This window comes from Protopterus annectens, chromosome 11.part0, assembly GCF_019279795.1.
Source record: "Protopterus annectens isolate FY-2018-M chromosome 11.part0, PAN1.0, whole genome shotgun sequence".
Taxonomy (NCBI): Eukaryota; Metazoa; Chordata; order Ceratodontiformes; family Protopteridae; genus Protopterus; species Protopterus annectens.
Genome location: NC_056745.1, coordinates 1,274,189,016 through 1,274,333,194, shown reverse-complemented (window position 1 = coordinate 1,274,333,194; position 144,179 = coordinate 1,274,189,016).

Sequence of the window (144,179 nt, the reverse complement as noted above, 5' to 3'; positions counted from 1 at the left end):
CATAAACTAATCACTCTAGATATCCACATCCTGACCACACTCCCACATAAGCAAACCATCGTAAAAACATTCTCCAAAGCGAATTTCACACTTCTCAAAACTGAGGTGACTAACTTCACAACACCCCTGTAGATAGATAACACAATCAATACAGTCACGACTGCTGAAACCTACACAAATGCACTCTGCAAACACCTGCATGAGTGCATGGATCATGCTGTCCCCAACAAAACCGATCTGGTGGTCCCCTGCCATTAACAAGCTCTACAACAGATGGAAGAAACTGTTGCAAAAGAGAGTAAAAACCGAGGTATGGAGGAACTCACTGACGAGCCTCAGTAAGATCTCTCATAAAATCCTCCAAAGCTAATTTTGGAAGAAAAATAGCCACAGATTCCAAAGACAACCACAAGACATTCTTTACCTATGTCAAGACTCTCCATGGCAACACCTCGATCTGCACTGAACTACAACAGAACGACACAAAAGATACAGAGCCAACTGATATTGCCAACATATTGGCAGATAGGTTCAGTGCAAACCTTACTCCTCACTCACCCCCCAAAGGGCCCATAACTATACCAGATGGCTGTAGAGCCCCAGCAATCACAAACACACAGGTAAAAATGGCACCCTCTAAAGCCAAAAACACAGCATCCATGGGACTGGACAACATCCCAGGCTGTGTCTTACATGAACTCCAAAATGAACTAGCCCCCCCACCTAAAATCCATGTTCAACCACAGCCTCACCACAGGCTATGTACCCACAGAACGGCACATAGCAATGGTTATCCCACTTCACAAAGGAGGAACCACCACAGACCCCGGGAGCTATAAACCTACTAGCCTGACAAGCCTGGTCTGCAAGACCATGGAGTGTATCATCATGGAACTGATAAACAAAGATATAGGTAACCTCCAAACTTTGGATGCTACCCAGTTCGGATTTGTAAAAGGTAGGTCATGTCTCCTAAACCTGGTAAACGTCTTTGAAACAGTTACAAAGGCCATAGATGAGGGCAAGGTAGTCCACAGAGCTTACCTGGACCTCGCTAAATCCTTTGACACTAGCCCTCATTCAGGAATCATTGATAAACTCACCAACCTTAACATAAACCCTTACGTTATGAGATGGGTGGCCAGCTGGCTCATGGACAGAACCCACACGGTAAGGGTTGCTGACTCCAGATCCATCTCCAAACCAGTGACAAGTGGAGTACTCCAGGGTTCAGTCCTGGGACCTCTCCTGTTCGGTATATACTTCTCTGAAGTGCAAGTGAACACTAAGGGTCTATGGCTAACCAAGTTCGCAGATGACTGCAAACTGGGTGCCATTATCGATTCCCCTGCTGACATATACATCCTGCAAAAGGGCCTCACTGAGACTGACACCTGGTGTCAAAATCATGGCCTCAAACTAAATGCCAAAAAGTGTAGGGTTATCCCCTTTGGCAAAAACATAGTACCCATGAATTACCAAATAGGGGGAAGTTCACTTAACACAGAAAGTGTAATAAGAGACCTTGGGACCCAAGTGGATAGCAACCTCTCCTTTGATAACCATATTGCCACAGTGGCCAGAAAATCTTTCTACATGGCCCACTTAATCACAAAAGAGTTCACATCTAGAAATAAGGAAGTCATTGTTCTCCTCTACTCATCACTTATCAGACCCCTCATTGAATACAATGCCCCATTTGGGATGTAACTCACAAGACACCTACAACAACTTCAGAGGCCCCAAAAGTACCTCACCAAAAGGATTGCTGGCCTCAAACGATTGCCCTATGCTGACCGGCTCAAGAAACTCAAACTCTATTCGGTTGTATACCGCTTACTCCGAGGAGACCTCTGTCTGACATACAAAGCTATGTCAAACCCGGAATTATTGGACATGCTCCACTTGAAGAAATACCAATCTCCCCTAGCTACATGTTCTAGGGACCTAAACCTCACCACAACAATAAATAGGACATGCTGGAGGGATAGATACGTGTCCCAGAGACTTCCCATGCTCTAGAAAAGATTCCTATCCACATCATGCAGAGCTCGTCATTTGCACTAGTCACGAAAATCCTTGATAAGTGGATGGGTGATAGGAAATTCACCCCTGGGATTATGCCTGGGGCACTGCTCGATAGAGGGGCAGGAATTTAACAATACATGGGTGGCGAAAGCCAATACATTGTTGGCTAGGCTTACTTTGGCCCTCAGGTTGATAGCCTAGTACCTACCTATGAACCTATAATCCTATGACAAAACCAGCAAGCCTCTGAAGCCATTAAAAGAAAGACAGATTGAAGATACAGACAGCAAAAGGATTTGACTGAATAGGACCTGTGAAACATTTGTGTGAGGAACCAAGATTGTACATCATTAAGTCATAAGGTATGGAATTCAGATGGAATTGGGAACATTTACTACTGGCGTCCACACCAGTGTTACAGCATCTTGCCTGTAATGGAAACTCTAATTCTCAGAGTGATTTGTCCAATGTTCCTGTTCCAGAGAACATTTCACCATCTGTTCCTGTTCCTGAAAGTATCCCTGAAAATCCTAAAGCAGAAGACTGCCTGGTGACTGTCCCTGTTGCTAAACCTAGTTTGAGGTCAGGTCGTATGTCAAGACCTAATCCCAGATACAAGGCAACCTGGACATGATTGTTATTGTTTGTGTATGTCTGTATAATTTGCATACTCATCTAATCGCCATTTTCATTTCCATGACAGAATAGTCAAAGAGGGAGGATGTAGATCAGAGTGTGTGTTGTACCTTTATGAGAAATTCCAGTCTATGGGTACATGCATATAAGAACTGAGCACGTGCAAGTAAGGGTGCCATTTTGAGTGAGCAGCCTGAGTGAAAGCATATATGTGTGTAGCAGTCAGTCAGTTATTTAGCTTGTTTAGGTTTTATGTTCCAGTCATCCATCCTGATGTGTTTGTGTTTAATAAACAACTTAAACGAACACCCTAGCCTCATTGTCTTATTTGAATACACAAGACGAGCAACACTTCACCCTTTCAGACCAATTCTTATGCTGGCTAACAACTATGTGGCAAGCTAACTACATAACTTAGGCTAAGATATACTTCGCCATTAGTACAAACTCCTTGATTAGCAGACTGCACGGTATGCAAAATCTGCTTCCTAATATTTGCAACACTGTGTCAAAACATTTTCAATATGTTTATAAGAGAATAAAGATAACATTTGAATAAAACTCGTTAGACGTGATCAGACCTTATTCTGTATTATTGTATTACAATATGTGATGATGAATTTCTTCTTTTATATATATATTGTAAATGTGTTAAATTAATAAAAATGCTCTTAAAAAAAAAAGAAGTGGTCAGACTGCTTGACAACTCAACTTGCAACATACAAACAGCTATCACCAGAAGTGACTGATAAAGATACACAATCACCAGATCCCCATGACAATTAGCTATAATGCAGCTCTTGTAGAAATGGGAAGCACAGAGTTCACATTTTCACTATTTGTATAAAATCCCTGTATCACCTTATTCGTGTGCTGACCCTAATCTTACCCCTGCCTGTAACCCCAGCCGTATATGTTACATTTCTATAAACCCATTCCTGCATCACCACTGTACCCCAGTATTGCACAAGACAAAAAGACACAACATGTACAACATCAAACATGCAAAACACTAAATCTGTCCCCTTACCTCACCTTTACTCTAACTGCAATAGCAAGGTCTTTAACATCTTCACAACCACCATCTTTTCAATCAAATATTGTTTTTCCTGTTCTTTCCTAAATACCTTCACTATATAAAACCTAAGTTCAACCATATGTGGTTCAATCATTTATGCATTCAGTCTTTTTACACCCATATAAAAACTTTTCTACCAAGTGACTAGTCTACCTTTTGAATTAAGACTATATAACTATATAGCTATATATAAATATAAAATTACCTATTGATCAACAAGGACATACAATGATGTTGATTTTCTAAATTAATAGGCACTGAATGGCACTTTCATCAATCAGCAAAGAGAAGGTGTGATCACAGTATAATATCCCCTTATTTTATATATAGTAACTCTGAGATCACACAGTAGTGGTGAAAAAGAGGAACTCCCGCATCACCACTGTACCCCAGTATTTCACAAATACACAGTAACGTTTTGGTTGCTTTACAAGTTGAAAAAAATACACTACTATATTTGGTGCTGACTAACAGAGCAATGAACCAGACTGAATAGTTGCTGTCTCATTTTACTAGGATGATTGCTGGGTAACAATACATGAGGAAGAAGGGTTTATATGGTGTGTTGGGGGGGGGGGGCATTCCCAGCAAACTTGCTTATTTCAAAATCTGACATACATGCCCTAATGCTTGAGCATCTTGAGGATGTAAATTTATCTCTACAGGGTTACTGGCTGTGGAAATATACAAGCTGTTGTACTCACACATAGTGCATTTTTATATAACTCAGTACACATACACAAACACACACATACACACACACACACACACACACACACACACACACACACACACACACACACACACACACACACACACACACACACAAGTCCCCCTACACCCCATCACCCCCTGAACTTATATATACCAAATCTGAAATATCCATGCCACAGAGACAAGGGAATATTCAAAGAAATGGCATCTAGGGCTATACATAAGTCCGAACTTTCTGCAATTCAGTCTCTGTATTTTGAGACTCACTTTAGCAGGTCTCAATATTTCAAATGGCTACTGATATGAATAAATATACCTTTTATATATATATAGCTATATAGTTTTATATATATATATATATATATATATATATATATATATATATATATATATATAAGTAAATGTGTTTTTTGAGTGCACCTATCATCACTATATTTATTTACTGGATTTATCTGACTGGTGATTAACCCATCAAAAAAGTTCATTGACTCAACACAACACTAAAAATAAAATAAAATAAAAAAACAGTGTCTTTACCCACTACACCTGCATACCCTTGTAGCTTAGTATAAAATAACTATGAAATTTTGCATATATATATATATATATATATATATATATATATATATATATATACACACACACACACACACACACACACACACACACACACACACACACACACACACACACACACACACACACACACATCAAGGGGCAGTACATATGGCTAAGCAGAATTGTTAGTGAAGAAGATTCTTTCCACCTCGAATGTCAATGCCTCAAGGACTTCTTCCTGGAAAGGCAGAGGATCTAGTCTCTAGAGTCATTGGAGTAGTAATTGCAAGGAGAAAAACCCGGTACCTATCCATCCTTAAACACAAATTCCACCCCAAAGCTCAGGCACCACAGGACACCACCCCAAGGATTCCCTTGCCCATCTATCTAGATTCCACTAGCATCAGAGACACCCTCATTAAAAATTGGGCACTCATAGTGGAGCACCCACAGCTAACCCCAGTTTTGGAAACCCGCCAAAATTCTGCTACAAAAAGAGTGTGTCCCTCAAAGCCACTTTCAAATCAGAAAAGAAGCTGCAGACACACACCCTTGATGCAACCCCCAGGCATGCAGCAATCCAGGAAATGCCACTGCTGCAACTTTGTCATTCAAACCCCCAAGGTATGTCTCACCACCACACAGCGGATTATTCACATAAAAGACTATTTAAACTGTGAGACCCCCAACATGGTTTACATTGCAGTATGCTCTCAATGTGAAGCATACTACACTGGAAAAACCACAAGACTGCTTAGGATCCAGTTAGAAGAACATGTGGGCAGGGCCGGCCTTAGCTGAAATGGCGCCCTAGGCGAAATACTGCTCTGGTGCCCCTTAAGCCCCACCCATGCCATACTCAAGGAACACCCCTAGAGCAACACCCACAGATGGGTCACTCCCACAAAAGCCACTCCAGTTCTTTCAATTTTTAATTGCATGAAAAATCAGTCATACTGTAACAGATCATTTTCTTGGGTGGCAAAAGCCAGGGTACCTTTTTGGCTAGGCTTGTATAGGCCCTAGGGTCGATAGCCTAGTACCTACCTATGAACCTATGAACCTATATGAATCATATTAATATTCATACAATTCCAGATAGCTGGGCTGGCAGTGTCACTGTTGCCACCCTCAATTGTAGCTGCTGAGACTGTGTCTTGCTGAAGTGAATAAAATGCTATAAACATCTAAACTGAAACTTTTTTTAAAAACTTATTTATCAAATCTTTATATGAGGAAGGGGATGAGATTGACTGCAAAACTCCAACAATACACAGGTAAATACTTTCATTTTGCCTACTGAAAATTTAGTTTTATCTGTTTAACTGTAAAATTAAGAAGAGTATCAAAAACAACAGATCGACAATATTTGTGTGACTAGCTGTTTGTATTGAGAACTTAGTCATTAATGCATGGCATAGCTGACAACTTCCACACCTACATAGGTCCTTCTTCAACTTCACTTTGAATTCAGTGTGTCACAGTCCTAGATTATCCACAGTAACTGTAATGCAAATAAACTGTTTCATTTGCGAGCACACACACACGCGCGCACGCACACACACACACACACACACACACACACACACACACACACACACACACACACACACACACACACACACTAATTCCATTGAGATGCTAGTAATAACATTTAGTTCTACAACCCTCTTCTGATTTATGTTAAAACTGTTACCAGCCAGATCAAGCCTGCCAAATTTCTGTTACTCTTTCACTCTTAAGAAAAAGTAAACCAAATAACATATGGAAATTGCTGGTAATGTAAAGCTGAGCAGAGTGGCTCAGTCAGTGACAGATGTCAACAACTAGTTGTCTCACAGCAGTGAGCACCCTTACATCAATCAATCAATCAATCAATCAATCAATAGCCATGAGCTTTCAGTATTAATAAACATCTTTTAAATAAAAAAGATGGGTAATACAGTTAGAGAAAATATGTGTACAGACAATGTACAGTTTTGTTCAGAGGAAATAAAATGTTTAAAAAGAGAGATGGTTTCTGGAAAAGTATTATCTGACCTGCTAAATACTCCTTAACTAAAATCTGTCTAAAAGAGTTATTAGATCCTGCTTACCACTATCTAAGAAGTATAGACCAATGGGTTAAGCACAACAGAACAAACTGACTCTTGCAAGGAATCCTAAAGTCCATGGAACAAGCAAGCAGGCATCTGAGACTCCAAAAAGACTGTCACAAAATGGTTCCTGTAAAAAAAAAAATCTTTACAGCAAAAGGTTCATGCCATTTGTCCTCTGATGGGGTGTCTCAGGAAAAGTCATCACTAGAACATATGCATCAGCAACCAAGCTAAATCCACTCAGAATTCAAACTGCTGACAATAAACTGCACCTGAGTGATGTAATGCATGTAATGCCTAAAGCAGCAGGAGACAGCTGGTTTACCTTGGCTAACTCTAAGTGTGTGTTTCTGTTATAGTCTCCCACATGAATCACCTTTTAAATTCTCTACAGTCACAGAAAAGTATGGCTATAGTTTCCACCACTCCATACTTTTTACAGCTTTGCTGCTTACTTACATAAAAACAGTAGCAGGTTTATATGCAGTCCCAGTATTTACCACCCACAAGTTTAGACCCTGAGACTGTATCTTGCTGAAGTCAGTAAAGTGTTATAAACAACTGAACTGAAACTCTTTTTCCAAAGACTTAACTTTCTGAAAATCTTTATATGAATATGAAGAGTGAGCTATACTGCAAAACTACATAAACAAACTGGTAAAAGAGAGCATTTTGACTAATGAAGTGATGTTTTAACCATGCAACTACAAAACTATGCTTTCAGTGATGTAGCAATGCTGTTACAATTCATAACCATATACAGCAACACAACACAATATTCATCATGCCAACACATTAAACTGCTATGATGCTAGAATATGCATAATATGAACAATATAGTGCCCGCTGCAGTTACTGACAAGTTACAGCAATACAGTATTCAGTCAGAGGGTAGACTACTAGCTGTGCCACTAAGCCTAGGAGAATAACATGTCATGCCATGTTGAAAGTAAACAGGTATACTCATGTAACTGTTTTCAGACTGTGTTTTTTTAAGAAACAGTACTGTGGTGCAGACAGGAAAGTAACACTGTATCAACACGCCCTTCAAAAAAGTAACAGTAACTGTCATGAGACTGGACTATTTTAGCTGTGATGATGTCTGCAGAAAAGGCAACTGGTTAAAGATTGTTTGACTATCCACTTTAGACTGATGAAAGTGCTTTTGCATTTTTCACCCTGAAATAGGGAAAATTACATTGTTCCAGGAAGAATATAAAGTAAAGACACTAACTATACAATTTAAACCAAGACTCTTGCAGAAAGGATGCTTTATACAAATACTCTCCACAGACGTTACTTGACAATGAAAGAGGATTTTATAAACAATGATTTAACCCACTCTCTTTGATAGCATATTTTCAAATAGTAAATCTTACTTCACGTAAAGTTTTTCGCTAAGAACAAAACTAAACATATCATTCGTTCTTTTACTGTCAGCATCCCGTTCTGTACTTTCTATTCTTTTGATCCTGTATTACTAAACAGAAGAAACCACTTCACTCTTTCTCGGGAATTTGCAAGAAAGAGGTGTGCATCCTCAGTCATATTTAACTGTTTTGAAATACATGAACACGTCACTGTATAGTGCATACGTAGAGGTATGTAGCATGCTACTTATGTTTTTTGACTAGGGAGGATAGCTTCAATTATCTCTAAAAAGTAGACTTCCCCGACCCTAACAATCAAAAGCGTGAGAGCTGAACACATATTATGCCCCGGTGGTCTTTTCTCAGGTATGGCCCATGTTCATCATTTTATATAGTTCTGGTTCCTTAGATTTTATTTTGGATTTGCTTTTGATTCTTGTTCAGCGTATACTGCAGTTTTTTAACTACCGCCAAGTTTTGGAAAAACAAACTTAAGAAACTTAAGTTAACTAAACGCAAGTTGTTACAGTGTACCAAACATGTCAGGAATGGCAGTGCCCCTTGGGATTAATGGTTTACTAAGACTGAAAATCCACACACAGCTCTCCCGTATAAAACCAAGCCCTCCCTATTGTCTGAAGTGCAGTTGCGATTGGACTTTTCCTTCCTTAACTCTTCATATTTCAGAATGGCGACAAGTGGAAGTTAGAAAAAATTTTAACAGGTTGGTAAAGGAGACTAATAACTAATTTGTAAAACAGGAATACTGCATCTCTCACTCTTCCAGCACACATTTCAATATATTTTTATTTATTTTTATTTTACATTTGTTGACCGGGATAGTCCGACTGGATGCATGTCCATTTTCAGCGGAGGCCCGGGGAGAAAAGCTCGAAGGGTAAGCAGATACAGCATTACAAAATACCAGCATTACATATTACAAACAGACTATTTACAGATATTACATAAGTAAGCAAGTTAAACAAGTTCCACAGGTTAGAGTTAATCCCGAGCATAAGTCAGGATTAAATTAAATTACACAGTAAGATGGTTAACAGATTTTTACACATTCTAGAGAGAGTTAGCCAGGCTTGATACAGTGACATAGCCAGTTAAGTGGCAAATGTTGTTTGAGTCTAGTTTTAAATTGACCTAAAGGGGAAAGCAAGGTAATATCAGCTGGAAGAAAGTTCCAGGATCTACTTACAGAGTTTACAAAGAGAGAGTCACCGGCTGTGTTATTAATTTTGCTAGTCTGAATTAGTAGTTTGTTAGAGGATCGAAGCGGTCTAGGATTGTTATAGGAGGTGATAATATTTTTAAGTGCAGGAGTATTGTCAGGATTATAGAGGATTTTATAGGCCATAATCAGTTGGTTATACTGGATTAGGCTGGGTAGTTCAAGCAACTCAAGCTGGTTTAGATTGATGCAATGAATGATGTGTCCTAAATGGCAGCCCAGTGGCAAACCTGGCAATGTGGTTGTAGCAAATTGAGAGTTTGTTAAGGACAGTCTTGTTTAAATTCAAGAGTAGAGGGTATGCATACAGAAGGGTTGAAAGAAGGTGAGAGCGAGCTATGGCAATTTTAGCTGGAGGGGTTAGGAAGGCTTTTATTCTGTAAAGTGACCCTAGTTTTTTATTGATGGTTTTGATAGTTTGGTTAACATGTAGGTCGAATTTTAGATTATTATCTATGATGACACCTAATCGTTTTGTAGAGGGGTCAGGGGAGATTATTGTACCATCATTTGAATTTATGGAAAAGTTGAAAGAGGTAGACCTATGTGTTGGTGAAAATAATAGCATTTTAGTTATTTTGGGATTTAGGATCAGATGAAGTTCAGAAAGCCAGTTTTCTATTGTATTAAAGGTGGTCAGGGTAGCTGACCATAACTCTATTGGAGATGTGGCTGAGAAAATCAGAGTAGAGTCATCAGCATATTGGATACAGCTGACTTTTGGGATGACAGTATAAAGGTCGTTAATGAAGATGGAGAACAGCAAGTGCCCTATTATAGAGCCTTGTGGTACTCCAAGGGTGTTAGGTAGAAGGTTAGAGAGTTTGTTCTGCCAGAGGACAGCCTGCTGTCGACCATTCAAGTAGGATTGAAACCATTGAAACGCTCTAGAATCTAGACAGAATGTTTGCAGGGTGTGGATTAAAAGTTGGTGATCAACCATATCGAATGCCTTGGAAAGATCCAAGAAGAGGGCTGAGGATATATAAGTATTGTTGCTATTATGGTTTATGGTGTTGGTAAAGGCTAGGAGGGCTGAAGTAGTGCTGTGATGAGGACAGAAGCCATGCTGAGTGTCTGCCATAAGGTGATTCTGGATTAGATGGTGCATGAGTTGTCTATGAATACATTTTTCCATAATCTTTGCAAGTGAAGAGAGTATAGCTATTGGCCTATAACTGGAAAATTCGGTAGAGCTGCCTCCTTTGTGAAGTGGGATTACATAGGATATTTTCCAGAAGGTGGGAATTTTAGCTTCTACTATGGTTTGATTGATTAGTATTGAGACGGGGTAAGCAATAGCATCAGCTGATTTTTGTAGGTACTCGGCAGGGAGTTGATCAGCAAAAGTGTAGTGGGTTTTAATTTTTTGATCAAGGTACGGATAAGTGAAGTGGCATCTGGTTGGAAGCTGAATGCGAGTAGGTTTCTAGGGGTGCTACTTTCAGGACTAGGGGAGCTAGGAGGTAGTTGGCTAGCTAGGGCTTGAATTGTCTCGGTAAAGAATTGGTTAAAACTGTCAGAAACATCTTCAGGGGTTTTATCAATAGTAGCAGCTGGGATTGGGGTTGAAGTTTGTCCCAGATGTAGTAGATTATTTAAACCTGCCCAAAACTTCTGAGAGTTATTTTGATTTACTGTCTGTAAATTACAGTAGTATTGTTTTTTGTCTTGTAAAATAGATTTTTTAGTTTCATTCCTGGATTGCCTGTATTTAATGTGATCTTGGGGGTCTTTAGAAGAACACCATAAAGCCCATGCTTTGTTTCTAAGGGTAATTTTGAGTTTAGACTCTTTAGAAAGCCATGGCGTAGGTTTTGCCTTTGTTCTCTTTGAACGAACAGGTGCATGCAAATCAAGGATCTCAAGGAATTTGTTGTTAAAGTATGCTACTGCTTCCTCTAAGGGGAGGTGTTTTAGAATAGGCCAATTACATGAGTTTAGTTCTTGCTGGAATTTGGCAGGGTCAAAGTTTATATTGTTTCTAACCTTTCTGAGTAAGGGTTGTTGGGAATTAATGGCTTTGTGCTTAATTACATATGTGAGAAGGTGATCGCTTAGGCCATCAGGGAGGGTACCAGAGGTGTACAGTTGGGGGTGACTATTTATGAGTACCCAGTCATGTATGCATTCTTTTTGGTTGTGTTTACCTATCCTGGTAGGGGTGGATATGATTTGTGTAAATGCATGCAGGTCAATATGGGTGGTTGGGGATTCTGAGGAACAGGTGCCCCAGTCTATGTTAAAGTCTGCAAGTAGTAGTGACATGATAGTCAGTGCAGGATATCTTCATGTGTAGATATATTGTTACCTGGGGGTATGAACATACAGATGATATTAATGCATTTATTTTTATTAAGTTGCAATTTGGTGGCAAGAATCTCCGAGTTATTAATCTGAGGTGGTTGTATTACATCTACGGTGACATTCAACTCAGATTTATAAAGTACAGCTACCCCACCCCCTTCCTCAAAGCACGATCCAGCCTGTGTATGTTGTACCTAGGTGGTAACACTTCATTGTCTGTAGTGTTAGGTTTTAACCAGGTTTCAGATAAACAGAGAATCTCAGGGGAGTGGACATCCAGAAGTGCATGCAATTCATGTACCTTGTTATTAATGCTTCTAATATTGAGATGATAGACTAGGAGAGAGTTAGTTGGCCTATTAATTGTAGGTTTGTAGCTTAGATTGCAAGTAGAGGGGGTATGTGTATCTGAAGTGTGTGTGTATATATATATATATATATATATATATATATATATATATATATATATATATATATATATGTGTGTGTGTGTGTGTGTATATATATCGACTTACCTTAAGACAAGCAAAAGCAATGATGAAGCAAACAAGGGATGCACAAAACATAAATCCCAAAATTGCTGTTTGTAGGCCCATGTGGTGAAGAGAACCAGACCACCAATGATTCACACACGTCCAGAGATCAGAACCAGGAAGTACCGAAACCCAACAAATGCACCCGCCTCTACTCTATCTTGTCAATGAAGAAAGGAATGAGAGGTGGGCATGAGCTGAGTTATATACAGTCGATTGGAGCAGTAGCCAGGGACATCAGTGGTACAAAAGCACCACTGATTGGATGCTTTAAATAATGCTCAAGAAGATAAGCCACTGAGAATCATCACATAGATGCAGGGGGAGGGAACGGAAGAACATAGTAAGGGGCCATGCTATGTACTGTGGAATCATGCTTTGGACTACTATGGAAGTGGGGGAGGGTGCAATTGCTAGCCTACAGTATGGGCGGGGGGCGCTGAAACTGAAAAGTGGAAAAGATATAAAGAAATGTGAAGTAAGTTAAATCAATTAAATTGCGCCCTTTTGAGGCCAGTCTGTATGGCGCCCTAGGTGGTTGCCTAATTCGTCTATGCCTAAGGCCGGCCATGCATGTGGGAGCCATCAGGAAGTTCTCTGGATTCCAATTTGCAGCAATTGAAAAAGTGACAGACCCCCTAGGGACTACCGACCCCTTTTGAAGCACAAGCAATTTACTGTCAGTTAAAGAGTTAAAATGGCAGATACAACTAAGAGCAGACACAACCCCAGGACTAAATGAAATCCTGAGCATAACCAGAGTCCTTAAATGGATTAGTTAACTCCATAACCCATCCCTCACTCGCCAGATTAGTTAAACAATACGCCTAGGTTTATGGATTAGGGAACTCCTTAACCCAGCCCCCGCTCACCACACTAGTTAAGCAATAAGCATAGGTTCATGGATTAGGGAACTCCTTAACCAATCCCCCACTCGCAACACCGGTTAAGCAATAAGTCTAGGTTCATGGATTAGGGAACTCCTTAACCCATCCCCCACTCGCAACACCAGTTAAACAATAAGCCTAGGTTCACTTTAAGTTATCTTCTGATGAAGTTTGTCTGAAAATTTTGCAATGAATGAAAGCGTTCAAAATGTGATTTAAATGAATAAAAGACTGATGAAAACACAAAAGATAGTCTAGTGTCTATGTTCCTTCCAAAATAGCAAAAAGTTTAAATATATATATATATATATATATATATATATATATATATATATATATGAGTGTGTGTATGTTATGTGTGTATATATATTTTATATATTAAAATCATAGCAAAGTTGAAGTGAGGGAGACAGCAGTTTGTGATACAAGCTGTAAGGGAATTTGATCAACATCATAGAAGTGCAGTGCATATCTGCCCTTGCAAGCAGTATCATAGCAATTTCAGTGTTTGTTAGTTTAACAAAGGTGCCTGACACAGTTCAGCAAAATCTGTATGGAACATAACAGTTCTTTGCTTATTATTTGGTTGAGCTGATGCTTCACATTTCTTCATTCTCTGGTGCACATTTCAGTTGGGATAGTTTCTCCTGCATTCAAAAGAAATTAAAATATTCCATTAGGTGAATGGTATATTCTGTGAAACTGTGCACAGAGTGCATGCTTTATTCATTTTAGAGTTGTAGTGAAGCTAAGAGTCTATCCTGGCTCTCACGGATTCAAGTCATAATAACCAGTTTTCGGTGGGTTACCCACCCATCTCATGGTGCACACTGTCACACAGTTCCCACACCTATGGAATGCTAGTTCACCTATGGAACATCTTTTGCATATGGCAAGAATCCAGAACATGTAGCAAAAGCCAACATGAAGGCTTTGTAGGCTTGACACAGAAGGGACAGCAGCTGAGAACTGAACTGGAGCCCCAAGTGACATGAGACAGCAAAGTTAATTGCTGCACCTCTGAGTCTGCATGTATATATTACACACACATACATGCATACCTATATGTACTAACACACAGACACACACACAGATACACATGCACACACACACATGTAAAAACACATATGCACATATGCATACACACATTTGCTCACATAGACACACACACACACACACAGCAATATGCACAAACACACGTACACATACATACATACACACAAACCACACAAACATGCACAAACACCAAAACTCCCAAACATACACACACAAACACAAACCAATGTAAATATACATATACACCTACAAAAATAGGCACTCGAGAAATGGTGCAGAATTCTAGATGACAAAACCTTAAAACATTCACTTTGGCACTTTAGGGTTAAAAATGCACCTGTAGCCAATATATAGAAGTCACTTTGCATTTGAAGGTAACTGGACCCAGGCTGTACTCAAGAACTTTTTCAAGGGAAGCTTTTTCAAGTTGTTAACTTTTCAGCACCTCCTGGTTTCTCTTTTTCCAGTGTATTTCAGCATTTCCAAAAATCTAAATGTAATCAATCTGATGCCATTGAGCGATTTCATGCTAAAATGTCTGAATTACATGCTGCATGTATACATGTTGCTTAGCATGACACCACATTTTATTTGCAGTGTTGACTTATGTAGGAGTGAATGGGCAGGATTCACGAAACCTCCGTGTAAGAGTTAATATGTCTTACATGGAGGCTGCAGTCTAATGATATGACGTCAGCATGCCATGTATATTCATGAGGGCATGCTGAATCACACCCTAGGCTAACACGGTCCGTGTAGGACAGTAGGGGGCGTGTCCGAATGCCGAGTTCTGCAAAGGAACACGTCCCCAGAAGAGTCAGAGTCCTGAAAGTAAACTCCCACGAGCGAGTCCGCGGAAATGTCAAGGAACACAACACCACAAATGCCCCCACAGACTATAAACCCAACTGTAATGTAAAACATAAAAATAGCAGTTTAATTTTTTTTTTATAATTTCTAAAATGTTTGCCCGTAGTTGCGCTCGTTTGTGCATGTATGATCTCCGCTCAGTCACAGTTAGCAGTCATTGAAAAGCATATAAGATCTAAATATGCAAATTAAGCCAAGTAGCAATAGCGTAGCGGTAGAGACATTGGCCAAAGAGGAGGTAGTCACGGTTCGAGCCCCCACAACATCATTTTCTATTTTTATTTAAATAAGCATGAAACAATCCCCTGACATATATGTATATATATATATAACTATAATTTAAGTAAAATGTAATGAAATGGGCCATGTATTTTGAAGAAATCCGACATAAGAAAATATAAAAAAAATGTATAAGTGCCCATAGCTGAGCAAGGCTTTACAAATCTGAATATGAGTGCCCATAGGTGAGCAGCGGTCTAACAAGTGTAATATGACTGCCCACAGGTGAGCAGCGGTTTAACAGGTGTAATATGAGTGCCCGGAGTTGAGCACCGCTTTAACACACTTAAAATGAGTGCCCATAGCTGCACTTCACACAACGTAATATGCGTGCTCATAGCCAAATAATGCGTTACCCAGCATAAGCCATTTGCGCGGAGCTGCGCAGTGCGCCAACCAGCTTACCGGCGGGCAACGTCGAGCAAGCTGTATTAAAACTGCCTTTACACAGACACACCTCCTACCCTGTCCAGACAGTAGTAAAAAAAAAAGCAATTCCCAGGCTCGAACCAAGGATACTGTGCACCATAGTCAAAGTACTGAACCACTAAGCCATGACAGTTGTACTGAGAAATGCAGTATTAGCATATATACAGGAATGAATGGAAATAGAAGCATTACAAAGCAGGTTTTCTTAAGCTGATAAATATCCAAAATGGCCAATCACAGATAAGTGCAGGAAAACGGGCATATATAAGCCCCATAGGCGGGAATACACAGCATAACTGATTGTGGTACCCATTTGCAGTCAGGATGGCAGGTGCAGGAGAGGGAAGTTACTTTTGAGCCCAGAGGTGGGGTGCTGAGGAGTCCAAATATATGGTTTGGCTCCTAGTCCATGATCATGAGGCTCAACTCATGCAGGGACAGGTTCACTGGGGTGCATACAAGGCAGAGGCATGGAACTGGTTGGCACATGATCTCACCAGTGCCACAGGCATACCAAGGACTGATGAACAGGTCCATCACCACCATGCAGACCTGAAGAGACATAAGCAGGACCAACTGAACCGTTGGATCCAGGAGGCCCAGCAAATGCCCAACGCCCCACTACTGAGTAAGTATCCATGTAATTAAGTATGTAAGAAATTATCCTAGCCTATATTATGGAGATGTATGTTCCAATATTACTTCATTTATATTACAGCTGCAGGTGTCCGTTCCATGTATCAGTGAGCCTATGCTGATAGGCTGGTGAGGTTGCGCCACCAGGCAGGTTAGTAATAATTTTGCTGGAATTGTTATAGAATATAAGTGAGACCGCTTGTAAAAGAGTTCAGTGCTGTTACATATTAATAAAGTTCAAATAAGCCTTGAAGAAAGATTCTGCTAGTACTGTAAGATTAGATAAGTGATGCATCCTGTAATCCAGAAATAAACATTAAACAAGTCTGAAATAGAGTTTCCACCTGTATTTTAATATCAGATAACTGCTTCACCCTGCAAATGACTGGTAATCAATCTACAAAGGATAGACATGTGTCAAATGCATCCCCTTTTAAAATCTGCCATATGAAATAAGTGAGTCTGTTGGAAAGGATTGTTGTAACCAAGTAAGAAATGTTAATAACGCCTAGAATTAAGTACCATCTTGAATTGTAAAGATAAAACAAGTGAGAGTGTGAGAAAGAGGGTATGAATCGACCAAGAAAGCTGTAATAAGTCTGGAATAAAGTTATACTGCAGTCAGCACATAATGAAATGAATGCGACAGCCACAACCAAAGAGTGAAATGGGTGTAATAAAGTACTGAACGTGGAATGTGTCTGTCCCACAATTTGGATATGGTGCTGTACCCTTGCAATATGGAGATAGTATGGTTGTATGAAATACTGAACATCCACAGTTGTCTAGAGCCATATAAATCAAATGTAGCAGGATGCTGTACCTGAACACAGTCAGATATGAACATGTATGAATAAAAATAGAATGTATATTAATGTAGCAGTAACATTCCCATCACCAACATTCCTAAGGTTACATATAGGAAACTGTACAAAGACATGTAGGGGATATATATCTGCAGCTACTAGGAATGTACAGCATATGTATGGGTAGTTTAAGTTGTTAATGTAATATTTCTTCACCCTACCCCATTTTCACAAATGATGTCATTCCACACCAAACTGGGTATGTGTATACACAATAAATTCCCATGGACATTTGTCCTGTTGGTTCATACATATCTGCATGTACATTGATGCATCTGCCCTGTTCACAAATCCAAACCTGATGGCCTTTTGCCATCAATCAACCGTGCATGCTGTTGGATTGTGTACTGTTGTTCTAAATATGCATGTGTTATGCTTGCTGTTCAATGTTTGGAATTCATGGGTGTTTGGTTAATGGGAATACTGATGCATGCTGTTACAACTAATTTTGAATGGTGTCGTTTGTTACTAACCCAAAATGTCATAAAATACTGCTAAACATAGGACAACAGGGAAGGCGGGTTCCAGCGGACCCACCTCTCCCACCTCAGCTGGCGAGTGCACCTGGCACCAGTGCCCAGGCCGGAACCTCCTTCGGTGGCCCTGTGCCACCTTCGGGTGGAAGCGCTGCAGGGGGTGGGGCTCACCCCCCCTCTGCAAGCATGGCCGGAGGAGAACGTCCACTCACCCTCCATAGTGTCCGGTCTGTGGTGAGCAGCGAGATCAGGCATGCTGTGCTTGATCCCCTACGCCAGCTCGAGGCGAGGGTGGCGCAACTCACGGGTGTACCTGCCCATCCTATACAGCCCCCAGCACAGCCCCGTCCTGGGCAGTGAAGGCGCAGTGGTAACTGCCCATGAGTGGGGATCTCAGTTCCACTGTTGCCATCTGTGGGCTCATGGGCTCGCGATATCCAAACATCTGTCCCCGTCAATTGTGTTTACCCCCCACATGTGTCATACTCCGCCCCTGTATGCGTCTTGTTTGTCTTGTCTGTTAACCTCCCCAACCTACCTCCCCAAATATACCTACTTTCTGTACTTCACATTCCACTCTCACCTGAAAAAAAATAAAAAAAGGGCACTTTGTTCCCACAAAAAAATTACGCCCCATACATAGCTGCCCATTTTGCAGACATGTCTGCTGGACATGTCAACTGATAATTAACATTGGCTGTAAAACATATTTTGTTGTCCTCACCCCTCTCTCAGGGGTGGAAGGTTTCAAACTTCACACCAAATTTCACACATATGCACAGCTGTTGCTGGTAAAGAAATGGGCAGCTATGGGCCTTCCCTACATCCTTCCTGCACATCCCGAGCTTGTTTTTCTACTGTCCTACCCTCTTTGTGCCCCCTTTTTTTCCACTTTCCTATCTCCCCATTTTCTTTTCTTTAAAATAAATTAGTGCGGGAGTAAGCACTTTTAAGCAGTAGTCAGCGGGTGTGCGCTTGTGTGCGCTTAGCTAAGCGAGTGTGCGCATAGCTAAGCGACTGTGTGCATGCGTGAGCATTGCGCAAACCAGCGCAAACCCGCTTACAACTGCTTAAAAGTGCCTTAGTCACTCTGTATGACAAGGCCTGTAGTCTGCTCATCAGCAAAATAAAATTCCCCTGTCAGTCTCGAACACAGGACCTTGGAAACACTAGTCTGCATGACTTACCACTAAGCCATAACTGATATACAAGAACTTGGTGCTGAAAGCAATATATCATGACATAGAAGGACTGAATGTAAAGGGAATATAGGAAGGCCATTACACAAAGCTTGTTTCCTGTATCTTTACTGGCAGTTCTTGTGGAATTGCATTACATTAGTGTGATAAGAGAAACAGCCATGCTAGGAGGTAATAATGTTAGAGTAGCACCTTACAAATCACACACGGTAACATAGCAGGATAAACACCACCATATTTGAATAGGTATGAGGCTAGACATCCCAACTGTGACTGATTTACAGGGATGTCCTTCATTTGTCAAAAAATGTTACCTGTGCCCCACTGACTCCCTGCAAAATGTACTAACAGTAGGCAGAAAGGTTGGGAATTCCCACGTAATGGTGACTGTCAATAAGTTAAAGTACACACTAATTGCATGTCAGAAATGGTGTAGTAATACATATGCTCAAAATACCCCACAGTCACAACTGCAGAATATCTGAAATATATCATGGGTGTATCCCACTGATATGTACCATTCCCTGAGGCTGCTCAAATATATACCCGAGAGTATCTGAGGCCTGCAAGTGTCAGAAACACACAGGCATATGAGCCTGTCTGCTGTTACACACTCTGCAAATAGCTGTAGAATTGCTTCCACAAGCACACCCTCATGTAGGAGTACAACCCAGAAATATCAAAGGATGTAGCCATCTAACAAACTAAGGACAGTATAGCAGTTTACAAGCACTGCATGTGCCTGATATTCATAACTGTTATTACAAGTTACAAGGCCCTACTACTGCTCAGCAAAATAAGATACCCTTGTCAGTGTCAAACCCCAGACCTTGGCCTCACCAGACTGCATGCAGTGTCACCAAACCACACCAAACATATAAGAAATTGCTGCTGAAAGAAATATATCATGCATTACAAGGAGTGAATGTAAATGGAAAATAGGAAAGCCATAGCAACACATTCCAGTAAAGACAAATATCAGGCCTTCAAGGAGTGAATGTAAAGGCAAAATAGTGAAGCCATAGCAACACATTGCAAGAGCTACTGTTGTATACCAGTTAATCCACGAGTCCCACAGGAAAGTACATACTCCCATGTAAACAGTGTTAGCATTATTAGGTGTGACTTAACATACAAACTGAGAAGAATGAACTGCAAGAAGCAACAGTCAGGTTTCAGTACAACATGCATTTCAGTGGCTACAACACAGCCTTAGATATGAGAGACATACCAACCTTTTGACTGACACAACAGTGTCCACAGCAAACCAGCATGGTCCCCACCTTGCTAAACTGAAAGGCCTATGCCTACCTAACCTAACATTTTATAGCACTGTCCTGAAATCACAGTGAGAACTGCAATTACCACACAGCAGGCTGCATACAATTAGTAAATGCTGGCCAACAATTGGTGCAGAGGCCATCACATGCACATGTGCAGATACCTACAAAAGCAGCCTGTACTGCCAGTCCACACATGCAATAATATCATTGCAGCCACTGGAGGGAGAGAGAGACCAAAAAAAAAAAAAAAAAAAAACAAGCCATCAAGCCATCAAGCCAGCCAGCCAGCCAGCAAGCCAGCCATCCAAAAAAGCTGTCAGAAACAAAGGTAATGTAAACTACATAATCTAATAATCTACATACTGTGAACCCTCCATATGTGTTAGCAGTCTGTATCTATATGTATATGAAGATGTGCATAGGGCAAGGGACATACTGCAACTGTTAGTGAAGGCTGGACATACATATGTAGTTGAAGGCTGCTATGTGCACATATCAATGTAGGTTGTAGTACAATGTACAATGTAGGTTATACAGCAATGGATGTTTAGAAGTATGTTAGTGTGTGTATGTGCATGTGTATGTATATATATATATATATATATATATATATATATATATATATATATGTACATAGATAGAGAGGTATGTATAAATAGATATACATATATAGATAGATAGAATATGTATATACATATAGATGTAATAGACACATACATATACAGATATATATAGATACATACACATATACAGACAGATATGAATGTCTATAGATATGTATGTATATGAATATATGTATATATATATATATATATATATATATATATATAGAGAGAGAGAGAGAGAGAGTGAGAGAGGCACATGGGGGCAGATGTACTGCAACAGGTTCCTGGTGAGGAAGGCATGGACTGAACACCAGTGTGGATACTGGAGTACCATACCCCATTCCAAAACACTTTAACCACTAACTACCACATAGGTGGTTGCCTGCCTACTACTGGAGGTGTCAGAGAGGAACATGGGAAACAAGTGTACAATATGATATTCACAGTGGCACACTTGTCTTGTAATCCCTGTACATGGTACGTGTCATCACAAATGGTGTGTCAGCTAGGGAAACATAGGTCAGTGTACCCCTCTACACCTCACAATGTCCTACACGGTATGTACCTCCCATGACAACTACAGCAAGGGAAAAGGCCACAGACATACCTAACAAAGAGTGATAATGCCCTCAAACACATTCCCTATGCAGAGTGACTGGCAAAACCACAGATAGAGTGCCTTTCATACAACCTACACAGAGGTTACCACTGCTGGATATACAGAGTTATGTCACACCCATACCAGTTGTCCAACCACCATGGTAACACCTCACAATCTGTCCAGCCTAAATGACCTATGACCCTCATCCTTGTCACCGCAGTAAAGAGCACATGCTGGAGGTACAGGTTCCTATCCACAAATAAGCCATACCCTGGACTAAACCACCCAGCATTAACAAGCAAGGCTCCTTATTAGTAGATGTCAGACATACCCCTGATGAATGTTATGGAGATAGGTAATATGCCGTATGAGTCACCTCTGTGTAACTGTTTGATAGGAGCAAGTACAATCACATTACGTGTGTCCCAAGGGGCAGGGTAGCATTAGGCTATGCTGCCATAGGTCCAGGGCCAATAGCATAGTACCTACCTATGACACAATGCACACACACACATGTACTCATTGCAATACCAACTATGTGAGGTGGAATGAGTGTAACACTGACTGTGTGCAAGGTCTGTAATGGTGTGATTGCTCAGCATGACTTTGTGTCTGTCATGGTAGTGTGTGCCCTCGGTGTGAGGCCAGAGAAGGATGTGTCAGTTATTGGGATACAAACATACTACATTGCCATATGTTGTGCTGTAGTTCCCTGTGTACGACTGCGGTGTAGGTAGGGGTATGGCAGCAAAGACTAGGGTGGATTACCAGTGAAACTGTAAATGTGCATTGCATGCATTGCATGGGATGACAGTATTCTCCATCCGTTAGCTTGATACATACCCCCAGTGTGAGGTTGGGCATTGTACCTCAAACAGTGTGCCGAGTGCTGGTGTATACTAGTTTGTTGTATGGAGTGTGCCAGGCACTGTCACACAGTTGCTGGCTGAGCACTGATATGTGATAATTTACATGTGTATCCCCTGATAGATGGACAGATGCTATATATGGCAGTTCAATGATATCAGTACAGTAGAGTATTACGTGTGCCATATTACTTGCTCACATATTTTATTTTTCCTTCCAGGACGATGGTGCATCAGTGCAACCCCTGTTATTCAGCTGCAGAGGATGAGGAGATACACCGGAGCCTGGTGCAGGATTTTTCCACACTGTTTTCCAGGACCAGCCAGAACCAGCAGGAGAGGGCTGCACTGTGGCAAGACCTTGTCAGTCGGGTAAATGACATAGACATGCATAACCGGACATATGAGCAGGTACGCCATCACTGCAGTGATTTAATTAGAAATGTCCGTCAGCGTGCGTCTGATATCCACAGACAACAGCTTGCCACAGGTGGTGGGGTACCTATCCACCCCCCCTCACCAGAGTGGAGGAGCTCCTCCTAAGTGTTGTGGCTCTAGGGCAACAACAACAACATCCACAGACATGTGTCATGATGAAGGCTGGAGCCACCCAGCATGTGGACATGGAGTGTGCAGGTAACATGCCATATCTGTAGTTGACTGTTCTCTGCCCTGGTAGTTCATGCATGTGTGAGATGTGTACTGTGTGTGTAGCTGTTATCCTGCCTATTCTTGTGCAAGATTGATATTCTGAATATCATCAGTATACCTGTGAAAGCCAACTGTTGTACTACTGTACTGTATCATACTCACAGTATCAATGGCACAGTTGTGGCCACTGACAATAACTCTCTTATTTGTGCAGGTCCCTCTGGAGTAACAGCAAGGCAGCCAATCCATGCTGGTGAGTGTGTAATAACAATACTATTAATACTAATAATAATATTAATACTTATAATACTCTCAAGCAGTATTGTGTATGTGTTGGATTGCAGGTGTGTGTGTGTTTGTATCTGCTGTACTGAGGAGTGTGCATGTGTGCCCGTGTGCATGTGTGCATGTGCCCGTGTGCATGTGTGCATGTGTGCATGTGCCCGTGTGCATGTGTGCATGTGCCCGTGTGCATGTGCATGTGCATGTGCCCATGTGCCCATGTGAATGTGTGCATGTGTGCATGTGTGCATGTGCCCGTGTGCATGCGTGCATGTGTGCATGTGCCCGTGTGCATGTGTGCATGTGCCGGTGTGCATGTGTGCATGTGTGCATGTGCCCGTGTGCATCTGTGGTAACATTGTGTACACATTATAAACTGTGTTTCCTGTCTTCCTCTCACAGGTTCTGGTGTTGCTCTGTTGGCGTGCAGCAGGGAACCTGAAGCCACTGCTGGGGATAGTGATAATGATGATACATGTGTAATGGCACAGGGAGGTGTGACAGGGTCTGTTGTTGGTCAGCCAATCGACAGTACACAGCAGTCAACCCCATCAATGCGCACAGTAATCCTGCCGATACGTCCATTGTCACCAATGTCCTTAGCTGAGGGACAGCATACAGTGGGCATTGACCAGGGTAATGTGGTATCAGTGGCACATGCATCCCCTCACAGCAGCCATGGCCAGAGTCCTGACATGGTACCACACAGGCAAATGTCCAGGGGTTCTCGTGGGAGCATCCATCGTCATACTGCCCCTGTCAGATGTGCCAACAGAGGTCTTTCAACTTCAGCTATGTTCCGGGCTGTAATGCAGGCACAGGCACATATGGAATGATACACCAGACTGGGTCTGAGGGAGCTTAGAGCACATCGCACTGCTATGAATGACACTATGCATGACGTTGCGGCTGCCATCCGTACTGTTGGCGAGGTCATTGACAGACGTTGGGGGGACACATTAGATCTGTTCCACAACTACATGTCCATGAGCCAGGGCAATGCAGGAAGGTTGAGTCATCGACGTGGACGTATGCCAGCAACATCATCAGCTGGCAGTTGTCACGGATGACAACAAACCCGCAGCCGCTCCCATAGTGCCAATACCAGCCCCAGCAATGCTGGGTCTGTGCTGTCATCAGACCATCCTAGAAGACCGTGTGCACATGGCTCTGGACAGTCCCAGCAGGGACATGTGTCCAGTCATCAACCAACTGCTTCTGATGACAGTACCCAATCTGGCTTAGTACCTGATAATGTCCGTAGCACCCCTGCCAGGCACAGGTATAGTGTCCATGACCAGAGACAGTGATCTTTATGACCTGGCAGGTACAATCTGTGGCTGTCCACAAACACCCGTATATGGCAGCCATGTGGTGGAACTGTGTGCATGCATACACACATGCATAATGCTAACACCTAGGGCTAACACATACACACACACACCGCATCAACATTGCCCCATTTTGTACTATTGTCCCTCACTAACACACACACACATACATGTTGATTGGATGTGTCAATGGCAGACTCTGGCATACCAAGTACACACCCTGTGCATATGATGAAACTGTGCCACCTCCTGCAATCTGTAACATTGATGCAGGAACAGGATAGCATGGTGCTGATGTACAGGGTGACTACTTAGCACTGTAGTAATATTATCATGTTGTTTACAGTACAGTGTAATGATATCAATGTGGGTATATCCCAGCATGCCTGATGCATTAACAGTATGATTGTCATTGTAGTTTTTTATACACCAGTGTTAATTCCAAAAGTGTAATGTCTGCACATGTTTGCATTCTGGTGGTAAGGCTGAAAACACAAACCCACCTACATAGGTATCACAGGGGATAAGAAACTGGAAGTAATGATACTCAATGCCAGACATCTAAACCGCAAGATGCATGCAGTCCAAACTCTACTCAGCATGGAGAATGTTGATATCTGTGCAATAACAGAAACCTGGTTCAAGGCTCCCAAGAGCACCCTAGCACTACCAGGTTACACCTCATACCATGCTTTACAGCCCCAAAACATGGAACTAACTACAAAAGGAGGGTGAGTATCAATAGATGTCAAGGATACCCACACCCCCAGGTTGGTGCCACAGCATGAAGCATCACAGACTATCCACGTGCAACTAACAGTGGGTAAAACTGCCTTCCAGTTCATAGCCTGCTACAGACCACCTTCCTAAACCCAGGAAACCCACTTGGCCTACTTAAGAACACATGTTAATATGAAGGTGTCTATAAACAACATTATATTGGGCAACTTCATCTACCCACACATAGACTGGGAACATTACTGTAGCTCCAACACCCTAGGCCAAAGGTTCCTAGAATTCATAAACTCAAATGCTATGGATCAACTTGTTACCACTCCCACAAGGGGGGAAAACATACTGCACCTGATTATCACCAACATGGGGACTTTATGCTCCAGACCAGAAGTGCATCCCTCACTGGTAAGATCAGACCATAGAGTAATCTCACTGTATATTCACAGACCAGCCCCAGTCCCTGCCCAGAAAACCACAGTGAAAAAGTTGTCTAAAGCAAATTCCACACACCTCAAAACCGGGACAGAAGTGGAATCCTTCAAAGCCCCCGGGCCTGTGGAAAATACTGCTGAATTCTTTATAAACGCATTCTATGAACACCTTCAGGAATGCACAGATCATGCAATTCCAAATATAACCATGACCCAATCCTCCAAAGACAGGCATCCTTTCTGGTGGACCCCAGCCACATAACAGAAAACAATAGAAGGAGGAAGCTACTACATGATCGAGCAATATCCCACAAAGGGAAGGCATCTCTGATCAGTATTTTGAAAACATTATGGGCACGCATAAAATCATCTAAGGCCAGCTTCAAGAGAAATATTGCACTAGACACTAAGGATAATCACAAGGCTTTCTTTACTTATGTTAGGAATCTGGGTGGGAATTCCCAGATATGCTCAGAAGTTGTCCTAAATGACAAAGAATACACCTAAGCCACATACATTGCCAACATCATTGCTGACAGGTTCAGCACAAACATCTCACCCCCCTCCCCACCACAAGGGCAAATATATATCCCAGCAGAGTGATGCCCCCCTGACATCTGAGATGCTCAGTCACCCTCTCCAAAGCAAAAACACAGCATCAATGGGAGCAGACAGTGTCCCAGGCTGCATCCTACATGAACTCCAAGAAGAACTGAACACAAACATAAAACTACTGTTCAATCCCAGCCTTACTACAGGATATGTACCCAAGGAGTGGCATACAGCAACAGTGATCCCTCTCCACAAAGGTGGTGCCTCAACGGATCCTGGAAACTATCACCCCATACACCTGACTAGCTTGGTCTGCAAAGCTATGGAAAGGATCATCATAGATCTCATAAATAAAGCTATTGGGGACTTACAGACACTGGATCCTACCCAGTTCAGCTTTGTTGAGGGCACATCCTGCCTCTTAAACCTGGTTGATGTCTTTGAAACAGTCATCAAGGCCAGTGACGAGGGGAAGGTGTTCAACACAGCCTACCAGGACCTCGCAAAAGCCTTCGATACAATACCCCACTCGGGCATTATAGAGACGCTCACCAGCATAACTATAAACCCCTATGTCACTAGATGGATTGCAAACTGGCTCATGGACAGAACACACATGGTCTGAATTGCTGGAGCCATGTCACACTCCAAACCGGTTACAAGTGGTGTCCCACAGAGTTCAGTCCTGGGACCTCTCTTGTTTGGTATATATTTTCTGAGGTACAGGCCAACACAGATGGACTGTGGCTGAGCAGGTTCGCAGATGACTGCAAACTGGGCTCCATAATCAACTCACCAGCCAACAGACGCATCCTACAAAAGGGCCTCTTAGAAACAGACAACTGGTGCCAGAGCCATGGCTTCAAGCTAAATGCCAAAACGTGTATAGTCATCCCCTTTGTCAAGAACAAAGTGCACACAAATTAACACATAGGTGGTAAGCCATTAAGTACTGTACACATGATTAGGGACCTGGGGACCCGAGTTGATAGCAAACTCTCATTTGACAACCACATGGTTGTAGTGGTTACACAGACAGTTTCTATAGGCCACCTAATCATGAAGAGATTCACAGCTAGATCATGGGAGGTCATCGTGCCTCTTCAGTCATCCCTCATCAGGCCCATAATTGAGTACAATGCCCCTTTTGTGGTGTACCTTACCAGAGACCTGACCTGCAGCAACTGGAAAGTCCACAAAAGTACCTCACTAAGGGGATCAAAGGGCTCCAAAAGATGCCTGACATATAGAACCATGTCCAACCTGGAATTAATGGACATGCTGCACGTCAGAAAAGCCAAATTCCATGGAGCTATGCGCTCATGACACTTACACCTCAGCACTTACATAAATAGGACATGCTGGAGGGACAGATTCATAACCCAGAGGCTCCCTTCACTCTGGAATAAAATCACAGTCCAGGTTAGGCAGAGTCCCTTAATGACTCTCTGCAAGAGGACTGTTGCTGAGTGGATAGGAGATTGTAGGTTTACCCCGGGTTTCACTTCTGTGTCACTGTTACACAGAGGCTGAGTATATTAACCTGTAAAAAGGCCATATGAAAATACATTTAAAATGGGTGGCGAAAGACAAACACAGTCTGGCTAGGCTTATAACTGCCCTAGGGCAGATAGCCTAGTATGAACCTATGAACCTATTACATGATGTATCCTCAACTGATACACAGATGTAGGAAACCCAGTGTCAATGATATCCCTGCAGTACTACACTCTACCAGTAGTCATTCTTACTGAGCCCCACACATCCCTGGGAAGAATACTGTTTGGCATATAGCAGTCTCACATACATGCCAACACAGTAGCGATGTTCATCCACGACTGGAAATGTATACAGTGGCCTACAATGCAGTCTGCACATGACACACATGACCACCAGAAGGGTATCATACAGATAGATACCTGTTGTCCAAGCCATGCTCTATTACTGTAATGCAACTGTAACTTTGTCATCAGCATGTACTTAACATAATATTCCAGTAGTACCATGTAGGTGGCAGCACCCATCATGTAGAATGGGTAATGGTGTGTACATATGGACAAGTGTTTTCTTGTCTATCCTGTGATATTCACATTTCCAAAGGTATTGTACAGTCCCTTGGTGTATCGCCTAAGCAAGAAGGTGTCTTTATGCATATCAGCAACAGTTGCCATACACCTACACTGGATGTCCATTACTCACAGACTTTGCTGTTTTATAACATGTGTGACATATACTTCAGACATGAACCCTCACCCACATTAATATATCACAGCTTTCATGAGTGTGTGTCACCCAGTTGGCCTAGGACACAGATCACTGCAGTAGCCTGCATTGTCAACAACATACATGTATGGCGTACAGTCTGGGAATCTGCAGGACATGCTGGCACAGGTAACAACTGTATTCATATGAGGCGGGCTTCACACATAGGAACTATTGAAGGTCACAGGTACATATCTGTATGTGACACACACATACCCAATGTGTGCATCGCAATTACTGTTATAATTATATGTCATGCAATAATAAAAGCAAAACCCACCACACATTGACAAACTGTGTGACAAACGCACACATGGCTTTTGTAGCATTCAAACCCCTACCTAACTATGTTATGACATTTAAAAGAAATGGATTAGCACAGCGCACTATTCTGTGTTTTTTCTTTTCCTGCTCTACTTATAGGGTGCTGACATCATCAGTCTTTACAAAGAGGAATGTACATCATGTAGTGTGTTATTCCAGTTGTCAAAAGGAACATTTAGTTCAAAGAGAATTGCACACAAGCACACTCCCTGCCTCCCCAACACACACACAGAGCAGTTGCAGGATTCAAACCGCTATCTAACTATGTTATGACACTTGAGAGAGATGCATTAGCGCAGCATGCTATTCACATTACTGAGTGGCTTTATTTCTCCTGCAGTATTTATAGGGTGCTGACATCAGTTTTTACAAAGAGGTATGTACATCTATTACTATCCCTCAGTATGAGGGATAACAATATATATGCATTAACAGATGCCTAGTTCAGGGTCACATATGCACATCAGCACTGCCTGGTTATGTTTTATACCATGCTTTGTGAACACAGGACTTGTAACACACAACACAACCAGAGAGTGTATCCATATTCATATGCTCTTCAGTTTTTCCCTTAGAACTGCTCTACTTTCAATCTAAACAGTCTATTCTCTATCTGAAAAGCCCAGCACTTGCTCCTAAAGAATTTTTACACAGGTAAAGCACTCTGAAACAAAAAGAAAGCACTACATCCACCTACAGTCCCCTTGAGTACCCATTTCCCTATAGGTCCTTTCTGACTCAGTTACACAGCAATCCCTTACACTATTCTAGCATGTCGAAGGGTCAATTACTGGTGTCCTCTCCAGTTCAGCTGGTGAATCTGGGAATCTTGAGGCAATGTTACAACTGCCTCATGTACACAGACAATCTTCTCCTCCTCCCAACAAATACAAATATATGTGAGATGCAACTATATAGCCAAACTAGAGGCTGAGCTCTCTCGAGGAGAAGGTAACCACACACACCACAAACCCAGTCTCACATAGACCTATCACAACTGCAAACCAAACACATAAACACACAGCAACATACGCGGAGGCTCTAATTAAAAAGCTACCAAAACAACAGAGGCCTCCAAAGCAGACATCCAAGCAACCACTACCTCAAAACATAGCACATGCAACACATAGTTCACAAAGTCAGTGTGCCAAACAGTCACAGCCCTTAAGGCCAAACAACATGCCTGATACACTTGTAATAGGTGACTCCATTGTCAGACACAATGACGTCCCGCTCACCAGACTGAACAAGGAAAAGGTTACAGTAGGCTGCCTGTCGGGTGCTAGAATCTGCCACATAACACAAGCACTCAGGTCACTCCAAAGCAAGTACAAATATGACTCAGTCATTGTCCATGCCGGTGTGAATGACCTGAGACGTACCTCCCTGGACTACATGAAAAGAGACATAGAGGAGCTCTCTGATTATGTAGCCCAGGCCAGTATGACCCTGACCCTGAGCAGCATCTTACCCTCACCAAGAATGATGCCACAGTACAAAGATAAAATGATCAGCTTTAACAATTGGCTCAATTACTGTTGTCATTCTAAGGGGATCCAATGTCTGTCTGCTTGGGATGACATGCTTGACAAGCCACGCTGCTTCGCAAGGGATGGCTTGCACCTGTCACCCCTGGGCTTCCGAATATTGGCCAAGGCTCTTGCCACCCCCATAGTGCCTTTTTTAGGCAAGGCTCAGAAGACAAACCCACCTCCCTAGAAAACACAAGTGGAAAAAAACTAAGGGTAATACTGCTCAACGCCAGAAGTCTAAACCTCAAGATGCACGCTCTCGAAGCCCTCCTCAGTATGGAGAACATCGATGTCTGTGCAGCGACTGAAACCTGGTTCAAGGCTCCTGAGAGCACCCCAGCACTACCAGGTTATACCTCACATCATGCTTTTCGGCCCCAAAACTTGGACCGAACCACAAAAGGAGGGGGAGTATCCATATTCATCAAAGATACCCACACCTCCAGGTTAGTGGCAATGCACGAAGCATTGGAGACCATCCATGTGCAACTAACCATAGGCAAAACTGCCCTACAGTTTGTAGCATGCTACAGGCCACCCTCTCAAACTCAGGAACCCCACTCAGCCTTCCTGAAGACACTGGAGAGTATGAATGTCCCTCCAAATACCATCATATTGGGAGACTTCAACTACCCAAACATAGACTGGGAGCATTACTCAAGCCCCAACACCCTAGTCCACAGGTTCCTAGAATTCATAAACTCAAATGCGATGGAACAACTAGTCACCACTCCCACAAGAGGAGATAATACACTAGACCTGATCATCACAAACATGGGGACACAATGCTCCACACCGGAAGTATACCCCTCATTGGTGAGATCAGACCATAAATTAATCTCACTGGAAATCCACATCCCGCCCCCACCCTCAGCACAAAAGACCACAGTGAAGACTTTCTCAAAAGCCGACTTCACACTTCTTAAGACTGAAGTGGTATCCTTCAAGGCCCCTGGGCCAGTGGAAACCACAGCCCACACCACTGAATCCTTTATAAACGCTTTCTACGGACACCTTCAAGAATGCATGGATCATGCAATCCCAAATAAAACCAAGACCAATTCCCCCAAAGGCAGGCGTCCTGTCTGGTGGACCCCAGCCATTAACAAGCTGTACAACAGGAGGAGCAAGCTACTACATGCCAGAGCAAAATCCCCAAAAGGGAAGGCATCTCTGATCAGTACTAGCAAAAAACTACGATCACTCATAAAATCATCCAAGGCCAACTTTGAGAGAAAAATCGCAAAAGACACTAAAGACAATTACACGGCCTTCTTTAGTTATGTTAGAAACCTGGGTGGAAACTCCCAGATATGCTCAGAGTTAGTCCAAAATGACATACAATACACTGAACACACAGACATTGCCAACATACTGGCAGACAGGTTCAGTGCAAATTCCCCCCCTCCCCCCCAAAAGGAGAAATATCTATCCCAGCAGAGTGTAGCCTCCCTGACATCTCAGATGCCCAGGTGAGAGCCGCCCTCTCCAAAGCTAAAAACACAGCATCAATGGGACCAGACGGTGTCCCAGGTTGCGTGCTACATGAACTCCAAGAGGAACTAAACCCACACATAAGGCTGCTGTTTAATCTTAGCCTTACTACAGGATACGTACCCAAAGAATGGCATACAGCAACAGTGGTCCCACTCCACAAAGGAGGTGCTTCTACAGACCCTGGAAATTACCGCCCCATAAGCTTGACAAGCCTGGTCTGCAAAGCTATGGAGAGGATCATTATGGAACTCATAAACAAAGACATTGGGGACCTACAGACACTGGATTCTACCCAATTTGGCTTTGTCAAGGGCAGATCCTGCCTTTTGAACCTGGTCGACTTTTATGAAACAGTCACTAAGGCCATTGATGAGGGTAAGACAGTTCACACAGCCTACCTTAATATTGCAAAAGTCTTCGACACAATACCCCACTCAGGCATCATAGACAAGCTCACCAGCTTAAATGTAAACCCATATGTTATAAGATGGGTTGCAAACTGACTCAAGGACAGAACCCACAAGGTCAGAATTGCTGGAGCCATGTCAGTCTCTAAGCCAGTTACAAGCAGTGTCCCACAGGGCTCGGTCCTGGGACCCCTCTTGTTCGGCATTTATTTTTCCAAGGTACAAGCAAACATAGGAGGATTGTGGCTGACAAAGTTTGCAGATGACTGCAAACTGGGCGCCATAATTGATACTCCAGCAGACACAAGCATCCTTCAGAAAGGCCTCGTAGAAATGGATAACTTTTGCCAGAGCCATGGCCTTAAACTGAATGCCAAAAACTGTATAGTCATACCCTTTGAGAAAAACAAAGTACCCACAAATTACCACATAGGTGGTAATCCATTAAGTACGGAAGAAGTAATCAGGGACCTAGGGACCCAAGTTGAGAGTAACCTCTCATTTGACACTCACATTGCCAAGGTGGTTAGGAAGACCTTCTATATTACCCACCTTATCATGAAAGGATTCACATCTAGATCAAGAGAGGTCATCGTGCCCCTATACTCTTCCCTTATCAGGCGCATAATTGAGTACAATGCCCCATTTGGGATGTACCTTACCCAACACCTGCAGCAGTTAGAAAGACCCCAAAAGTACCTCACCAAGAGGATCAAGGGTCTCAAACATATGTCATATGCTGCCCGGCTGAAGAAACTCCAGCTCTATTCAGTCACATACCATCTACTCAGAGGCAATCTATGCCTGACGTACAAGGCCATGTCCAATCCGGAATTAATGGACATGCTCCACCTCAGAAAATCCAAATCCACCAGAGCCACAAGAGCGAGAGATTTGAACCTCAACACAGAAATAAATAGGACGTGCTGAAGGGACAGATTTATAACCCAGAGGCTCCCTATACTCTGGAACAGAATCCCAGTCCATATTAGGCAGAGCCCCTCACTGACTCTCTTCAAGAGAAATCTTGACGAGTGGATGGGAGTTCGTAGGTTTTCCCCGGGGGTCATCTCTGTGTCACTACTACACAGAGGCACAGTAAACTAAACCCTAAATGGGCATAGTATTCTCATTCCAAGGGGTGGTGAAAGCCACACACACTCTGGCTAGGCTTATAAATGCCCCAGGGCAGATAGCCTAGTATGAACCTATGAACCTATGAACCTATATACATCACAGATATGCACACCTCTGGGTTGTTACCACTGCACTAAGCATGACAGGCCATACATATACAACTACCATTGTGAAAAACTGCCTTTTGGTTTGGTGTGTAGTTCAGACCACCCCCTCCCATATCCAGGAACCACACTTGGCTTCCCTGGGAACAGTGTGGGATATGAAGGTGTTCACATATGCCATTACAGTGGTTAACTTCAGGTACAGGAATATTGACTGGGGGAACTACTCAGGCCTGAACAACATCACCCTACAGCCACTACAATTTGTGAATCCATGTGCTATGGCAGAACCAGTCACCACAGCCACAAGGGGGAATACATATTGGACCTGATCGTCACCAACATGGAGATTCTATGTTCCACACCAGAGGTAGACCACCATTGTTAAGATATGACCATAACCAACTTTCCCTGGACGTCCATATCCGATCCCCACCCCCAGGTAAGGAAATCACTGCTAACAAAGTATTTCTGAAAAGCAGACTTTGCACTTGTGAAGACTGGGGTGGAATACTTCAAAGGCCCTGTGCTGGAGGATTATACAGCCCAATCTGCAGAATCCTTTACTAATGCATTCTATGAGCACCTGCAGGTTTTCATTGATCATGCTATCCCAAATAAAACCAAGACTCCCCCACAATAGGAGACCTGTCTGGTTGACACCAGCCATATATAAGCTGTACAACAGAAGGAGTGAGCTAATACATAACAGAGCAATATCCCACAGAGGGAAGACATCTCTGAACAGTATTGGCAGGACACTTCAATCCCTTAAAATCATCACTTGCACGTTTTGACAGTGAAATTGCCCAGACACTACAGATAAGGCTCCACTCAGTCTGGAATTGAATCCCATTTAATGTTAGACATAGACCCTCACCAACCCTCTTCCAGCAAACTCCAGCCACATGGATGTGACATTGCAAATTCATCCCCTGGGATCTCCACTGTGTCCCTGCTTGACGGAGGCACAGCAAACTAGCCTTAAATGGTGCCTTCTGTTACCTACTTTACAGAGGCACAGTAGGCTACTGTAGTGGGGAGGCAGATGCCAAATACACTCTGGCTAGGCTTATGTATTCCCTAGGGCAAACAGCCTAGTATCGACCTCTGCACCCATATGTTTATGTTTGGGATGCACAATATTTGTTGCTGATAAACTGTTTGCAGGTCTTTATTGCCATAGCTTTCCCTGTTTCTATGAACAACTTGTGTATCTGTGGAAGATTGATCATGGCAAGGTTCCAGTATATTACTTATGCCTCTGTTGTCATTTAACTGTGTGCACTGGGCAGATTATTGTGGGAGGTTCCTGGCTTAACACATACAAATGCCAGATATGTGTGTCTGACTGCTATACTGAGACATGGCCAAGTGTGTGAGCATGCCCAGTTCAGGCTTTCCATGGTTTGTTGCCTGACATATGTCTCATTTATCAAAGTGTGTGAGCATGCCCAGTGTGACCTTTCCATATGTTGAGATCTGAGGTCCACTACATTTGTGGTTGTGTGTGAACTTGAACAATATTTGTCATTTATAGTGTGTGTGTTGGAAGTCATGTTGTGTTCTTACTGCCCAACTGCTTTGTGTCTGAACCCAACAGGGATTATGCTGTGCCTGCAGGGTTTCCATGGGACAGTTTGCATACACTTGTCAACATTCTTTCATACTGACTAAACACTATAATATTGTCATAGTGTAGTGGTTCAGCCCTTTCACTTGGGTGCACAGTATCCTGGGTTTGAGTCCCATCACTGCTTTATATATTCATACTGTGCACACCAGACTAAGGTATGACCATGTTGCATTTTGTTCACCTATGGCCTACTTAAACCAGGCTTGTCCAACATTACTAGTGTATTCCGCAACTTGGGTGAACATTGAGAAACACTAGGCTATGTGCCCTAGGGCATTTCTAATCCTAGTCAGAGTGTGTTTGTCCTTCAACACACATTTTAACTGGAGTTTGCCATGACATTTTTCAAGGTTAGTATACTGTGCCTCTGTCTAACTGTGACATAAAAGTGATACCCAGGGTAAACCTACAATCTGCCATCCACTCATCAAGATTCCTCTTGAAGAGAGTCAATGAGGGACTCTCTGGCTAACCTGGACTGTGAATTTACTCAAGAGTGGAGGGAGCTTCTGGGTTATGGATCAATCACTACAGCATGTCCTAATTATTTCAGTGCTGAGGTTCAGGTCTCTCATGTGCATAGCTCAATGGGATTCAGATTTTACAAGGTGCAGCATGTGCATTGATTCCATGTTGGACATGGCTATATACATCAGGCACAGATTGCCTCTGGGCAGGCAGTATGCCACTGTGTGGAGCTGCAGTTTGTTTAATCAGGCAGATTTGGGGTCTTTCCAGTTGCTGGAGGTGTTTCCTAAGGTACATCCCACAAGGGGCATTGTACTCAATTGTGAGCCTGATGAAGGATGACTGAAGAGGCACGATGACCTCCCCTGATATAGATGTGATTACCTTCATGATTAGGTGGGTATATGAAATGTTTTTATAACCACTACAGCCACATGGTTGTCAAATGCGAGATTTCTATCACCTTGTGTCCCCAGGTCTCTTATTACTTCTTCTGTACTTAATGGGTTACCACCTATGTGGTAATTGGTGGCCACTTACTGTTTTTCCAAAGAGGATGACTATACACTTTTTTGTGTTTAGCTTGATGACATGGTTGTGGCACCAGTTGTCTGTTTCTATGAGGCCCTTTTGTAGGATGCTTGTGTCAGCTGGAGGGTCAGATATGGCGCCCAGTTTGTAGTCATCTGCAAACTTGTTCAGACACAGTCCTTCCATGTTGGCCTGTAACTCCGAGAATTATATACCAAACAGGGGGGTCCCAGGACCGAGCCTTGTGGGATGCCAGTTGTAGCTGGTTTGGACTCTGACATGGCTCCAGCATTTCTGACCATGTCAGTTCTTTCCTTGAGCCAGTTTGCAGCCCATCTAGTGACATAGGGGTTTATATTTAAGCTGGTGAGCTTATCTATAATGCCCATGTGGGGTATTGTATGGAAGGCTTTTGCAAGGTCCAGGTAGGCTGTGTGGACCACCTTCCCCTCATCAATGGCCTTGGTGACTGTTTCAAATGACTCAACCAGGTTTAAGGGGCAGGATCTGCCCTTAAGAAAGCCAAACTGGGTAGGGTCCAGTGTCTGTAGGTCCCCAATATCTTTATATCTTTATTTCTGAGGTCCATGATGATCCTTTCCATAGCTTTGCAGACCATGCTAGTCAGGATTCTGGGGTGATAGTTTGCATGATCCATTCAGGCACCACCTTTGTGGAGAGGGACCACTGTTGCTGTACACTGCTGTTTGGGTACATATCCTGTGGCAAGGCTGAGATTGAGCAGTGGTTTTATTTGGTGTTCAATTCTTCTTGGACTTCATGTTGGATGCAGCCCGGGACAACATCTGGTCCCATTGATGCTGTGTGTTTTGCTTTAGGGATGCTGGCTGTTACTTGAGCATCTGTGATGTCAGGGGGCCAGCACTCTGCTGGGATAGATATTTGGCCTTTTGGTGGGGGGGGGGGGTAGTTTGCACTGAACCTGTCAGGTCGGTTGTTGGCAATGTCTGTGGGTTTGGTGTATTGTTTGTCATTTTGGACTAATTCTGAGCATATCTGGGAATTCCCATCCAGGTTCCTACCATCAGTAAAGAAAGCCTTGTGATTATCCTTAGTGTCCTGTACAATTTTTATCTCGTAGCTGGCCTTAGAGGATTTTATGTGTGGCCATAGTTATTTGTCATAATATTGATCAGTGATGCCTTCCCTTTTTGTGTTTTGCTCTATCATGTAGTAGCTTCCTCCTTCGCTTGCATGGTTTGTTAATGGCTGGGGTCCACCAGACAAGATGCCTGCTTTTGGAGGATTGGGTCTTGGTTTTATTTGGGATTGCATAGTCCATGCATTCCTGAAGGTGTTCATAGAATGCATTCATAAAGGGTTTTGAGGTCTGGGCCATATTTTCCACTGGCACAAGGGCTTTAATGGATTCCACCTCAGTTTGGAGGAGTGCATAATTTGCTTTACACATGTTTTTCACTGTGGTTTTCTGGCCAGGGACTGGGGTCAGGATGTGAATATCCAGTGATATTACTGTATGGTCTGATCTTACCAGTGAGGGATACACTTCTCATCTTGGCCATAGAGTCCCCATGTTGGTGATTATCAGGTCCAGTATGTTTACCCCTCTTGTGGGAGTGGTGACAAGTTGCTCCATAGCATTTTGGTTTATGAAGTCTAGGAACCTTTGGCCTAGGGTGTTGGTGCTAGAATAATGCTCCCAGTCTATGTTTGGGTAGTTGCAGTCACCCAATATAATGCTGTTTGGTGAGGCCTTCATATTTTCATGTGTTCTCAAGTAGGCCAAGTGGGGTTCCTGGATTTAGGAGGGTGGTCTGTAGCAGGCTACGAAGTGGGAGGCAGTTTTAGCCACTGTTACTTGCACATGGATAGTCTGTGCTGCTTCATGCTGTGGCACCAACCTGGGGGTGTGGGTATCCTTGACAATTATTGATACTCACCCTCCTTTTGTAGTTTGTTCCATGTTTTGGGGCTGTAAAGCATGGTATGAGGTGTAACCTGGTAGTGCTAGGGTGCTCTTGGGAGCTTTGAACCAGGTTTCTGTTACTGCACAGATATCAACATTCTCCATGCTGAGGAGAGTTTGGACTGCATGCATCTTGCAGTTTAGACTTCTGGCATTGGGTAGCATTACTTCTAGTTTCGTATCCCTTGTGACACCTATGGAGGTGGATTTGTGTTTTGAGCCTTACCTATTCAAGGCACTATGGGGGTGACAACAGCCTTTGCCAGTATCCAAAAGGGCAGGGGTGATAGGTGCAAGCCATCCATAGAGGAGCATCGTGTCTTGCTCAGCATGTCATCCCAGGCTGACAGGCATTGGATCCCCTTTGACTAACAACAATACTTACGCCAATTGTTGTAATTGATCATCTTGTCTTCATATTGTGGCATCATGCTTGGTGAGGGTAGGATGTTACTCATGGGTCATCAAGTTTGCATATACTACGTGGTGTTACATTGCTTAACACATGGCAATCATGCTCAGGTGGTGCTGCAGGGCTGCCTATGTTGGATGCACATACTACACTCCCTGTACATGTTTGAAAGCAGGTTGTGTCAACTTAGGCATCCTTTTTACTATATGTGTGAGTCAGGGAGAGGTATAATTTCCAGGGTTCCTACTGAACCAGTATATGTGCTATGCATTGCCTCTTTGCCAAGGCCAAGGCATACTGGGCATGCCTCCTTCTGCCTACTGGGGCAGGCTCAGGTTGTTCCTCCTCTGAGTCACGCTCTGTCTGTGATGGCCTTGGCAATGGTGGGGGGCTGTTTGGGCTGGGCCTATGCTGGTCCTGCCTCAGCTGTTTTCACAGAATCATATTATGTAGCATAGCACATACCATGACAATTTGGGTACATGTAGTTGGTGAGTACTGCAAGGCTCCACTAGATGTGTCCAGGCACTGGAACCGTGTCTTGAGCAGCCCAAACACACACTCTATTACATTACGTGTTTGTGCGTGTGCCTCATTATGGCGTTCCTGTTCAGGTGTGTGTGCATTTCTGATGGGTGTCATCAGCCACGGCTCCAGTGCATAGCCAGCATCCCCCAATAGGTGACCATGTGGGATGTCCCCATTGGCAAATGTCTGGTTCAGCTGCATCAGATGCCAGAGATGGGAATCATGGTAGCTTCCAGGGCAGCCAGCACACACATTCATTATTATGCCCTGGGCATCACACACAACCTGGCAGTTGATGGAGGGGAAGCCCTTGTGGTTAATGTAGGCCCTACCCCGCTCACCAGCTGGTGCTTTGATGTGTATATACGTGCAGTCAATTGCACCCACTAGCTCAGGGTATTCCACTATTTGCTGGAAGAGATGCATATTACTGGCCAATACCTCATGTGAATTGGGGAAATATACTTGATCACCGACATGTGCTGACATGGCATCCAGGAACTGGTGCAGTACCCTGGATGCTGATGCCTGTGATATCCCCATCATATCACCAGTTGGTCTCTGGAAGGTACCTGTTGCTAGTATTTTTAGGCCAACACATACCTTGGTTTCCACTGGGATGGGTTCCCCTCTATTGGTTCTGTGTGTGAGGCGTGGCCTGCACAGCTCAACAATTTGCTGCAGGAGGTCTCTGTCCACTCTATAGTGCTCCACTATCTCCAGCTCATGTAACCCCTGGTAGGTGACCCTGGGCCTGTACACCCTTCTCTGTCTCTTCACTGTGTGTTGTCCGGCAGCATTTGCATTGTCACCACCCTCAGCATGTTGCATATGTCGCCTTATAACAGCTATGGCAGCCCCTAGCATTTTTTGTCTGAGTGAAGCTTTTTCAGTTTTCACTTCTAGTAGCTTACTCCAGTGTTGCAGTGTCTCTTGAGAGACACATACTGCAATGTTGTTTGCAGAGTTTTCAGTGCTGGGCTGGGCTACTGTTCTGCCTGTGTAATTGCCTGATTCTGATTATTTTCACCTGCTAGCTCTGCTAGTATTCCCTGGTAGCTTCCTACAATTTGTTGTGCTTCCTTTTTCCTGTCTGTTTCCTCAGGGGGGAGTGACGCGCATACAGGGGCACACACGCGCACAGCAACTAACACGCATGCACACATGCTTAGATGGGCTCAACTTGCTTATTTGGGTTAAAACGCACGTACACTAGCACAAACGCACTTACAAGTCTGTAAACAGGCTTCTACATGCTTACTCCGGCGTAAACGCGCACACTCACGTTTACACGCGCGCACTCCATCTTACTCGGGCTTTCCAGTGCGCACACGCGTGCATGCACACTCGTCAAGAAACTTTGGTGTTATCCACAGTGTACACCTTCCATTTCTTGGCTTTCCCATGTCTACCTGTTGACACACCTCTTTCCATGATTTCTAACTGACAGCTTTCACATCCCACTCTGCTCCAATGAGCTTCATTTCTTTCATACATACCCCCCTGTGATGTCACCTATCTCCTACTCTGTTACTCCCCCTTATCCTACTCCTGCACTCCAAGGAATGTGCTCATATGCTATGTAAAAGTGTGATTCACTATCCTAACACTCATTTACATAGGATTGCCTACTAATGCTTAGTTACATGTCTTACACTGAGCTTCCCCCCTTAGCAACCCCTACTCGGTGGCCATGTTGCTTTCAGCCTGCTATTCCCTTACATTGTAAATTGATGGTTTGCATAAAACCCACATTTCTGGGTTTTAAATATTTTTCTGTTATTTTTTTTTTTTTTTTTTTTTTTTTTTAGCACAGCCCGTTTGCGCGGCGCTGCACTATGTTTAATTTTGCATGGAGGCACGTTGCCAGTAGCCACATATTTGGCCATTGGCATGCTTCCTGGAACATATGCAACCTTTATTTGGAGCTGACAGGGCTCCATTGTGCTATTTGCAGAACGGTACTCAGTTGTCAACTGAGTACATTTCTGCAGATAACACGGCTCTTACACGGACAAGTTTGTGCTTCCTGGATCGCAAAATGACCTCATTTGCATGCCTTTCAGCTGCAAGTGAGATAATTTGCATATCCAAGCCCTGTCCGTGTAAGAGCCGTTTTAGGAGCTCTCTTACACGCCCCTGCAGGCTGTTTGTGGATCGCTCATCAGACATGATGGCTGCATGGAGTCTTACACTACTCTTAGACTCTGTGCAAGCCATTGTGAATCCAGCCCAATGTCTTATACCGTGCTACATGTCTGCAACTCTATAATCTTGCTAGCTCTGAGAATGTAACTACAACAGTATTACACTTTGTAAAACTTGCTTGCCAGTCTGGGAAAGTGTGGTTAAGAAAGAACCAGTATTTAGTTGTATTATGCTATTTTTTCAATTTTTTTTTTATTTTCAAGGTCTATTTGGAAGGGGTTGTTTACTAGTAAAAGGTTAAGCTCTATAATGCATTATGGATCAAGATAAAGAACAGCTATCAGAATGCTGGAAACCCGTATTTCATCTTTTTAACACCATTATTTTGAAATGCATAAATATGTATGATACTACACTTTTACAGCATCTGTTGTACACAGCTGAAGCATGTCACATTGTCTGAATAGACACAATTGCTATCATTTCTATTTTGGAAATGTAATTTATTACAATCAGTAATCCTTACAACATTTATAGAGATTTCTTTCAAGATTCAAGAGAGGATGTTGTATTTCTTTATTTAAATTTAAGCAAATAACATTATTTCTGAAAGGTTTAAGGTGCTGATAAATGTTTACAGTGCTAAAAAAGGATTAGAAAAATATGGTTTAGTCATAGATGCAAGATCATTGCTGCTGAGTATTAATAAAAAACTGCTCTGAAATAAAACGCATTTGAGATATAGCACCAAGAATGCACACCTTTAAAAATAGTCTTATTTCAGCTTTGTAATATAAAAATAACCTAGATCTTTACTTCCCACATTAAAGATAGAGTTTTATGAAAATATTTGTAAAAATGGAGAGTTTAATTCAGAAAATTAGATGAGTGGTAGGTGGAAGCTGTAGATGAGCTAAAATATACTGCTTAGCACATGAGAGCTAGAATATTAAAATATTGTTAGTTCCAGCTCTCACTGAGAGCAGCGTATGAATCTTGAAAAGACAGTAATTACATTTGAAACTCTGAAATAACCTAGTGGTGCAGACTGATCAAACAATTAGAGGCTTTGCTATTTTTCTTTTAGTAACACTGGCTCTGAAATGATTTAAGGTGCTTATTGTTAATCATTTGGTGGAAGAATAGTGTATGAACTGTGCTGACATTTTCCAGGTAAATGACAAGTGATGTGTCATCTTAACTTTATGACTGTATAAGAAGGTGATAATATCTATATTAAAAAAATTATGAATCCATAATTTGCTTGCTGCAGCTCACACACCCGCACACGTGTGCACATGCACACACACACACACACACACACACACACACACACACACACACACACACACACACACACACACACACACACACACACACATGCATATACACAAACATTTTCCTTTGTGGAGATGGAAAACTGACAAATTTATATCATTCCTCACAGCTTACATTACTGCCCTGTCACTTAGATGTGCATATATTTACATATAAGAGTTAGACCAAAGGGTGCCACTTTTGACTTTAATAGATTAAACTCTATAGAGAAGGTTTTGGCTCCTATGATTAGAGGAATGTTTCAGCTAGATGGAATAGAAATGGGTTTATTCCATAATCACTATGTACACTAACATCTAAGAACAATACTGGGGTATAAAAAGTATCAGTGTTACCTCTACAGTTCTTATAATAATGCTCTATTTAACTTACTGACGGCATTTTATGTGGCCATTATCAGGGATACTGCACTAGAGTTTAAGACACTCAGGTTGCATGGCACAGCCCCTATGCTATGGAATAACAGTTGACCTAGTAGGCAGATGTGCTAAATATGAATAGAAAATATTTTGTGTCACCCTACAATGCACAGAAAATTAGAAAATTACAGAGAACATAGCCTTGTACTGACAACCCTAACTGTAGAAGGCATGCAGAGAGACCCATATGCATCCAGAATTGCAATGTACAAGCTGCATGCCATGTTCAAAGTCTACTGGAACTAAACAACATCAGGGACAATTCGAAAAGGATGGAAAACTATACAGGTAACACATTGCCGTCAGAAGTAATAGGTACAAGGTTAAGCATGCATAGTTCTTGAGGTACATTTCACACAATGTTTTCCACAAGAAATCCAGCAGGAAATATTTTGTTCTGCAATAATAATTCTTCCCTTGGTCACACAAGTCATTCATGAGATCAGTAGTAGTGTGGCTGCAGATCATGTCAGGCCTTCTGGATTCTTCATATGGTACACATGCAAACAGTCACTGCTCCTGAGTGACACTTTGTGCTGTCCATGGATTATGTGTTTACATAATGTTTCATGCAAATTACTATCATTATTAAGCACGTACAAGATACAAAGGAAAATGACACGCCAATGACAAATGGGCAGATGGAAATTTCTTTCACTTTTCTAAAAGAATCTTAGTGTCAGTCCCTCACCTGTGCACTGTGCTTTCATTCTTGATTAATTACTTTAGGAACAGAATTCATGGCTATCATGCAATTACACTGGACAAAAGGAATTTGTGGGTATGACAATAATAAATAAATAAGTGTGTGTGTGGTACATACTCACTGTGCTCACAATGACCTTCTTGGCCATTGCAGTTGGACAATACCCAGAAGTACACACACACATGTACACACACAGAGACAAACAGATGCATATACAGACAGACAGACAGACACACACACACACACACACACACACACACACACACACACACACACACACACACACACACACACACACACACACACACACACACACACACACACACACACACAGATGAGTGAGCGCGTATTGTGATCAAGAAGGAATACCCGATTATTAGTGGACTGCAGTACTTCACGTCTACAGAACCAGGTATGACTTGTGCAGTTGCTCTTCCAGGTAGCAAGGTAGAGGGAAGGGGGTTAAACATTTCTGTTATCTGTTCTTGGAATATGTTTGTGATCATGAGGTAAGGCCGATCAGACCATTTAGTATAAAAATAAGAAAAAGGACCAAGGATCAATATAAAAAAGTAATTTTAAACCCATCTGTCGGTCAATGACAAGATTTTGCGATTTTTGTTTTGTTCAGTACATTATTGTACTTACTGGAAAGGTTATCTAACAGGATGACAGATGTATTACCGGATTTTCTTTCCATGGAACATGAATCCAGGATTTAGAGCTACTCACTGAATAATCACAGTTTATGCATAGCTCTATGACTATGATCCAAAGATGGAAAATTTTCATGAAACTCATTAATAGGATACTCAGATTAGAAAGATATGAGACCAACATGTAAGAATTTGTCCAAAAAAGTGAAACAAATTAGAGAAGGATAAAAAAAGGATACTATCATCCTTTGAAATAAAACCTCCTTGAATCAAAAATGTGGCCCGGCTGTCAGATGATGACAGGATCTTGTTGGCAGTGGGGTCAGAGAACAGACACTGAATTATTACGTCCTTGTTACCACTGCTATCCTCTTACTGCAAGTTTCTTATAGTAGGCTGTAATTTTATTATCGAGGAAGCCCTGGACAGGGCACATCCTACAATAAGGAGGATAATAGGGTGCCTTGATATACACATTATATTGTTGTATTCCAAAGAAGAAAAAAAAGATGCACAGCAAATAGTATGATGCCCCCCTTAATGGACTCCACCCAGTTTCTTTGATTGAAGGACTAGCAGGTTGCCCAAATGTTGCTCTGGGGTCCTGTCATTAAGCAGAAAAGTCAAACACTTATGAATTTATGAGACAAAGTGTGATGCCTAGATGTCTCCTACACTAATTCATATATATTACAAAATGTATAAGACTTGATAAGATTATTTCTTGTTTAAAAGCAGTTGGTAATTTGGGAAAGTACATCCAGCTAATTAGGAACTATAGACTGACTTTTATCCTTAATTAAATCAATATCCCAAACCAAAATATACAATTGCTATATAGTCTAGGTGAATGTGGCAGGAGTGTGCATGTGTATGTGTGTGCATGTGTGTGTGTGTGTGTGTGTGTGTGTGTGTGTGTGTGTGTGTGTGTGTGTGTGTGTGTCTGTATATGTATATGTGTGTGTGCATGTGTGTATGTATGTATGTATATATGTACACATGTGCACAGAAGTGTGTGTGTGTGTGTGTGTGTAAATATTATACATATATATTTTATATATATATATATATATATATATATATATATATATATATATATATATATATATATATATATATATATATATATGGGTCCTCTTCACATGGTTGACTTTTCAAAAAGTCGACTTTCATATGGCCTAGACCATATGACTGACTTTCGAATAGCCGACCATGGGGAACCACTATCTCTGTACAGTGCAGAATAGGAAAATTTCCTTCTTCCACACTGTAGTGCAATCTTGGAGTTGGTAGATTTAAGTTACGGGGCAGGAGCCCCCCACGGGGTGTGCAGGGGGGCATAGTGTTATGTGTTTAGTTTACATGGACGGCTTTTCGAAAGCCGATCATATGGTCTCGGACATATGAAAGTCGACTTTCTGAACAGTCGACCATGTATATATATATATATATATATATATATATATATATATATATGAAGAGAGAGAAATGTGCATATGTAAATGTATGTAATAAGAGCAGGATTGTGATTATGCAATCAAATCATCTAAAGATAACCTTGTTTTGCACTTTTGTGAGATCAGAAAAGTACATTACTGCCTTGTAGTGCATGGAGTGTCTAAGAATGTTCTCATTTTGGAAAAAATATAACTTTATTGTGCAATTTTCTTACAAAAGAAAGAAGCCACCTCTCAAAACTCGAACTGCTCTAGTCCAACTCCAGAGCACAACATTTGCCAGTTGTCAGTGTCTGCCATCACAGATCAAGTAGACAGATCCCTACGAACAAAAACAAAAATTGCAGTAGAATGAAATGTCTAATGTCTTTTAAAGCTGTCCGTGCCTTATAGTGGCACTAAGCTACCATCTATTGTCTGTGTGTCAGTGCTAAGTGTTTTAGAGATTTCAGTGCTATAAAACCCTTCATGCTCCTACATTTTTCTTCTAGTTTGTAATACATGGAGAAGGTCAAAGTTCATGAATTATATACAATTATGATCAAGTTTCTCTTATAATAACACTTATTGTGTGCTTTTGATAAGATGTCAAGAGTCACCTGTGGAGCTTTAATTCTCTCTACTGTGAAGGCACTTTTCTTGACATCTACATCTCAAACACATAATAAGTCAGTTATAACCAGAGACCTTACCGAGTTACCCAGTGGTGTAAACCTTGGATCTGGATGATTGTTGCTGTTGAAGTAGCACCCTCACCTCATATGCAAAAATGGGAAAAAGGGGCTGTGAATGGATAGATTGTTTGATGGACGGATGGACTAGACACCTTATCATAATGCTCTTTGTTATGGACTTTTGAGGTTGTTATTATCAAGCATCATGCTGACACACAGACCGTGATCATCACAGAATTGAACAGGAAAAACTTGTCAGCTATGAAATCTGAAACACACTTATTCTGCCAAATGCAAAAATTGGCAGAGTAAGGTGTTTAACAGCTTTTAAAGCTGTTTGTTTGTGAGACATGCACTTCACTTCTGTTCCCTGTATGCATAGTGCATTTTAAGTGCTTTACAGCTACTATATACCCTTTCCTTTGTGACTGTGTGTAATTATGTGTGGGTTTCACTGCTCATAACCACTTCATTATGTGTTGCCAAAAGAGATGTCTTGATTCACCTCTCAAGTTTCAGTTTTGAAGTGAGTTTTATTGATGTCTATTTCTCTAACACTTAATAAGTTGGTCATGATATGGGTCCACTTCATGATCCTCTGTATCTTGAAAAATCAAGCTACAGACTGGAAGTGAACCTACAAAATCTTTGCAGGTAAATACATCGCATGCATGAATTGTAAATTACACCCCTGAGAAATCAGGGTTTGTTTTGTGGATTAGTTTCTCTAAGTTATGTGTGCATGCGGTAGCACATTATTATGTCTTTTTTTTTGCATGTATTTAGCCTTTGTCTTTATGTTTTGCATGTATAAAATATTTCCTACATAAATATGTCACCAGTTATGCTTCAGATACTTTGGTTTAATTATATAATGATTAGATTCAGCATCAATCTTATGTACTCTTATGTATTCACATTAGAGGCGTGTTAAACACAAGTAGACATTAAAATGGTAATGAAATGGGGAGTGTATTAGGATGGGGCTAGGGGAAATAGAAAATAACTGTGCCAGACAAAAGGACCGACATCTAGTTAAACTGAGCCAGCCCCCTTAACTCACCGCTTCCTCCATCTAGGTACAGTGAGCAAGTCTTCTTGACTCATTACTTCCTACAAGAGTATAATATAGTTGACAGGATAGTGTTCTTGTGTAACCTGTAATAGTATACTCATCTTTAAAGGAGACTACCCTGTACACCTGAAGTAATTGTACTTGTTACTGATTTCAAAGAATAAAGTCCTAGTAAAGGTACATACAGAAATCTATGGTGACATCCTCAAGCATGACAGTGAAGTGGTCAGCATCCTGTATGCTGAACTAAAGTTATTAAGTAGTGGGCTGGAGTAATTAAAGCCTACACAGTGTATTAAAGCAATGTGTGTGTCACGCTATGATGCGCACACATTAGCGCACCATTTGTAAGTAGCTCTACATGGCACGTAGAATTACGCAAATACAGTAAACGTGACATGCTAATTACAGAATAAGCAACTGAATTGTATGCTAATCAACCAATTCAAGATGGAGGAGATTTTCAACAAGCTATAAAGCAATCATATACACTTAGTGCAGGTTTTTCCTGTGAATTCCAAATCCTATTGGAATACAGCCACAGAAACTACTCCACACAGAAAGAATGTTAGGGACTGATGTTGCTCTTATTCATATGTATGTGCAGCAGGCCAAAGTCTATGCTGCGCTGCTGCTAATTCAACTCAGCCAAGAAGGAGAAGGGTGTTTAGAACCTGTTGAGCTTTTCATGGTCTGCATGAGGTGGACATTGTAGAGTGCTACAGGGTGTATAGAGACACACTACAGGAACTCTGCAACCCCTGTCATCCACAACTGAGAACAGGGGCAAAATGAGGGGACCAATACCTGTGAAAACTAAGCAATGCTTAGCACTTAGACTATTAGCTACAGGAACCTTTCTGAAGTCAACAGGGGATATGCTGGGGATGTCACATGCATCAGCATCCAGGATCCTGCATCAATTCCTGAATGCTATGCTACAAAATGTCAGTGATTACATACAGTTTCCCCATACACCCAAGGACAGAGCTTCAACTATGCAGGATTGCTACACTGTAGCACAGTTCCCTGAAATCTTAGGTGCCAGAGACTGCATGCACATTGAAGTCAAAGCACCACCCAGGGAACAGGTAAGGGTGTACATAAACAGAAAGGGCTTCCACTCCATTAACTACCAGGTCATGGGCCCTTTAGGGGGTGAGACGGGGGTAAAGTTAGCACTGAACCTATCTGCCAGGATGTGGGAAATATCAGTTGGTTCTCTATATTTAGTGCCAGTGTGCTGTAACTCAGAGCAGATCTGAGTGTTGCCATTGAGATTCTTGACATTGTTACATAATGTTTTGTGGTTGTCTTTAGAATCAGTGGTGATTTTGTTTTCATAACTAGCTTTGGAGAAATTTATGGGGGATCTCAGCTTCTTACTGAGGCTGACCAGGGAGTCTCCAATCATGGGATTTTACTCATTTTTGCAACAGTTTCTTTCTTTTGTTGTAGAGTTTGTTTATGGCATGGGACCACCAGATTGGCTTCCTTTTTTTGGAGGATAGCATCTTGGTTCTGTCAGAGATTCCAAAGATTCAAACATTACAAAAACATGCATGAAATCAGTACAATTTTCAAAGGAGCATAACAAACACATGTGTACTAAGCATTCAGTTATCTATTCACCCTGGGCATCATACAAAATATTTATGTATCCCTGAATCCAAATGATAGAAAATAAGGATATGGCACAGTTATCTTCATTTGCACAGGGTGCTGGGGTGGGGTGGGGGCACAGGAGGCCTGGGCTGACACAAAAGGTAGTGAGTGTGTATGAGTAAGTAAGAGAAACAGGCAGACATTTGGATAAAGTATCAAATGAGACTGAATGAGCTGTAAGCTTCATGACTGACCCATGTAGCTGCTATATGTGTGTGTGTGTGTGTGTGTGTGTGTGTGTGTGTGTGTGTGTGTGTGTGTGTGTGTGTGTGTGTGTGTGTGTGTGTGTGTGTGTCTGTGTGTGTGTGTCTCTGTGTGTGTGTGTGTCTCTAGGAGCACTCAGGTGAAATGTGTGTAAGTGTCTGCAAGAACATAGCCAAGTTCTATGCTTGCTCTATGTACTGGTATGTTGAACAGGTGTGAGCCATGCATGGTAGAGCTAACAGTTTATCATCGATGCCCCTGACCACAAGATCGGGCTCTGCTAGGAGATGCACTGGCATGTCCATGTCCATGGTCAGATGTGCTGTTGCTACCTGAACATGAATGATGTCTGCTAAACGAGCTCTCCTCATTAGTATGCCCAGGACCATGACCACATGGCCTACCACCTCGGGATGTGGACACCTCAATCACTGACAGAGCAGGGAAGTCATGCCTCTATGGCAGCATGAGGAGCAATGGGCACTTTGGCTAACATCCGATGATGATGCAGACCTATGTCCACATGGATGCTGTCCTCCTCACAGCAGAAGTTCCATCACAGACACTGCCTGTTCCATCATGCCATTCATCTGATCTACTGCATCAGAAACACAGCAGAGGCAGTCATGCATATCAGCCTGTGCCACATCTACAACCCTACGTATGTCCTTGGAGGTCCTATTGGAATGTGCTTGTGCCTCCATGATGGACCTAAACATATGTTGAGTGGCATGTAAAGACACACCAGGATCAGGTAGATGGTGGACAGCAGGCCTCCTCCAAGCACCCTCAATGTCAGATTTAACCTCTGCACCCCCCCCCAACTGTGCCTCTATAAACAAAGACATTGTCAACCTTCAAACACTGGACCCCACCCAGTTTGGGTTTGTGAAGGGCCGATCTTGTCTCCTGAACCTGATTGACTTCTTTGAATCAGTCTCCAGAGCCATGGACAAGGGTAAGGTGGTCCACACAGCCTATCTAGACCTTGCCAAGGCCTTTGACACCATCCCCCACTCTGGAATCATAGATAAACTTACTAAGTTGGGCATTAATCCCTATGTCACCCAATGGGTTGCTAAATGGCTTACTGATAGAACCCACACTGTAAATGTAGCTGACTCCAAATCCAGCTCCAGACAAGTGACAAGTGAAGTACCTCAGGGTTCAGTCCTGGGGCCGCTCTTGTTTGGCATCTACTTCTCTGAAGTACAGGTCAGCACTAAGGGACTCTGGCTAACAAAGTTTGCAGATGACTGCAAACTGGGAGCCATTATTGAATCCCCAAATGATGTGGATACTCTACAAAAGGGCCTTACAGAAACAGATGCTTGGTGCCAGATCCATGGGCTCAAGCTCAATGCCAAGAAATGTATTGTTATCCCCTTTGGGAAAAAACATGTATCCATGAATTACCATATAGGTGGCAGTACACTAAACACAGGAAGTGTGATAAGAGACTTAGGGACACAGGTGGACAGTGGTCTCACCTTCGATAACCACATCGCCACAACAGTCAGGAAATCATTCTATGTGGCACACCTCATCACGAAGGGCTTTTCATCCAGAAAAAAGGAGGTCATTGTCCCACTGTACTCATCCCTTATTAGACCCATTATAGAATACAACGCCCCATTTGGTATGTACCTCTCAAGACATCTGCAACAACTGGAAAGGCCTCAGAAATACCTCACTAAAAGAATCACAGGCCTAAAGCAGATGCCCTACGCTGACCGCCTTAAAAAACTCCAGCTATACTCTGTTGCATATCATCTACTCAGAGGCGATCTCTGCTTAACATACAAGGCCATGTCAAACCCAGAGCTGTTGGACATGCTACACTTAAAGAAATCCCAATCCCTCAGAGCTACACGCTCCAGGGATCTAAACCCTGTCATCACAATAAACAAAACATGCTGGAGGGATAGGTTCCTGACCCAGAGACTCCCCAGACTTTGGAATAGATTGCCCATACATGTCAAGCAGAGTGCCTCTTTGGACCTCTTCAAGAGGAACCTTGACGATTGGATGGGAGAAAGGAAATTCACCCCAGGGATCACGTCAGTCGCCCTGCTAGACAGGGGTCCAGGAAAGTAAATAGCATGGGAAGAAATAGCCAGGGAATTGTTATGGCTAGGCTTGTATAGGCCCTAGGGCTGATAGCCTAGTACCAACCTATGAACCTATGAACAGCCATCCTGCATGGCACCTCGCCCACACTTTGGCTATGGCCAGACAACCAGGCACCAAAGCCACAGTAACTAGAATACCCTCCTGATCAAGTGTCTCACCCCCCACCTGTCCAATACCTGAGAGCTCAGTGAAATAGGTTAAGTTAGGCCTACTGGCTGTGTCATATGGAAATACAGGAAATGGCTGAATGTCAACCTCAATGTCAGATTTAACCTCTGCCCCCCCCCAACTGTGCCTCTGTTTGTCCACCATCATCATTAGAGTCTGACGATACTCTGACATCAGGAGGTAAGAGTACTACATTTCCACTGTCAGGATCACCTGTGATAATAAGAAATAAACACAGGAAAGAAATTAATACCTACACTACAATTTAATATATGATAACAAACTAACACTGGTGCTGCTATCACAGATAGTACAGCAATACACACACACACTCATGATAGCCACCTCACACATACGGATAAATGCATATTTATGATGAATGGTCATCAATAATCAAATAGAAATGTTTTGCTTACCATGTGCAGATGACTCCATACTTGTTAGGGATGGTCCTGGAAGAAGTTAAGCAAAAGGCAAGGACACAATCATCACAATTCCAATACCACAGGGGGACATAATTATTGCATATATGTCCATTAGCAATGCTTTTAACTGAAACTTGCCTGACAAGTCCACCCAAAGTAATGAACAAAAATGTGTTGTTAACAGTATACATTTATCAATATGTTCCACCAAAAAAAAAATGAATAAAAACAATATGAACTATTGCTTTCAATATTTTACTATACAAGACAATGATATACATTGACATATGTAAGCATACCTGGAAGCTCCTCCTGGCACATACTTGTCCTATTGCTTTCAATATTTTACTATACAAGACAATGTTATACATTGACATATGTAAGCTTACCTGGAAGCTCCTCCTGGCACATACTTGTCCTCCCAGAAACATCACCACCAACATCAATCACATGTTGCTGTGCACTTCTACTGTGCTCTCTGGATCTCTAACAGTGGAAAGGAATTCTTGGTTTGGTGTCAGTGGAGACTCTGTAGCAGCCCCCCACCCCCGTACACAACTGTTCATGGGCACCTGCAGCTGCTCTCCTCTGGGCTGATGAAATCATATCAGTGGTCTTATGATGCACCTGAGCATAAGTCCTGCTGCATTCCCCTACAGCATTTACATCATTTACTATCTGGTTACAAATCTGCATTCTGTCAGACATATTCTTACATCCTGTCTCAAGCAGAAATGCACCATAGTGCCTAAATGTTTGCAGAATTACATCATTTTCCAAGTGAATGAAAGGGCGTTTATGTGGATTGGTACACTTGGGTGCCATTCTCTGAGGTGACATAAAACAGAAAAGGATACAACACATAAATACCACATAATTAAATTCTTGCTTACATGCATGTATATATTTTCAGTATTAACCACTACAGACACACAGTTCAGGTATTATAATTTAAGGTTATGTAGTCGTACCATATCACACTCACACAAAAAACAATGTCTGATCCAAAACAAGGAATAACAATTGAGTAATATATTGTTTACTGTGGAAAGAACTGGATGGCTGCACAATTTCAAGAGCAAGCCTCTTGAAAAACAACTTTTTTTGTGGCAGCACACAAATGCTATTTGGCTCATCAACCCCCAAAAAACAGGCAAATGACAGTTTGTACCAAGCAAGAAATAACGCTTTAGTCAATTGTTATAAATGCTTTCAAAACAAATTCTCACAAAATGTGTACACATTTAAAACAAAAAAGATATACGATTGCCCGACACCTCTCCCTGTGCCCATCACTCCCCTAGAGGTGTCTGTGGGCCATCTTAGAAGCATAGCACTCCTGTGTCATTGACAATGTAGGACATTACATTTCAATGAAATAACATAGAAGAATGCAAGATAACCAGATGTAACAACAGCACTTGTGATGAAAGTTAATAAAGCTGTCTGAGAAAATAAAATGCCTAACAAAAATGCTTATGCCACAAGTTACTTTTGTTTTTTTTTTGTTTTTTGTTTTTTTATTTTTTTTTTTTTAGATTTTCGAAGTTTCAGTACTTTGATCATAAGGTGTCGACTATATGGTGTTCAAAGTACTGAAACTTCAATATACTAATACAGACCCCTGGAGCTCATATGAAGTACATGTGTGACTGAAGGTATACTGACAATTGTGTGTCTGTAATTATAATTGCCTTTTCTTACCTTGGATGGACTTCATGCTTCAATGATAGAAATACACACATGAATTGTATAAACCAGAACCTTGTCAGGTCACACACATACATGGTTAACACCTCACTGTCATGTGTATATATAATTAATGAGCATGTCTGACAAGCACTTCTTCTATGGCAAGTATGAAAAAACACCTATGTGAAAATATATGTATTTTACATAGGTTTGAATCCCACATTCTACAAATTACTTTTATAAGTGTGTAAAGGCACAAAAATATTTCAAGTCATAAAATGTATACCCCAAATACTTGTCTGCAAAGTTAAAGTAACTAACAGGTACAGCAGCAACCAACCCATAAACTAATGGCAACTGTCACATTACTCAATCTATTTCATATACTGGCTTCTTCTCTGTCTAGGGGTTATAACTGGTGTGTGTGTGTGTGTGTGTGTGTGTGTGTGTGTGTGTGTGTGTGTGTGTGTGTGTGTGTGTGTGTGTGTGTGTGTGTGTGTGTGTGTGCGTGTGTGCGTGTGTGCGTGTGTGTGTGTGTGTGTGTCTGTAATCAGAAGAGCGTAACTGTGTATCCTACTGTCAGGAATACAATTCCATGGAGTACAAATATTTTCACAGTCTTACATGCCTACACATCCATTTTATACAGGCCTCCCAACATCTTCTCTCAAACATGCAGTGATGATGTTGTCCACTGCAAATTGTCCAGCAGGAGTGTAGAATTCAGACTTGTGCCATGGTGCTTGTGTTAAGTACTGAGTTCTCTTACTGGGGTATTTATTTAGGTAGGGGATCTAATCTCATTGTATTCAAAAGGTGCATGTGTGTTTGTGTTCACTTGCTTGATATTCAAAAGACCATTTTAAACCAGCATGTGAGACACTCCTATTACCATCTTCTTCTCACCTGACACTGATGATGTCATCATCTATAAAGTGATGTCTGACAGTGGGGAAGCCAGATTTGTGCTGTGGAGCTTGTGTTAAGTACTGTGCTCTATATATGCTTATGTTGGGGTTCTGCTCTCACTGTGGTCAGCTGGTTTGTGTGTGACTTCAACAATTGTTATTGTAGCAGTTTTAGAATGATAGAGTCCACAGCTGTCAGACACTCCTCTGAATATCTTCTTGTAGCATACACTGGTGATGCCATCCTGTATAACATGCACTCTGACAGCCTTCAAGACGAACCTGTGTTTTGGCAGTAACATTAACCACTTAAGCTACTTCACCTAGATATATAGAAGTTCTATTCTGGCAACTGGAGTGTGTATACACCCAACTATTACTTTTGAGATAATTTAACACACACACATGACTCCACATCTCTGTCAGACACTTCTCCCAACATGTTTTTCTCAGCATACTGTGATGCTACCATACTTCATAAAGTGCAACATGACAGTGTTAAAATCAAACATATGTAGTGGTGCTACTGTTACATTGCATGGCATACCTACACAGGTACTACCAATAAACTGATAAAAACAAGCAAAGCCAGTGGTAAACTCCAAAAGAATTTATGTTAGTACTTTTGTGGTACAAATAATCCAACTTCTTCAGACACAAAATGCAAATAAATTATTCCTTTTAAAATATTTTAACAGGAAATGACATCAACAATAAATGACATCACAAACCGTCAAATTACTCATAAAAATATAATTGTAAGATTCAATATTTATATAAAACTAGTATAAATAATTATGAAGTTTACAGATTTGATTATCAGTGTATTTTTACCAGCATTGATAGTGCTTTGATTAAATTGAAGGACACTAAAATTAAAAAGTTGGAGAGGGATCGACTTGATTATTTGAACCGAAAGGCTTATCTCCTTCCCACTAGTTCCATTGATTCCCTGAATGTCAGTAATGCCCTGAACACCCCTAACAGTCCCTTGGTTGCTTCCGGGACTGAAGTCAACATGAATATTCATGAAAATGCTGTTCCTGATGTACGACGTAGTGAATGGCTATGAGAGCGCACAGTTAACTCAGGAAATGATGGTTCTATTAATGATACTGGAAACCAGGGTTTTCAGGATGTAAGGAGACAAGATACCCAGTACCTGAACACTCGTCCTTTGAACAACAGGCGGCAGAGGAAGAACAACAGATGGAGGAGGTAGTGTTTTGTGAAGATTCTCCCAACTCTAATGCTGGTACAAACAACTCACTGCCTAGACCACAGATTTCAACAAACTTGACAGGTGACTTTAAAATATATCATTTTTCCATGTATATTCTTTCCCCTTCACTTGTTGAACTTTTAGCTAAAGGACTCACACTTGTACCATCCAGGAGAGCTGATTTAGCAAGCACTTTAGTGGATTTGAAAACTTTTACTCGCAAACTCAATTTAATGTTGTTATTTGGTAATAATGCTTCCATTCCACAACATTTTCATGTTTCTAGTGTATTTAATCTGATTCGACATAATAATGTTGCCATGTTCGAAAAAAATTGTGAGTTGGACATTAGAGATGCATTGTGTTTTAACAATAGACATATTGTAAGTGCTAATATTTCTACTGATCAAATGAATGCCCTGAATGAGCTTAGGAATGCTGATATTAGAATTCTAAAGCCCGATAAGGGGGGATGGTCTTGTTTTTATGAATCACGATGATTATGATAACAAGATTCTGGATATATTGAACTCAGATGCTTATGCTGAATGTTCGTTGAATGAGTATAAAGGGGCATGCCAAACTATTAGATAACACATCAATGACTTATTTATTGATTCCAGAGTAAATATTAATGTTTTTAATTATTTGAACATCCTAGCTCCCATTATTCTGACCATATTTGGCCTTCCTAAGCTCCACAAAAGTGAAATTAACCCACCTTTGTGCCCCATTGTTAATGGGAGAAATTGTATAACATACGGTTGTACGAAGTATGTTGACAGTTTGCTGCAGAAGTATTTGAAAACTGTATCCCAGATATGCCGTGACTCCTGAGACTTCCTGAGATGTCTGAACTCCCTAACCTTTTGTCGTGGATTACAATTTCCTAACTATTGACATTAGGGATTTATACACTGTGATACCACAAACTTTGGATATTGCTTGGGTTAGGGAGTTTTTTTAAAAAGGGTACCGTTGGAGGTGAGATAGATTTGATTGACTACTTACTTGATATTGTTATCTCTAACAATTTTATCTTTTTCAATAGTTGTTATTATTTGCAAAAATCAGGGGTGGCAATGGGCTCCCCATGTGAAGGGAGCTTTGTGAATAATGTGATGGCTTTTTGGGAGGAGGAATATTTGTTCAAATGTGTCACTTTCAAACAACATGTTGTCTGGTACACGAGATTTTTGGATGACATTTTTATTATTTTCAAAGGTGATAGTAGTCAAGCTGCGATGTTTGTGGATGAAATTTCAGAATTAACTGATTTTTTTAAACTTCACCTTTGAATTTGGTACTGAATCCATTTCTTATTTTGACATTTTCCTCTCCAAAGACCTTTTGAATTTGAGATATGTAGCCAGAATTTTCAAGAAAGCTACATATTCGAATAACGTCTTACTCTATGAGAGTAACCACCCCTTCTATCAGAAGAAGGTGGTGGTTAAGAGCCAGTTAGTGAAGGCGGCCAGAAAGGTCACCCTCAATGATGATTTTATACTTAAATGTGAACATTTGAGAAGGATGTTTTCTGCTAGGGCCTACCCCGCTGAACTTTTAACCTCTGTTATTGATGAGGTGGCCACTAAGAGATGGTTAGGTTGGTTTAAACCCCTGTTGAATGGAGAACCAATGATTTCTGACACCAGCTATGTAGGTACTCTTGATGAGGTAGTCACAACTACTATTGATACCAGCATTGATTATACATTGAAATTCAACACCCCTTATTCTTTAGATGCTGGGCATTTAAGGAATATACTTGTTAAGAATTTGGTTTTATTGACAGAGATGCTTCAGTTAGAAAGAAGTTAGCCAATGGCCCTGGTATTATATTTAGACATGGCCTCAATCTTAAGAATTTATTAGAGAACCAGAATGTTTATCACAGTGCTAGATTTGGTATGTTTAAATGTGGGTGCTGTAGGAGTTGCCATTTCATTAAAGTGTCAAATAGGTTTTGTATTGCTGACACTATTTATTATTTGAAAGACAGATTTAATTGTGAGAGTGTTGGAGTTGTTTACATGGCTTTATGTCAGTGCTGTGCTTCTTTTTATATTGGAAAGACTGAGAGCCACCTTAAAGATAGAATTTATGAACAGCAGTACAGCATAGGCAGGAGTAACGGTAATAATGCCCTGGCCAGACATGTCATGGAACATGAAGGTAGTTCCTTTGAATATATGGTTCTTGAGCGAGTAATAAAAAATAAAAGAGGTGGTCCATGGCAATTATTGTTAGAAAGTAGAGAATTATATTGGCAACTTAAATGCTTCTGTTTTTCCTGGTCTCAATCACATTGCCCTTTGAAATGCATTTTAAAGTTGAAAGCTCTTCAAAAGTAAAAAGTTGTCTTTACCTTTTTTTTTTTTGTTTGGGAGGTAATTATTATATTATACATACAATGTTTATACTTATAATGTTTGCACATATGTTGATTTTTACACTTCATAATTATTTATACTAGTTTTATATAAATATTGAATCTTACAATTATATTTTTATGAGTAATTTGACTATTTGTGATGTCATTTATTGTTGATGTCATTTCCTGTTGAAACATTTTAAAAGGAATGGTTTATTTGCATTTTGTGTCTGAAGAAGCTGGATTGTTTGTTCAACGAAAGAGCTAACATAAACTCTTTTGATGATTACCACTGGCTTTGCTTGTTTTTTATACCTACACAGGTGTAATGTTCAAATCACGCCCAGTCTACTGCTGTGTGTAGCATTGGTGGTACATTATGGTCATTGTATGTCTTCGGACTTGCTCTTCATTTCACTATCACTTAGGAGAACCTTTAGCATAGCCCCGTGCATCCACCGTCTTCTTTTTTTCTTCTGGCTGCATGACATCCTTCCTGCAGAGGAGTGTAGGATGCCATCATGTCAAATATGCATGAGCACATCATGAAACAAAGTCATTCCATGAACCTCTGCAAGCCATCTCCAGACCACTGCATGTACGACTGCAATTTCTGTCATAATGTGGTGCACATGTCCCATATGGACAGTGGCAGTATGTAATGCAATCCAACAAACAAACACATGCACACAATAGTCTTACTATCTTCCATCATATAGATATAGGAAGTTGTTTTAAATGGTATAATAATGCCTAGGATTTTATGTGATGTTGGCCAATAGCTTAATAATGTCCTACAACCCTGTGAACATTTGGCATGTCAATGCTGCTGTCATTGACATGTGCTGTGTTGAGGTGTGGATGGTTACAAGAGGGCATTATAATCTGTGATGTGAACTAATGTATTGATGGCCACTGCTAGCATTTCATTACATGCTCCTTCTATAACAGCTGTAGTAATATGCCTCTTGAGATCTGTCGACATGGTATAATACACTTTTATGTATATTGTTGACTTATTAGGTCATGTGTTGCTATAGTGGAGCAGATCAACATTCTACACAGTTCTCATTCCACCATCACAGTGACACTTCGGTATGGCACAGGTATGCACATGTTTATCTACCATCATTAAATGCTCTGTGACTGACATGTATATAAATTCATACTGATTACATGTGCACATATGTCTTATTTGGTCCACATGTTGTAATGCTGTACCATACACAAAAATATCACATGTTTTGATTCAATTGCAACTTTGTGGAATTCATTGCATGTGCAGTTGTGTTACTGTTCCCAAGGATTATTGAGGTGGTTGAGGTGGTCAGCAGCACCATTGTGTGACTATTAGCATTTGTGTCAGGAAATGTTCTGTATTAACCACAAACAACTGATTTATAATGTGTCCTTATATAGCATCAGGCTGCTCAAACACAGCTTTCCCATGAAACACATATAGGCATATGTTTATGCAATTGATGTAATTATGAGACATTGGTACAATTGTATGACTGTGTGAGCAGTACCAGTGTGTGGAATGTGATACATGGCCAATGTTGTTTTTGGAGGTGCTTTCACAAATCATTTATTTCAATAAATGTGAAATGATAAGGACAATACACAACTAAGCACATAACTATTTGAGGATGCCACCACCCATAATCAACCGGAGAAAACAGACAATCTGCTAGCTGACAGTTTGTCTCACACTTCATCCCCCTGTCCCAACTGGCCATCATCCAAAGTATACATGCAAACTTTACTCAGCTTTTCTTCTCAGGAGGGCAGCTCAACTGTGCACTCTGTATAACTAGTAAAACAGAAACAATGGGCCCTGACAACATCACAGGTCACCTATAGCATGACTTAAAACCTGACCTACCAGATACAGTTGGATCCCTACATCAACACAGCCTCCACACACGCTATGTTCTTACAGAAGGGTGTACAGCAACAGCCATCCATCTGACTGGGGGTGGAACATCACCTGATACATGGAGTTATAGACCCATACTCTTGACTCTTCTCATATATAACACAGACCAATAAGTCATCATGGACCTGATCAAACAGGACACAGGTAATCTGACTGTGTACCAAACCCGTGTTTGAGTTGTTAAAGCAACATCATGTCTGTTACATATGTCTGATGTCTTCAAGAAGGTCACCAAGGGTATGCATGAGGAACACACTGTCATCCTGCATAACCTGACCTGACCAAAGCATTTGACACAAATCCACACATGGGAATTACAATGAAACTGTCTCATGTGAGCATAAACACCTACATCACAAAATGAGTACACAATTGGATTACATACATGACAGATAATGTCAAGTGTGTGAAATCCCCTCTATCTAGAGTCCAGTGACCAGGTCCATACCTCAGGATTCTGTACTAGTCCCTTTCCTGTTCAGTATTTAAGTCTCAGAAGTCAAGACTGACATACATATTCTATGTCTAACCAGCTTTGTGAAGAACTGCAAATTGTGGACAATCACTGAATCCAAGCTTTGTATTGATATAATGCAGATAGTATTAACACACACAAAGGATTGTTGTCAGAGTCATGGAGACACAGTAGATGAGCAAAAATCATAGGGGATTAGTTCATTTACAATATAGACAGCACTCCCCTATGAGCAGACCAAATGGTATACGACCTGTGTACTCAGGTAGATGGTATGCAGAATGCCCACCAGCATGTGCCCACAATGGTGACTAATCCCTTGTATGTAGCACAACCCCTGAGTATACACAGGACATCCACATCAAAGGGCACTATAGTCCCACTGTTCTCAGCCCTCATCACACCAATAATTGACTACAATGCACCCTTTTGCATAAACCTTCCAACACATCTTCCAGGGATGATTTACTGAGGTGTATCACTTTTGCATAGTAAGCTCCCACACATCTTATTGGCTATACCTAAGTATTCTTTGTGATGCATAACCATTAGGAGTTGACAGTGCAGAACTCCCTTCAAGGTGTTATACAATATGCATTTGTGATATGTGTTCCTGTGATGCGCACAATAAATGTATAGATGACTGACAACTTTGATGGCATGGATTACATTTGTGAAAGTGTGAATTGTGACATACATATGCCATGCAAACCTGTCAACTAACTAGGATTGCTCATAATTTAAACTATAGATGCAACAATGTCCCTCTTAACCCCTCCATAAGATGTTAATTTTTGAGGAAGGTGTGCTCGATTCCCCTTATAGATTACTTACAAATCATGACAGATGTGTAAGTGTGTTCTTGAACAACCATGTATAATAATTAACAATCACATATTTTATGTCAGTGACACAGATTAATTGTGATATTATTCTGATATTGTCCATGATTGCGCTTGCATCTGTGCACTGTTGTCCATGAACCTGTTGCTATATGCCCTGCTTGGTTGAGACCTATGCTGACATTACATTCATATTCAAGCAAACTATTTTGCACATCTTCACAATATGCACCTACCACCTACTGTATATACTGTCATTGGTAAATGTCCTCTCCAGTGATCATGTCAGGATGCTTATATCACAAAAAATCATCTCCATTGATACATCAGTTTTTGTGACAGTCATATAACACACAATAACTGTGTGATGATATGACTATACTTGTAAACATCAGTACATACTGTATCATGTAGGTATGTGATTACTGTTCATGCTACATCTGCCTTGTCTTTGTGGTGTACATACATGGACTTGTCCTCATGTACTGTACATCACCATGTTTCACTTGTTCTCTTCCCCTGTGTTCATTCCTATAACTCATGTGTATAGCCCATTTCAATACACACACTTCCCCAGAGTAATTATTTATAATAGCAGTCTATGCCTTGCTGATCACTACCAAAATTTTTATTCAGTATGCCTAAAACAGGTTTTCACACTGCTCTGCACTAACTACACTTTCATATGATGTGTTAGAACTTTATACATTGCTTTATATTAACCCTGGTAGACATTGTGGCTGTCCATGCAATCTTGCAGAACTAGTTTGCCCATAGGTAAATAAGTTTGCATATATGCAGGTGTTCATGATGCTTTACATGGCCGGCCAAGAAATCACTCTTATAATCGTATAAGCACAATGCTCGACATGCATATATAATTAGCGCTTCTGCTCATAGCTATAACATGTAAACTGCATGCAGGCTTCACACTAAGCCTACACAGTTTATTGAATCCCCAGGAGTGTTTACAAACAGTTATGAAAAAACAGGACATACTTCTGTGTTTTCATTAATAAAGCAAAAATAGAGTGCGATACTGTCATTTTGGAAGCAGTGTATTCAAGCAGTCGGTGTTGGTGAAAAAATTACATTAAAACATGGAGGGTAATGAGAAGCCTTCTGAGATATAAAAGCTCTTTTTATAAAGCAGTTATGACTATTATTTATAATTTTAGAATTGCATCAATTTCATAAAAGTTGTGTGACCTAAATGTGAAGAAACTGTGCCATTTTATACAAAACATGAAGGCACACAATGTTGCCTCTGATACTTATCATCTAATACAAATGGTTTTGTAGATTATTTTTTTTAAATATTGTGAAATTATTATATGCACAATTTCCACAGATTTGAAAATATCACAAATAACAGTATGCCGCCCCCATACAATTGAAAAGCTCTTGAACAAGTGAACAATTTGATCACAGATATTTTGGATTTATCTAGCACACTTACAGAGATACAATCTTTTGTTTGCTCATAACACTAGTATTTAAAAAAAAAATGATTTCATAAATCTGAAATTTAAAATCGGTATCCCCAGAAAAAGAAAAACATTTGATACTAACACTGGTGTATAGTACATTGTCTACCCAAGAGCTATCGCATTTTACATTTTTTGTAACTCACACCTGTGACACTCCTGCACTGGCCCAGTAATCAAACAGCCTCAATCCTTACCACTAGCACCAGTGAGTGATGTGCATATTGGGAGGATGACAAGTACACACACAGTAAAGTACAATTTCCCTTAAGAGCACATAGAGATCACAATCAGTCTGGGGCTGTTTTTTCTCTCTTTCTCCAGATCTCCAATAAGACTCCCCACTGGCACAGCTATAGGGTTAAGATCTCAGCCGAGTGGCCAAGCTAAGACCTCCAGCACACTTTCTGTCCAACCAGTGCTTTGTGTCCCTGCCCAAGTAGCTGACATACACACACACACACACACACACACACACACACACACACACACACACACACACACACACACACACACACACACACACACACACACACACACACACACACACATTTTGAGATTTGACTTACATACAAACCAACAGACACTCCTGGAGAAGGCTGGCACAGGTTTACTAGCTATGCCCCCTTATGCCCAGACTATAAGGTAGTTATCACTGCCACCAGCCAGTTTTTATTAACTACTTTTAAGGCCCTTACCAAAGGATGCCCAATCTTACTGTGTAATGTTACTATTATCCAAATGGTAAGTGTGACCAAGACTTGTAAGGCTATTTGAGTGGCCTGTACAGTGTCACCAAATGCATATGCAAGTACTCTAAGAACTTAAATATCTCTAAACAAACCACCCACAATAAAAAGGTGTAAGTACATTTAATAATAAAAGAACAAAACAATACTCAAACAAGCACGGTAACTACAGAGTTCAGAATCACAGGAAATATTTTAAAACAACATTGCAGGACAGCCTCAAATATATACAGAAAACATCTAAACTAATCTTTACTATATTCCTGTCTATATCTAAGATAGATTACTGTATCCTAATTACTTACTATTATCAAGGCAAGTGCTGATGAGAGGATGTTTCCAGGTCCAAAGAAAAATACAAAATGCACAGCATCTGAGAGAGTTCCCAGATTAATATCAAAACATTACTGCTGGGTCAGTTGGATCACATCACTTGTCATTTGCCTTCATTTCCCAGGCAAAGAGAAACCATCTCTGTGTCAAAAATACTTATATCTCAGATGTGCAGCTGCTAGGAAGTAACAGAGCAATAAAAACACTTTACATTTGAAACCTAGTAATTATTTCTGTCTCAAGACAATAGGAAAAACTTTAACTCTAGACATTGTGTCTGCTCTGAGCTGAAACAGAGATAACAGAATCCTAAAACAATTTCCACTTATTTTCTTGAGGTTTTGCAAGTTAACTCTGTATGTTCCAGCTTATACCATTAAAACATACATTTGCACAGGTATATAGTTTATACACATTTCTGCTCTTTTCCAGCAGGGTACACTGCAGTTACATTCTTGAAGCTCAGTACATAACATACAGTTCAACACACACTTCTGCACCAGTAGTTTAATATCCATATAACATATAGTTCTCTTACATTTGTAAGGCAAGCCTATAGATCGTATTAATATTCACAAATGACATATGATTATTTACAAAATTCCAGATAGCAGGGCTTGCAGCCTCACAACACCATCCAGATAGCAGGGCTTGCAGCCTCACAACACCATTCATCATATATAATAAATCTAATGATGTGTGCTTTCATTGGTTCATAGGTTCATAGTTGGTTACTGGGCTATTGACCCAAGGGTCTTTATAAGCCTAGCTGTGTATGCCCAATATAATTCTAGAGAAACCCAATATAAAGGATTTTGCAGAAATTCGAGATCTTAGTTAGCAATGACTGCCCATATCTAGGAGGGTCATATGTGAAATCTCCAGGCAGGAATTTATGGTTTCCCATCCAGTCATCCAGGCTATGCTTAAACAGGGTCATAGAGAGACTTTGTTTGCTGTGAACTGGTAGCTTATTTCAGAGGAGTGGCAACCTATAACAGACATATCTGTCTCTCCAAAAGGTCCTATTTATGCTGCAGACCAGGTTAAAGTTCTTGGAGCAAGTGACCCTTGTCCTTTTTGGCTTGCAGACACATAGTTTCTCCATTAGGTTTGGATCCGAGAGTGCTCTGTAGGCCAGGCACAAGTCTCCTCTAAGTAGTCTGTATGCTACTGAGTACAGTGATAGTGACTTCATTCTGTCAATATATGACATGTGCTGGAGACCCTAAATTTTCTTGGTTTTAAATCTCTGAGGTCTCTCACGTTGCTCCAGGTACCTGGTAAGGTACATATCAAAAGGAGCATTGTAATCAATTATTGGCTTGATGAGGGCTGAGTACAGGGGTGTTATGACCTCCTTTACTCTTAAGGCAATGCCTTTGTTAATGAGGTGTGTGATGTAGAATGCCTTCCTTACCACAGTAGATGCATGGTGGTCAAAGTTTAGGCTACAGTCAACTTTTGTTCCCAAGTCTTTCACTACTGAGTTGTTACTTAGGGTATTATTATTATTTATATGATAGTCTGCAGGGATATAATTTTTACCAAAGGTGATGATAATGCATTTGTTGCACTGAGTTTGACCCCATGGCTTTGTCACCAATCATTGGTTTGTGTAAGTCCCTCTTGAAGTATATCAACATTGTTTGGGGATTTAATGATTGCACCTAATTTGCAGTCATCAGCAAACTTCGCCATAGCCCCTCTGTTTTGGCCTGAACTTCTGAGAAGTATATTCCAAACAATAGGAGGCCCAGCACTGACCCCTGTGGAACCCCACTGGTGACAGGTCTGCTGGTTAAGATAAAGTCCCCACCTTTGACTGAGTGTGATCTGTCTGTGAGCCAGTTAGCAACCCACCCGACAACATAAGGGTTGATATTCAACTGGGGGAGTTTATCAATGATGCTCGAATGTGGGATTGTGTTGAAGGCCTTGGCTAAGTCAAGGTAGGCTGTATGCACAGATTTGCTTTCGTCTATGGCTCTGGTGACATTTTTGAAGAAGTCCACTAGGTTTAACAGACATGGCCTGCCTTTGTTAAAACTAAACTGTGTCAGATCAAGGGTTTGGAGCTCACATATATCTTTATTTATAAGGTCCTTGATAATTCATTCCATGGCCTTACAGATAAGGCTGGTTTAGCTGTACCCCCTTTATGAAGGGTCTATATTATATTCTCGAAAGCTGACAATGTCAAATCTGACATTGTCGACAGAGAATATGGAACGCTCAGAATCTCGAGCGTGTAAATGGAAATCTCTGTAAGGGGAGATTTCCATTTACTGCAATGTAGTGCGGTCTCGGAGTTGAACTGGATTAGAACTGGTTGTACCAATAATGCCCTGTTTAGACATAAAAAGAAATGTTTGGATGCAGAGTTCCATTTTTTTGTTTTAGAAGTGGTGAAGAAAGATATTCGAGGGGGGCCTTGGGAAGATACTATTGAATATAAAGAATTGTTATGGCAACTTCAGTTGGAATCGTACAACCAACCAGGACTTAACAATATTGTTTCCCTGGCCCCAGTACTAAAATTGAGGGCAGCAAAGTTGTGAGTGGTATGTGGCTTTTTTAAAGCAAATGGCCAGGTTATTAAAGTGCCTATCAATGTCTTCCTTGCCCTCTTGATTATTGGTTAAACTAGTTCCAATACATTCTTGGAATAATTGTTATTAAAATGTGACTTATATATTCTAATATAAAAACATATCAAGTGATAGGTTGTATATGAAGAACCTATTAAGGATGGAAGTTATTATTTTAATTTTTTAATATGTCATAGTTAGCTATTTGTGTATTATTTTTATATGAACACTAGAGGGAGTATGAGGATAATTAAATTTGGTAAGAAGAAGGCAGATTTTTAAGATTTTTTACTTAATTCTTTTATTATGTTGTTTATTGTGAATGGTTTTATTAAGTTAGAACTTTATACAATGAATTAAGGATAGTGTATATTTATAGTGAGAATTAATACAGATATATCTGTTTTGTTAGAAAGTATGAGTTTTTAACAGCATTTAATGATGCAAGGTAGAGTGAATTTAAATTAAGATGAAGTATCACAAGTGTGATTAATTGATTTTTTTTAATTGTCTAATTAAACTAATTGACTGTGTATTTAAAAAGCAAGGATGGTTTGGGAGAGATGTATTGCATCTGAAGAAGTGCTTTAAATGAAAACGCAGGTGTGTAGACATAGCGTTTGTGCTTTGAACTGTTTTGCATCTATCTACTGTGTTCCAGTCGTTATTGTGGCAATAAATCCTATTTCAGCAAGGACTGAGTTGCCTTTCTCCTCTGGTGCTTTTGGTTTTAGTGAGTACTTGTTTTGTGCTAGCCTCCTTTTTGCTGCTTGTTTGGTTTTGTTATGGAGGTGGAGGAGGGCTTAACAGCACCCATCGAAGGTGACATACGGCTGGATACAAATGTCAAGTCGGACAAACTATCGGTTCAACTAACCCAGCTACTTGAGTTAATGGCAAGAGACAATAGCGTTATGCAGAGTTCACCTACGGCGCTTCCGCTGAACCAAGAAGCTCTCCCAAGGAGGGAGAGGAGGCGTTGTAGGCAGCGGACTAACAGCCAGTCGGAGTGTGAAGGAGTACCAGGTGAGAGACCAATTTTTGGGTCTGGAACAGCCGATAGCAATGAATTCGGCAAAGGAGTACCTTCGTGTTTTATTCTTTGCAAAGTGAAGACCTGAATTCAGCGCCTAATCAGCGAACGGAAGTCCTGAATGGAGCTAGACCTAAGCAGACTGTTCAAGGCGCTAGAGGGTTCAGCGAAGTGGTAACGAACAGTAAACAACCAGGTACTGGCCAAAAAGACATATATAATGTGCAGATGGACTTTAACTCTGTTCTAAAAGCACAATATTGTTTTAATTCTAAAAATCTGCACAATAATAAAGACGTTGAATTTAATTGCACTTTTAAACAAAATATGGATCTTTTTGATGAAATGCTGTATAAATTTAAAAATTTGGAGCTAGAGAATGCTTATCTTAAGGAATGTATAAGTCTAAATATTGTCCCGAAAGGGTTAAGGGTATGTAAGTACCCCAATAAGGTGAAAGTAGGTTCTGATTTTCATCAGGAACTTTTGAATATTTTTAACAATTGTGGTCTGGAAATTTTAAGAGCTATAGTAAAGGAAAATGCAGGGGAGATGGAGGGTTTAAACCTGAAGCTAGAGGAACTGAATAAAGCTATTGTCAATGACCTTCTTTTTTCTATGGATGAAAATCGGAAGAAATACCAGATAATGTTGAACAATATTGAGAGAAGTTTAGCCAATGTTTTTGAAAGAAAATGTAAAAAGTTAGGGAGGGACATGGAGGAATACAAACAAAAAATTAACTATCCCAACCCAAGAGGGGCTTACAATAATAGTAATAAAAAACTCAATTTTCAGACCAACCAAGAGATAGTGTTTGAAGAAATGGAACAAGGACAGGATAATATTGCATTGACTGATGAACAGGAGTTTCCTGAATTAAGAAGGTCTGAGCGAATTAGGAATTACCACCAAAGGAATTTTCAAAAAAACTTTCAGGAGGGGGGGGGGGTCAAAACAACGTGCCCAGTACAGGAATTACAACAGGAACAACCAGAATTGGTAGTTGAGAAGGATGGTAGGGTAAAAGATGGTTTTCAGAATTGTTTGTGGATTAAGGAAGGAATAGTATGTAAAATGAATGGATACAATATTTATAATTACAGTGCCCTGGAGGTTAATGAGGTTTTTTTTCAGCTTTTTACGAAGGGCTTGAAATTTGTCCCTAACAAAAAAGCTGATGTAAGTAAAGTTCTGATTGATTTAAAATTGTTTATCCGGAAGAAGAATTTTGAACTTATGTTCCAGGGGCAGGATGGAAATTATATAGGAACTGGAGTTAATAATTTAAGAAAAAGAAGTATTTATAACCCCCCTATCAACCAACAGTTAAAAAATTTCGAAAACTTAGTGGAGAAAAAAATTAGAAATGAATTATCCAATAGAAGGGTAACTCCTAACCTTACTAAAGAAGAAAATAAGTTACTGCAACAACTAGCAGGAGATAAGAACATTAGGATTTTAAAACCGGACAAGGGTGGGGGTACGGTTATGATGGACCAGATATATTATGAATCAAAAATGTTACAATTATTAGAGAATGAAGATAGATATAGGAGGTCCTCATTGAATGAGATTAACATAGGCAACCAAAAAGTGGGGGTGGTGCTCAATGACCTGCTTTTGGAGGGATCCATTGATGTTAACACCTTCAGATATTTGTCTGTGGATAGACCAAAAGTACCTATTATATTTGGAGTGCCGAAGGTCCACAAAAATATCTCTAACCCACCAATGAGACCGATAGTTGCCTCTGAAGGGTCAGTGACAGCCCCTATTGCTAAGTGGTTGGATGTAAAATTAAAAGAAATTTTGAAGGAAGGGCCAGGTATAGTCAAGGACTCCTGGGATCTATTAAGGAATTTGAAGGAAGAGGTTTTTGATGAAAATATAATATTTATAACCCTAGATATAATTGACTTATTTTCGTCCATACCACATAAGGAAGGTATGGAATTGTTCGAGGAAGCTTTGGTGGAGTATGGTAAATTCTCCCAAAATGACTTTCGTTTGATCCTGACCCTTATGGATCTAGTTTTGGCCAATAATTTTATACACTATGAAGGTGAGTTTTTTAGGCAGATCCAGGGAGTAGCTATGGGTGCACGGTGTGCACCCACTTATGCTAATATTATCCTGGATATATGGGAGCAGAAGTTTGTACTCAATTCCAGGTTTAACAAGTGCTGGAAATTATATAAGCGTTACCTGGACGATATATGCCTTTTATGGGTTGGCTCTGAGAGTGAATTTGCAGCTTTTTTTGATTATTTATCTGGCACTACTAGTTTTCTATCCTTCACCTTTAACAAGAATAAAGAATGTCTGCAATATCTAGACATCTATGTAGGGAAGGAGGATGGGAAGTTTTTCTCAAAGGTCTATAGAAAAGATAGCTATTCTAATTCTTATTTATCCTATTTTAGTGCCCACCCACACCACCATAAAAAAGGAATAATAAAGGGGCAGTACGTGAGGGGTAGCAGAATGTCCTCTAGGAACAAAGACTTTAAGGAGGAATGTGAGAAATTGCACAAAATGTTTCTTGAGAGAGGCTACCCCGAGGCCCAAATAAATGAAGTGGAAAATGAGGTGGTGAGTGGTAGACAACAAAAATATTACCCAATTATAGGGATGGATGAACAAATTAAGGTAATGCGACAGTTAGATGAGTTTGATGGTTCAAGTAATTTAGTTATGGATTATAATGGTGAAGCAAAATTTATTACAAATTTAATAAAAACTGAATGGCAGAAGTTTAGTGAGTTGTCAGATCTGAACTGCCTTTTTGAACATCCATTGAAATGTACCTATAGGAAGGGTAAGAATCTTAAAAATTATTCTGAGACTAAGGGGAGGGGACAAATTAGGAAAAATGGCAGAATAGGAACATTTAAATGTGGAAGTTGCCCGCAATGCCCCTATATATATGCTCGAGATGCAGTCCATATCCAGAGTAGGGATATATTGGTTAGGAGCACTGAATATGCAAATTGCCACACAAGTGGTATTATATATTTGAGCATTTGTAAAAAACGCCAAGCTTTTTATGTGGGCAAATCCGAACGTAAATTGAAAAATCGGATTTATGAGCATAATTATGACATTAGAACTGGTTGTACCAATAATGCCCTGTTTAGACATAAAAAGAAATGTTTGGATACAGAGTTCCATTTTTTTGTTTTAGAAGTGGTGAAGAAAGATATTCGAGGGGGGCCTTGGGAAGATACTATTGAATATAAAGAATTGTTATGGCAACTTCACTTGGAATCGTACAACCAACCAGGGCTTAACAATATTGTTTCCCTGGCCCCAGTACTAAAATTGAAGGCAGCAAAGTTGTGAGTGGTATGTGGCTTTTTTAAAGCAAATGGCCAGGTTATTAAAGTGCCTATTGATGTCTTCCTTGCCCTCTTGATTATTGGTTAAACTAGTTCCAATACATTCTTGGAATAATTGTTATTAAAATGTGACATATATTCTAATATAAAAACATATCAAGTTATAGGTTGTATATGAAGAACCTATTAAGGATGGAAGTTATTATTTTAATTTTTTAATATGTCATAGTTAGCTATTTGTGTATTATTTTTATATGAACACTAGAGGGAGTATGAGGATAATTAAATTTGGTAAGAAGAAGGCAGATTTTTAAGATTTTTTACTTAATTCTTTTATTATGTTGTTTATTGTGAATGGTTTTATTAAGTTAGAACTTTATACAATGAATTAAGGATATTGTATATTTATAGTGAGAATTAATACAGATATATCTGTTTTGTTAGAAAGTATGAGTTTTTAACAGTATTTAATGATGCAAGGTAGAGTGAATTTAAATTAAGATGAAGTATCCCGGAGAACAAGATGGCCGCTGTCCTGTAGGGAGTGCTGAAACTCAGGAGAGCATCACTTCAAATTATATCTGCTTTTTTCACCAGTAAGACTTAACATTTTTCTCATCAAAAACACGGATTAACTACTACTACACGTCGTTTCAAACACCTGAAGGAAAAAAAAAAACTCTTACCATTTAGGCTGGATTGTTGCTGATTATTTGGGAACCTGGATACCACATGTGAATCCTGCACAGTAAGGGACTCGGCCTAACACTCCTGAAATTAAATCAGAAAAACTTTCCTAAATCTCAGCCAGCTTCAACCATCAATCAATAATCAAAATGCCTCTAGCATCAGAAGATATGGAAAGTCAAACAACAAAAACTAAATTTTCTGCTATTAATTCTCCAGAGAAAGACTCTTCTTCCTCTTCTAAAAGGCCCAGAGTCCAGAAGGCCTGGGACACTAATAAAAATACCAATACAGCCAAAGGTAAAGCAGAAAGCTCCAACTTGGATGACTTAAAGGCAGCACTACAACCGTTACAAGATGCTATACTAAATCTTACAGATCAGACAAAAGCTATTGGATCATCTACAGACAAGATTCTAACAAGGCTAGACAAGATTGAGTCCAAAATAATGGACCAGGACATTAAAATTGATTCCATGCAGGAGGAACTGAAAGTAAATAAAAAATCAATCCAGGATCTACATACAAAAATTCTGGATCTCGAAGCTAGATCCAGAAGAAACAATCTAATTATAAGAGGCATCCATGAAAGCATTGAACACTCCAAGTTAACAGAGGTGGTAACATCCATTTTCAGTCTCTTACTCGATAATGACCAAGAGGCTAAACAAATTACAATAGAAAGGGCACACAGAGCATTAAGAGCCCCCTCTGAAGCAACAAACCCCAGAATTGTTTATGCTAAAATTCTCAATTTCTACCATGTGAACAAACTCTTAACTGCAGCCAAGCTCAAAAAAACAATAACGTGGCAAGGAATGAAAGTATCCATATCACAAGATCTTCCCCAACAAATCAAGGTGGCAAGACAACAATTAGCCCCATTCTGTGCATATCTTATTAACAGGAACATAAGATTTCAAATGAGGTACCCCAACTCTTTATCATTTACTGCCCAAGAACAAAAACACACAGTCTCCAACAAAGAAGATGCTGCTACTGTTTTTATTAAGCTGTTCGGTACCAACCCGGCTAAAGAATCAAAATAGAGGGAAGAACCAAATTAATCTATTTAACTTAGCGACTCACTTCTACAAAGATGAAGAACTAATATTCAAAGCTCTTTCTTTTCCTTGATCTCGCCGAGTCCAGAAATGATTCCCTTTCTTATCCTAACTGTTTACCTTGTCCTGGAGCTACCAGAATGGTGATGGGGATGGGCCTGCCTGTTTCGGAAGCGCCTGCGGTGGCTGGAGAGTGATCCTGGCCTCTCGTAGACCCCTGAAGTCATAGTTCTCCAAGCGTTGCCTCGTGGTGGTAAATCCTCAGCATAGCATAAGGCGACTGCATTTCCCAGCAGTCGCCTGTCCAAGCGTGACCTCGACGTCTCAGCTAACCTCCCAGGATGCTTTATTCCCTTAAAGCAACAGGTTGATTTACAGAAGCATATCCTGCGTCGACTGAAGCCCTCCTTCACATACAACAGCGTGTACATTGCAGCGCTGTTAAAGGATCACTCGCGGAGTCTCTGACCTATATATTGCTTACTGGCACTGAGAAGATCAACGTCTCAGAGGTAACGGAAAAGCACTAGTCCCCGGCACATTGCTCTTCGGAAGAAAAGCTCACAGAATACTCAGATTGATCTAATGCATTATAGCAAGGACGCTATTTAGGGGTCAACGAGCTCCAGACCAACAATGTTTACAGTATGTATGTCTGGTATGAGATTAAATTTCTCTCTGTATTTACCGTTCTTTTATCCAATTGTTAAACCCGGGCAATCTAGATGCAGGCAACACCCCTCCTCAAGTCTCCACAGTTGTGTGGTCCGTTTTACAGTTTATGCAGGATTTACAAGGGTAGTAGTCTCCTAAGTTCTAGTCATATCTTAAATACATGCCTTACTTCACTTAATTTCATTCATACTGTTTTGGTCTGCCTATGAAACTTGTTTGCATATGTCCCAGTGGTAATACTAACTTTTTCTAGGTCAATGATTTTCAAATGGCGGATCTCAGACCCCCTTTGTGTAACTGAGATAACCTACTCTAACTAATACAGCAAGTTCCTACTTTCTCCTAAAGGAATATCCATTTGAATTAACAGTTTTATTTGCAGAATCTTACACATCTCATTTTGGATCAATACTTAACAGCATTGTCATGTACATACCACTTGGCGAAAACCACCTCACTACTCTGCAATATGATATATTTATATATATATTAAAATGAGGTATGTATCTCTATTAAGTTGTATGTTATTTACCTTGGGGTACTACACCTGTGGTGCGCAGGTCCCAAGGATCTCAGGAATTTTGAAAAAAAAAATACGTAATTTAAAGTTGGGTATTTACAGTACCCATATTAATTGGTAGGAATCTGCTGGGCTTGTTTGTTATGCTAGCACCCATATGAATTACATATCTTGCTTTTTTCTGATAAAATGCCTCACTTACCAAATTGCCCAAATTCACAAATGAACATGAAAACACCCACCGAAGTAATCCCATATCCCATTACACTATACTACCAACTACGCAGTGACGCTTGTGTCCCTGATGTGACCTATTATGCAAGCATGCCATCTTGAAGCAGCAACACTTCCGTACATACCACAAAGTATTTGTAGTGACCCTGACTTGAATAAAACTGGTTTGTTAGATCTTGCACGGGTCACATAAGCCAGGTATTTATTGTTATTATTTACACTTTAAAAATTCTAATCTGAAGGTTAGGCCAAAAATTCTAACCTGTAGGTATTTGATATACCCCTGTAAATCAAGCTCTTGTCAAGGTCACATGGGATAATGCAAGCTTTTTTGCGAGTAAAATAGTTCTTGAAAGTGCAGTAATTGTACTTCTAAGAATCGTGTTATTTTAGTATTCTGAAAATGCAATTGCTAAGGGATGTATCAAGGGTCCTTCATGAATAAGAGCCCTTTACTGCTTGACTACCATCTAAGTGTGTATGTCTATTACAATAGTCTACTATTCTTCCTAGTGTGTCACGCAAAAACAGAAAGGTAAAGTTGGCATTGACAGCTGAATTTTGATAACTTAACGGACCTAATTGTCGTTTTAAGGTAAAATCTATTGTACTTTCAAGACAGGGACAAAGCTACATATAACCGGATACGAGGCCAGGATCATTGCAGATAAATGAGCCTTGATTACCTTGAATATATACTGCACTTAATACAACACTCTTAAAAGAATAGATGTTACATGTAAACTCTGGGATCATATAACTTAATGTGATACATTGAATGTTCTGTTGAATTTAGACGGGGTCTAGTCATTATAATTCCTAAATGATGTAGAAGCTGAGCAATTTTACAATATTACTTTACAGCTACTATCGTGCTGTTACTGTAAGTGAACATGGTTTATAAAGTGGTTTCATTTCTTGGAAGATCTAGGATTCACACTATCTAATTATTTCTTGTAGTGTAATCCTGGATCACTGTTTAGTGGTTATTAGGTGAGATTTTTATGTTAAATAGTTAAACTGAACATATCCTAGTAGAGGTAACCTACTGTATTTTAAATGAAATGTTAATGAAGTTGATTAGAAGTGTGTTTGTAAAGTTCTTTATACTTATAAATGCTGGAAGTCGTATGTTCCCGTTTATAACATATTGACACAGAATAGAGAGCCTAAGGTGTTCAAGATTCACAGTACTTGTATCATATCTGGAATAGAATGGAAGGATATGTATTTCTTATGTATAATACACACTAAAAGGAATGAGGACTTAATCTAGTATAGAGGTCTTCAGAGTAATACACCTTACACAGACCTATGTTGACTAGATGGATGTGCTCGGAAACTCCTTCCCCTTGGGGAAATAGAATTTAAACTATTACTAACAGATTTTGGGACAAGTTAAATATGACTACGAAGTCTTACTATTAACTATAAATATGTTACTGTATTGGGTTCTTTTTTTTTTTTTTTTTTTTTTTTTCTTGCTTTTTCTACACTTAAGACATGCTCTGAATGAGTTAGGCAGTGTTTTAATTCAAGTCAGCGTAGCTTTCTAGCTCTTGCTGAACTGTAGATTATATTCTTGGATACATTACCTCTTAATTTGCACTGGTACTGTAGCGTAGCATGTAGGAAAGAGAGTGTTTCAACTGTTTGCAATGTGTTTAAATAATTTAGGTATCCCAACCTCTTCCAGGCTAAAGGAGGAAGTGGTTATGCACGGGAGATACGCTGGAAGAGTCGCCCATCTATGGATTTATAATGTATTTTACTTTTTTACGTCCTCTGTGTTAAACTATTGCACCTTAGAAAAGATTAACCTTTTTTCTTACCCACAAATGTTAAGATTGTCATGTGGAAGATAGCCTCATGGAATGTCAAAGGCATACAAGCTGAAAGCAAAAGAAAACTTATCCTTCAATTAATACCTTATTAGATCAATGTATACTTGCTATTAAGGACTCCAACACATCGTTCGATATTTCTTGGGCTACCACTAAGGTTTTGATCAGAGGATTATTAATCAATAAAGCCTCCCATTATAAGAACGAGTATATCACTAAAGAGAGGACTATACAGGGGGAATTAAAATCCCTCGAAACACGTATTCAACAGAACTACACATCAGATCTAGAGAAGGAGATTACCCAGCTGCAGCTAAAATTAACATCATTACAGGCGGATAACCTATCATTCTATGAGATAAAAACCTTAGCTAATTATTCACATTGGGCTCAACTTCCCTCTAGGTTTCTGGCGAGATTGATTAATCAACATAGCAATACTCCCCCTATCTCAAGAATTAAGGTCCATCAAAATTATATATGTAACACACAAGACATAATAAAGATATTTGAAGATATATATGAAGAAGTATACAATCCTAGCCCTAATTCTATAGACAAACAAGAACTAAACCTATTCCTTGACAATCTAGTCACACTAAAGATAGATGAACATCATCGATCCTTATTAGCGGCCGATATCACTCAAAGAGATACTATGTCTGCGATCAATAACCTTAAATCCAATAAAGCGGCAGGACTGGATGGATTCACGGCGGAATTTTATAAAGCTTTTAGCCAGAAATTAACAATCATTCTATGTCACCTATTTAACTTTATTATTCAGGAAGGTGTTTGTGACCCCCACCTAAATGCATCCCGAACTATTCTAATCCCCAAACCAAATAAAGACAGTACCAACCCCAATAATTATAGACCCATTTCTATCATTAATATAGACATTAACATTTTGGCAGCAATTTTAGCCTGTAGATTGAAATCTGGGATTAATAAAATCATCTCTCCTGAACAATCAGGGTTTATAAACCAGAGACAAACCTTTGACCAGACTCTTACACTAAATGCTATGTCCTCTTTATCATTGATTAAGCGTACCCCCATCTACGCCCTAGCTATTGATGCATCCAAAGCATTTGACAGAATTAGCAAAGAATTCTTGATCTCGGTTCTACAAAAATTTAATTTCCCTACACAATTTATACACACTCTTAATACCCTTTATAAAAATACGTATACTACCTTACAAATAAACAAATATAGCTCCAAAAGGATAATGATTAATAATGGTATCAGGCAGGGATGCCCTCTATCACCGCTTTTATTTAACCTATACATTGAACCTTTACTTTTATTAATTAAACAGAGAACATTCCACCATATTCCAAGATTATTTAATACTGAAATACCCTTATCAGCTTATGCAGATGATTTGAATATTTACTACTCCCTTCCCAACTCTGATATTAACAAAATTAATAGTACTTTACAAACTTTCTCCAAATTCTCGAATTATAAGGTGAATTTAGATAAGACAACGATCTTTCCAATTAACATTTACTCGCAATTACCCAGTGAAAGATCTATACCTAGTATAAAAGTCAATGACCATCTTCAATACCTAGGAGTATCCTTCCAAACAGATGGAAATATACATCATCAAGGGGACTTCTCTAGATGTTGGGGCTTGATACAAAAAGATATGGAAAGATGGACTCAACTAAAACTCCCGGTCCTCTCGAAAGTAGCCATTATCAAAATGAACATTCTGCCAAGACTACTGTATGTTCTAAATGCTACCAACACCCTGATTCATAATAAAGTCTTTAATAAAATTCAATCATTTCTTTCGAAGTTTATATGGCACCCAAGACCCATCAGGATAAGCTATAAAAAACTTATATACCCTAAAGAGAAGGGGGGGGGGTCTAAGCCTTCCAGATTTTAGACTTTTGTATGAAATAAATAGAAGCAGTAGAATAATTAATGTTGCAACTTTCAGAGAAGAACTTAATGCTTGGTGCCCAACGTGGGTCAAACTTTATTACAATTATATTAAATCTCTTTCCATTAATCCCATGGCCCTACCTTTCTTGGACATATCTGCCAAAAGAAAGTACAAAATTCAAAATGACCTATGGTCTCAAATCAAATGTACACAAAACTTGTTTAAATCCCTAGATCTACAGTCTGCTTTTCATCTTCTCCAACCTTTACACCTTAATCCTAACATTAAAATAAACGAGAATTTGGTTAATCTGAATTCGTTCCCACTGATCAAAAATAAAACTGTTCTGGACCTCTTCTCATGCAGGATGGAACACATTTCTTCTATCAGAATCAAGTTTAAGCTTTCGATCAACTACACCACTATGATTAGACAACTAATGGACATTTGCAACAAGTACTGGAGAGATACAGATATTCCCGATCCTCAAATACAGTTGTGTAAGGTACTTTGGAATCTACTAACTCGTAAAAAGAAAATGGTCTCTCACTCCTACAAATTAATCTCAGCAATTAGATGCACGAAAGAGGCTATCCATTCTGATTTTTGGCTAAAACAAGACCCCTCGATCTCCTCCAAATCCATTGCCCAAGCCACTCAAAAATTTTCCAAAGCTATTCCTCTGTTAAAGTTCAGATATACCCAACTTATGATTGTAAATAACGCGTATTACACCCCCGCTTTACTAAACAAGATGTACAAGGAAGTCCCACCATTTTGCCAATTCTGCCCTATGATGAAAGCAGATATCATCCACATCTTTTGGAGTTGCAAATGCTCTTACAAACTTTGGTGTGCCCTCAGAGTCAAATTAGAAAAAATGGGCTATGAAAAATCTACCCTGTCTTGGCAATTTGCCCTTCTTCACATACCCCCGGTGGGCATGGACATTAAGAACACTTATTTCCTAATAACAGCCTTTATGTTGGTAAAATACTATATCACCCTAAATTGGAAAGATAGATCAACCCTATCATGGGAAGGACTCAGACAGATAGTTGGGAAGCATTTTTCTGCTCATAAATACTTGTGGTATTCCATGAGGCTAAATCCATCACAGAGGGAAGCTTGGAAACTGGTATATGAAGGTATATTAACATAATCACACTGCATTCGAACCTCCGGTCTGGAGGTTCTACATAGATGGGCTTTGTATATAGTTATTGTATGTAGAGAAATTTTTGTCTGTACTTATCTTTTAGTCATGTTGTAGGATATGATTTGTTATGTTATGACTAAAAATCAATAAAAAGTATTTTAATAAAAAAAAAAAAATTAAGATGAAGTATCCCAAGTGTGATTAATTGATTTTTTTAATTGTCTAATTAAACTAATTGACTGTGTATTTAAAAAGCAAGGATGGTTTGGGAGAGATGTATTGCATCTGAAGAAGTGCTTTAAACGAAAACGCAGGTGTGTAGACATAGCGTTTGTGCTTTGAACTGTTTTGCATCTATCTACTGTGTTCCAGTCGTTATTGTGGCAATAAATCCTATTTCAGCAAGGACTGAGTTGCCTTTCTCCTCTGGTGCTTTTGGTTTTAGTGACCTCCTTCACTCTTAAGGCAATGCCTTTGTTAATGAGGTGTGTGATGTAGAATGCCTTCCTTACCACAGTAGATGCATGGTGGTCAAAGTTTAGGCTACAGTCAACTTTTGTTCCCAAGTCTTTCACTACTGAGTTGTTACTTAGGGTATTATTATTATTTATATGATAGTCTGCAGGGATATAATTTTTACCAAAGGTGATGATAATGCATTTGTTGCACTGAGTTTGACCCCATGGCTTTGGCACCAATCATTGGTTTGTGTAAGTCCCTCTTGAAGTATATCAACATTGTTTGGGGATTTAATGATTGCACCTAATTTGCAGTCATCAGCAAACTTAGCCATAGCCCCTCTGTTTTGGCCTGAACTTCTGAGAAGTATATTCCAAACAATAGGAGGCCCAGCACTGACCCCTGTGAAACCCCACTGGTGACAGGTCTGCTGGTTAAGATAAAGTCCCCACCTTTGACTGAGTGTGATCTGTCTGTGAGCCAGTTAGCAACCCACCCGACAACATAAGGGTTGATATTCAACTGGGGGAGTTTATCAATGATGCTCGAATGTGGGATTGTGTTGAAGGCCTTGGCTAAGTCAAGGTAGGCTGTATGCACAGATTTGCCTTCGTCTATGGCTCTGGTGACATTTTTGAAGAAGTCCACTAGGTTTAACAGACATGGCCTGCCTTTGTTAAAACTAAACTGTGTCAGATCAAGGGTTTGGAGCTCACATATATCCTTATTTATAAGGTCCTTGATAATTCATTCCATGGCCTTACAGATAAAGCTGGTTTAGCTGTACCCCCTTTATGAAGGGTCTATATTATATTCTCAAAAGCTGACAATGTCAAATCTGACATTGTCGACAAGAGAATATGGAACGCTCAGAATCTCGAGTGTGTAAATGGAAATCTCTGTAAGGGGAGATTTCCATTTACTGCAATGTAGTGCGGTCTCGGAGTTGGTATATTTAAGTAGCGGGAGGTGTGGGGGGTGCAGTAGGGCTTGCCCCCCCTGCTTAAACCCGTTATGGTACTTTTTTCTTTTTTTTTTTTTTTTTTTGTATTTTTATAAGGTCGATGTTTGAAGACATCGACCATATGGTGTCGACCATATGTTGTTCGATGTTTTCAAACATCAATCTTATAATATATATCCTTTATGAAGGGAGATGATGGTTGCTGTTTTCCATTCAGCAGGGACAAAAACAGTACTCAGGCTGTGGTTGAAGGGAGTACCTAATGGAGTTGCTAACTCATGTTTTAGATAATTTAAAATGGAAGCTCAGATGCCATCCGGTCCCATAGAGGTTGTGTTTATGGCCTTGGAGAGAGCAGTAATGACTTTCTCTTTGGAGATGCAAGGTAGGAAAGATGTAGTGGGAATGCTTTGTGGAATGTTTGGAATGTTTGGAGGGGACAGGGGGGTAAAATTTTCACCAAACCTGTCAACTATTTTCACAGGATCTTTGTGTGTGATGCCATCCACAGCTAATTTATCACACATCTGTGTCCTACTTTTCAGTTTATGGATATATCTGAAGAATGCCTTATGGTTATCCTTAGCTATGGTTGCTAAATTATTTTCAAAGTTGCCCTTAGAGGATTTTACAAGTTGTCTTATTTGTTTGTTCAAGCAGATGAGGGTGTTCTTCCAGTGCTGGGACCACTCTTTTTTATTCTTAATATTGTATAACTTATTAATGCTAGATATCCACCAGGGAGGTTTGTTTTTTCTTCAGGATCTTGTCTTGATCCTATCAGGTACAGCTGTGTCAATACATTTGCATAAGTGTTTGTACAGGCATTTGTGTATACCTTAGTATAGTTGGCAATGCTATCTGTGGGAACAGGAGCTTGAAAATAATTTCTGACATCCCTAAGAATGGTATAATTAGTACATACACAATACTGGATTTATTCCTGGAATTATTTTTATGTGGAACAAAGGTTTTGATTAAGGAGCTACGCCTCGTGTTTGTTATTAGTACTTTTACTTCTTTTCGAGTTGATGGTATAATTAGCTTTGGTGAAATTTTTAGCCTGATTTGAATTAAGACGGGTTCAGGTGTCATAGCCACATCAAATGTGACTGATTTGTGATCAGAGTTAACCAGTGAGGGTCCTATACTTGTGGTGGTGCAACTGTCATCCATGTTGGTGAGGACCAGGTTGAGAATATTTGAGCCCTTTGTGGAGCTGCATATTATTTGTTAAAGAGCATTATTGTTAACAAGGTCCAGGAACCTTTGTGCAAGCATGTTGGTGCTCATATAAGTTTTTCAATCACTAGAGGGATAGTTAATATCTCCCATGAGTAGAGTGCTTAGCTGTAATTTGATTGACTCAAGTAGGTCCAAATAAACAGCGTGGGTATCTTGTTTCATTGAAGGGGGCCCATAGCTAACAATGACTTGAAGGGGAGGGGTCGTACCCACAGTTAGTTGAACTCGGAGTAACTCCATGGAGTTTTCCTGTCTAACCAGTCTGGAGGTGTATTTATCTTTGATGAAGATAGATACTCCTCCTCCTTTGGTTCTCTTATCCTCATTTTGCGGTCTGAAAGTGTGGAAGGCATTGTAGTCCTGCAAGGCCAGGGCACTCTCTGAGATGCTGAACCACATTTCTGTGACTGCACAGGTGTTAACATCGTACAGGGAGAGGTATGCTTCCAGAGAGTTAAGTTTCTGATTTAAACTTCTAATATTTAGAAGCATCACCTTTAATTTATTTGCGAGTGATATTTTCAATTCAGAAATTTTGTTCTTAAGACCTTGCCTAAAAAAGGCACTATTGGGGGTGGTAAGTGTCTTAGCCAGTAACCAAAAGCCTAGAGGTGACAGGTAAAGACCATCTCTGGCAAAGCAGCATGGTCTGTAAACCATGTCATCCCATGCTGACAGTTAATGGATCCCCTTAGTATGACACCAGAAACTAAGCCAAGTGTTCAAGTCAATCATTTTTGTTTATATTATGGTATCATCTTAGGGGAGGATAGAATGCTGCTCAAGGCTAGGGATATACCTGCCTGGGACACATATTCATAGAGCTTAATCATGTCTCTCTTCATATAGTCCAGTGAGGTACTTCATTCACACCAACATGAACTATGATGGAGTCATAACGGTACTTACTGTTGAGAGACCTGAGTGCATGTGTGATCTGACGGATCCTGGAACCAGATAGACAACTGACTGTAACCTTCTTCTTTTCAACCCTGGTGAGTGGGACATCTGTTTGTCTCACAATAGAATCACTCATGACTAAAAATAATTTGGTTTAGATGTACTTTGCCTTAGGGGCTTATTTGGTGAGACACTGGTGCTTGTGTTTTTATGTGTATTGAGTGTTGTAGGTGCTGTAGCATGTTTGTGTTTGGAAGGTCTCTGGTGTTTCGGTAGGTTTCTGATGTGTACCTCCACGTATGATAGTTTATCTGTTGAGTGCGTGGTTTGCGTAGGAGGTATAGTATGTGAGTTAACAACCTGTTCATTGTAACAGTTCTGTGCACAAGAGAGCAATGATTCCATATTCTTAGTGTAGATGCATCTCTCACAAATTGTACTTCAGTGGTTTATGAGTAGAGGGTTGTCGGTGTACATGAGGCAGTTGCTACACTGCCTCATGATACCCATGTTAATCAGGCTAGTAAGAGGAATGGAGGGAAACTGACTGTACATAATACTAGATTAAATCCTCTTTTCAAAGTGGGGAGAGAAAATGGAGGGGTGTGGTATAAATGGGTGCTCTAAACTGGGTCTATACTAATGGGGTGCTCTAAAAATGGTCTACAGTGGTGGGAGTTCTCTAAATGGTATGAGATGATTGTAGATTTTGTGGTTTTGGGACTGTCTAAGGGGCAGAAACACAGCTTAGGTGCTCTCTGAGCAGCTAAGCACAATTAAAGGACTTTTCAGCCAGATCACGGGCAGCTATTAAGGAGAAATGTATCTACTGAAGTTTTTGCATCTGTAACTGCCAATGGTTACACTCATTGTGCAGTACTGAACAATTGTGCATGGAGGTGCACTACTCATAAACAGATGAATAGAGCAGAGCAGTGCCTGGTCTCCTAACTCTGTGGAGCTGTGTTAAAACAAGTGCAAACTCGAGCAAACACAGGGCTTATGTAGCAACAGTGAGCAAACTGATTTAAACAATTTAACCAATAAAAAAGCTCAAAACTGAGGCCAGTGTCGGCAACCTTCAATCTGATAAATCCTAACTGCACTCTCCTGCTACAAGGGTGCAGGAGGCCCTCTCCAACAAAACACAGCCTGGTTTAGTGCTCAGTTTAACAAACAAAACCAGATTTAGCAGGTCTGAATCTGATATTTGCTACAGCAGACAAAAAGTGGAAAAATCAGCAAGAGCACTTTTAAAAAATGAGCAATATAGCAAACTACAGTTTAAAAGGCCAAAATACAGCATACGTTGTACTAATGGTTAACAGAATGCAACAGATTCCTTGGATTGCACAGATGAATACAGCAGAGCAGTGGCTGGTCACCTAACTCTGTGGAGGTGTGTTAAAACAGTGACCAAACTGAATTAAACAATTTAACCAGTAAAAAAGCTCAGAACTGAGCCCTGTGCCAGCAACCTTCAATCAGATGAGTCCTAACCACACATTTCTGCCACAAGAGTGCAGGGTGGCCCTCTCCAACAGAAGATAGCCTAGCTTAGTGCTCATTTTAACAGACAGAACATGATTCAGCAGGTCTGAATCTATTCTATGCTACAGCAGACAAAAAGTGCTACTAATCATTAATAACAGTTTTACAAAATCAGCCATATAGCAAAAATACAGTTTAAAAGTACAAAATGCAGTATAAAATTGGGCTTTGTTTTACAACAGTACCCCAATGGATCCGCAGTAGAAAGGCCCATCCAAACCCCACCCAAGACCCAGCACATGGTGATTTTTTTCTGTATAGTTGAATAAATATGTTGATGTTTTTTCTTCTGCATGAATATTCACCCTGGAGTGTCAGCATGCGGAAAGCTGATCGTGTAAACTTGTTAACTTTCTAAAGAGACAGAGGCCAAAGTATTTATATTTTCAGCTACCTCATAATTGGTATAAACATAATTGGCTGCTGGAAGGGTATTTTTCAACCAAGTTTGTTATCATTAATAAGGTTGCAGTTGGTGATGTGTTCAAAGTTTTTCATTCACCAGCCGGCAGTGCAGTGCGGTCTACAATTAATACTTTTTGAGATTTTTTTTTAAATAGAATTAATAATTCTTAAGTGCACTAGTGTATTGCTAGACTGAACAAAATGCAAGTGGTCCTCAAAAAGTAATAGTAACAAGATTAGTTGGAAGAAGATGTTGCTGTTTAGTTGGGTGGTATTGCCTGTGTACTAGAAGTATTTTGGAGACCAATGAATTGAACAGCATGTTGTAGTGGGAGGTGGTAGATACAGCACAGAAAAGCAACTTTGGAGTTGAAATTGTGTTTTTTTTACTTAGTTTTAGGTTTCATGGACATTGTTTTAACAAGGACACCTACTATGCAGTGGCGTCTTACCATGCTTGTCAGCTTTTGTGAAACTGAACTTTGGCTCGTATCTTTGCTGCAGTAAACATAAAAAAATGTCAGATAGTGTAAAGACTTCTGTAGGAAATGCATGCTTCTGCAAACCTTATCATTGTATTAATTTTCTGAATGTATACTTACCAATATTTATGAAAAAATGTCTATGTTTATAGCATTTGTCTTTGATTCTTGGGGAAAGACTTGCTATGTATATTTAGCATTTTTAAGAACTAAGTAGTAACACACTGTGTCTTCAACAAGAACATCTTTCCCCAATAATCCTAAAAGTTTAATGGCCACTCATTATACAAACAGCTAATCTTTTGACATTCTCACAACTAAATTATTACAGCTAGTCTAGAAACCCTCTCTCCTCAGTCAGCTACACTTACTACAGAAATATTTCAGCCTTAGAGGAAAAGAAGTCTGGAAACTGTGTTAACCTTTTGGCAGACTCAAAGTTAAATTATTACAAGCAATGTATGCATGATGTCACCAGCAAATCTGCATGGCATGTCAATCATGTATCATTTGCATGCTATATCACAGCCACTAGACATGTCAATCACTCTCTGGCCACACCCATTTCTGCTCAAAACAACCGATGAGGTACTGTTGTAAAACAAAGCCAAAAATTTTACTTATGGTTAGCAGAATACAAGACATTCCTTGGATTGCACAGATGAATATAGCAGGGAGTGAGTCCTAACTGCACTCTCTTGCCACAATGCAGGGGAGCCCTCTCCAAAACAAGATAGCCTAGTTTAGTGCTCAATTTAACAGAAATAATGAGATTCAGCAGGTCTGAATCTAGTCTATGCTACAGCAGTCAAAAAGTGCTACAAATCATCAGCAATATAGTAAAAATAGAGTTTTTTTTTCCTGACATTTTTAATTAGGATTCCAAAATCAACAATAAAAACTCAATAACAACCAAATAACTATGATAATATCAAACAAATTAGAACATGAATTAATTTTCTTGTCAATAAAGGAGGAAAAAACATATAAGCAACTAAAAGCAAAAATAGATTTTTAAAGTGCAAATTATCGACCAATTGTCATCCTCTCTTCCATAGCTAAAATACTACAAAAAATGTATCCACCAACAGCTTCTAAATCACCTCACCACCAAAAACATGCTGTCCCCCTCACAGCACAGCTTCAGGCAAAAGCACAGTACTGACACTGCCCTAATAATCTTCACCAACACTATTCAACACCTTAAAAATGTAGGACAATGGGTCTCTGCAATTTTTCAAGATATGTCAAAAGCCTTTGACGCCGTGCCTCACCAATTGCTACTCAACAATCTTGCAAACTACAACCTCAACTCCTCATTCCTAACCTGTTTCCACAGCTACCTTTCAAACCATCAACAGGATAATAAATGGGAAAACTATCTCTCTCCTCCACTGCCTGTATATACTGGAGTACCCCAAGGATCCATACTTTGGCCCCTCCTTTTTATCATATTTACCAACAACCTAAATTCCGCCACCCAACATGCAGCTATCATCCAATATGCAGATGACTCCTCACTTATCTGTTCAGCCCCTTCTCCCCAAGAACTTCAACAAGAAATGCAAACATCATTCCTGGACATAGAAACATTCCTCTTTAAGCACTCAACTCATCCTAAACCCAAATAAGACTAAGTTAATGATTTTCATTAACAAAACATCCAAGGTAAGCCCTCTACCTCTCCATATCTTTTCCTCCAATGGAACAAAAATGGACCCAACTAATCAGACCAAACTCCTAGGAGTTACAATCGATAACCGACTAAAATTTGATACACACATCTCCTTAGCAATCAAAAAAGTCCATGTTAAACTAAGAACTCTCTACAGAGCCAAACCATACCTCACTCACCAAGCCAGACTAGCCACAGCTAGAACCCACTTAATATCTACCCTCCTCTATTGTTCATATATTTTCACCAACCTACACAAGACTGACCTTAATAATCTAGAATCCTGCTACAACAAAATAGCTAGTTTTGCAGCCAATCACCCCTACAAAACACATCATTGCTCTACTCTCTAGTACCTCAACAGGCTGGAACTTCCCAACCTGTTAACTCTAAACCAACTTACCTTTGCCCACAAAGTCTTCCACAACACCAATAACTGCCCTGCCCTCTCTAACCTGGTCCAACCCATCGTTAACTGCAGGTCCCTTAGATCCTCTAAGAAATTACTGCTAATAATTCCCCAGTCACACAAGTATCATGGTGATTCTCTCTGTTCCAATAAAATAGCCAAGGTATGGAACTCTCTATCTCAGGTTATCCAAAATAATTTAAACACCTCTTCTTTCAAAAAACACCTAAAAGAATATCTCACCAGCTGATGGCTCTGACCTTGTATTTCACCTGGATAAAACTCTCCTAATGTCTTCTCAACTCTGTACTATCATTCACCTCAAACAACTGTTTGCTAGCAGAGTTCTGATAAACTCATTTATACTGCTATAATTTGCTATAATATGTAGCTGGAACTATTTGTTTTTATGAATATTGTATTAATGTTCTGTTATGTTAAACTACTGAACTGTTGTATTATGCTATATTAACTACTGTGTCCATAGTAATTGTTGTGTTTATAATCTTGCTTACAATTTGTTCATTTGTCTGGAGCTTTCCTCCCCAGTCTCTGCTGAAAACAGGCTACTGGCCCAGTCGGACACTACCCAGTATCCAGAATGAACTGGTCAATTAACCACACAGTTCACTGCATTTCACATGAGTACATTAGACAGTTTCAAGGAATTAAGTAATATCATCCAGTAGCAATACTTATTTTACTCAATATCACTTCCTAAAGCACAATGCTGAGAAATATATTTGCATGGATTTGACAAAGTGTTATCATATGTGTGTGCGATTTTGATGTGTTGAACTGGGACTGTGAAGTGCCAGTGTTTACTGGTGTTCAGTGGCACTCCCTGGTAAGCTTTGCATAAATAAAAATCACAGAGGAAATTTTGTTATTCTCATTACATTTATAGCAGATTGGTTTTATGTTCACATGTTGCATACGTATGCAAGCTTTGGTATACCTTTCAATTTTAGCTCCAGAGCTCAAACCAGAAATGAGCTGTTATGTTTGCCTTCCCCATCTGAGCACATAATGCTGCAAGCAGAGTTCTCTGCTGAAGGAAGCAGTGAAATGCTACATTTGGTGTGTCTTCTACAGTGCAAACAAGTTTAGCAGTGATGTGTGGCCATCAGTACTCTGAGCAGTGAAAATCACAGGTTAACTGGGTGTACAATGAGATGTAAGGCAAATGCTCACCATATTCTGCAGTAACACCTGAAATACCATTTATCATGACATACTGCAGCTGCTCGTTGCCAGACCTCACGCAATTGATGAGCACTGCAACTAATAAAACAAAAGGGGCTTACTGAGATACATGGTCAACTCATTCACAGGGAATACACTTACAAAAACAGTGAGTATGAGTTTCATCTAATGCTGGATACAACTATTGCCAAGATGAAAAATGAAGTTTACAGATTTGATCATTACTTCTAGATTGCACCAATGAATTCTTACTTCACACATGTCAAAATCACACCTTTGAGAGGGCAGTGATACTCTACTTAGCCAATGGAAGATGTATGTTTTATTCTTCAGCAAAGTAATGGCTTACAGGAAATGCCATCACATGACATTTACATCCATCAGCCTAATGAACAGTCAACAGTACAAAGGGGTGAGAGAGAAGGAGTGAAGGTAGAGACAGATATAGAGACACATATGAAAGGGTGGTGTTATGGGTCATTGATGTATATCTTTTGGGCGTATCATCAGTATTATCAGTCATGCTCTGAATCAGTAAGTGACGGCTGTGTGGTAAAGAAGCTGTATGACAGGCAAAAACTGATGATGACATGGGTAGGGTAAGGGGGGTATTAAATAATTCTTCCTTATGGGCATGGATGTGTTTGCAAATGATTTTTTCAACAGTATTCAAAATCTGCTCATGAGGGATTGCCACAGGGTAAAAATTAAAATGTATATCATTAAACATATAATAGAAGTATAAAATCACAGTAAGAAATAATGTGACATGCATCTGGATTTGCGCCCTTGATGCTATGGCCAAAAAGCAATCTTCAGACAAGTGATTTGTGTCAACACTCCACAGTGGAAGTTGCACTCCATTACATCCAGTAATCAAAGAACTATTAGACTGATTGTTGCAAAATATTGCCTTTATTATGCCTTTACTCTGTACGCTGATAGTGCAGCTTGTTTAAGCACCTCTGCACAAGGATAACCAGACTACTGCAGGTGATGGTAATGACTGACTAGGTTTTGCCATATCACACGAACAGCCATTCCACATCAATCCCCTTTGGTGTACGATGCCAACATCTGCGTAAATGCTGAGGCAAAATAATTGAAGGTTTTCTTATGGGTCATTTCTGGCTATGTGTGCTACATATGATTCAATTTTTTGACCAGATTACACATGTAGAAAGGAGGTTTATAGGAAAGTAGTGAAATGAGGGGCAAGCACAGGGAAGACACAGGGAAAAAAATAAAGGAATTTGCAGGAAGGTAGTGGGAAACAACCATTGCTATCAACATCTTCACATCATAAATGTAGAAGTGTGGCCAGAATGTGCTTATTTTGGACTGCCACCACACCAAGGGGGGGGGGGGTGACAATAACAAAATAATGTTGTAGAGACAATTGTACCAAATCAAGTGTGTCAGGAAGTCACATAGGTGAAGTAGAGAGCTATGTATGGTTTGCTATTTTTTGTGGGACATGTCCCCATTTTTCACTTTTTTTCTGTTAAAGAGACAGGAATATTGAGGAATGTGTTTAGGAATGTGAGGGCTGGGTAGGAAGGTTAGGTGAGGAAGTAAGTGAAGACATACAGGACAAACAGGACAGACAAGGATGTTGATAGACACAAAAGGTTGAGGGACACCATGACTGTGAATAGTTAGGGGGCTTTGGAAGCACACCCACATCAAGCATGAGAACAGTGAGAATCTAGTCCTCACCCTCAGAACTGTCATCACTGTCATCACTGTCTTCTGTTTCAGTGTCAATGCTCCATGTAGCATCATCTTAGCAATGTGATGCACCTTTTTGACATGGCCAGTTTGAGCACCATGTCCCCTTTCCATTGATACTTTCCAGCAGCTCTGTCAGCTCTTGGCAGGTGGCAAAATTACCACCTCCACTAATCCTACTCCCAGAGGGTACAAGTGCACCAGCTGCTTGGGCAAAGTTACCTAATGTGGATGGGGCAGGTAAGGCAGGGGTTTTATAGGCAGTGCTGCAACCTGTGGAGAGATGGCGGGCCAATCATCAGTGGTCAGTCTACCTCTGTGTGCTGCATGCCTGGTTTTGTAAGCAGAAGTGGATGACAACAGAACATTTCTAAGCCATGAAAAAAAAACAAATAAAATACCCCCATCCCCCCTCCAGAAAAAAAAAAGAAAAAAAATTGAGAGAGAAGGAGTTGGGTGAGACAAAAAAGAGAGAGATTTAGATCCATGGCATATCGCATGAGTATATAATTTCATAGAAAAAACAGTTATGACTATCCAGTCTACATGCCTTTGCCACATCCAGATATGATGGGAAGGTCTTATTGTGTTGTACCATTTATCAACTGCACTGCTATGATACCATAAATAAAACTACTTATTACAGCGTTGCCATATTGTATACAATTACAACATTTATTAAGCTTACAGTAAGACCTGATGCATATGTACCCCGTGCCTCTGTGAGGCAAGTTAACCTTTCTTGTGCACCTCACAGTTCACTGCAATGTAAAAAACAGAAGACAAAAAGAGGCATAAAAGCATATTAAATAACAGTCCTGGCTGGGGACTGTATTCTATATCATTTAATACAGATAGGTCAGTATACTTACACAACTGTGGGATGTCAGCAGTCCAAAACTCATCCTCCTATCAGCTAAGAAGGTCTTACTTGTGCCATTTCTGGTCACTATAGTGGTGACAATTCTTTTCGGTGAATGGATACTAGTTGCACTGGAGACAGCCTTGGCTACTCTGTTCCAAGCCTCAGTCTTATACTGAGAACCAGTATAGTCCTCCACAGCAGTCATTGGCTGTAGTACTTCACAAGGAATGCCATAAATGTCAAAAAGCACAACACCCCATCTTTGTGCTTTACATTCAGCACCATCATCTCCCACACCAGCCATGCCTGCAGACGTCAAGCAGAAACTCTGAATTGGCACCAAATTCCAATCTCGCATTTAACGTCTAGTTTGCAAACATGCACAACCATACCACTTGTATGTGTGCAATAGTAAGCACACTGAAGCATGTGTAAACAAAGTAGAAGGTAGTTTATGAAACAGCAAAGAAAGTGTGAAACATGGTAGTAAAATTTACCATGTGAGATGCTCAGCGTAGTCACACTTTTTCATATAGTTAACATTGACAGCCTGAATGGCTTGCCTTGTTATCCGTTGTGTTTTGTATGTTAAATAGGATGATTTGGCATATAACTGAGTGGAATTACACACTGTAAAAAGTTAGTTGATCAATGTGGGAATCAAATCTAAGGACAAAAAAATGCAGAATTTCAATTAAGATGATCATGCGCCAGTGCTACAGGAGAACTTCTTTCTAGCTATATTCATTACAGATAAACTGAATTCTGTATGAATGGAGGTTTACTCTATATAGGCCTGTATGTGTGTGTGACTTTAGGAAGTCCTGTGAAATGGATTCCCATGAAAGAGTCAGTATTATTGTTTGTGAATGGTCAGATGGTTAGACTTTCAGGAGCTGATTAATGCAGGTTAAGGTATGATACATACATACATACATACCTCACTACACATACTGTCCTAAACACAGAGTTGGTCTATGTAAGCAGAGAAGATGACTTTACCTTAGGTAGTCTGCCCATCATAGATATACAAGTGCATGTTTGTTCCATTATCAAAAATATCCTGCTTAAGCAGATTGCATAAAACAAGTATATCCAGCTGACACAGCAGAGATTACCACTTAAAATTCCGTTTATTAAAACAAATGTTAAAAACATAGAGAAGATGAGTGCTTTTACGCCTAACATAGGTGCTTCCTCAAATCTAATGCACAGCAGTCAAAACATTCCTTAAATACTCACTTACAAATCAGGGCGGACTAGAGTTCTAGATCTCAGAACAGGTCTTAATGGTACAGAACCATTTAAGCCTTTCCCACAGTCAGCATGCATTTCTAAAATCCATTTTGTTTCTGCACACCCAGTCTTTGTTTTAAAGTCACCTCTCCTAATGTTAGGTTTAATCAGCTCTAATACTTGGAATGTAAATTTATGAGAAGGGTCAGTGGCTGCAAATGGAATTTTAAGTGGTAATCTCTGCTGCATCAGCTGGATATACTTGTTTTGTGGAATCTATTTTTTCTGGTTCATCTAGCCTTTTCCGCATATCCTGTTTGTTCTTAACTATCCTGCTTACACAATTACACACACTTTCAAGTGTGTTTCATTACTAAATCAGTAATGATATATGCTACTTTCAAAAACTAATTTATGAATGCATTAATGAGACGTATTGCAATAAGCATAATTATGATAGGCATTTGTATGTAATGTCAACTTTCTAATCAAAGTGTTGTTAGAAATTGCATCCTGGCAAACTTTGCAAAGATAAGCATTGCCTAGATTTGAACCCTGGACCACCTATGTATTATTAGTAAAGTCAATGCATTTACACCTTGTGCCACAGAAACAGAAGCATAGCATTTGAAAATTTTCCACTCACTACTGTCCAAAGTACTGACATTCACATTGTCACTAATCCTGTTACAAAAGGCTGCCCAAATAACATTTGTTACTTTTTTCCTTAACTATGTAAGCTTGTTTGGACACCACTCAGCAGCAAGCAAATGAACAAGGCAAGAAAGAGAAAAGAAAGAATATGAAGTTATGATGAAAGTGTTTCCTACATCAGGAGTAATAATTTCCACAGCCCATACACACTGTATGGATTTGAACCCCAGAGAAACTATGTTAAGGGACCAAAAAAACACTGCATTTACAGCTTCTACCACAGAACCAGGTATACAAAACACTGCATTTACAGCTTCTACCACAGAACCAGGTATACAAAATGTGCACATCACTCATTCATTAGAAATACAGTGATCAATGCCAAACATGTTTGCACTAATGAAGATTGCAGAAATGAAATTGTTTAGTGTATTTGTCAACTGTTTGAACTCTTTTAGGCAGCACTGAAACCACACAGGCAAAACAACATATATAACAATTTATATTCCACACAAGAAACCACAAGCTGCACTTTCACATCTGTTACAAACATTCTAAGTAGCATGTGGCTTCAAATCCTGCATCCTCTTTTGTGTTTCCTTAACATCATTTAATTAACCCATGTGTTACAATGATGTTCACAGGGTTTATCTTCATAAGTGCGTTCTGCACTCATGTGAATCCACTTTGTGCAAAAGGAGGTTTTCAAAGTTGCAAAACCTCGAAAAAAAATTGTCCGAATGTGCAATGGGTGAATGCACATTGGCATTCGCTCTTTGCAGATTTGACATTGAGGGTGCGGATTGCACTATAGTGGGGACTGGGAAATGATGGCTTTCCCCACTGTAGTGCGATCTCGGAATTGGTATATTAAAGTAGGGGGTGCAGCCCCCCACATGGAGGGTGCAGGGGGGCTTTCCCCCTGCATTATGATGTGTCTTCAACATTTTAGTTCGAAAGTCAGCGAATCAGCTGTTCAATTTGCTGATTTTCGAACTTCTGAGAATGTCAAAGTTTGAAATCCGTGCATTTGGTTCACCCAAATGCGCAATCGATATCGTTATTTCTGACAATATGAAGATAAACCTGTTCACAGTGTGGTAGCAAAGTGCATCTGTGATGATGTGAAATGTGCTACTGATAGCAAGACAAATTAAATTTCTCAGTTTGTACCTTGGGAAGTGGATTCTCATTCACTGCTTCGTAATGCTGCCACTCAAGCGTGCGATCTGCCAAAATGCATGCAAATGAAGAACACAAGAAAAAAAGAAAAAAAAAAGAAGAAAAGACAATTATCCATAATGACAATATAGGGTAAATTGAAAAGGCAGGATTGTGATGTTTCCTTGGTCTGTGTGTGGTGCAAACTGATCATATGCCCAGAAAATATGCATTAACTCAGACAGCACAATATCTGGAACTGAACCTTCAACTCAGTGCAATAACAATGCACGCATTCACTTGTGTTTCTTATCACCCTTTGCCACCAGCACAGGACTAGAAATTGCTACTTTCTTATTTACTTGAACATGTGTAGATCAATGTCATATTGACCAGTAATTTACAGTAATAATAGTCCACACCATTTTAATGTCAGGATGGAAACACTACCAGCTACTTCTTTTATTTTATTTTCTTTATTTCCTGAACATTTTCCCCTGCTCTAAGCTCAGCTACATAAATGCAATGTCATGGTCATTTATTTGCATCTTTGTTTCAGTATATAATACAGCTGATCATCATTTCAGACAGATTTTAAGCCATACCTCTCAACCTCTTAGTGCTTGAAATCTGGACAAAGCCTGACAAAATAATGGGACAGAGGCCCAAAAATAAGGACGGATTTTAAATATTGCTCTTATAAACTTAGAAAGTTGCTAAAATAACAAGGTTTGTATTAACATGCATTTTCTGAAGGATATGAAGTCTTAAACGCAAATATATGTCATTATTTGGTGACTTCAGTCCTCAGATCATCCCACTTATTTACCAGAAAATAACAAATTTTATGAGGAACAGACCAAAAGTAAGAGGCAAAAATCTGGACATTCTGAAAAATCTGTACAGTTGAGAGGTATGTTTTAAGTAAAAGGTGTGTTTTTAGTACAAAGATGTCAGTGTTGTTAAGATTGTTTTCATAGCTCTCAAAGTACTTACACTTTTTTATTTTAAGTCTACTCTGCATAATGCAAACACTTCAGAGAGAACAGCCATTTCAGTATTGCTTGTTGTTATAGTCAGAGCAATCAGTAACACTTGTAAGCCTTTAGCAGCTAAAATGTGTTATTGCTCCTCCCTTCAGTCCTAGGGCATGTGCATGCAATTGTGCAGCTGCCTACACTATGTTTATACCCCCTACACTAAGAGATTTTTTAGTGTTCAGGAGTGCTAATGATTTCACACCTCATTTGCATCTTCACAATGCTCAGAGAGCTGCATCTACACTATATAAAGGTAATGGTGTAGCTATGGAAGTGGAAGGAGGAGAGACTGATTGGATACAGACAGCACATTACTGCTAGTTACTTGGGAGAAATTTTTCTACAAATCGCTCCACTATTTCATACGTTATGTTTGTCTTTTACACAAACTGCTTAAGCATTCATATTTTTAATCAATTTCAATATGCAATGGAAAAATAATGTTGCAATTTTTGCAGTTTTAAAATTTCCCTGCTGCTGTACTGAACAGATTTTGGTGGTTCTTGCTCTGCTGCTCATGTTAGTATGGTTATTTTACAGAATTGTGTTATCATTTGTTATTGCATGACTGTCTCAACTATGTGGGTGATGCACTGAATAGGATGAGTGACACACTGGATTGGGCAGTGTCTCTGATGGCATGTCTGCTGGGGGGAGGGCCGGCATCCACGTATCTTTGGTGTCACCATTGCCCTAGTGCAACCCCATTCTCACCCTGTGACAGTGATGATGACTGTGCCATGGGCTTTGTTCATTTGGTTTTGACTTACGGTTGCATATATGTCAGATGCACAGAGTGGATAGGTGTGAGACTGACAGTATGCAGTTAGTTCATGTTCTTACACATTTGTTTGTATAATACAGGTTCCACACTTACCTTGACATTACTGCAGTTATGAGCCATGTGCTTTTGGGCTGTCTCTGTTTGAAGCTATCCATACACAGATATTACATGGGTAAGTAATGTTTGTGGACATTGGCTGACATTGTGTTTAATATTTTTATTTGCTTAGGTTATGTGTATTCCTTCACTGGTGAGTCTGTGTGTGATCCTTTGCCTCTTGGTCAGGGCAAGCATATATTGCGCATGCCTACGTCAAACAGCTACCTCAGCAGCTCAATGTTCTCTCTCAGATTCCTCATTTGTATGTGCGGGAGGTCCAGGAATGTGTGGTCCTGGTCCTTGCTGTCCCTGTTGCAGAAGATGATATTGTGCAACATGGCACAGACTGTAAGAATTTCTGCACAGGTGCTTGGTTTGTACTGCAGGGTACCTCCTGATGTTTCTAGACAGTGGAACCGTGACTTCAGCATGACAACCACACATTCTGTGATGTTTCTAGTTTGAGCCTGAGTGCCCTTCTATACCTAGGTGTGCAGTTATCAGACCATCAGCAAACAACTTAGAGTACAATAATGCATTTATAAAATGGCTATATGTTTTATATGGATTTGTAAAATGCATTACAAGTTTAATTATTATTAAAAGATATAAGTCATCATCATCATCATCATCATCATCCCCCTTTATCCCATTTACATGGGGTCAGGGTATCGTATTAACTGTCGCCAACTCTCTCGGTTTAGTGCCACTCTCCTGCCTTCTTCAACACTCATGCCTGACTGTTGCAGATCTTCTTTCACACAATCCATCCAAGTCTTTGCTGGACGCCCTCACTTCCTCTTACCTTCTTCCTGTCTGTCCCAAATCTCCCTCACCAGATTGTCTTCTGCTTTTCTACACATGTGCCCATAGCATCGTAATCTGTTCTCTTTGATCTTTTCTGCAATTGGAGCTACTTTGGCTTCTGCTCTTATGTCCTTATTTCTTCGCCTGTCCCACAGTGTGCATCCTTCATTTCCATCACCTCTAGCTTCATCAACTGTTCTGCCTTTACTGCCCAGGTTTCTGTACCATACAGTAGTACTGGTCGCACCACTGTCTTGTACACCTTACTTTTCAGCTTCTTTGGCATTCTTCTGTTATAGACTACACCTGATACTCTATGCCAATTGACTGCAGCCCCTCTGATTCTAGCTTTGACCTCTTCATTCAGACTACCCTTCTCCTCAACCACCCCTCCCAGATACTTGAAGCTGTTTACCTGTTCCACTATCTTCCCATCTATCTCTATTCTCAGCTTCTTCTGATTTCCCCAATCTGCTGCCATTACCACTGTCTTATCTGTGCTTAGTTTCATCCCATGTGCCTTCAGATTTGCATTCCATTTTCCTATCCTTTGCTGAAGTTCTAGATCAAAGTCTGCCTGTACTGCCACATCGTCTGCATACAGCAGCTTTGTTGCTCTGACCCCTCCAACCTGTTTGTTGATGTAGTCCATTACCAGTATGAACAGCAGTGGGCTCAGAGCTGAACCCTGGTGTGCACCCACTCCCACTGGGAACCCCTCAGTGAGGCCAGACACTGTTCATACTTGAGTCACTGGGTCCTTGTACATAGCCTGTACTAATTCTACCAATGTTTCTGGGACTTCAAACCACCGCAGTACTGCCCAGATCAGCTTTCTTGGGACCTTGTCATATGCTTTCTCCAATAAGTATTAACATTTATTACAATTAAATAATGAAGCAGCAATAAAATGTCTAGCGGGTATTGGCAATGGCCAAATAGCCCAGTCGCCTTGTATTTTATCTGATTTCTGCAAAATTCTTTTAAGCAGTTCTTTTTAAATATTTATTTTTAAATTGCATAAAAGTAGTCTCATCTTCTACACAGACAACCTTAACTGAAAACAAATTAGGTTATTAAAAATGAATACAAAAAACATTTCAATGCTGTTAATAAAACTACAAAATATTATTTTTTGTGGTTTTGTGGCTTGTTTACACAGTGAATGTACTTAATATCTGATTTACAGTTCTAATTTCAAAAGAATGGAAATTGCTACTCTAAATTATTTTCATTCTATTAATTTAATTTGACTGGTTGGGAGTTGTAACTAATTCCTCCTGCATTGTGCTGACAGGTTCAGGGTATACAAAACAGCAGGAGTTATGTTATACTATGTTTCAATCTGTTTGACTCACGTTGTTCTGGAGTTGTGTTTATCTGTTTTATACCTTCTTAAAGGATAATTATGGCAAATCATAATACATTCTGTATTTATGCTGTGTGGTAGGCTGATGTTTTGTAAAGATCAGTAAAAAGTGTGTCTTTAAACAAAGTGTGGAGCTAAAGATTTATTTGTCATAAGCATCCTTATTTATCTTATTCAATATCATTAATTCTGTAGTTGGATATTGATATAGTGGCTTGATACGGAAAGTGTCAGGTGCTTCTGGGTAAGAGAATTAGCTATCAGCTGTCATTCATAGTGTTGATATATGGCCACATGCATTTTATCTTAATGGTGGTGCTGTGACCATTGCATGTAGACAAATAAAGTAACTAAGATCAGAAGAAGGATAATGGATTTGCATTATGAATTTAAGTTGAGAGGTAATGCTTGTGGTGACCACTCCCCATAAAAACTTATTGGAAGTTACTTGTTTCGGATAGCTAAGGAGTCCCTTCTTATTCTATGTTCTGTGTATAGTTCTTTTTTGAGCCAGGCAAACTTCATTCTTTCATTTTGAGGGAAATGATGACTTGCTAAGGTAATAAAAGATCATATGTTTTAGTAACAATCACAACTGCTTATATCGTACATTTGCTGTGGATTAAGATGCAAGTGATGTTTTACAGTGCCTGCCTTACAAATGGTGGTTAAACGCTCAGCATGACCATCTGAAAGCAGTTCTGTATTACAGACTATGTGACTTTGTAAACAGGGACTTAAACCTCCACACATGTGGAACAGTCCATCTAGCATCCAACCATTTCTATATAATCATTCAGTTACTTCAAAAAAAAATCCTCTATTTGAATATCTTTTAAAATTCTATCTTGGATAGTATTTCTTATTATGAGAGTCTAGGAGACTAGATATTTTTAGAAAGTACTAGTCACTGTATATCCAAAGGTAATAAATTGTGTAGACAACAAGTCAAGGGAAAGAAAGGAGGTAAAACAATAAAAGACAGGAATTTAAGTATGTCTTCTGTAATTGCTGTAGACTATCTACTAAGGAAGCCATTAACAAAATCCAAGATTCCTTAAATGCAAAGCTGAGATTACCAGGACTTTTGGCTGAAGAGAGTTGCATCCCAGATTTCTGTACAACACAAGTGTCTGGATTTTGGCTAATCTGTGCTGTTCCGTAACTTCATTTTAAGGCAATAGTAATGGCCATCTTTCCTACTAATTCAGAATGGTCTTGCATACCATGGTAAGCATTTATGCTGAGCATGATAATAGTCCAGAGGTATAAACCATCAGATGGGACAAGTCAGTTATCTTTTCACCAAATGAGATCAGGCATTGTCCTTGTCACCAACCTTTCTTGATCCCAGCTGTGACTACCTCAAAATTACTGTTCTGTATTTGTGTTATTTATCATACACACACACACGCAAACATTTCATGCCTAGGGTATATTAGATGCACCACCAATGCTGCATGGAAGACTATGGCTGACAGAGTCGACATATTATCTGCTTTTGCAAGTTTCATTCACAGCTAACCTCTCTAGCATAGGACTTTAATATGGGCTTGAACGGTTCGGTCACTGATCTTGAAAACAGAGACGTTACTAGCAAACACAAGAGTAAAAGAAGTCCTAACACTCTAGTTTCATTAAGTACAATAGGATAAAGACATTTAGCGTAAATGTACAATACAACCAGTGATATTAGAGATTAAGACAGGCATGGAGAAATACTGTCTCACTAAAAATTCTCAGGCATTTGGCAAATACTTCCAGCATAAGCAGAGACCATAAAAGAATAAAATCCACCAAGCATTCACTGGACAGAGAAATATTCATATAGAGACAGGGGGACTTCAAAATTCCATCTAGGTTTTATGGTAATAAATGAGCAGGGGTCATAAAGGTCCATGTGGTCAAATTACATTGGTCAAATGATGCATAAATGTTTTGGTGATCTATCAGAAGAAGTCATTTTGTAACTAAATCACCAACACTGGCATTTTATCAGCAATCTATAACATTTTTGCCAGATAACTATATATTTATTGGATTGTATGTTGCATTCATAAGGCAGTACACTGGTGCAGTGAGTAGTATTGTCACTTCACAGGAAGATGACTTCTGGTTCAGTTCTCATATGGGAACTGGTGACTTTAAATTATCAGTAGGTGTGTGCATGTGTGTGTGTGTGTGTGTGTGTGTGTGTGTGTGTGTGTGTGTGTGTGTGTGTGTGTGTGTGTGTGTGTGTTTTATAGAAAAAAGACCTCAAAATCTGCATCCATTCCAACTTCCCTAGTAAACTTTGTTGATGTTGGCAGTTGTTTACTGGGTTACGTTAACATTCATTTGTGACTCACCTTCATTGGATAGATAGATGCTGTATTGGTAAATCAACTTCTTTCCAACATCTTGATACAAATAATCTGAAAGCAGCCATGTAGTAGATTTAGCGATTACAAAAGCACATTCTTTAAATTAAGTAGTGTAAATCTGCTTGAGAGAACTGTCCCGGACTCTGAGGCTATAGCCCCCAGTACTCACGTGCAGAAATTTATGGGGTATCTAATCCAAGCTACTACTAAAATATGAAATGCTTCAGTATTCAAGATTCTGAAATAAGAGTTACAAAAAATACAATGAATGTGAAATGTCCAAGCTTCCAGAACACAAATATGGTGTATGTCAAACTATTCATGAAATAAGACTAGGGATGCTTTGTAAAAATATCCAATATTATATTAAGTTTCTATGAAGCCTGAGTTTCAATAGTCAGACATAACCACTTAAAAACCTTGAGCACCGTAAGTCTGATGTGTTCTCACTAGCACAAACAGAACCCTGGATGTCACAAAGAGAAGACCCTTGGGCATTATCAGCGAACAATTAAGAGAAAAAGGGCACTTAATGCAAACTGTAATGGCAACATGCACATTTGGCTACAGAAAATGTTCATCTTAAATTACTGGCAGTCATTTCAGAGGCTAGTTAAAACATTCTGCCTCTGAAATCATGTTCTACATTAGTGTCATTTAACAGAATCATTATCATGAGATTAACAAAGGTTTGTGGCGGAAAGCTTTGTGATTCATCATGTAAACCTGTTCCTCTGAGACATAATTTGCAGATTGGTAAAAAAATGTGGGGCTCAGCAGTCCACATAATTTATGAAAATAAAACATTGGCACGACTACAATTTTATGAGCACAACTGGCACTTTATTTTACTAGGATATTATCAACTATACCGGAAAGTCACTAAGTGGAATTTGATAAGATTGTCCTCTGCTTGTCATGGCCAAAACATGTTTCTCTCAAGGTGTCTTTAGAATAGTTTTAAAAATAACTTGTTGAACTACTGTCAGTGTATAAATCTGTTAAAATGCATGTAGCTGATGTGTTTATCAACCATGCATTACAATGAAGCAGCACAAAACTATATAACAAGTAAGATCCTGAGAACTTAAATCCTGGAATTACATGACGACTGATTACTCATCTTAAATATGTGAACAGAAGCATTCTAGTTACAGGAAGATAGGTGCATTCCCCTCTTGAGTCTATCTGTTGAATACTAATGATATTTTTGCCTGGTAATTTTTTTTTTCCCCTGCAACTTAAAGAACTATTGTTACACAAGAAAGCAGGTAAATTTAAATCACATCCAATTCTGACATCTAGTGGTTTCAGTGGATTACAGCAGGCTTTATTCATCTGCAGTGCAGGTTAGCTGCTTCATATGCATTCATTTATCTCCGCAATAAACTTTGGTACTGGATGTACTTATGCACGCTAGTCAATAAAAAAACACACATATATTGATGTGATGACTTCTGCAAGAAATGATTTAACTCCTAAACTGTGATAATGTTTTGAGTGTTCTATTACGCTGGAATACTGCACTTAAATGTAGATTATATTATGCTGTATACAGAGGAGAACCTGTACAAGTGGCACCCATTCTGTGACTCTTAATAAACACCTACTAAATGAACATTTAAAGGAAGTCAGGGTTTCTGTCTTCAACATGTTTTAATGAAGAAAACTGTTAAGCTAAACAAGTATTGATGTTTGCACCATAATAAGGACAGCATATTCCTTAAGTATATCATATTCTATTTTTTCATGGCATCAGTTTTAAGATATATCCTTCTTTACAACAGAGGGTCATTCTCCATCACTCCTGCATACACCAAAATAAAAACACACATTTTTATTATCTCTGGTGTAAGCACAGGGAGTGTGCAGCTCTGCAAGGACATCTATTACTCATCAGTAACGGCTTTCAGGGTCATTGCTGGAGCTATAGCTGTTGATGGTGCTGGTCATTTACTTCTGCACGTCTAGTTAGCTTTTGATTTTCCTGCATTTGGAGGCAGTATAAAATCAAATATAACAAGCTATTCCCCATTTCTGAAGAAGAGACATGTGCTAAAGAAACTGCCAAATGTGAAACTTCAAAAAATGCATTTTTATGCTTGGCCACATAAAACATAATAGGGGAATGACCCCCTTGTATGCTTATAAAGAAATGTCAGGAACATGTAAAAATAGGTTTATTTTTTTTCACACTGGTCATTTCATAAATTACAGTCTTTCTGTACAAACTGCAATTAGTAACTAAAGATGATTAATTAAAAAGAAAGAGAAGCTGAAAGGAAAAGAAAAAAGAAAGTATAGAACCTTTAACTGAAAATTAAATGAAATTACCATTCTCACAAACCTGATTTTCATGTTGGTCTTATTTAATCTTAGTTTGTCATATTTTACCTTATCTTGTTCGCCATGCATGTAATATAACAGAGGGCCTATCACTTAGATATTGGAAAGGTTGGTATTAGGGAAGTATTCCAATTTATGAGTATCCAACCTTTAGCTGTCATTGTTATCACTGCTTTAACATGTGCTTCAAAAATGATGTTAGCCTACTATATCCAATTTAAAAAAAAACTTTTGGAAAAGTAATATAGAATTGTGCTAATACAAAAATCAATACTTCATATTTTCTGACCATATCTGCACTTGCAGGCCTGTCCAATGTATTAAATCAGCTATTTCATATTGGCAATGCCAGCGAGTTGCATCCAATTTATACCTCATCAGTGATAATATATATATATATATATATATATATATATATATATATATATATATATGGGAAAATGAATCCAATGCAAAAATCTTATATTGGATCGACATATTATGAGCTCTATGCACTGAAGGGATATTCATTAATATTTTTAACCAAACATTCTTCTGAAAATTTTAATGGCATGCAGTTTCCCACATATTTCTTTGGAATTATGTTAACGTACCTGCTTAATATTATATAGTATACCATGAAAAGTTATGATTTTAACTGATTGGCCCCTGATATAAAGATATTACATTCTGATTTTATTTAATTGAGATTCCATTGCACATTGTAGTACAATGTCTGTAATCATAGGAAAACAAGTCAGCAAATTATTGCACTCTCATGGCATACAGAAATGCTTAGAGGTTTAACATGTAAAAAATAACATATGTAGTCAACTATAAAAGAAAATCTCCATTTTTAACAAATAAGGTCCAAGTAATTGGAACCTTAGATTTAATTAAGACATCTCTTATTATCTTGTGTATATTCAAAAAGGTAGTGGTTCTCACCAAAAGAGTATATAAAAGGTTGTTATAATGCCTTATATCGATGCTTAGGATATCATATGTCCATGTGGGATGAATATGCCTTTAAAGGGGAGCACACAGAATCACTGGCAAAAAATTAAAATGTCAGTAATAGATTTATACAGAGCTGGGTTGGGGTAATCCTAATTAGTGCAGTCAAGTAACTTCAAGGTAATCAGGAAGTGTGAAGAGAGAATTAGATGCTCTGAGCATTGGATATGGAGAACAGATGTTTTTTTCCAAGGATCCTATACTAGTGAAAGACCTGTTGCTTTATTGTCTGGAAGTGGACTAGAGTTGTTAAAGATACTGTTCAGACACTTTTGTTTTAACAGATGAGTCAACCTTTTACTGTTAACATTAATTTCTACAAAACAAAATTGTTTAGAACCAAGAGGTGTGTGTCACATGTTTAATATTCCACACTGGTGGAAAACACAGGCATAAAACTTCACCTGAAACTTTGTTTCCTAAAGTTCTAGTTGATTGTCAAGTAAATGGCGTTCCCCAGTAGAAAGACTTTTGGTGATAACTGTTGCGTATTACCCTGCATTAACACTCATTTTGATGTTATGTGCTATGTTGGAGCACACCAAAATCACTATAAACACTTTTTCCTCTTTCTGTTTGAGAGCTCCTACTGTCATGCGACTGAGTAAGTGAGTGTGTGTGTGTGTGTGTGTGTGTGTGTGTGTGTGTGTGTGTGTGTGTGTGTGTGTGTGTGTGTGTGTGTGTGTGTGTGTGCGAGAGAGAGAGAGAGAAAGTATTACTTCTTCTACTCACTTTTATTAGGCCTGGTATTGTCTACCTGAGGGAATGCACTTAATAACTAGGTTTGTGAGATAAACCTGCCTCTCTGTCATAGATGAGATCGCTACTGTGCAATAATTCCTACAGACAATCACTACTGCTGCTGCTACTGATGAAGGCATGGTAGCAATTGCCAAATCCATTGTACCACTATATGCCATGCGTCTACTGACACTATAATCTAGGAGAAGGATTTGGAGGCTTTCATTGCAGCATTTTGAGGAGATAACCAGACAGAAGTGATGGGACCAAGCTAAATAGGTTGAATACTCTCAGTACCACTAAGGGAGATGTCTTCCATTTCTTGATGGACATGAAAGAAACAAACTACAAGGACCATGAAAAAAAATTAAGAAATGCCTTCTTGCATGAGCTGGGATCACAACATAGACCAAAGCTCACAAATTCCATAAGTGGACTTTCCTAAAAATAAAATGGTAATGTCACAGTTATGTGAATTGAAACATTTAGAATATTTATGGTCAGACCCAGGTGATCCCAGCAATAAGAGAAAAATGACAGAGATACTGGTGATAGATTGAAACAGACACTGCTAATTTAATTAAAAGGTGACTGCATCAATCAGACCCAATAGATTCTGAAAGTTCTGTTGCTGTCTGTCTTTAATTTCTCCAAGACTTTTGGGTTTCTAATACCATGGCAGGAATGGATCCTATTCCTAAGTGAAGGTATGATTACAATTAATGAAATTAATATTGTTTCAAGTGCTCTTCACAGCACCCACAATGTGTCCAGAACCGACTCCTTCTGCAATTCATATGGAGTTACATTTATTTATTTATTATTATTTATTTATTGACATTTATTGACAGGGAAAGTCCACTGGGCCCAACGACCCATTTTCAGTGAAGGCCCAGGGAAAAAAGCTCTATACTATCACAGAAATTTTTACATAACATCAACCTAACTTTGAAAGTCAAGAAAGTTATTACATAATACAAACTGAAGTAGATATACAAGACAAATACATATTATAGAGGTATACAATACAAGAAAATAAACCCAGTGTGTTAAATTTTTAGTAATTCTGTTTGTATATTCTCATAAGTAAGAATACTGTTTAATCAATTATGTTTATTCAGCCACGGAAATAAAGAAAGCAAGAGAGATTGGATACGAAGACTGATACTGTAAATTGTAACTATATTAAGTTAGTAAAAGTATTTGCAGTGTATAGTGGCCAAAACATTTAAGGTGGTTTAATCATATGATTACAAGAACAGAGAAGGTTATTGAGATAGTGTTCTTTTAGTGTAAATTTAAATGTTTTTAAAGAGTCTAGTTGGGTAATAGAGAAAGGAAGCTCATTCCAAAGTTTGGCAATGGCATGGGAATAGAGACATTGTCCGCCTCTTTTGCTGGGTTTAGTTATGGTTAAGAGTTGTTTGTTAGTGGACCTAAGATGCTGAGAATGGGTGTGTGTTTGCATTATAGTTTGAAGGGATGGGCTGTAGTTTAGATTATTTAGTAGTTTGTGGGTGGGAGTAAGTTGGGCGTAATGTAGGTAATGAGGGAACTCAAACCAGTTTATAGATTTAATGGCCAGGCAATTATGTGTGTGAGTTGGAATGTTGGAGACAAACTGAGCTATTTTATAGTAGCACAACTGCAGTTTGTTCAGGAGAGATGTGTGTAGGTTAGTAAAAATGGGGCATCCATAAAGGAGGGAGGGTAGAAGTAGACTATTAGCTACTTTCAGCTTGGTAGACTTGTCCAAATAGAGTTTATGCCTATAGAGTTTGCCAAGCTTAAAAATGGGTCTTTTTGATTTGGCTGAGTATATGATTATCATAGGATAATTTGTCATCAATTGTGATGCCAAGTAGTTTGGCTGTTTTTACAATTTCAATTTCTGTATTGTTTTGAGAGAATATTTTAAAGTCTAGAGTTAGAAGTTTGGTTGTGAAGAGTAAAAGTTTTGATTTTTTGGGATTAGGTATCAGTTGAGCTTTGTTAAACCAGGATTCAATGGAAGTAAATGCATTTTCTATTAACTTTAGGAGATTTGAGGTGTTGTTAAAGGATTAATTATAGTTGAATCGAACGTGTATCTGTAACATATCTAAATATGACTAAATTTTATTTTATGAGACCCATTACCCTTACTACTACTAGAACTGTGTGAATATCCTTTTTCCACACTGCCCTTGTTCCTGCTTGCAAATCCTGTTATTTTATGACTTTGTGTCTCTGTATGTAAAACACTGTAATTAGTGGGTGTGGCAATTTCAATGATCAATGCTACTTTTGTCTTCTTTTCCTGGACTACTATATCCGGTTTTCTCACATCTACTTTTTGAACTCTTGGTAATGGGTGATCCTACGTGATATAAACATAATTTTTTATATTGCTTTGTGGCTCATGTTTACAATGCTTCACAGCTACTTTAATATTATAAAGTTTGCACAATCCCCAATGGAACAGTCTTGTCACTTGATTATGCCTTTCAGTATACAGGCCTTCTGCCGGTAATGTATCACACCCAGCAACAAGATGTGCAACTGGTTTGCAAAACCTGCATTTGTCTGCTTCTTCAACTTTTCAAAGGACTTTGTAAATCAGCATGTACACAGTCCATTATCTTGAGCTGCAAACATTAACCTTTCATCTTTTAGTTTAAAAATTCATCCATCCATCCATCCATCCATCCATCCATCCATCCATCCATCCATCCATCCATCCATCCATCCATCCATCCATCCATCCATCCATCCTCAACCCCTTTTCCCTTTTTGCACATGGAGTCAGGGTCTCACTTCAACAGTGACAATCATCTCAAGCCAAGGTTTGCTTTTAATTTAATTTAATTTAAGGTTTAATTTTGGTTTAAAAATGCACCCCTTCTTAACCATTCATGCATTAAATCCTGATCAACATGAGTCTGCTCCAGGTGTTTTTTATACTTGTAACTATATTTATGTATTTTTCCACATTTGTTGCCTTCTCATCTGATTCATCACCTTGTATTCTTTCTTCTTCTTTTTTTTTTTTTTTTTTTTGCATATTTAGTTGCTTCCTGATTTTTATCTACTTCTGGTTTGATTTTCATTCCCACTTGATACTGATATGCTTCTGCTAAACTAAGCAGGGAAGTCATCTGCTCCTCAAGTTTTAAAACTTTCTCTATGTCTGGATTTTGTGAGGTCAGCATTAGTTCTGTGATTGCAGATCTATATGTGTAATCAGTCTCAAGTAGGCCCATACCTCATTCAGAAGAGGGAATATATAATCTTGGTATACACTGATTATAAAGCATGACGCATTTTTTTTGTTTTGCTGTCCAACTGATATAATACCTTTTGGGGCCAGTCAATCACCCCAAAACCATAAGTTAGATTAGGAAGAGCAAATTGTTTTATAGCTTGAATTTTGTTCCTAGAAGTCAGTGATGTTTTCAGTATTAATTTTAAAATTCTAAAATATTTCGTACTAAGTTTTCGACACATTTGCTCATGTTTTATTGTTGATCCTTCATCAATTCCCAAATATTTATACACTCCCTCTGGCCCAAGTTCTTTTATATCACATTCTTGTCCCAAACTGATATTTTCTTGGTGATACAGTTTTCCTGCTTTAAATGTTGCTTTTGTACATTTATCAAGACCAAATTACATTCTTATATCAGCTGAGAAAGTTCCAACCACTTGCAAGTTGTGCTTTCACTTCCTCATCTCATGAACTATGCAATTTGAAATCATCCACAAAGAAAAGGTGAGAAGTCTTTACACGTTGTTGTTTTCTGGGAGCCAAATTGTAGCCATGACCTAATCTATTAATGGGTTACTGGCAAAACAGAAAGAGCAGTGGTGTCAAAGAGTCACCCTGAAATATCTTTCTTTGAATTTTTATCCATTGGGTAATAATTTGTCCTTTATCATGGTTTAGTTGCAAAGTGGTTTGCCAGTGTTTCATGGTTAATGTAATGTAATTGATCAATGCAGGGTGTATCTTATACATTTGTAAGCACCCCTTTATCCATGAGTGTGGAATGCTGTCAAATTCATTTTTGTAGTCTATCCATGCCATGCTTAGATTCTTCCCCTTTTTTACAATTCTCCATTATAACTTTATTTAATAACAACTGATGCTTTGTTCCATATGACTTTCTTTTGCTACCCTTTTGTTCTATTGCCATGATTGAGTTTTCTTCTAAATGATTATAAACTCTGTTGGCCTCAATTCCAGTGTATAGTTTATACATTGTTGGAAGGCAAGAAATTAGTCTATAGTTTTTAGGATATCTTGCAGGTTCACTCTTAAGGAGGAGTATAATTTTTTCCTGTTGTTAACCAGGTTGGCATCTGTTCAGGATGTGCATGTAAATAGTTCTTAGTCATGGCTAAATCTTCATGTAAAGTTGTTAATATTTTCAGCGAGAAGTTAGGTACTGCATCTGGGCCTGATTTTTTCCAATTAGGAGCTTTTCTTAATTAATTTTGTTTCAATGTCTCCAGCCGTTGCTTCATCCTGTATCATATCCTGTACATTTAAACATTTTATTCTTTCTTTTACTTCTTCTATCCATTCAGCATCTTTGTTGTGTTCCACAGGATCTTCATAGATATTTCTCCAAAATGTGTCTATTTCTTCTTTTTTTGGTAGTGATTCTATTCCTTTTGCCTTGTTTCCCAACTCTCTGTAAAACTTTTTTCAGTCATCAATAAATTGCTTATTTTGTATTTTCTTTTATATTTATCCACATAGCTTCTAAGTTTTCCTGCATGCACTGATACCTTTAGTTTATTATTTGCAGTAGTGTACAGGGGTCTATATTACAAGATCGAATGTCTAGGTTGTCAAACACCTAAACATCGAAGTTGTAATATCAAAAGCAAAAAACAGCGAACGGCCAATTTAATGCAGGGGAAAGATTTCCCTTGGCCATTCACCAGATTTTGCCATTTTGTGTACTGTAGAGCAATCTCGAAGTTGGTATATTTAGTTAAGGGGGTGTGGGGGGCACAGCTCCAATGTTGGGGGTATGGGGTGTGAAGCCCTCCACTTCATTTGGGTATAAAGTTATTTTTTATTATTGTGGCCAACAGAAGACTTTCTCTGCACCGTTCTAGGTTTTTAGGTTCGATAACCTAAACATTCAATCTTATAATATAGACCTGTGTGCAGTAGGTTCTGGTCTGTTCTGATAATGCACATTCCTTTTAATATGTCTATCTTTCAGAGCATGTTTTTGATCTGTTCCCTCTTCTGTACTCTTCTAACAGTGACATTTCTTGTCTTAATTGCTTTATAGCTTTCTCTATTCTGTATTTCCATGATGGCATTTGATTTGTCCCCTTTCGTTCCCTTATTGACTTTATCTGTTTTTAATTTAGCCGCACAGTAATAGATCCTATTTGCTTTTGTTATACTGTGTGAATTTCTATGAATAGCCTTGATTACTGCATTCATTTGTTTTAATAAACTTCTAATATATTTGTCTTAGTGACTTTCTGTAGTGTCTATTTCTTTCATTGATCTTAATATGTCTATCCATCTCTATTAATCAAGCAATTCTTCCTATACATCATTTTCTTCTAAACTAAGGACACATTCTTTGTTTTCCATTTCCTGTGGGCATTCTACAGTGAGTCCAAAAGAAAATGCTGGGGGAATACAAAACTATAAAACAGAATGACCTCCAGCTGGTAACACCGTGGCGCCAATAAAGGGTATCCCAAGAAATAAAGTACCAAAATTTTTTATTTACAAAACCAAGTGACAAAGGACTTAGCACTTTCATCTACAAACAGGAAACTTCATCAGAATCAATTTTTTCCTCCAAACAGTAAACTTCATCCTAATCAGTTTGGCCCTTTAATGGATTATTTCAATGGTACAATGGAATTTTTAAATTTTACACATGAGATTGGATGTGAGCATCTGGAAGGACCTGATAAATAAGAGGTATGTTTTCCAATTATATAGAAAAAACATTTTTTTAAACTCATACCTTCATTTTGAGAGCAATCACCCTTTTACACAGAAGAGAAATATAGTAAAGGGGCAGATGGTATGAGAAGCCGATATGACATCTATAAGGGAAGATTTAGAAATGGAATTGGATTATATTGAAAGGTTGTTTCATGAAAGAGGATATCCTGATAGTCTCATCAAACCTCTCAAAAATGAAATATTAGTGGGTTGGGGAAAACAGTACTTACCCCTATTGAATGTGAAAGGACCAGATAATAATGGTGATGGAAGATCCAATATAGGAAGGGAATTGAATGGAGAACACATTAATGTATCTCATTTAGTGATAACATATAATCAGGACATGGGAAAAATTCAGAACATTATAAATAAGTATTGGAAGCTTTTTGCTAATATGCCCACCAGGTTAAATGTGTTCAATAGGCGTTTAAAGTTCAGTTTTAAGAGAAATTCCAATTTGAAGGAAATTTTTGAAAAGTGACAAGAAAATAGGTTTGGTAGGGAAGGAGTCAGTGAGGGAATGTTTAAGTGTGGTAATTGTTCCCGATGCCCATTCATAGCTAATATAAGTGAGTTGTGTTTACCCATTCCTCAAACTAGATTATGGGCAACAGGACATTATAATTGCTCAACAAAGAGAGTGGTATATGTAGCATACTGCACATCCTGTTGGACGTTTTATGTAGGCAAAACAAAACATAGTCTGAGACAAAGAGTCTATGAGCACATGTACAAAATAAATAGGAGGAAAGAAATTAATGCCTTGCTTCATCATGTTATTAAATGTACCAAAGCTGATTTTAAGTTTTGGGTTTTAGAGATAGTGAAACCACAAGAAAGGGGTGGGGATTGAGAATCTAGGCTGGAATTCTGGGAATTAATATGGCAATTGAGTCTTGACGCCTGTGTATATCCAGGATTGAATGATCGCATTTCATTGACTCCTGCTCTGAAATCAAGGGCAAATAAGTTATAAGATACTTTCAGGTTTAACACAATGTTAATATATTAGATACAAATTATTTCATATATTTGTTTATATATATAAAAAGAAAAATCCCAACGAGGCAAGCTAATAAAATCCCAACAGCAATCAAAATGAAAGATCCCAACCTGGAAGGTAAACAATGACAGCAACTGATGTAAAAAATATTTTATTGCAAAATGGAACCAGAAGTAAGCACTTCCGCGGTCAAACAAACTGCTTCATCAGGCATAGTTACAATAAAAAACAGAGCATCCTTATATACATACTCCCCAATAGCCAATTAATCAGGAAAATTCCCTCCAAAAACACAATTAATAATCCAATTAGTAAAAAGCGGTTAAAGCAACAGCTGCTTACATACGACATAAAAATCCACACAGATATATGACTATACATAGTTCATTTAAGTTTCTTCATCCTTAAAGCTGATTTAATAGGGACTGAATCATTAAGCCCCATATATCTATGTGCCCCAAGTCTCAGGATCCACTCTAGTTCAATATTTTCAGTATTATGACTAATATGTCCTAGTCTGCCATTGTCATGTATAACAGATAAAACTTGAAATAAAAAAATGTGTTCCCTTCCTAACTGTAGAGTGTGCTTTGCAAGTGCACTAAATAATTCACCTCTCCTAGTACAATAATCATGGTCCTGAATCCTGTCTCTTAATCTCCTATTAGTCTTGCCAACATAAAAATTAAAACATTTGACACAGTGTGCAACATAAACCAAATTAGCCATGTTGCAAGTAGCTGATGGACGTAACTCCCAAAGTTTTCCAGTGACAGGATGCTTAAAAAAATCTAGATTCATCCACAAATTAACAATATGGACAAGATCTACATTTCAGTGTCCCTCCCAAAGGTGTAGATGATGTTCGTACAAGCTTAGGATAACACAGCATTTGTCTCAGATTTTTCCTATTTTTATAGACAAACTTGGGGGAAGGGCCTACTACCTTACTTGTTTCTTGATCCACTAACAACACTAACCAATTCTTATTTATTATTTGTTTCACCAAATCAATATCTTGTGTAAAAGATGGAACTAAAGGAAGATGAGATGGCCTCTGGGATGAGCAATTGTTCGATGAGCTTGAATGTTCAGAATAGTAGGGTCTCCCCCTTCCAGGACGTTCTCTACGAACTTTCATAAACTCTTGATCAACCTCAACTGTTAAGTAACTCCTGTGTATAAAGGAATCTACCTTAAATCCTAGAGGCCATCTCATCTTCCTTTAGTTCTCTCTTTTACACAAGATATTGATTTGGTGAAACAAATAATAAACAAGAATTGGTTAGTGTTGTTAGTGGATCAAGAAACAAGTAAGGTAGTAGGCCCTTCCCCCAAGTTTGCCTATAAGAATAGGAAAAATCTGAGACAAATACTGTGTTGTCCTAAGCTTGCATGAACAGCATCTACACCTTTGGGAGGGACACTGAAATGTAGGTCTTGTCCATATTGTTCATTTGTGGATTCAGTTTGTTTGCCATCTGAGAAGTGCCAAAGTGTCAATATTCTTTCCCTTCTCAATTTCTGTATGGCAGGTGCTCCAAGGGGTTGTTGAAAATCAACAAAGAGACAGGAAAAGAAAAAAATACTCCATTTGCGATTATAATGGGACAATATACTACTCTTTAAGAAGTATTAAAATAGTAATGCCCATAGTTTGAGAGTAAATGGAAAGGACACAAGCAATCCAATGAACAGAAATGCTAAAAATAGAAAGTTGCATGCTAGGGGAATGTATTAGTCTTAGTTGACAAGTAGCAGGGACTCTTTATAGTCATAAAGAAATTAAGTGGAGAAAATTACAATGTCAGACAGATCAGAAAGAAACCCTTAGCAAATATACTATGTCAATATGCTGAAACCATGGAAAGAAGTATAGACAACTATATTAAGTTTAACAACTAAAGTCAAAGATCGTCACAGGGAGAGAAGTTATTATCTATACCACAGGTACTAGTAGATGATATACTATCAACCCCTTAGATGTAGGTGGCACAGGATTTTCTGTGACAGAACAAGTTAATATTCATAAAATTTCGCAGTAAAACCTTTTTAATCAAACATCATATAGAAAGCTATATAGGGAGATGGTTAATCTGAAATCCTGTAAGATCCTTGAATCTCAGAGGTGGGCAATCTAAGAGGAAGTAAAAAATGTGCTCATCTAGGAGTTATTGAAGAATATATCAGCAACTGGAATAGCCCTTTTTTGGTTCCTAAACAGATGCAAATCATTGGAGTATGTCATTCATTAGCTATAATGTTATTAGTGTAGGCAAACTGATAGAATGCCGAGGGAAGGCAAGGTTCATAACCACCATGGACTTAATCAAAAGCTATTATCAGATACCACTGAGGGAAGAAGCTAAGGAACAAAAATTGACTTTTCAATCCCAGGTGGCCTGTTGCAATACACTGTCCTCTCATTTGGCCTTCTTGATGCCCTAGCCACCTTCCAATGCTGAATGTACAGGGTCCTTAAACCCCATACATCCTATACCACTACATATCTAGAGGACATGATCATCCATTTGGTAGACTCGGGGTCACATCTCTGAAAAGTGCAAGTTGTCTTGAGCTCACTTAAGTAGTCAGGGCTTACAATGGATGTTCTGAAGAGCAAGAATGGAATGATCAAAATGAAACATACAGGTTATCTTACATAGAGATGGATTATAACCCCCCCCCAAAAAAAAAATAAAAGAAAATGCAGAGTCAGTAAGTGTATGTGCCAATATCACAGACCAAGACAAAGCATTAGAACCTTTTTAGGCTTAACCATGTATTACAGGAAGTCTGTGCCATTGTTCTCCACCACTATGGGCCCTCTCCTCAACCTGTCTAGGGGTAAGATGCCCAGAAGGATTATGTGGATCCTGGAGGTATATGCAAACTTTCACAGTTTAAAGGACAACCTGAGCTCAAAAATTGTGCTGGCACCATCTGCATTTATTAAACATTTCATAGTTTACACCAATGCAACCAGAGTGTGTTATTTATTTATTTAATATTTGTTGATTAGGGAAGTTAGACTGGGCAAAATTGCCCATTTCCAGCAGAGGCCTGGGGAGAAAAGCTCCACATAATAACAACATAATAGTCAGTATTTTAAACAATAGTGAAACAATCAGAGAAATGATAGTAATAAATCACATAATAACATATAGTTAGCTTGCCATGTTAATGCAAAGTATGGAAAATGAGGAACATTCAGTTTGTTACCAGAGTAGGAAACTGACAACAACAAAAAAATAACTATCTGTCCATTGAACATATGTGGTTAGCAATGAGATGAGCACTGGGCCTCTATAATATTACTTACTAGGATGGGAGTTTACCCTTGGCATTAGCAACATTCCTTACAATGGCTCAACCAATACAAGGAGGGCTAAATTCTGCAAATGGCCTTTGCCATACAATCCTTTAAGTGTAAAGTCCATCAACCCCCATAATGTGGATGGTTTGCTCAAGGTGTACAGGTTATCCCATGATCCTGAAACCAGCGCTTGGGGTTGGGGGTCTCAAGTGTAACATAGCACTGTGCATTGATATTTTCTATGCCACTTGCATGTGCAGGATTGTTACCACATTAAGGAGAACTCAGGAGATCACTGGCAATTAAATAAGCTGTCAGTAAAGGGGTTATCCTAAGATCCTGAAACCAGTGCTTGGAGTTGGGGGTCTCAAATGTAACATAGCACTGTGCATTGATATTTTGTATGCCACTTGCATGTGCAGGATTGTTACCACATTAAGGAGAACTCAGGAGATCACTGGCAATTAAATAAGCTGTCAGTAAAGGATATATTTAAAGCTAGATCATTGAAAACCAAATCAGAAAGTCAAGCAACTTCAGATAAGTCCAGAAGTGTGAAGAGAGAGGGCTAGAGATCCAGATCCTTTGCTTTGTAGAAGCTTTTTTCCAATAGCTACATACCTTTGTGGTGGCTTTTATTTAAGCACCTGATTTGTGAAAGATACTGTTCTAATGTTTTGTTTACACCATAGATACTGCTTGTTTTATATGAAGTTAGCCTTTTTACTTTAAATTCTATAAAATAAAACAAAACTGTTTTCAGACCTAAGGCTTATATGAATTCAGCCTTTTTACTTTAAGTTCTATAAAATAAAACAAAACTGTTTTCAGAAATAAGGCTTGTGAGTCAGCTGCTTAATCTTCCACAATTTCAATATTGGAAAAGATAAATCCATACTGGTTTTAAGGAGCTGCTGAAACTGACAACTTAATTAGCCCTCGTTTTATTTTATTATACCATTCATACCCCAGTAGATTTAATATACTATAATCTCTTGAGCTTATATACAGATATGCTGTATTTTCTTTATAACTGTCCTATACATGTAATTAATACCAGATTGCCTGCATCTTCAGTTAGAGAATGCTGTATATATTTATCTAAATTCCTGAAACTAAAATATGTAGTTTGCAAAAGCAATGGATTTATTGCAACAGTTGACAGAGTAGATTCAAGTGAATAACATTGCTGTATACTAGATGCAGTGTTGTTTGTTCTAATGCATGCAAATGCACAATTACATACATTCTGAGTTATTTGTATTAAGGATTGCAGAAATTGATACTATTCAAGAACTAAAAATATGTAGCCTTAGTTACTGTAATGAGAAGTTTTAGAAGCATTTAATTTCACTATGCTTCAATAGTCTACATGCATGTTCACATGGTCGAAGAAGATCTTTAGCATTTGGAAATATTTAATAGCAAATTAAAGACCCATATCTGGACAAAATACAAATGATGTTGAAGTTAATATCCAATCCAAATATCAGAAATTAAACTAAGATAAATTAGTTCACAGGTATATAACTATATAATAGGTGTATAATAGATATTTTTATTAGTTGTTTTATCTAAAATTCTATAGTCCAAATAATAAAACATAGAAACAGACCTTTAATGACCTAGCCTACTTTTTTCTTTACCACATTACACAATAAAGCAACTTCAGCTAACTTCACAGTATCAGATACACTTCTGTTCAGAATTGTCATAAACTGTGCTCAGGTAAAATTCTCTTCAGAATTCTCATAAACAGTGCTCAGATAAACTTCTGTTCAGAATTCTCATAAATCTTGCCAATCAATGTAAAGACAAGCATAAATACTGCATTTTACAAAATTCTTCTATAGCTCTGAACAGGCTAAGGACCTTATTGTTTTTTCATGGAAGAGATAGCACATTTTAATATCCTGCATTTATACTCTAAAATTAGGATTTTTGATATGTTATAGAGTGGCTTGTTCTTCAACAATTTTTGTAGAGCAGACGGATCACTTGTCCATTCTTAGTTATACATTTCTTTAAGGTAGTTATAATTTTCATGAAGTTAATTGTTTAATAATTCATCCATTGAATTATATTACTCGAGTTTTGTATTATAGAAAGTAATATCCATGCTTTGAACTGCCAGTATCTTGCCTAACTTGATATTATGTATAATTTATCTTTTTTTACTTTTAGCTAAAGAGGTATTATCAGTATCTTGGGTTAAGAATTTGTTTTCAAGAATTTTCTGATTTCATAGTTAAAAATCATTTATAGTAATTTGCACTTAACTTATTTAATTGTTCAATTTGATCATCTAATAATTGCAGTTTGGTTATATAACGATCTGTTTCTAGATAGAATAAAGGATTTCATAAAATTAAAAATGACAGCCTTAAAACATCCCATTGATATCTATATGATGATTACTTTCCCGTGTTGCACAAAGCTGTTAAGGGTGGAAATGGTCCATCTATTTAACATATTTTATTTTTCAATTAAGAAGTATTGATTTCTTTAAAAGTTAAAAGTACTTGATTACTTTGAAGTCTAAGCTGAGGTCGGTTACAATTTGTGGTTCTTTTTCCATGATTTTTAAGGAGGCCTAGCTAGCAGGATCGATTCTCAAAAAGAACCAGTTTTCCCTGTGCTTTAATATTTTTCCTTACACCTCACTACAAGGATCTGGTGTGTGTGTGTGTGTGTGTGTGTGTGTGTGTGTGTGTGTGTGTGTGTGTGTGTGTGTGTGTGTGTGTGTGTGTGTGTGTGAGAGAAAATATCTAACACTGAAAATATACAACAGTCAAAATATCTAAACTCAGAACAGCTAAACTCAAAATATCAAAAAAAAAAATCTAGTTCATGGAGGAGTTAAGGCCCCCACCCCACACTCCCAACACCCACTGTGCCTTATACAGGATTGCACAGCAGTAAAAAAGAGCATATTCCAAGTTTTCAATATTTTGAGCCTTAGATATTTTAAGCCAGCAACAGCTTTAGATATTTTGACTTTAGATCAAATAAATGTCACCTACACATACATATCGATATATCTATATGAATATCTATATATATATATATATATATATATATATATATATATATATATATATAGATAGATAGATACATATGTGTGTGTGTGTGTGTGTGTGTGTGTGTGTGTGTGTGTGTGTGTGTGTATATATATATATATATATATATATATATATATATATATATATATATATATATATATATATATGTATGGGTCTAGAATTATTCACTGAAAGCACATTCCACTGAAACACATTTGACTGTGCACAATTCACTGAAAACACAATTCACTAAAACACATTTCACTGTAAGTTATATGTGGCCTTTTCCCCACTGTAGTGTGACCCTGGAGTTAGAATATATATTAAGGGGGGTGTGGGGGCACCACCCCCCACATTGGGGGGGTGGAGGGAAGTAGCCCCCCCACCTATTTTAAATATTTTGAACTATACACATGGATACTTGCAATTTCAATAAATTACTCTTTTCTAAACATAATATATATCCAAATTATGTGGGGGGATACACCCCCCCCCGCACACACCAATGTGGGAGGTGGTGCCCCCCACCCCCCTTACTATATATACTAACTCCAGGGTCACACTGCAGTGGGGAAAAGGCCATATATAACTTTCAGTGAAATGTGTTTCAGTGAATTGAGTTTTCAGTGAATTGTGCTTTCAGTGATTTGTGCACAGTCATTTAACTTTCAGTGAAATGTGTTTTCAGTGAATAGTCCTAGACCCATATATATATATATATATATATATATATATATATATATATATATATAAATATATGCATTTATATGTATACACACACACACACATACACACATACACAGACACACACACACACACACACACACACACACACACACACACACACACACACACACATATCACATGGAAGGATCAAAGATCAAAGTTCTAACTGATTCAGTTCTTCCTCTCAATGTAAACACCCCCACTGATGAACAATTAACTAGTTTCCTAATCTTCTACTTATCTACTCCTTGGTTTTTCTTTTTATTTATGCTACCGTACCATACTCCCTAAGCCTAAGTATTTATTGCCTCACGCAGACCAGGCAAACCTACTTCCATTCTATTCCCACATTTCGCTTTAATGAGTATGTGTTTTTAGGATGAAATGTCAGCCCTGACTCCAATCCAGATTTACTAAAGTTATCCAGAATGACAGGTCACTATCTATCTACAGCCTCTAATAAAGATGCTGACCGTCTAAAAAAACTCCAGCTATACTCTGTGACATATCATCTACTCAGAGGTGATCTCTGCTTAACATACAAGGCCATGTCAAACCCAGAGCTGTTGGACATGCTACACTTGGACATGCTACACTTAAAGAAATCCCAATCCCTCAGAGCCACATGCTCCAGGGATCTAAACCTTGTCATCACAATGAACAAAACATGCTGGAGGGATAGGTTCCTGACCCAGAAACTCCCCAGACTCTGGAATAGACTGCCCATGCATGTCAAGCAGAGCACCTCTTTGTCCTTCTTCAAAAGGAGCCTTGACAATTGGATGGGAGATAGGAAATTCACCCCGGGGATCATGTCAGTCACCCAGCTTGACAGGGGTCCAGGGAAGTAAATATTGTGGAAAGAAATAGCCAGGGAATTGTTATGGCTAGGATTGTATAGGCCTTAGAGCCAATAACCTAGTACCAACCTACGAACCTATGAACACAAAATAATTCAGAGAGGAATGTATACTATCTATCCCCTGAAATTCATCCTTTTACTCACCATATTTTGTATACTGCAAAAAAACTCTTATCTTTCAAAAGTAAATATGGGGAGAACAGACACCCTTATCTAGTCCCTTTCTCTAGAGCCTGGAATAATTGAGCCTCATTTGCCAGCACCCTATTGCATGGACTCCTGTTCTTTACCTTCACCTCTCATCCCATGCTATATCCACCTTCCTACTACCTGTCCAGAATACTGAAGCAAAATTTCCATCCTATGCTACCAAAAATCGTTTGCATATTTATCTAATCCAATCCTGCTCTCCTTCCCCCTCTCAGTTTTGACCACTTTAAAAAATTCAGTACTGATCTCCAATGATTTGCATGTGACTTCCCTTTAATAAAACTGAGAAGTTCATCGCCAGTCACATCTGGCAGCCACTTCCCATCAAATATGTTGGCATTGACATTATGTAATGAAACTGGCCTATAATTCCATGGGTTACTGCTCTCTCCATTCCTCTTATGTAAAGGCATAACTGCTGCCTCATGCATCAACTTTGGTAGTTCCTCCTTCTCTGTTAGATCATTAAGAATCTTTGTCAATTGCTTATTGACTTGGAGGCCCATACAACTCAGCTGGATTTCCATCTGGACCTCCAACCTTCTTATTCTTTATATAGACAATTAATCCACTACATCTCCCACCTCTTGTACTGTGCCTTGTTTAGCTCCACCTCATTTTCCTTTGCCCAGCACTTCCCTCTCCCACATCCTGAACACCCACTCTCACCCCTCTGTTCCTGACATAATTCTTCATAGAACTTCCAAAATATCTTCCCTAATTTCTAAAGTATTAAATATGATTCTCCTTCTACCCTCTTAATTTCAGTTACCTATGTCTTCTTCCATTGATCTTTCAACTTCCAACATCATAACTTTATATTAGGCATTTCCTGTCACTACAACCTACCTCGCTTCCTCTCCATCTAGTAATGGGAATAGAGAAAAACATACTATAGTGAATGTAAGTTCGTTTTATATTCTGTAATTCTGAGTGCTTAGAGATGTATTTCAGACACTCTAATTGCAGCCTGAGATGGACTATTACATTCCTTTCTCGTTATTGTAACAGACCACATATCAGCTGGCATGTGTTTCCTGTTTGTGTAGAGGCAAATTCTATTGCTGAGTTACTAAATCAAAGTAAGGGATTGAATAGCTATGTGGACTACTTCAAGACAGTTCTAGAACATAATGAACAACATAATGATATCAGAGGAACCTATTCCAAAACTTATCCTAAGGAAGTTTTTTCATTACAAAAGTTCAGTAAATATGGCTGTAAAATGGTAAACAGTTCAAGATGTGACTAGATTCATATTTCCTTATTTAGTAAAAGAACATTGATGTGCTCACATGCATTCACTTTTCACATGAACAGCATGAGTAGTTTGTAAGATTCTAATTTGTTAAAATTGGATCACACCATGTGTGTCTCATACTATACCTAATGTCTTTTAAGGTATTAAAGGGTTGTTTTGCTGAAAGTATGTGGGATCATGTTAGAAAAATATTCCCCCTCATGAACTGTAATTTGGAATAAGTATTATATTTGTATAGCCAAATATGTTTCTCTTTTCAATCTTCATCTTCATCTTTGAATTCTTCCATTTTCTCAAGTTAATCTTCAACTGTTTCATAACTTCCTATTACTCCATCTGCATTGATTATATTTTACATTGTAACCTACGCAATCTTTCTTTAAATTGCCCAAGTTTCTGCTCTACCTCCCTTTTCATTTCTCCTCTAAATCCCATTATTCTACCCAGTGTTACTTTTAGTCCATTCCATTCCTTAATTCCCCATCCTCTTCCTCTTTTACATTGTCCTAGAATACCTGCTTCACCATCTACCAAAGCCTTCCTGTGTAACATCCCACTAGTACCCGTTTCACATCAACATATAAGTCTCCACTTCCCAATCCAGTAACACCATATTATAATCTAATAGTTCCCTCTTGTTTTGTTGTCAGATTTCACAGCTTCACCAGCATCTATAAGTTCAGCAAGAACCATTCCAACCTGTCAATCTTCCTTTCTTAAAAAGTAAATCACCCTCTTTCCTCTGTACTCTCCATTTATTCCTCTAAACTAAACATTTTCTTTATTTCCTGGTAAAGCCCCCTGACATCCTCTGTGAAACTAATTTCTTCTAAATAAATTAATTTTGTTGTTTTCTGTCATAACATTAAAGTCCCCAGTGTAATTCTCTCCCACTCAGTAATATTTTATATACGGTTAATGCACTCCTGAGTTATCTCTTTCCTATCCTCAGTGGGCCCACAAACGACCATAAATTATATCCCAGTCCCCTGACACTCCCAGCTTCCCACCACCCTTCCTAGTGAGTCTTCCTAATTTATTTTATCCCATACATATACTGCTCATACTAAAATCCTCACCCCTCATACTCATTTTTCAGCATTTCTCTTTTCAGCTTCTACTCTTGCAACAATACTACTTCCACCTTCTTTCTTTCTTTATTTATAGTTTGGTAAGTGGGTAGGTGGACTGGTCTAAAGACCCTTTTCAGCGACAACCTGGGCAGAGGTAATAATCAAAGCAAGTAAACTTAAGTTATACACTTCAAACATGATACATTGTTGTGTTTACATAGTTGCAAAAGTTTAGAAAGTTCATATACAGTTATGCATCCTTTTATAAAGTGGAGTGTTATACAGTTCTTATACATTTCTAATAAAGTAGCAGGCTTACATTAAGTATTTTTTATAAAGAGGAATGTTACATAGTTCTTATACATTTCTAATAAAGTTGCAGGTTTGCATTAAGATTTATCAGTTTCCATGACTGCAGTACAGTTTGGCGACACAAAATTTCTTCTTAAAGGTTTAAAATTTAATTTTCTTAAAAAATCAAATGGAAGTGAGTAAAACATAGAAATGGCAGAGGTCAGCTGAGAAACAAAGAAGAGGTTACAGGAGTAAGAAGAGTTAAATGGCAAAAGAAAACAGCTTAAATGTAAGCATTTTTAGAAGTTCAAGGTTTTTAAAGAATTTATGCATTATCCCTAAAGCAATTACAAGTAACTTCCTTGAAGAGATGCTTAGATTGGGACTTTTTAAACTTGATAAAAGTATCCTAAAGCCATATTTCAGCTGGTAGATTGTTTCAGAGAACTGGACCTGTTCATCATAGTGCTCATTCGCCAATGACTGTTTTAATTGGGAGGCAGTTGTGCAATATTCATTTTTCCTGGGAATTCCTAAGGAGTAGGACTGTTCCCTGATTGGGAGTTTTCTTTCCAGAGAAGTTTAGTAGCCATCCTTTAAAATCTTATATAATAAGGTGCATGAAAGATAAGTGGATCTTTCGTTAATGGGTAGTCAATTTATGTAATTTATAAGGTTGCAATGGTGTACGCAGGCATTAGCAAGTAGTACAAATCTGGCAATTTTATTCTAAATGAGTTCAAGTCTTGGAGTGTTATAAGCAGCACATAAAGAGAGTACAGCATGACAATATTCTCTGTTTAGGCACAAAGACAATTTTGGCTAGTGTTTGCAGGTAAAAGCAGCATGTAGGTGTGATGTCCTGTAACAGAACTTTAATTGTGAGAGAACTGTATTCATGATATTATCAGCATGAACTGTAGAACTTAATGTAGAGTCAAAGTTTAGACCAAAGTATCTGTTCTTGGTTGCAAAATGAATAATATGGATGCTATTCTCTGAGATAGTCAGAACAGGAAGTGGAGAGGATCTGTGATGGGAGGAAAAACTCATAACTTTTTTTTGTGATTAATTTACAGTTTATTTTGTTCACACTGCTGAAAAATACCAGAGAAGAATTGTTGGAGTTAAGGTTGCAGGAATGTGGAACATCTGTTTATCTGTAGTAATAGAATCTACCATTTCTCTATCAATATATTAACATCTTTTCTCTTGATTAGATTCCCAGACTCCATATTCCAAGTGTCTTTCTATAAACTTTCTTCTCAACTTTGCTTCTCACAACCCCATTAAGGCTAGGTCCTTCAGACCAATAGGTGGGGATCCATCCAGCTGTCAATAACCCTCCCCATCTAGGAAAGATCCAAGTTCTACTAGCTGCAGTGGAAAATGACTATCCTTATGCCCATCACTGGTCTTGCCTTATTACCTACTCATCAAACTTACAACTTCCTTGGCTTCTCTTCTATTTGCATGAACCCATGATTTAGCAATCCTTTACAGTCTATACTATCGACTTCTCAGTCCATGTGCCAAATATTCTCCTTTATAAAGATAAACAGCAGCTGTAATCTCTGCAGCAGCTTTAGCATTTTTGTTTTATTTTTAATAACAAAAGCAGCAGTGTCAGTCATTAACAAACTTTCATTTGTTGCCATAATTCCTGTATCAGTGATAGAGCCAATACTCTAACCTTGCCCAATTGTTTGCACTGGTTGAATAGCAAAATAGCAAAAATTATGAATGACATACTTTCTTAGCATGTTACTGCCATACACTTTACAGTCCTTAAACTGCTGCTAACCATGTGCCTCTTGAATATTCATATCCCTTCTGTAATGAAGCAATTAACTTATATTGTTCAAGGGGAATATACCCAAAACAGCTTTACCTTACTGGTGTTTCTTCACTTTAGGGCATGTTGTACCAACTTTATGAGATATTGGCATACTAAAGGAGAGAATGAAAGTCAGTACAGAATGACAGTACTCACAAATGCCACTATTTTCCATTCCTTCACTCAATGTGATCATGTCAAACACTTTATCCTGATTCCACAGTTTCCACCTCCGCAATCCTTATCATCTCCTGTTGAGATATCCAAAGACAGGTTTATATCTTTACCATGGAACAAAGTGACCATGGTGTGCATGATATAAGTTAAAGGGCAAATGAGGGTTGCACAGTTTTGACTCCCAAAGATTACATCATCATTTTTTTTATTTGGAATTATTTTCTAAAGGATTTTTTTCCTGTAGCGTCTTTATTTCTTATCTAAATCTTCATGACTTGCTTGCATGATGAAACATAGAAGCATATGTCTTAACTTCTATGCTGTAGAATTCTGGAAAAAGACAAAAGTAATGTGGGGATGAAGGCCCAAAATCAGGGATTTGTTTTTAAATATTGCTGTTACAAATTCAGAAACTTTTAGAAAAACAGATTTTACATTAGCATGCATTTCCTGCAGGACATGAAGTCTTACATTCAAATATATGTGATTATTTGTAACTGCAATCCCCAATGATTTGCCAAAAAATATTTTAGAAGAAACTAACAAAAAAAAAATATAAGGTTAAAATCTGGAAATTCTGCAAAATTCTAGACAGTTGAGAGGTATACATAGATGAGATGTGGGTAGTCCTTCTAAATTGCTGACTTGGGGTTGCATTTATTGCATCTGCAGAATGGGGACATCTACTGTATTACATGGAAGATGAAAAGTTTGTTTTCCAGTAAAAAAATGTCACATACTCATTTCTAGCCAGTCTACAAGAGTGCTTAGGTCCTGTTCCAACAGACATAAAAGTCACTATATCTGTGGTGCAAAAGCTAATGATTTAACTATCACAACTATGCCTTATGTCTACTTTTTGCATTACCTAGACCCTTGAAATAATGCAAAATCACCTTTTTTTAATTAGTGGTTTTGATTAGAATTTTATACTTTCTGAACATTGATAGTCCTTTAAAATGCATAATTTATAGTGTTAATTAGGACTTGTTGCAGCTGCTTTTTACAGCTATGCCTGTATTCACAGCATCAAAACATGTTATATAAACTGTAAAAAATACCTGCTTGCAGTGAAACAAGGAAAATGTTCATTTGCAAGCTAAGCACATAAGCATTTCACATGATATGAAACAAAATTATGAGCAGTAATATAGGGTACATTAGTGATGACTGGACAGATGTTTACATTTGCAAATTATCAGTTGCTATTTTGGATAAGATATGCAAACCAAATGGCCATAGCAAGGATTCTTTGTTGTATAATGAGAAGAAATCCTCCACTGGAATGTAACTTATTTAATGAGTTTCTGATAACCAAAACATGCTATTATTATTTAAATATTAAAAAGCCTTCTTGTATCAATCACTGCTATCAAAAGCCTTTGTATTTTCTTTCTGCTTTCATGAACATTTGTGCATTTATCTTGTCTCTTACATTCCAGAGCACCATCTGTGGCATGTAGTCTTTTTAGTGATTAAAATGACTTCATTATCATGCCATATGTCTATATTTTAAAATTTGTACTGCAATTTTGTAAGCATAAAAAAGAAATATCAATAATTTACAGAGGTACAGCCACACTTTTTATTTCATTTATGTTGTTCAATTACTTCATAGTATGGCTATTATGCATTTTCTATGTGTGCCTTTTTCTCTTTCCCACCCCTTGTTCACTTTCTTACCTCTTTGTTTACCTATTGTCATCTGTCATTTCAACAATTTAAATCCTTCCCTTTCTTTTAAATATATCACATCAGATCTGTTATGTACTGTGGTGGCAGTGCTGTGGTAGCGTTGTCACCTCACAGTAAGACGTTGTCCTGTTCGATTCTCAGCTAGAGTGTCTTCTGTGTGGAGACATGCATGAATGGGCGTACCTTTGTTGAAGGTTGTGCGTCAGGGCTGGCAACTCGGCACGTAAAAATCTACTGCCAATCATTAGCGGACCGGAGTTCCGCTGTGGCAACCCCTAACCGGGAAAAGCCAAAAGACACAACAAGACAACAATCAGATCTGTTATGTATCCTTGTGCATAGGTTATCATCTCTTACCTTGCAAATTTCAGGGCTGTAGTCATGGCTTTATTTTATTATGCCATATAGGTTACATGGAATCTTCTGTTTGTCCAGCTTTCAAGACAAACTTTGAAGTTTGTCAGTTAAAATCATTAGCAGTTGCATTGCAGGTTTAGTATGCAGACACAGGCATACTAAATGCATTATTGACTTCAAGATCTAATTGCACACCAAAGCTTAAAGCCATCTCTTAACATGCTGTTTTTTATATTTTTACTTCCACCTGCTTGAATATTGGACTTATTAAGCTTGCTTTAACTGGCTTTAGTAATTCTGCATTCATATCACTTTTCAGTCTATTTGCAAAACATTCTGAATACTTTGAAAGATAAACAGCAGTCAGAATCTCTGCAGAAACATCAGCATTTTTTGCTTTATGTTTAATAACAAATGCAGCAGTGTCAGTCATTAACAAACTTTCATTTTTTGTCATTTGTTGCCGTACTTCCTGTATCAGTGATAGTGCCAGTACTCTGTCCTAGCTCAGTTGTTTGCACTGGTTGAATAGTAGGAATTATGACAGACTTTCCTAGCATGTTACTGACATACATTTTAGAATCTTTATACTTCTGCTTACATGGTGCCTCTCGAAAATTCATATCCCTTCTATAATGAAAAATGAATGTATATTGTTCAAGGTGGATATACCCAAAACAGCTTAACTTTGCTGTTGTTTCTCCTGTTTAGGGCACGTTGTACTAACTTTATGAGATATCAACATACTAAAGGAGATAATGAAAGCCAGTACAGAATGCCAGTACTCACATATTCCACTGTTTTCCATTTCCTGACTCAAAGTGATCATGTCAAATACATTATCTTGATTCGAAGGTTCCCACCTCCCCGATTCTTAGCAACTCCTGTTGTGCCATTCAAAGATAGGTTTATATTTTCACCCTGAAGATTAGAAACCTTAGTGAGTATGATATATGTTAAAGGCCCAAAATCAGTGAAGATTTTAAATATTGCTGTTATAAACTTAGAAAGGTATTAGAAAAAAAAACAGATTTAACATTAGCATGCATTTTCTGAAGGTAATGATTTAGTGACTGTAATCTTTAATAATTTGCCAAAAAAAAAATTGCCTAAGTTTGACAAGAAACAGATCAAACGCATAAGACACAAATTTGGACATTTGCCAAAATTCTGAACAATTGAGGGGTAAACATATTTGAAATGTGCAATAGTTACTCTAAATTGCTGACTGGGTGTTACATTTATAGCATCTGCAGACTAGAAGAAATCTACTGTGGAAGATGAGAAATCTGTCTCGCAGTAAAAGCCTGTCATGTATTCATTTTTTTGACTAACCTGCCCAGAAGAGTGCTTAAGCCCTGTGCTCCAATAGAAATAAATGTCACTTTAATTATGGTGGCAAATGTTAATTAGTTAACTGATTACAATCCTGCCTTATGTCGACATTTTGTATTACCTAGACCCTAGATGTGATGCAGAATATCTTTGCTAAATTACTGGTTTTGATTAGGATTTTACACTTTCTGTGCATCAGCAGTTCTTTAAAATGCATCATTTCCACTGCTGTAGTTCAGTTCTTATTGCAGCTGCTAGTACAGCTGTGTCTATATTCACAGCATCAGAATGTGTTACATAAACTATAAAAAAAACATCTGCTTGCAGTGGAGCAAGGAAATTTTTCATTGGTAAGCTAAGCACACAAGCATTTTACATAAAATGAAACTAAATTATGAGCAATAATGCAGCGCACATTATTAATAAATGGACAGACAAAGACATTTGTAAATTATCAGTAGCTGTTTTGGATATGACATGCAAAATGTATGGCCATAGCAAGGATTCTTGGTTCATAATGACAAGAAATTCTCCACAAAATTTATTTAACTAGTTTTCTATAAGCACAGCAACAAAACTCTATTATTATGTAAGTATTAGATGGTCTTCTTGTATCAACCACTGTTTATCACAATACTCTGTATGCCTTTTCTGCTTCCATAAATGTTTGGCATTTATCATGTTTCTTTTATTTCAGAGCATCATCTGGGAAATTATAATCATGTGATCATGTCATAATACCATTTAAAGATCATGATGTCTATATTTTAAAATTTGAACTGCAATTTTGTAAACATATTAAAAAAGAAATATTAATAAGTTACACAAGTACAACAACAACAGTAAAACAACCAGTTGCAGATTTCAGCATAAAATACATCTTTAATTGTATCTGCTGACTGAAGTTTTAATCTGAAATATTGGTTATGCCCGGACATAAAATATATTACAGATGAGCCATCACACAGATCATTCTGGCTCCCTTGCTGGAAATGCTGATGATGAATGATGGTTTGGCTGGTAATATTCATTAGCTTTAACTATGTAGCTGTTACTCAGAGCAAGTTGGAAGGGACCGCATGTTTCTACCATCTGACACAGGCTTTGATTTCTAATTAAAATTCTGAAGGAGAGCATCAAAACACAGATAGAATTTGACAGAATTTTTAAGCAAAAAGACCAAAACAGATATACAGATTATTTATTTATTTTTTGTCAGCCATCAGTGCTCTGCAATCTATGAATGCATTCATTCCTCATGGGGGATGAGCGCCATCAGTGACTCATCATTCCTCCATGAGGCAAGAGTCAATCACAGAAATATCATCCAGGAAAACCTCTGCCCTCCCTCCCCCCACCCCAGGATCTTATAACACCCCTTGGCAGTTTCACAGGGAGGCTAATGCTACCAGACTATGGAGGAGGAGCATGCAAGCTTCCCCACATGATTGCCACTTGACCTGTGCACCTACATCACAGCCACACATCACTTTGGCACAAACTCCATACAGAGGTACCACTGGGTGTCTCCAAGATGGTAAACCATGTCACCTCCTCTCATGATGAATGAACCATATGCCACTCACTGCCACCATCCCATCATGCCCCCACCAGCTCCCATGCCTGATAGTCAAACACATTTTATCTGGATCGCAGTTAGGATTTTATCCATCTCTGCCACAGAGAGGATAAAGTAGAGTTACATTTTTTTTACTTAAAGTTATCATTAACTTCAAAGCTGAGTTTTTCACCCCAAACACTGGACAGAGTCAGAGAAACATTCAATAATACAAGATTAATACATAAAATTAAAAAATAGAGCACCAATAACCACAAAATATAAAACTAGAGAAAATAAGATTAACACATTCTCATAAAAGCAATGAAATATTATAATAAACTGCCAAATAAACATCACAATAAAGAAAACTGAAAAAGCAACAACTTAAAAGCAATCAGTATACATGTTGTGTCTTTCGGCTTTTCCCGGTTAGGGGTCGCCACAGCGGAACTCCGGTCCACTAATGATTGGCAGTAGATTTTTACATGCAGAGTTGCCGGCCCTGACACACAACCTTCAATGAAAGTACGCCCATTCACGCATGTCTCCACACAGAAGACGCTCTAGCTGAGAATTGAACAGGACAATGTCTTACTGTGAGGTGACAATGCTACTGAAGCACCACCACCGCAGGTAGTCAAATGCAAGTTCACATAGACTGGGTTTTGAAACTTTGATTATACTAGGGTCTGTTTGCACTTGCATTAGTTAGAAAAATTATATCCTCTGCCACATTCTTACATGATTCCTAAGCATTCTTACATAAAGGGATGGTTAGTTTGGGAACATGATGAAAGAATATGCCATACAGTTAGGGTACAAAAATAGTCAAACATAAAATGTTGAATATGACTGGCTATAAAAATCAGAAGTAGTCTGTCTGTGCAAGATTGAATATGTCCAGTTTTGGGAATATTAATTTAGCAAGTGTTGATGCAACCCTAGAATATGTATATATACACCAGTTAAGAGAGATGTGAGGGTATAGGGACAGAAGCCTTCCAAAGTAAATACTTTTGTAGAACAATGATGAAAGGGATGGAAATGGGTAATATAGGTGCTTCTTGTCACTGCGTTTGTGTTTTTTTTTTTTTTTTGTTCTGGATTACGACTTCAGAGTTTCTGGATTTTTGTTGGTATTGGAGAATGTTGATATTCTTTTTGTGTTTTCATGGTCTGATGTATTGTATTAATCTGAATATGTTACTTTACAGCACAAAACTTCTGAAAGCACACACAGTTATTTCAGCTAAATAAAGTATTTTGAACCATTAAAAAAATGTGTCCTGAATCTATATATTCCAGCTTGATGTAACTCCTTTCAGACAGTATTACCGACTTATTGAAAGACAATGGGGACAAAAACAAACAAAATGCTTACATCACTAGGAAACATAGTATGCAGTGTCAATGTTTTGAAGGAATTAATGTTTAATAAGTGGGGAAAAAGACTGATATAACTTACCCTGAATTAATAAGAATTAAAAAATGTCTCCACTCAAACATCATTGGAGCTTACTAGGCAGGGATGTGACTTCTTTTAACCTCTGGACTATGTAGATAATGGAAGGATCCAAAATATGTGAACATATGTGTGATGCTATAAGGTCGTGCAATCTGTGCCAGGGAGAATAGGCCAGTAGATGTATACATATGCCAGCATAGCTAGCTGGAGTTTTGTAAATAAGTTGATGTTATTTGACTATTACACTGATTTGTACAGGTTTTTGAATTAAAAATATATTTGTAAAGTTACTTGTATTAAAAATGCATCAACAGTAGGTCCTGCTGGACAGAAAAAAATGTATGCATGTATATTAGGTTGCATTGTTGTAACTGATCAAATGTGTATGTTTATCAGAGAACCCCGAAAGGGTAGAAAGTTTGAAATTGTGTTATAACTTTCAGATGCTGCTGCATATCTTAGCAAAGTTCTGTGTGTGCATTGTATCAGAGTCAGGTAACCATAGGTGATGTCATCCTCTAACCAGCATCTGGTTTCTTTGGAACTCTCACAGCAGTACTTAGAAACCTGAAAGGAAACATTTCTGACAAGATATATGTCTCACACATCCACACAGACAAAGAGAGACATCATCTGTTTTTTCCTGTGGTAAGACACTTGGCACACATTAGCTTGACTTGCTTTAATAAGTAGTTAGGGAACAGTAATGCTTTAGTCAGTCAGGGACATTTAGTAAGAATAGTTTAGTATTGTTTTCTGCATCTGCAAGAAACTATCCAACTGTATTATTGTTTATATCCCTATGGTTGAAACTCTGTTGTTTATTGTATTTAGTATTCTCCTGTTTTCTGTTTTATTATTTATCATTAAATATTGTAATACCTTTCGTTATGGTTGGTCCTTTAGAGAATACTTTTAACATCTTGAGAGTACTTGTGCTTGTTTTAGTGACACTGTGGCCGCTCCTAAAAGTCATGCTGCTTTGGTCATACCCTAACATTTTAATTAATATTAATTTTACACAGTATAGTTGAGTACCCTTTGTAAGCGCCTTAGGGTAGCTGACTGGCAGCATCATTAACTCAGAGTTGAGGCAGAAAGGGGCACAGATAGTAAATCTATGCCAGCTTTTCCCAGGTTTTTATGTGCATGTATGTGAGATTTAAATATCCAAGTGGGCATGTTAGCTACTGGGAACAGGGACACAGAGTTCCAAAGTGGTCAGTGTGAAGTTTTGTAAGACCCCCACTTTCAACAGCTTCCCAATGTGTCCTGAAAGTGTTGCCAAAATAAAGGTTACATGGAATCATTTGCAATGGGATTTCTAAGAAAACCACAAGCTCAGGCACCTGGAGAAAATGACAATTTGAGTAATAAATCATCTTTTTCTGGCTGCCCAAGCTCGCAGTTACTACAAAAATATATATTCAAGTGTTTCTAAGGCATACTGATCAATGTCTTCCATCAAGACATTTGGTTAAAGCCAAAAATAATTTTGAATGAAGGCTCAAAACTAGGGACAATATTTAACTATTACTTATTCATTTCAAATTTTAACAGAACAGGTTTCGCATCAACATGTGTTTTCCAAATAATAAAGTTATGGAACTTTAGTGCCTAGCAATAGTGACTGAATGTAATCCTCTGCATACCTTTCAACTTTTGCTTAAGAAATTTGAACAAAGCCAAAAATGATGAGGGATCAAAGGCCAAAATCAGAAACATATTTTTAATGTTCTTATAAACTTAGAAAGAAGCTAGAATAACAGGTTTTGAACTAGTATTCATTTTCTGAAGGATATGAAGTCTCAGACTCAAATGTTTCATTATTTAATGAGCTCACTAAATGATGAAACATTTGAGTCTGAGATCTCATATCCTTCAATGGTTAGCCAGATTTTATGAAGAACAGACATAAAACATGGGGCAATAATCTGGATGTTCTGCAAAGTTTTGGAGAGTTGATAGGTATGATCCTGAGTGATTTACAAGAAAATCAAATATTTTATGAGGAACAGGGCAAACATAGGAGGCAAAATCAGACATGTTCTACAAAATTCTGGACAGTTTGTTTATTGATTGAGTGCTGTTTACCAGATAAGTGAGCTGTTTTATTTATTTCTTTCAGACACTACCTGGAATCAATAGCAGTAAAAACAACACTTTACAAAAGTAAAATAAGACACTGAATTCATATACATACTTTGTACAGTTGAGACATATATTCTACAAGTAAAGTTTAATTTCCATAAGTTGGTGCAGACCAGTTTTTTTGCCTTTCAACCACTGTAACAATATAGGCTTTCATTCTCCTATCTAATAGCCTGTTTTAGGCAGAATTTTCAACAGAGGTGCATTTCATTGGATCTACACTGACTTATAATGCAGTAATCATTTTGTTGTATTTAATTATTTATTCATTCATTCTCTTACACCCACTTTATGCTGTTCAGAATCATTATGAGCATAGGCAAAGAGGTCCTAACAAGCTATGAGTGTAAGCCATAAAAACAGTGTAGATTCATAGATATTCCAAAGCCAATAAATCTTATGAACACTCATGCCTTACCAGTACCCTCCCTCAGGCAGCACCTCCTTTTTCTAGGAAGGCCATACCATGCAATGCAGAGTAAATTTACCCATCCAGTCATTAGGTTATGTGTAAAGTAAGACTGTGAATCCCACACATGTAGGGAAAATGTATTCCAAAGGATTGAGGGATGTTGACTTATAAACATGTCACTCCACTGTTCTGTATTTATCTGTTGAAGATTTAGTCCCCTGGATCAAGAAAGATCTCCCCTCAAAAGTCTGTAAGACACTGAATAAAGGGAGAGAGCTTTCTGCCCCTCTTATTAGCTCAGGGACATAGGAACTTTTAAGGTATTTTTAATTGTATGATATGTGTACTGAGATACATCCCAAAGGGGGGGGGGGTGTTGTACTTGATAATTAGCCTGATGAATCCTGACCATCAAGGAGTGATAACCTCTTTAGCCTGTGATGATATTCCCTTGGCAATTAGGTGGGCTAATTAAAAGGATTTCCTGACAACTGTCACCTGATGGTTAAAAGAAATGGAGCTATCAGACCAAGTTTCTAGGGGTCCCTAACAGCATTTTCATTTTGTAGTGGTGTGTGGGCTATACAGCATGATGGGGGGGGGGGGGTGTAGTGTGTGTACCAAAAGTAACACTGCAAGTTTTAGTATTTAGTTTGAGTTCAGTTTCAGTACACTGAGGGTTTACTTGAGAGAGTTCAGGGGAGTTTCGATATCATAGGGTGACTTAATAACAACATCCATTTTGCAGTCATCTGGAAAATCTTAGTGCTAGAGGTCTTGGCTCTCCACTTGGAGATCTGAGAAGTAAATATCAAAAACAAGAGATGCCAGCACTGAGCCCTGAGAAACACTACTGGCCACGTTCATACTTACTGATAAGGCATCTGCAGCTTACACTGTGTGGGCTCTGGCTTTCAGCCAGTTTGTTATCTATCTTACCACATATGGGTCAGTTTTAAAGCCGTTAGCATTTGTATGGTGCCAACATGGGGAATGGTGCTGAAGATGTTCACCAGGTCAAAATACACTATCATGGCCACCATCTTCAGCCTCTGTAACTCTTCTGAAAAAGTTTGCCAAGTTAACTAGACAGGCTGTACCCTTCACAAAGCAAAAGTGTTTGGAGTCAAGTCGTCTTGATATCACAGTTTATGAGGTCAGTTATGATACACCCCATGGTTTCACAGTTGAGGCTTTCTAAGGCTGATAGGACTTTAACTACACAGGTCAGTTGTAAGACCACCTTTATCAAGCGGCATCACCACTGTAGTTTACTACTCAGAGACAAAGCCAGTAGCTAAACTTAAGTAAAACAGGTTGAGTACTGTCTGCAAAGGCATATTTAGCACTATTATGTAACCAGGTATATGATACATACTAGTAAATAAAGACACTCAAAATGATTGCTGTATACCAGAAATCTGAAAAAAACAAGCATCTTGCATACTTTTTTCTTATCTAGTTGTAACAGTATTATGAAATGTTTTATGGAGAGGAACAGACTTGTTGATAAGCTGTGTGATGTACTTAAATGTGGCAGACCCTGGCACTACTTAATATTTAGACTTTTTGCTAAAAATTATACCCTTGGAAAAGGACTCCATGGGCCTCATTCTGTCCACCCCCCTGTACTTTCCCCTCATCCTGGTCTTGCCACATCATTTAGATTAAAGATTTAAGATGATAGTCTAGAGGCTGCTGCTTGAGTCTTATAAGCCATGAGATTCTAGATGGTGTGAGGTACATTTTATAGCTCCCCCCAGCATGCTTGGGCTTTAGAAGCCATGAGATTCTAGATGCTGTGAGGTACATTTTATAGCCCCCCCCCCCAGCATTTTGTTGCAATTATGGCATGGACAAAAATCATGGCTAACTAAAAGAAATTTAGTCTTAATTTTCTTTCAAGGAAGAAATAAGTTGTGCACAAGGCTTAATGAAGAAAGTTGACAAAAAAGTAGTTCCCAATAAACTGAGAAGATAAATGCTTGCAAAGATACATGTATCATATCTTAGAATAGTGTCTATCTCCCTGTCAAAAGATAAAACAATAAGACTATAGTCACCTTTTATGTATCCCTCGATGTTGGTTAGGGATGAAAGTGAATGAATAAATGGCCTCAGTCATATATTTCAGATTGCTGCTGTCATACATCATACAGCACACTGCACCTACACATCCCTTTACCCTCTCCCATGATTGTTTGAAAAGTTAAAGAAATAATGACCACACTGTCACGCCCCACTAAAGCCAGAGTGACCTTCCGTGCATACCTCTGAGGTTTAAGTGTGAGGAAAGTTCAAAAAATAATGACCACATTTTCCCCAGTTCAAAACACGTTATAGCAATCTACTGTGGACACCTCTGAGGTTTGATTGTGAGGAGAAGTTTCTTGCCCAAACCACCCACAAACACAAGCTATAGCAATCTTCTGTGCACAACTCTGAGACAGTTGTAGAACAGGCGAGTCCAGGGCAGAACCCTCAATAAGCCTGTGTCAAACTCCATTTCTCCAGCCTGAGTTGTGGAGCTAGATGTGCTGTTGTGCATTTTATGTCTTATAGTAGAAAAAAACACACAACCGTCCTGGGTAAAGTGCCCCTTCGAGCCAAAAATGCACTATAATATTTTTAACTTTTTTATATGAGGTTCATGTATGTGTGATGTCATAATTGATTCTATAGTGTGATTGGTGTTTTATATATGAATTTAGTATTTATTGATGTTAGTTAAGACAGAATATTTGAAAGTCTGATGAAACGTTTTGAAAACGTGAAAGCGTTCACTGTACTACTGTTCGTGTGGATCAATTAAACTTCTTTCTTGTTTGGATATCTGCTGTGGTGTTGCCTCCTTGTCGTTTTTCAGAGAATAGTGCATTTTGTGTCTTATTTTTGAAAGATAATGACTTGTAGTATTTGGATCACTGTGATTATGCTCTAAATATGGGGGGAAAGCATGCTTGTTAAACACCGTTCCTACATTGGAAAGAAAGGTTCTTAAGATTGTATTAAGTACCTCTTAGTATTCGAGTTTGTGACTAGAGCTTAACAGTGTTAACAGTAAGTAAACCACAGTCACTACAAATGAGCAGTGGGACGTTGATAAACACTTCATTTAGACTTTTTTCTGAAGTCCTACTGAAGTTTTTAACAGCTTCCCACCACTCTTCTGTGGTGGTTGCTCCTTGCGTGGCAACAGTAAGTGTGTTACAGCATTACAGTACAGTGCTTTTTTCTCTAGGTTTTGAAATATATGGCTACAAGATCAAGTAACATACAGGTGCAGGTTTAGCTTCATTTGTATTTTTCTATGAAATTTCTGTGCATTCATTCCAAATGCAACTCATATTTACACTATGTACATTTTGTGTCAGGGATATGCTTCTCTTATGGTTGTAGACAGTTAAAAAACTGCTCTATTAGATTACTAAGTGCCCCTTTTGACTTCCGCCTCCACAGCCTTTGGCAGCTTCCAGCACCCCTGTCAAAATGTGGAATTGCACTTTAACGATTACCATTTAATTGAATGTGTGTTTTTAAAAAACATAATTCTGAACTGGAATTGCACTTTAATGATTACCATTTAATCGAATGTGTGTTTTTAAAAAACATAATTCTGAACTGGAATTGCACTTTAATGATTACCATTTAATCGAATGCGTGTTTTTAAAAAAACATAATTCTGAACTGGAAATCATCAAATTGCAAGTAACCTAATACAGTTTTGTTTTGCTGTTATAAGAATTTTGCTAGTGAATATTCTCCATTCTCTCCATATCTTCTGCATTGTTCCTTTCTTCTACAACTTCTCATAGTAGATTCTAAATCTTTGTAGCATTTCCCCTAATGTTATAATCTCCCTATCTCTTTCTTCCTCCCTAACCCAATTCAAGAGTAACTTGGACAGTTGGATGGGGAACAGAAATTTTATCCCTGGCTTGACACCTATATCTCTAATGGACACAGGCAGTTTGTACATTTTTCATCTCCCGAGCCCCTACTTGTAAATGTTTCATCTCCCAAGCTCCTGCTTACACTTACCAAGGGTACCAGGACTTGTTAGAGATTTGGGATGTGTGGCTAGGCTTAAAAAGTCCCCACTGGTCATCAGCCTAGTACACAACTATAACTCTTACAAGGATGGAAGGATAAAAGATTATGAGTCAAGAAAATTATGGCAGAGCATATCTTCTTTACTGAAAATCCAAGAACAATGAACATATTAGCAGTAAGCTTATGGGAATAGGACATAGAAGATATTCTTCTAACTACATCCTATTGCTTTAATCTTGCATAGTTCTTGGATTTTCAGTAAAGAAGATATGATCTGCCATATCTTGACTCATAATCTTTTATCCTTCCATCCTTGTAAGACTCTTTTTTCTCTGTTTCTGTCTTCTTCTTCCATGTTTCCCTGTTCTTTTTCTCTCTTGCAACTCTTTTAACTCTACTACCAACTTCCTTCTTTTAAATGTAATTTCCTTCTGAGTTTCTTTGATTGTCTCTTTTACTAGCACTTTTAAATTTCATTTTATTTAGTCCCAACCTTCCCATTCTCTGTTTTCCCTCCCATACTATCTATTCCCTTATTTCTCCATTGATTTGCTCTTTTTTTCCTCTCCAGTAGGTATGTGGGTACCCTTCTGTGTTTTAACCTCATATTTTACTCCCACTTTTATTTCTATTTCTGATGCTTCTGCTGCATGATCTGTCAGTGTTATTGATTCTGACACAGTTTTAATTATCCTGTTCATAGGCTCATAGGTGTTTACTAGGCTAACAACCACAAGAGACTTTTTATGCTTAGCCATGCATCCCAAATCTCGGACAAGTTCTGGTACCTTTGATAAGTGTAAGGAGGGGCTTGGGACATGAAATGTTTACAAGCAGGGACCTGGGAGATGAACCATTTACAGGTTGCCTATATCCATTAGAGGCATAGGTGCCAAACCAGGGAAGAATTTCCTGTTCTCTATACAATTGTCCAAGTTACACTTGAATTGGGTTAGGGAAGAACTCTGCTTCACATGGATGGGGAGCCTGTTCCAGACGCGGGGTAGTCTCTTGGATACATACCTGTCTCTCTAGCAGGTCCTATTTATATCACAGGCAAGGTTTAAGTTTTTAGAATGGGTAATGCTGGAGCTGTTTGTTTTGTGGATATGCAGGAGTTCCATCAGAGTGGGGTCTGTCAATGCACTGTATGTCAGGCATAGCTCTCCCCTCAACAGCCTGTAGAAGACAGAATACAGGAATAGGGCCTTGTGGCAGTCTGCATTGGACATACTACTTACACCCTGCATTCTTTCAATGAGGAACCTCTGTGGACATTACAAGTGTTGGAGATACCTGGTTAGGTACATACCAAAGGTGGCATTGTACTCGATAGGTCTAATGAATGCTGAATACAGTGGAACAATGACTTCCTTAGGTCTGTATACCATAACTTTGATTATAAGTTGTGCAACATAGAATGATTTCCTCACTACTGTAGACATGTGATGGTGAAAGGCTAGATTACTGTCTATGTGTGTCCTTAAGTCCCTGACTTCTGGGTCAGCTCTAAGGGGTGTGTTGTCAATATGATAGTAACCATGGGTGGATGACTTCCAAAAGAATACTATTGCGCATTCCTTGGCATTTAGTTCTAGTCCATGGCTTTGACACTAGCTCTTTGTCTGTTTCAGCCCTTCCTAGAGAACATTTGTGTCAGTGTGGGATTCAATGACAGCCCCTAATTTGCAATTATCTGCAAATTTATTCATCCAGAAACCACTGACATTGGCCTTGACTTCAGAGAAGTTAATGCCATACTGTGAAGATGTTCCTGCATTATGTATCCCTTATCTAGCCTTGACCAGTTTTGTGCCTGTGTGAATAGAAGGTCTATCCTTTCCCTTCCTTCTGATTCCTTTGTGCTCCCATGTGTCAACCCATCATGTCATTTTGAAGTAATATTTAAAAAAAATCATTTCTTTGATAATCTTACATTTCTGGGACCACCTGTTGCATCTCCTCTGCTTATAACCCAATTTCATTCCCCAGTAATAATTCCCACTCCTTCTTGAACTCTCATTACCTCCACCAGTATTTCTGTTAGGATCATTTCCCTGGTTTCAGGTGCTATACATCCTGTGATAATTGTTATTTTCTCTCCATTTAGGTATACTTTCACCCCTGCAAACCTACCCTTCTTGTCTTCTGGCCTGTGCTGTAGTACCATTAGTAAACTATTACTAAACAATAATATTGCTCATCTCTGCATTTTGTCTTCCCATGCAGGCCTTGCTGCTACTTTATAGCCTCTGCATTTTCTTCTTTTATATTCACCTGTTGACATGTTTCCTGCATTGCCATCACTTGTGTTTTTGTTTTGATAGGTTAATATTACTAAATATCCTTTTCTTCTTAACGTTATTGCACAGGCAATTCACATTCCAAGACTTTAGTTTAATTTTTGTCTCTGCCATATTTTTTGTTTTGTTTTTCTGATGTTGTACTAAGTCTGCACTGTTTTCTTCCCCTGTAGTTCTAATATCCCCCTTACCCTGAGATCCCCTTATCTTTATACACACTTCCTCCAACACCCTGATGACTATAGGTATATATATATATATATATATATATATATATATATATATATATTTACATTAGACTCTTCTCTTTGTTGCCTATTTGTCTTTTTGAATAGTTTGCCTCCTGACACTATTCTCTGTCATTCCTATGACAATGCAACTCTACATGATGTTCCTTTTCTATTATGTTTTCTCTCCTTCATTCACATGTGAGTTTTACTCTTCCTTTTTCTATCCTCTGTATCCCGACCCTTAAACTCTACATGCTTCTGCCTTCATTTCTAGCATTCTATGATACCTTTTCCGCATCACCACGTGCCGTTGATTTCCTACTCTTTTCTAACTTCCCCTTTTTATTATTTATGTTACATCTCCTATAATGTTTTATGTTTAGTTTCTCCTTCCATTATGTCCCCTCTCCTTTCTTCCTCATGCTCCACTGGTCTACTGCTGTCAGTTACTACTTTTCTTCTATCTCTAACTAGTCCCCTGTGTGTCACTAACTAGTCCTCTGTGTGTCACTAGCATCTTCTCTTCCCTCTCTTCTCCACTCAGTTCTTCCCTTTTCCATCATGACATCATCACTTTCTCAAACAAATCCATTTTTCACTTTACTTTAGATACTTTCTACTGGCTTTTTGAAATACACTTTATTCTTAAGTTTTTATCCTACTGTGCACATTAATGTTATTATTTTCTAGGACTCTGTGTGTATATTGTTACCTCCTTGCTGTACATATGTTATCTATCCACAATAAAGATTAAACGTGCTGCACACTTTTTATTATTGTTCATTCCCTCTTATGCAACCTGTGTGCCATTTATTCTACCCTGCTTGGGCTCAGAGCAGCCACATTACTCATAACACATCTTTTTCTATCTCTTTCCATAGAAATAAATTATTTTATGGTCTGTCTCTTTAATCCTATGTACATCTGTGCTCTCTTATCCTTGAGGTTTTACCACAGTTAGGTAGTTTTGCTTATCCATCCTTTTCCGTTCCCACTCCTTATCCCTTTCACAGTCTGCATCTTTTGTACTGGCTCTTTAGTTTTAGCTCTTTACTAATCTTTTCTCATTAACTCCTTCATCAGTTCTGCTTTTTGCTGCAGCTTTTGTTTCCTTTTAAATAGTGGAAATAATCCTCTCGTCCTGTTTGCCATCACCTTCTCACTGCTTCCACCATTTTCTCCCTTGGCCTGCTGCTGTCCATCTTCCTTCTATCCCCTACTATGACTTGCTGTTTTTTGCAAGTATTTCAGAGCTTCCTTTGGGTCAGTCACTGTCTTTACTCCACTTAACAGAAACATCTTAAATGTGGCTGAATAAATCAGTCTACATTTAATATGTTCATCTTTACTTTGCTTAATTACCTGGACAAATGCAGCTCTTTTCCATCGGTTTTCAAAGTAATAATCCTGGTGTACACAAATTCATCTACCTTCTACCACCCACTTCCCACAAGCTGTCTGTAGGATTACTTCTTGTTTCATAGGAATGAAAGCGCACAATGATTGGTCTGGGGTATCTTTTGGTATCCAAGTCTGATATCCAGGCTGCTGTCAACTTGCACATGGGTCTATCTATTTTTGTTTACAGTCAATGCCTTCCCACTTGTTTGGTATACTCATGAATTTCAGGTTTCTGTGTCTTGCCTGATTCTCTTGGTCTAGCAACTTTAGTTCAATACAGTCTAATCGTGCTTCTCTGACTTCTGCTCATGCTTGGTGCTCTGAAATCTAGTCTACTAGATTTTGCATAATTACTGTTTGCTCTTTGACCCCCCCCCCCATTGAATTTCTTCTATTTTTTTTTATCTTGCATTACAAGGTTTTCTCTTACTGCCAACCATTCTTGTTTTTTTTTTAACACTCACTGACTTTTTTTTCTCGGCCAGGTCTTTTCTTCTTCAGTTTTGATTTGCATTTTTTTGATTGTGGTTCAGGAAATGAGTCCATTTATTTATTTATTTGCTTGTTTATTTATTTTATTTTATTTTACATTTGTTAACCAGGAAAATCCAACTGGACACAAGCCCTTTTTTAGCAGAGGTCCAGGGAGAAAAGCTCCATAAGAACAAAATGCATAAGGTCCACAAAAACAAAATCTATAAACATCACAAATAATCCACAGTATACAATTTGATTAAAGGTACTTGCAGATTATATACAGCTACATCAATTATTCAAGAACATAAAATATACAAGTACAGATAATTCAACACAATACATATATTCAAGACAACATACAGAAACTTTATGAGACAGCATGTGTCAGTTAGATAAAGGCTTGTTATGATTTGTGTTTGTTCAGACAAGGGGTAATAGAGTGGTGAGTGCTAAAACTAGCTTGGACTGGTACAGGAACAGAGCCAAGTAGCAGCAAGATCAGTTTTTAGTGATGTTTTGAACTGTGCTAAGGAAGAATTGGACGATATATAGGTGGACAGATTATTCCATATTTTAGGAATGAAGTTAGAGAAGAGTGATTCACCAGCTGTATTACTGGCTTTTACTACATCTAGAAGGAATTTATTACTGGAGCTGAGACTTCTATTACTGGAGTAAGGATGCAGTAGACTTTGCAGTGCAGGGCTTTTTTCTGGTTGATGCAGAATTTTGTGGCTAAAGTAAGTTGATTGTAGAGTAAGAGCTGAAGAAGTTCTAGCCAGCTGACAGTGATGTGACCTACAAGAAGAGTCAGAGGTGAACCCGGCTATTTTGTTGTAGCAAGAGTCAAGTTTAGCTAAATCAGTCTTTCTAAAGTTAATAAGAATAGGAGAAGTATAGAGATGAGGTGAGTGCATAAAATGGTGGACAATGTATTTTGTAAGAAAGTGCTTGTTTCTGTATAGAACAGTTTAGTTTTATTAGGATTCAGAATTAGTTAAAATTTAGAAAGCCATGTCTCAACAGAAAGGAAGGAATCTTGTGTTAGTGAGTGGAGTTCTTGTAAGGAAGAAGCTGCACATATTAGCACAGAATCATCTGCATATTGGATGACAGAAGCATGAAGAGTAGAGGTGTGGAGGATGTTAGTATAGAGAGAGAACAGTAGAGGTCCTACAATGGAGCCTTGGGGAACCCCTAGAGTAACCGGAAGAAGGGGGAAGATCCTGCTGCCATAGAACTGCCTTCTGGTGTCTGGATAAATAACTTTGGAACCAGGTAATAGAGGATTGACTAAAACCTAGAATGGAAAGTGTATCGATAAGTATAATATGCATGACCATGTCATAGGCCTTTAAAATATTAAGAAAGATAGCCGATACAAATTTCCCATTGTTTCTGTGGGGGTTTACCATGTTGGTGAAAGACATTAGAGCAGTGGTAGTGCTATGAAAGGGGTGAAAACCATGTTGAGTGTTTGACAAGCGTTTAGGAGTATGTAAGTTGTCCATAATTTGTGTAAGTATGCATGTCTCTAGGATTTTGGATAGAGGGGATAGAATAGCAATTGGACGGTAGTTGGTCAGTTCTGTAAAATTACCTCCTTTGTGTAGTGGTATAATATTGGAAATTTTCCAAATTTCAGGGACTAGATTTTCAGACATAAATCTGTTAATAAGAATGGCTACTAGGTAGGCAATTGAATCAGCAAAATTTTGCAGAAATATGGCTGGTAGCTTGTCTGCTGCAAGTGTTGTGGGCTTTAGGTTTTTTAAGCCATTTTCTTACCATATCAATAGAGATAGAACGAGAAAGGAGAAGGTGCTGTTATTATTATATAACTTGTAAGGTTCTGTGGTAGGGGTTGGTTTTGGTGGTTAGATAGGGCTAGAATGGTCTCAGTGAAATGTTTATTGAATTGAGTAG